Genomic DNA, 144,179 nt, shown 5'->3' with positions numbered 1-144,179 from the left:
GCCTTAATCAGCCATTGTTATACTACAGCGCAATTGCTCATTCTCGTATTATTTTGGAGTGTACCCTAATAAAAAAATTTATTAAATTAAAACCCAAAAACCAGTGTTGGCTACCTCGTCCTCCTCCACCGCTGCTTCCACCTACACCGCTACGTCCACAGCCTCTTCAAACTCCTACTCCATATGGACCTCAACCTCATTAATCAACTTTTTTTCATTTCACAAATTTGTCTTTTAAATTTTCGGGTGAAATTCACCAATTTTTGGGTGTGATATACCCATGCTTTACCTAATAGACAGGTAAAAAAAATTCACTAATTTGTCTGTTACATTGTCGGGTGAAATTCACCAATTTTTGGCTGTGATATTCCACTGCTCTACCTAGTTGACAGCTTAATAAATTTCACAAATTTTTCTGTTACATTTTCGGGTGACATTCAACAATTTTTGGCTGTGATATACCACTGCTCAAACTAGTTGACAGCTTAAAAATTTCACAAATTTTTCTGTTACATTCTTGGGTGTAATAAACCCCTTGACAGGGACCAAAATTTTTTAATAATCTGTTCCATTGGTGGTTGACATTAACCCATTTCTGGTGATGAAAAACCCCTGCTCTGCATAGATGACAGGGACTTAAATTTCTAAAATTCGTCTTTAATTGTCCCTTTCATTCGATCCTTCTGCTTTAATAACTTGTCCGACATTTCCGCTTCATCCCATTGCAGCCATTGACCTCCCTTGGATGAGGTCTTTCTTTTCTCACGCTCCCTCTCCGGCGTGGAACCCTGATTCGCCAATAACTGTGATCAACATGATAGGCTCAGAAAAGAACATCGAAAGTTGATAGAGAAGATGTCCAAATGGATGGTGGACGTCACAGGGACGTGCGATCAGGCAGAAGTTATCTAGAGTCAGCAAAGCGGCAGCCGGGCCTCTCCTGGCTAACGTTTCCAAATCCAAAATACCCCAGTGACATTCCCTATAATTTTTTATTAATCATTCCAATAATAGGGCATCTTATGAGTCCTGTATTGTTATTTATCGTCACTACCTCCCCGAGTCGGGAGTGGGTAATTGCCGCGTGCCCCCTCCTTAACTTGGAAGCTTATGCTTCAACAATACTTTGTCCGACATTTATGCTTGATTACATTTACTTTCATCCATTGACCTCCCTTGGATGTGGTATCCCTTTCTCAGGCTCCCTCTCCGGCCTGGAAACCTGATTCCCCGCCACCCGTGATCACCATGGGAGTCACATAAAAGAACATCAAAAGTTGATAGAGCAGATATCCAATTGGATCGTGGACATCACGGGGACGTGCGACATGATTGAGTAGTATGTGTGCACATGCCTACACGTACTGAATAACGGGTCTGCCAGCTTCAACTTCTGGGTCTCCAAATTGGGCACATAGCCTGAGCTTGCCCTTCATGCCTTGGAGGTGCTGGCCTGCCCTGCAGCCAGTGTATTATCTGAAAGTGTGTTTAGCACGACTGGAGGGGGTTATCACAGGTTATATTTCCCAATGTTTTGGGGTGTACCCTAATTTAAAAAAATACATTTAAAACCAAAAAGCAGTGTAGGCTACCTCCTCTTCCTCCACCGCCGCTTCCACCTACACCGCCACATCCACCGCCTCCTCAACCTCCTACTCCATATGGACCTTGTCCTCCTAGATCAAGATTATTATTATTTTTTTTATGTATTTTATGTTATTTGAAGTCATTTCCCTATCCACATTTGTTTGCAGAGCACTTGCCATGCTCTTAATTACATTTGATGCCCTTTGCAGCCCTCTAGCCCTTTCCTTGACATTTTTACAGCCATTTTAGTAATCAAAAGTTCGGGTCCCCATTGCCTTCAATGGGGTTCGGTCCCGAACTCAAACTTTTTTGTGAAGTTCAGGCGAACCCGTCGAACTCGAACATCCAGGTGTCCGCTCAACTCAACATTAACTGTAAATGTAGAATATAAATGATACGGGAGGTTCCAATTAAGGTGTCATTGCCTACCTCTGTGGGTTCATTCTAAATTTACCATGATCCATTTTATCATCCCTATATATCTTGATTACACCATAAGATATGTCAGTATGTACCTCTCAATTTCATATCTGATTAATGGTATATTTCGAATTTTCTATTATCCCTAGATATATCATGATTACAATGTAATGTCAATATGTACCTCTCTGTTTCATGTCTGATCAATGGTATATTTAGACCTAACTATGACTGATATTCTTGTCCCTTCTCCCTTACAGATCAACTAGCGGGTCTTTCTTGAAGCCACCTCCCGTATCCTTTATATTCTACATTTACAGTTAATGTACTATTTTTTACATTTACAGTTAATGTACTATATACTAACGAAGCTGGTTGTTCTTTCTCTTTTTCACTTTCTACCTTCTTATCCTCCTCTCTCCTATATATATCTCCTATACATTCCCTGCATATTTCTTATCACCATCTTAGCGGCCTGTTATGCCTTTAATATCTTATTTGCCAATCGCAAGCATACCCATTATGTTATAATATAACTTGCAGCTCTCCCCATGTGCTCTTAGGCTGCGTTCACACGGGTGAGATTTCCGCGTGGGTGCGATGCGGTAGGTGAACGTATTGCACCCGCACTGAATCCCGACCCATTCATTTCAATGGGGCTGTTCAGATGAGCGGTGATTTTCACGCATCACTTGTGCGTTGTGTGAAAATCGCAGCATGGTCTATATTCTGCGTTTTTCATGCAACGCAGGCCCCATAGAAGTGAATGGGGTTGCGTGAAAATCACAAGCATCCGCAAGCAAGTGCGGATGCAGTGCGATTTTCACGCATGGTTGCTATTCACTGTATTATTTTCCCTTATAACATGGTTATAAGGGAAAATAATAGCATTCTGAAAACAGAATGCTTAGTAGGGGATCAATTGAGGGTTAAAAAAAATAAAATAATTAACTCACCTTCTCCTCTTGATCGCGTAGTTGCCGGTCTCTTCTTTACTTCTTTACTTCTTTAATGATGAGCTGTGGGCTAAAGGACCTGTGGTGACGTCAGATCACATGCTCCAATCACATGGTCCATCACTGTGGTAGTTTCTCATCATCTTTCTGGCTTTCTGTTTTCTTAACATTACCTGATGAATTATCAGTCTCTCTGGCACAGTTTTGACTACTGCCTCCCCCTCTCAGATATGGCTTCTTTTAATGTTAACACAATATTTTGCAGCATAAATACCGGAATGTATATATTGTATGTACACTGCTCAAAAAAAGAAAGGGAACACTTAAACAACACAATGTAACTCCAAGTCAATCACACTTCTGAAAAATTTGATTTCCATTTTTTTATTTTTGTGTAATTTTGTTGTCAGCACATTCAACTATGTAAAGAACAAAGTATTTCAGAAGAATATTTAATTAATTCAGATCTAGGATGTGTTATTTTTGTGTTCCCTTTATTTTTTTGAGCAGCGTATTTAGCATATTATACACAGCCTCTATGATTAGTGTTTTTTGGACTGTTTTCCTTATATGACCGCTCTAGATACCCTATCTTGTTGTTCCTTGTAACCACACGGGACCGCAGTGTACTCTATTTGCCTATATTATACTTTCTAATAGCTGACTTGCACCATGAGTTGCTTATACACTGCTCAAAAAATAAAGGGAACACAAAAATAACACATCCTAGATCTGAGTTAATTAAATATTCTTCTGAAATACTTTGTTCTTTACATAGTTGAATGTGCTGACAACAAAATCACACAAAAATAAAACAATGGAAATCAAATTTTTCAACCCATGGAGGTCTGGATTTGGAGTCACACTTAAAATTAATGTGGAAAAACACACTACAGGCTGATCCAACTTTGATGTAATGTCCTTAAAACAAGTCAAAATGAGGCTCAGTAGTGTGTGTGGCCTCCACGTGCCTGTATGACCTCCCTACAATGCCTGTGCATGCTCCTGATGAGGTGGCGGACGGTCTCCTGAGGGATCTCCTCCCAGACCTGAACTAAAGCATCTGCCAACTCCTGGACAGTCTGTGGTGGATAGAGCGAGACATGATGTCCCAGATGTGCTCAATTGGATTCAGGTCTGGGGAACGGGCGGGCCAGTCCATAGCATCAATGCCTTTGTCTTGCAGGAACTGCTGACACACTCCAGCCACATGAGGTCTAGCATTGTCTTGCATTAGGAGGAATCCAGGGCCAACCGCACCAGCATATGGTTTCACAAGGGGTCTGAGGATCTCATCTCCGTACCTAATGGCAGTCAGGCTACCTCTGGCGAGCACATGGAAGGTTGTGCGGCACTCCAAAGAAATGCCACCCCACACCATTACTGACCCAATGCCAAACCGGTCATGCTGGAGGATGTTCCAGGCAGCAGAACGTTCTCCACGGCGTCTCCAGACTCTGTCACGTCTGTCACATGTGCTCAGTGTGAACCTGCTTTCATCTGTGAAGAGCACAGGGCGCCAGTGGCGAATTTGCCAATCTTAGTGTTCTCTAGCAAATGCCAAACGTCCTGCACGGTGTCGGGCTGTAAGCACAACCCCCACCTGTGGACGTCGGGCCCTCATATCACCCTCATGGAGTCTGTTTATGACCGTTTGAGCAGACACATGCACATTTGTGGCCTGCTGGAGGTCATTTTGCAGGGCTCTGGCAGTGCTCCTCCTGTTCCTCCTTGCACAAAGGCGGAGGTAGCGGTCCTGCTGCTGGGTTGTTGCCCTCCTACGGCCTCCTCCACGTCTCCTGATGTACTGGCCTGTCTCCTGGTAGCGCCTCCATGCTCTGGACACTACGCTGACAGACACAGCAAACCTTCTTGCCACAGCTCGCATTAATGTGCCATCCTGGATAAGCTGCACTACCTGAGCCACTTGTGTGGGTTGTAGACTCCGTCACATGCTACCACTAGAATGAAAGCACCGCCAGCATTCAAAAGTGACCAAAACATCAGCCAGGAAGCATAGGAACTGAGAAGTGGTCTGTGGTCACCACCTGCAGAAACACTCCTTTATTGGGGGTGTCTTGCTAATTGCCTATAATTTCCACCTGTTGTCTATCCCATTTGCACAACAGCATGTGAAATTGATTGTCACTCAGTGTTGCTTCCTAAGTGGACAGTTTGATTTCACAGAAGTGTGATTGACTTGGAGTTACATTGTGTTGTTTAAGTGTTCCCTTTATTTTTTTGAGCAGTGTATATTGACACACTGTTTTCTCATTTCCTTTTGTCACAGTTTGATAAAGGCAATATCCGGCCGAAACGTTACTGTATGTTAAGGCCACACTTCAAATGAACGATTCCCCTGTTTCCAACATAACTGCTGGAGTTTTCTTCATTACTAAATAATACCTGTTATGCGCCATAATGGCACTTCTGATTAGCCTATCTGCCCCATAGGTTGATTTTAATTAGTTTCAGTATAAAGCTGTGGCCTGCTCTCACTACATTCATTGGAAGCTGTCTGGCACAAGGAAAGGTATGGAGTGGGCTCGGCATGCATTTCGGTACCTGCATCCATTGTAAGTAATGGAGGCCATTTTGGCACCAGAAAATGGTAAACGGCAGAGTGGACCCAGCATGCATGTGGATCTAACACTTCCTGAACTTTATGGCAGCCATTATGGCGCATAACAGGTAGTATTTAGTGTTAGGACCCGTCTTGCAGAGATCGCCTTGACATTTGGCAGACAGGCTCAGATGGTTTTGTACAAAATGCATTTGCCAAGCATCTCACTTTATAAATAAGCGTAGCATTAGCACTATAATATTTTTTGTGACTATAGCATTATTGTACTCTGGTTTGCAGGGTGCTGCTGCATTGTCTTTTTTCTCTGTTTTCAGCCATGGCAGCGTGCACCTGCGCATTAGGATGTGCTGACTAACCTCCTTTTGTGTAATTGTGTGTATATATATACACTCACCTAAAAAATTATTAGGAACACCATACTAATACGGTGTTGGACCCCCTTCAGAACTGCCTTAATTCTACGTGGCATTGATTCAACAAGGTGCTGATAGCATTCTTTAGAAATGTTGGCCCATATTGATAGGATAGCATCTTGCATCTTGGAGATTTGAGGGATGCACATCCAGGGCACGAAGCTCCCGTTCCACCACATCCCAAAGATGCTCTATTGGGTTGAGATCTGGTGACTGTGGGGGCCATTTTAGTACAGTGAACTCATTGTCATGTTCAAGAAACCAATTTGAAATGATTCGAGCTTTGTGACATGGTGCATTATCCTGCTGGAAGTAGCCATCAGAGGATGGATACATGTTCTCATTCTGTTTACGCCAAATTCGGACTCTACCATTTGAATGTCTCAACAGAAATCAAGACTCATCAGACCAGGCAACATTTTTCCAGTCTTCAACAGTCCAATTTTGGTGAGCTCGTGCAAATTGTAGCCTTTTTTTCCTATTTGTAGTGGAGATGAGTGGTACCCGGTGGGGTCTTCTGACGTTGTAGCCCATCCGCCTCAAGGTTGTGCGTGTTGTGGCTTCACAAATGCTTTGCTGCATACCTCGGTTGTAACGTGTGGTTATTTCAGTCAACTTCTATCAGCTTGAATCAGTCGGCCGATTCTCCTCTGACCTCTAGCATCCACAAGGCATTTTTGCCCACAGGACTGCCGCATACTGGATGTTTTTCCCTTTTCACACCATTCTTTGTAAACCCTAGAAATGGTTGTGCGTGAAAATCCCAGTAACTGAGCAGATTCTGAAATACTCAGACCGGCCCGTCTGGCACCAACAACCATGCCACGCTCAAAATTGCTTAAATCACCTTTCTTTCCCATTCTGACATTCAGTTTGGAGTTCAGGAGATTGTCTTGACCAGGACCACACCCCTAAATGCATTGAAGCAACTGCCATGTGATTGGTTCACTAGATAATTGCATTAATGAGAAATAGAACAGGTGTTCCTAATCATTCTTTAGGTGAGTGTATATTCCTTTTATATATATATATATATATATATATATATATATATATATATATATATTCATACTTCTGATATATATGAAAGTATAATATGTGGGGAAACTACTACTGATGTTTTTAGCCATCATTTATTTACATATATTATAATATATTATATATTCTAAATATATAATAATATATGTAAATATATAATGGCTAAAAAAAAAATATATCTATATATATATATATATATATATATATATATATATATATATATAAAATTTTGCCTCTATTTCTGAAAAGTTTCTGCTCACAACCTTCTACATTAGAGCCAAGAACTGTAACCACTACGCTATATAGCTACAGATGGAGCAGGGTTAGCACTCCAGCTCTTAACTCAAATTTCTTAACTCATCGCGTTATCTTGAGACAAAAGCCATTGAAAAGCAATTGGAGGTGTTTGCTTAGATTAGGTAACACAACTCAGAAATATCAGAAAACAGGAGTGTTAACTCTACTCCATCCGTACATGTTAACCTGCAGGGGAAAATGTAATGATACTTCTGCTGTATAGGAATACTACATGACAAACTACTGAGGTTTTTCTGACAGTTTATCATCCAGCTTTATAGCTGAGTGGTTAAAGTCCTTGCCTCTAATGTAGAAGGTTGTAAGTTAAAAACCCGCCAGAAACTTTTCAAAAATAGAGGCTAAATTGGATTTAAATACACTGACTCGCACACGAGGTATTCGGCCGAGCATCGCTCAACACTATTTATAGTACATATAAGCTGTAAATATAAGCTGTTGTTAAAAAAGTAAATGTAATATTAATAGAAATTGTCACATGCATGGCTATGGGCTTTTCAGTGGTGTAAGAAATATGGGGGTCATTTATTAAGACCGGCGTTTTAGATGCTGGTCCTAATAACATCTATATCTGTAGAGGCTTTATCGGCCTCTACATAACTTCAGTGCATCCAGCGTTAGTCGAACTATAAGACAGCTTCCTAGCTGGCTCACATTTAGACCATTTTCTACACTTAAAACAGGCATAGAAAATGATCAATGAGACGTGCCTGCCAATCCATGCCCACAACACACACCCTTTCTTAGACCTGGCATAAGCGGGGAAAAGTCGCAGATTGTGGTGCAAATAACCGTTGCACTGCAATCTACACCAGAAATACGCCTAATGTAGGCGTATTTCTGGATAATAAAAGACCCCCTATATTTTTATTTTATTGTCAGTGAACTACTTATGAACTGTAATATACTGTAGCTAAATAGGATATAGTGCCACAGTCTTTATAAACAGTTCTCACAGGGACATATTCATTCAGTTCCAATGTGAGATTTACAAGGCTTTGTTTTTGCACTTCATACTTTGAGTTGCATTGCCAAAGTTTTAGAGCTTGAAGGTCCTTATCTTGGCAGCTGATGTTCTTCCCACAAGCTCCAGCAATAGGGACCTCCACTGAACAGCAGTGCTTTGTTTGATTGGGTTCATTTTTCCTATAACAAGATTTCAAAAGTGTTGATGCGGTGTGAAATGTACTTTCCAAACATTTGTACTAGTGAAACTATTGTCTCTAACATCATCTACTGTACTCTGCAAAAAAGTGTAACACACTGCACTTGCTGGTAATTGCAATGCCACATCGTTAGCTAAAATAGTCATATTCTCACCAAAGAATCTGAATGTTGGTGAAAGTACCCAGTGTCATGACCTGCCAGATCTCACTCTGTCTAGTGCAACTCAATCCCCTGACAGTTGTAAGAAAGGGAAAGGAGCCCTAACCCTTGATAAGCAAATCACACATTGTGATGATAAGCAAAACCTAGTAATTGTCAGCACCTTGGCCTCTACCATCAAATAAGCTCTTTGCACTGTGATTTACTACTGCATGAGTTTAGACCCTTAGATATTATAGTGCAGTGATACCTCATAGACTTCCTTTATTCATACAGCCAAAAAATATGTGCCATGGTGCCATCTGCTGCTACTATATATCAGATGAGGAATTCCATTTTAATAAACTGTCATTAGGATGGCATTTGCCTATGTAACCATGTAAATAAATGACACTACATAAAAGGAAAATATCTTAAATAAGCTAGTTAAATCTTATGAAAATGATGAGAGAAATATTCTTATGGCTGATTACATTTTTGTTTCATTGCACAATGCTTATAGCAACTACAGTAGTGCTGCTATTCAAGCGGTCTGTGCCTGCCAGTGTCTTACCTCTTCCAATGGGCATGGGCACGAGAACAATCACCCATCCAGCATCCCTGGCATGGGGGTGGTCTGTGCCCATCATCCCCTCTCTCATGGGTATGGCTACCAGGGTGCCTTCTTCTCTGTCTGTTTTACCTATTCAGCCTCTTCTCCTCTGCTATCTCTAGGACACATGTGCACTTTCACTGACTCTTAAAGGGTCAACATGCTTGGCTCAAACTGTCCTCTGCCAATATTATTGGGCGTTATAAGGCACCTTCCTCTATGGTAAGGTACATGAGCAATAGGTTCTCTAGAATTCTAGTCCCTGCCAGAACAAATATTGGCTCTGTAAAAGGGGCTTCCATTATGAAGGACCTGATATAGCCATCCATTATCAATTTCTGCAGGTTAAGTATATAGCTAAAATATGCTTCCTGTTTTAACTGAAGTACATTGAAGATATGGTGTCTTGAACCCCATTCCAACAGTAGCCACCACAGGAAAAATTTTGCATTAGATGGTGACTATTCACATAAATGGCAGTTTATACGATGTGTGTGGACTGGCCAGGTCCATCAAACCATGCAATTTTCATAAAGAATTAATATTTATTCTGGCTCACAGAGGAAGGGGGCTGCAGCAGATGCCCCTCCATGATGTTCATATGGAAAGGTAATATACCCAGGATTGTCCTCATGACATGGCACTTTAAATGTATGATTTAACTTCTTAAAAAAGAACTCCAGCAAAAAATTGTATTCTCTGACCTGCTAGAAAGGTACGTGATGTAATCTGTAGTGAAGGTATTCTTCTTACTACCGTCTGTTTTTGTGGGCTATTATTGGGGCAAATACCCAATGCCGGATAAGCGGTGGACTCCAAATTAGAAGTTATGGATATCCATAGAGAAAAACCAACACAGGCATAGGTCTGTGTATCAAGTGTTTCTAAACTTTATTTAAGAAAAGCAGCGGTTAATAAAGCAATTTTCTGGATCATTTCCAACTGAAGACTTAGTCAAACATTTACATCATTAACTAATTAAAAAACACAATCTGAAATGAGCATCTTCTTGGCTATAAGCCTAGAACGTCTCCTTAATCTTAACTGTGGGTGCTAAACACATACTAGTACTCCTGACGCTTTTTAAGATTCCTTTCTAACAAGCGTTGGTTGGGGCAAGGAGTGACCTTGAAGTTACAGTAACTTTCCACAAGAAGCTCACAGTTCATTACACAAAAAATGGCAGCATGAAATACAAACATGGAGGCTGAGGACACAACATGGAGTCTTAACCCTCACAATTCCCCCATTTGGAGATATTCACTCACCATAAGTGTCAGATACACATACTTCAGCCAGATATTCCCCTTGCTGCTGGTTTCCCAGATTCTGCATATCTGCACCTGTGTGAGGGATCATCTCAACATGTCTCAGTCTTTTCTACCTTTGTTCCTGTTACACACTCTGCTCAAGCACATCATTGTGAGCTTAATTACAATGTAAATGAGCGCAACAATCAACAAAACATGCATTATTCCCTGTACTATACCCATAAGTCATTTATCTCTCATTTCTTTCATCTTTTTGATACCTGCTCTTACTTGAAGGTTATCTTGTGGATCTATATAATATCAACAAGCAGATCCTATTATTTGACAAATTCCTCCTTCCTTCGCAGTAAGATAGTCTAAAACTAAAGAATGCTTGTTAGTAACTATGATTAACTGAGATTGAACATTATTAGTTTGGTTCACAAGGCCTAACACATCCCATATTTGGTCATCTAGGTAGTCAGTGGAGTTAAACTTAAAACTTTCATTTTCTGTTCTTCAGATCGATAAGAAGTCTCTACAATGTCGCCATGGTACCGGAATCGCTAAATAAGGCATAGTCTTTGAACTCACAGGACTGTGAGTACAGATCCAACAGTTTTTAAAAATGTCCGCATCTGTCATATTTTTTTTTTAACATGACTAGGGATGAGCGAACCCGAACTGTATAGTTCGGGTTCGTACCGAATTTTGGGGTGTCCGTGACACGGACCCGAACCCGAACATTTTCATAAAAGTTTGAGTTCGGTGTTCGGCGCTTTCTTGGCGCTTTTTGAAAGGCTGCAAAGCAGCCAATCAACAAGCATCATACTACTTGCCCCAAGAGGCCATCACAGCCTTGCCTACTATTGGCATGGCTGTGATTGGCCAGTGCAGCATGTGACCCAGCCTCTATATAAGCTTGGGTCACGTAGCGCTGCACGTCACTCTGCTGATACAAATGTAGGGAGAGGTTGCAGCTGCGACGTTAGGGCGAGATTAGGCAGTGATTAACTCCTCCAAAAGACTTCATTCAGTGATCGATCTACAGCTGTGGATCATTGAACTGCTGCTATTCAATTGCTCAGTGTTTTTAGGCTGCCCAGAGCGTTTTTCAATCACTTTTTTCTGGGGTGATCGACGGCCATTTTGTGGCTTGTGGTGCGCCAGCACAAGCTGCCACCAAGTACATTTAACTATCAATAGTGTGGTTATTTTTTGCTATATCCTACATCAGGGTCAAGCTGTCATCAAGTGCATTTAACCATCAATAGTGTGGTTATTTTTTGGCCATATACTACATCAGGGGCAAGCTGAGCCTGTCCCCCAAGTGCATTTAACCATCAATAGTGTGGTTATTTTTTGCTATATCCTACATCAGGGTCAAGCTTTCATCAAGTGCATTTAACCATCAATAGTGTAGTTATTTTTTGGCCATATACTACATCAGGGGCAAGCTGAGCCTGTCCCCAAGTGCATTTAACCATCAATAGTGTGGTTATTTTTTGCTATATCCTACATCAGGGTCAAGCTTTCATCAAGTGCATTTAACCATCAATAGTGTGGTTATTTTTTGGCCATATACTACATCTGGGGCAAGTTGAGCCTGTCATCCAGCGCCTAAAAAATAGGCCTCACATTTATATTCATCCAAATCTGTCATTACTGTTTTAGCTGGTCAAGTTATTTAGTGTCCGTCAAAGCACAGTTTTTGTTCTGGGTTGAAAAACAATTCCCAATTTTGCAATTCTCAAAATTAGTGGTTACTGCTGTATCAGGCCTACTTTAAATCTATCCCTAAAAGGGTATATTATATTCAAGGTGCTGATAGGGTCATTCTCAAGAACTTCACACACACGCTACAGTGCAGATCCAAGTCTAATTCTGTGATTAAACGTATACCTGTCACCCAGCGCCTAAAAAATAGGCCTCACATTTATATTCATCCAAATCTGTCATTACTGTTTTAGCTGGTCAAGTTATTTAGTGTCTGTCAAAGCACAGTTTTTGTTCTGGGTTGAAAAACAATTCCCAATTTTGCAATTCTCTAAATTAGTGGTTTCTGCTGTATCAGGCCTACTTTAGATCTATCCCTAAAAGGGTAGATTAGATTCAAGGTGCTGATAGGGTCATTCTCAATAACTTCACACACACGCTACAGTGCAGATCCAAGTCTAATTCTGTCCGTAAACGTATATACCTGTCACCCAGCGCCTAAATAATAGGCCTCAAATTTGTATTCAGCTAAATCTGTCATTACTGGTGTGCCTGTATTAGTGTAATACGGTACCTAAATAGATAGCCAGATAGTGTTAGGTGTCTGTAAAAAAAGGCCTGATTTTGAATTTAATACATTGGCCCGAATAATATTTTTCTTATTGTGGTGAACGGTAACAATGAGGAAAACATCTAGTAAGGGACGCGGACATGGTCGTGGTGGTGTTAGTGGACCCTCTGGTGCTGGGAGAGGAAGTGGCCGTTCTGCCACAGCCACACATCCTAGTGTACCAACTACCTCAGGTCCCAGTAGCCGCCAGAATTTACAGGGATATTTGGTGGGGCCCAATGCCGTTCTAAGCAGGTACAGGCATTAGTCAATTGGGTGGCCGACAGTGCATCCAGCACGTTCACATTATCTCCCACCCAGTCTTCTGCAGAAAGCGCACAGATGGCGCATGAAAACCAAGCCCATCAGTCTGTCACATCACCCCCATGCATATCAGGGAAACTGTCTGAGCCTCAAGTTATGCAGCAGTCTCTTATGCTGTTTGTAGACTCTGCTTGCAGGGTTTCCCAAGGGCATCCACCTAGCACTTCCCCAGGGGTGGAAGAGATAGAATGCACTAACGCACAACCACTTATGTTTCCTGATGATGAGGACATGGGAATACCACCTCAGCACGTCTCTGATGATGACGAAACACAGGTGCCAACTGCTGCGTCTTTCTGCAGTGTGCAGACTGAACAGAAGGTCAGGGATCAAGACTGGGTGGAAGACGATGCTGGGGACGATAAGGTCCTAGACCCCACATGGAATGAAGGTCGTGCCACTGACTTTCACAGTTCGGAGGAAGAGGCAGTGGTGAGACCGAGCCAACAGCGTAGCAAAAGACAAAGAGGCAGCAGTGGGCAAAAGCAGAACACCCGCCGCCAAGAGACTCCGCCTGCTACTGACCGCCGCCATCTGGGACCGAGCACCCCAAAGGCAGCTTCAAGTTCCCTGGCATGGCACTTCTTCAAACAATGTCCTGACGACAAGACCCGAGTGGTTTGCACGCTGTGCCATCAGAGCCTGAAGCGAGGCATTAACGTTCTGAACCTTAGCACAACCTGCATGACCAGGCACCTGCATGCAAAGCATGAACTGCAGTGGAGTAAACACCTTAAAAACAAGGAAGTCACTCAGGCTCCCCCTGCTACCTCTTCTGCTGCTGCCGCCTCGGCCTCTTCTGCTGCTGCCTCGGCCTCTTCCTCCGCCTCTGGAGGAACGTTGGCACCTGCCACCCAGCAAACATGGGATGTACCACCACCTGCGTAACCAAGCATCTCAACCATGTCACACTGCAGCGTTCAGCTCTCCATCTCACAAACATTTGAGAGAAAGCGTAAATTCCCACCTAGCCACCCTCGATCCCTGGCCCTCAATGCCAGCATTTCTAAACTACTGGCCTATGAAATGCTGTCATTTAGGCTGGTTGACACAGACAGCTTCAAACAGCTCATGTCGCTTGCTGTCCCACAGTATGTTTTTCCCAGCCGGCACTACTTCTCCAAGAGAGCCGTGCCTTCCCTGCACAACCAAGTATCCGATAAAATCAAGTGTGCACTGCGCAACGCCATCTGTGGCAAGGTCCACCTAACCACAGATACGTGGACCAGTAAGCACGGCCAGGGACGCTCTATCTCCCTAACTGCACACTGGGTAAATGTAGTGGCGGCTGGGCCCCAGGCAGAGAGCTGTTTGGCACACGTCCTTCCGCCGCCAAGGATCGCAGGGCAACATTCTTTGCCTCCTGTCTCCTCCTCCTCCTACTCAGCTTTCTCCTCCTCTTCTTCCACCTGCTCATCCAGTCAGTCACACACCTTCACCACCAACTTCAGCACAGCCCGGGGTAAACGTCAGCAGGCCGTTCTGAAACTCATATGTTTGGGGGACAGGCCCCACACCGCACAGGAGTTGTGGGGGGTATAGAACAACAGACCGACGAGTGGTTGCTGCCGGTGAGCCTCAAGCCCGGCCTGGTGTTGTGCGATAATGGGCGAAATCTCGTTGCAGCTCTGGGACTAGCCGGTTTGACGCACATCCCTTGCCTGGCGCATGTGCTGAATTTGGTGGTGCAGAAGTTCATTCACAGCTGCCCCGACATGTCAGAGCTGCTGCATAAAGTGCGGGCCGTCTGTTCGCGCTTCCGGCGTTCACATCCTGCCGCTGCTCGCCTGTCTGCGCTACAGCGTAACTTCGGCCTTCCCGCTCACCGCCTCATATGCGACGTGCCCACCAGGTGGAACTCCACCTTGCACATGCTGGACAGACTGTGCGAGCAGCAGCAGGCCATAGTGGAGTTTCAGCTGCAGCACGCACTGGTCAGTCGCACTGCGGAACAGCACCACTTCACCACCAATGACTGGGCCTCCATGCGAGACCTGTGTGCCCTGTTGCGCTGTTTCGAGTACTCCACCAACATGGCCAGTGGCGATTACGCCGTTATCAGCGTTACAATACCACTTCTATGTCTTCTTGAGAAAATACTTAGGGCGATAATGGAAGAGGAGGTGGCCCAGGAAAAGGAGGAGGAAGAGGGGTCATTTTTAGCACTTTCAGGCCAGTCTCTTCGAAGTAACTCAGAGGGAGGTTTTTTGCAACAGCAGAGGCCAGGTACAAATGTGGCCAGACAGGGCACACTACTGGAGGACGAGGAGGACGAGGATGAGGAGGAGGTGGAGGAGGATGAGGATGAAGCAGGTTCACAGCGGGCTGGCACCCAACGCAGCTCGGGCCCATCACTGGTGCGTGGCTGGGGGGAAACGCAGGATGATGACGATACGCCTCCCACAGAGGACAGCTTGTCCTTACCTCTGGGCAGCCTGGCACACATGAGCGACTACATGCTGCAGTGCCTGCGCAACGACAGCAGAGTTGCCCACATTTTAACGTGTGTGGACTACTGGGTTGCCACCCTGCTGGATCCACGGTACAAAGACAATGTGCCCACCTTACTTTATGCACTGGAGCGTGATAGTAAGATGCGCGAGTACAAGCGCACGTTGGTAGACGCGCTACTGAGAGCATTCCCAAATGTCACAGGTGAACAAGTGGAAGCCCAAGGCGAAGGCAGAGGAGGAGCAAGAGGTCGCCAACGCAGCTGTGTCACGGCCAGCTCCTCTGAGGGCAGGGTTAGCATGGCAGTGGATGTGGAAAAGTTTTGTCACCACGCCACAGCTAACTGCACCACCAACTGATACGGAACGTGTTAGCAGGAGGCAACATTTCAATAACATGGTGGAACAGTACCTGTGCACACCCCTCCACGTACTGACTGATGGTTCGGCCCCATTCAACTTCTGGGTCTCCAAATTGTCCACGTGGCCAGAGCTAGCCTTTTATGCCTTGGAGGTGCTGGCCTGCCCGGCGGCCAGCGTTTTGTCTGAACGTGTATTCAGCGCGTGGCAGGGGGGTCATTACAGACAAACGCAGCCGCCTGTCTACAGCCAATGTGGACAAGCTGACGTTCATAAAAATGAACCAGGCATGGATCCCACGGGACCTGTCCATCCCTTGTGCAGATTAGACATTAACTACCTCCCCTTAACAATATATTATTGTACCCCAGGGCACTTCCTCATTCAATCCTATTTTTATTTTCATTTTACCATTATATTGCGGGGCAACCCAAAGTTGAATGAACCTCTCCTCTGTCTGGGTGCCGGGGCCTAAAAATATCTGACAGTGGCCTGTTCCAGTGGTGGGTGACATGAAGCCTGATTCTCTGCTATGACATGAAGACTGATTCTCTGCTGACATGAAGCCTGAATCTCTGTTATGGGACCTCTCTCCTCTGCCTAGGTGCCTGGGCCTAATATGTGACAGTGGCCTGTTCCAGTGGTGGGTGACGTGAAGCCTGATTCTCTGCTATGACATAAAGACTGATTCTCTGCTGATATGAAGCCTGAATCTCTGTTATGGGACCTCTCTCCTCTGCCTAGGTGCCTGGGCCTAAATATCTGACAATGGACTGTTCCAGTGGTGGGTGACGTGAAGCCTGATTCTGTGCTATGACATGAAGACTGATTTTCTGCTGACATAAAGCCTGAATCTCTGTTATGGGACCTCTCTCCTCTGTCTGGGTGTCAGGGCCTAAAAATATCTGACAGTGGCCTGTTCCAGTGGTGGGTGACGTGAAGCCTGATTCTCTGCTATGACATGAAGACTGATTCTCAGTGCTGACATGAAGCCAGATTCTCTGTTAGGGGACCTCTCTCCTCTGCCTGAGTGCCTGGGCCTAAATATCTGACAATGGACTGTTCCAGTGTTGGGTGACGTAAAGCATGATTCTCTGCTAGGACATGCAGACTGATTCTCTGCTGACATGAAGCCAGATTCTCTGTTACGGGACCTCTCTCCTCTGCCTGCGTGCCTGGGCCTAAATATCTGACAATGGACTGTTCCAGTGTTGGGTGACGTAAAGCATGATTCTCTGCTAGGACATGCAGACTGATTCTCTGCTGACATGAAGCCAGATTCTCTGTTACGGGATCTCTCTCCTCTGCCTGGGTGCCTGGGCCTAAATATCTGACAATGGACTGTTCCAGTGTTGGGTGACGTAAAGCCTGATTCTCTGCTATGACATGCAGACTGATTCTCTGCTGACATGAAGCCAGATTCTCTGTTACGGGACCTCTCTCCTCTGCCTGGGTGCCTGGGCCTAAATATCTGACAATGGACTGTTCCAGTGTTGGGTGACGTAAAGCCTGATTCTCTGCTATGACATGCAGACTGATTCTCTGCTGACATAAAGCCAGATTCTCTGTTACGGGACCTCTCTCCTCTGCCTGGGTGCCTGGGCCTAAATATCTGACAATGGACTGTTCCAGTGTTGGGTGACGTAAAGCCTGATTCTCTGCTATGACATGCAGACTGATTCTCTGCTGCCATGAAGCCAGATTCTCTGTTATGGGACCTCTCTCCTCTGCCTGGGTGCCTGGGCCTAAATATCTGACAATGGACTGTTCCAGTGTTGGGTGACGTAAAGCATGATTCTCTGCTAGGACATGCAGACTGATTCTCTGCTGACATGAAGCCAGATTCTCTGTTACGGGACCTCTCTCTGCCTGGGTGCCTGGGCCTAAATATCTGACAATGGACTGTTCCAGTGTTGGGTGACGTAAAGCATGATTCTCTGCTATCACATGCAGACTGATTCTCTGCTGACATGAAGCCTGAATCTCTGTTACGGGACATCTCTCCTCTGTCTGGGTGCCGGGGCCTAGAAATATCTGACAGTGGCCTGTTTTAGTGGTGGGTGACGTGAAGCCTGATTCTCTGCTATGACATGAAGACTGATTCTTTGCTGACATGAAGCCAGATTCTTTGTTACGGGACCTCTCTCCTCTGCCTGGGTGCCTGGGCCTAAATATCTGACAATGGACTGTTCCAGTGTTGGGTGACGTAAAGCATGATTCTCTGCTAGGACATGCAGACTGATTCTCTGCTGACATGAAGCCAGATTCTCTGTTACGGGACCTCTCTCCTCTGCCTGGGTGTCTGGGCCTAAATATCTGACAATGGACTGTTCCAGTGTTGGGTGACGTAAAGCCTGATTCTCCGCTATGACATGAAGACTGATTCTCTGCTGACATGAAGCCAGATTCTCTGTTACTGGACCTCTCTCCTCTGCCTAGGTGCCTGGGCCTAAATATCTGACAATGTACTGTTCCATTGTTGGGTGACGTAAAGCCTGATTCTCTGCTATGACATGCAGACTGATTCTCTGCTGACATGAAGCCAGATTCTCTGTTACGGGACCTCTCTCCTCTGCCTGGGTGCCTGGGCCTAAATATCTGACAATGGACTGTTCCAGTGTTGGGTGACGTAAAGCATGATTCTCTGCTAGGACATGCAGACTGATTCTCTGCTGACATGAAGCCAGATTCTCTGTTACGGGACCTCTCTCCTCTGCCTGGGCCTAAATATCTGACAATGGACTGTTCCAGTGTTGGGTGACGTAAAACCTGATTCTCTGCTATGACATGCAGACTGATTCTCTGCTGACATGAAGCCAGATTCTCTGTTACGGGACCTCTCTCCTCTGCCTGGGTGCCTGGGCCTAAATATCTGACAATGGACTGTTCCAGTGTTGGGTGACGTACAGCATGATTCTCTGTTATGACATGCAGACTGATTCTCTGCTGACATGAAGCCTGAATCTCTGTTATGGGACCTCTCACCTCTGTCTGGGTGCCGGGGCCTAAAAATATTTGAAAGTGGCCTGTTCCAGTGGTGGGTGACGTAAAGCCTGATTCTCTGCTATGACATGCAGACTGATTCTCTGCTGACATGAAGCCAGATTCTCTGTTACGGGACCTCTCTCCTCTGCCTGGGTGCCTGGGCCTAAATATCTGACAATGGACTGTTCCAGTGTTGGGTGACGTAAAGCATGATTATCTGCTATGACATGCAGACTGATTCTCTGCTGACATGAAGCCTGAATCTCTGTTATGGGACCTCTCTCCTCTGTCTGGATGCCGGGGCCTAAAAATATCTGACAGTGGCCTGTTCCAGTGGTGGGTGACGTAAAGCCTGATTCTCTGCTATGACATGAAGACTGATTCTTTGCTGACATGAAGCCAGATTCTCTGTTAGGGACATCTCTCCTCTGCCTGGGTGCCTGGGCCTAAATATCTGACAATGGACTGTTCCAGTGTTGGGTGACGTAAAGCCTGATTCTCTGCTATGACATGCAGACTGATTCTCTGCTGACATGAAGCCAGATTCTCTGTTATGGGACCTCTCTCCTCTGCCTGGGTGCCTGGGCCTAAATATCTGACAATGGACTGTTCCATTGTTGGGTGACGTAAAGCCTGATTCTCTGCTATGACATGCAGACTGATTCTCTGCTGACATGAAGCCAGATTCTCTGTTACGAGACCTCTCTCCTCTGCCTGGGTGCCTGGGGATAAATATCTGACAATGGCCTGTTCCAGTGTTGGGTGACGTAAAGCATGATTCTCTGCTAGGACATGCAGACTGATTCTCTGCTGACATGAAGCCAGATTCTTTGTTAAGGGACCTCTCTCCTCTGCCTGGGTGCCTGGGCCTAAATATCTGACAATGGACTGTTCCAGTGTTGGGTGACGTAAAGCATGATTCTCTGCTAGGACATGCAGACTGATTCTCTGCTGACATGAAGCCAGATTCTCTGTTACGGGACCTCTCTCCTCTGTCTGGGTGCCGGGGCCTAAAAATATCTGACAGTGGCCTGTTCCAGTGGTGGGTTACGTGAAGCCTGATTCTCTGCTATGACATGAAGACTGATTCTTTGCTGACATGAAGCCAGATTCTCAGTTACGGGACCTCTCTCCTCTGCCTGGGTGCCTGGGCCTAAATATCTGACAATGTACTGTTCCATTGTTGGGTGACGTAAAGCCTGATTCTCTGCTATGACATGCAGACTGATACTCTGCTGACATGAAGCCAGATTCTTTGTTACGGGACCTCTCTCCTCTGCCTGGGTGCCTGGGCCTAAATATCTGACAATGGACTGTTCCAGTGTTGGGTGACATAAAGCATGATTCTCTGCTAGGACATGCAGACTGATTCTCTGCTGACATGAAGCCAGATTCTCTGTTACGGGACCTCTCTCCTCTGCCTGGGCCTAAATATCTGACAATGGACTGTTCCAGTGTTGGGTGACGTAAAGCCTGATTCTCTGCTATGACATGCAGACTGATTCTCTGCTGACATGAAGCCAGATTCTCTGTTACGGGACCTCTCTCCTCTGCCTGGGTGCCTGGGCCTAAATATCTGACAGTGGACTGTTCCAGTGTTGGGTGACGTAAAGCATGATTCTCTGCTATGACATGCAGACTGATTCTCTGCTGACATGAAGCCTGAATCTCTGTTATGGGACCTCTCTCCTCTGTCTGGGTGCCGGGGCCTAAAAATATTTGACAGTGGCCTGTTCCAGTGGTGGGTGACGTAAAGCCTGATTCTCTGCTATGACATGCAGACTGATTCTCTGCTGACATGAAGCCAGATTCTCTGTTACGGGACCTCTCTCCTCTGCCTGGGTGCCTGGGCCTAAATATCTGACAATGGACTGTTCCAGTGTTGGGTGACGTAAAGCATGATTATCTGCTATGACATGCAGACTGATTCTCTGCTGACATGAAGCCTGAATCTCTGTTATGGGACCTCTCTCCTCTGTCTGGGTGCCGGGGCCTAAAAATATCTGACAGTAGCCTGTTCCAGTGGTGGGTGACGTGAAGCCTGATTCTCTGCTATGACATGAAGACTGATTCTTTGCTGACATGAAGCCAGATTCTCTGTTACGGGACCTCTCTCCTCTGCCTGGGTGCCTGGGCCTAAATATCTGACAATGGACTTTTCCAGTGTTGGGTGACGTAAAGCCTGATTCTCTGCTATGACATGCAGACTGATTCTCTGCTGACATGAAGCCAGATTCTCTGGTACGGGACCTCTCTCCTCTGCCTGGGTGCCTGGGCCTAAATATCTGACAATGGACTGTTCCATTGTTGGGTGACGTAAAGCCTGATTCTCTGCTATGACATGCAGACTGATTCTCTGCTGACATGAAGCCAGATTCTCTGTTACGGGACCTCTCTCCTCTGCCTGGGTGCCTGGGCCTAAATATCTGACAATGGACTGTTCCAGTGTTGGGTGACGTAAAGCATGATTCTCTGCTAGGACATGCAGACTGATTCTCTGCTGACATGAAGCCAGATTCTCTGTTACGGGACCTCTCTCCTCTGCCTGGGTGCCTGAGCATAACTATCTGACAATGGACTGTTCCAGTGTTGGGTGACGTAAAGCCTGATTCTCTGCTATGACATGCAGACTGATTCTCTGCTGACATGCAGCCAGATTCTCTGTAACGGGACCTCTCTCCTCTGCCTGGGTGCCTGGGCCTAAATATCTGACAATGGACTGTTCCAGTGTTGGGTGACGTAAAGCCTGATTCTCTGTTATGACATGTAGACTGATTCTCTGCTGACATGAAGCCAGATTCTCTGTTACGGGACATCTCTCCTCTGCCTGGGTGCCTGGGCCTAAATATCTGACAATGGACTGTTCCATTGTTGGGTGACGTAAAGCCTGATTCTCTGCTATGACATGCAGACTGATTCTCTGCTGACATGAAGCCAGATTCTCTGTTACGGGACCTCTCTCCTCTGCCTGGGTGCCTGGGCCTAAATATCTGACAATGGACTGTTCCAGTGTTGGGTGACGTAAAGCATGATTCTCTGCTAGGACATGCAGACTGATTCTCTGCTGACATGAAGCCAGATTCTCTGTTACGGGACCTCTCTCCTCTGCCTGGGTGCCTGAGCATAACTATCTGACAATGGACTGTTCCAGTGTTGGGTGACGTAAAGCCTGATTCTCTGCTATGACATGCAGACTGATTCTCTGCTGACATGAAGCCAGATTCTCTGTAACGGGACCTCTCTCCTCTGCCTGGGTGCCTGGGCCTAAATATCTGACAATGGACTGTTCCAGTGTTGGGTGACGTAAAGCCTGATTCTCTGCTATGACATGTAGACTGATTCTCTGCTGACATGAAGCCAGATTCTCTGTTACGGGACCTCTCTCCTCTGCCTGGGCCTAAATATCTGACAATGGACTGTTCCAGTGTTGGGTGACGTAAAGCCTGATTCTCTGCTATGACATGCAGACTGATTCTCTGCTGACATGAAGCCATATTCTCTGTTATGGGACTTCTCTCCTCTGCCTGGGTGCCTGGACCTAAATATATGACAATGGACTGTTCCAGTGTTGGGTGACGTAAGGCATGATTCTCTGCTAGGACATGCAGACTGATTCTCTGCTGACATGAAGCCAGATTCTCTGTTACGGGACCTCTCTCCTCTGCCTGGGTGCCTGGGCCTAAATATCTGACAATGGACTGTTCCAGTGTTGGGTGACGTAAAGCATGATTCTCTGCTAGGACATGCAGACTGATTCTATGCAGACATGAAGCCAGATTCTCTGTTACGGGACCTCTCTCCTCTGCCTGGGTGCCTGGGCCTAAATATCTGACAATGGACTGTTCCAGTGGTGGGTGACGTGAAGCCTGATTCTCTGCTATGACATGAAGACTGATTCTTTGCTGACATGAAGCCAGATTCTCTGTTAGGGACCTCTCTCCTCTGCCTGGGTGCCTGGGCCTAAATATCTGACAATGGACTGTTCCAGTGTTGGGTGACGTAAAGCCTGATTCTCTGCTATGACATGCAGACTGATTCTCTGCTGACATGAAGCCAGATTCTCTGTTACGGGACCTCTCTCCTTTTGCCTGGGTGCCTGGGCCTAAATATCTGACAATGTACTGTTCCATTGTTGGGTGACGTAAAGCCTGATTCTCTGCTATGACATGCAGACTGATTCTCTGCTGACATGAAGCCAGATTCTCTGTTACGGGACCTCTCTCCTCTGCCTGGGTGCCTGGGCCTAAATATCTGACAATGGACTGTTCCAGTGTTGGGTGACGTAAAGCATGATTCTCTGCTAGGACATGCAGACTGATTCTCTGCTGACATGAACCCAGATTCTCTGTTACGGGACCTCTCTCCTCTGCCTGGGCCTAAATATCTGACAATGGACTGTTCCAGTGTTGGGTGACGTAAAACCTGATTCTCTGCTATGAAATGCAGACTGATTCTCTGCTGACATGAAGCCAGATTCTCTGTTACGGGACCTCTCTCCTCTGCCTGGGTGCCTGGGCCTAAATATCTGACAATGGACTGTTCCAGTGTTGGGTGACGTAAAGCATGATTCTCTGTTATGACATGCAGACTGATTCTCTGCTGACATGAAGCCTGAATCTCTGTTATGGGACCTCTCACCTCTGTCTGGGTGCCGGGGCCTAAAAATATTTGACAGTGGCCTGTTCCAGTGGTGGGTGACGTAAAGCCTGATTCTCTGCTATGACATGCAGACTGATTCTCTGCTGACATGAAGCCAGATTCTCTGTTACGGGACCTCTCTCCTCTGCCTGGGTGCCTGGGCCTAAATATCTGACAATGGACTGTTCCAGTGTTGGGTGACGTAAAGCATGATTATCTGCTATGACATGCAGACTGATTCTCTGCTGACATGAAGCCTGAATCTCTGTTATGGGACCTCTCTCCTCTGTCTGGGTGCCGGGGCCTAAAAATATCTGACAGTGGCCTGTTCCAGTGGTGGGTGACGTGAAGCCTGATTCTCTGCTATGACATGAAGACTGATTCTTTGCTGACATGAAGCCAGATTCTCTGTTACGGGACCTCTCTCCTCTGCCTGGGTGCCTGGGCCTAAATATCTGACAATGGACTGTTCCAGTGTTGGGTGACGTAAAGCCTGATTCTCTGCTATGACATGCAGACTGATTCTCTGCTGACATGAAGCCAGATTCTCTGTTACGGGACCTCTCTCCTCTGCCTGGGTGCCTGGGCCTAAATATCTGACAATGGACTGTTCCATTGTTGGGTGACGTAAAGCATGATTCTCTGCTAGGACATGCAGACTGATTCTCTGCTGACATGAAGCCAGATTCTTTGTTACGGGACCTCTCTCCTCTGCCTGCGTCCCTGGGCCTAAATATCTGACAATGGACTGTTCCAGTGTTGGGTGACGTAAAGCATGATTCTCTGCTAGGACATGCAGACTGATTCTCTGCTGCAACGAACCCAGATTCTCTGTTACGGGACCTCTCTCCTCTGTCTGGGTCCAGGGGCCTAAAAATATCTGACTGTGGCCTGTTCCAGTGTTGGGTGACGTAAAGCATGATTCTCTGTTATGACATGCAGACTGATTCTCTGCTGACATGAAGCCTGAATCTCTGTTATGGGACCTCTCACCTCTGTCTGGGTGCCGGGGCCTAAAAATATTTGACAGTGGCCTGTTCCTGTGGTGGGTGACGTAAAGCCTGATTCTCTGCTATGACATGCAGACTGATTCTCTGCTGACATGAAGCCAGATTCTCTGTTACGGGACCTCTCTCCTCTGCCTGGGTGCCTGGGCCTAAATATCTGACAATGCACTGTTCCAGTGTTGGGTGACGTAAAGCATGATTATCTGCTATGACATGCAGACTGATTCTCTGCTGACATGAAGCCTGAATCTCTGTTATGGGACCTCTCTCCTCTGTCTGGGTGCCGGGGCCTAAAATATCTGACAGTGGCCTGTTCCAGTGGTGGGTGACGTGAAGCCTGATTCTCTGCTATGACATGAAGACTGATTCTTTGCTGACATGAAGCCAGATTCTCTGTTACGGGACCTCTCTCCTCTGCCTGGGTGCCTGGGCCTAAATATCTGACAATGGACTGTTCTAGTGTTGGGTGACGTAAAGCCTGATTCTCTGCTAGGACATGCAGACTGATTCTCTGCTGACATGAACCCAGATTCTCTGTTACGGGACCTCTCTCCTCTGCCTGGGCCTAAATATCTGACAATGGACTGTTCCAGTGTTGGGTGACGTAAAACCTGATTCTCTGCTATGAAATGCAGACTGATTCTCTGCTGACATGAAGCCAGATTCTCTGTTACGGGACCTCTCTCCTCTGCCTGGGTGCCTGGGCCTAAATATCTGACAATGGACTGTTCCAGTGTTGGGTGACGTAAAGCATGATTCTCTGTTATGACATGCAGACTGATTCTCTGCTGACATGAAGCCTGAATCTCTGTTATGGGACCTCTCACCTCTGTCTGGGTGCCGGGGCCTAAAATATTTGACAGTGGCCTGTTCCAGTGGTGGGTGACGTAAAGCCTGATTCTCTGCTATGACATGCAGACTGATTCTCTGCTGACATGAAGCCAGATTCTCTGTTACGGGACCTCTCTCCTCTGCCTGGGTGCCTGGGCCTAAATATCTGACAATGGACTGTTCCAGTGTTGGGTGACGTAAAGCATGATTATCTGCTATGACATGCAGACTGATTCTCTGCTGACATGAAGCCTGAATCTCTGTTATGGGACCTCTCTCCTCTGTCTGGGTGCCGGGGCCTAAAAATATCTGACAGTGGCCTGTTCCAGTGGTGGGTGACGTGAAGCCTGATTCTCTGCTATGACATGAAGACTGATTCTTTGCTGACATGAAGCCAGATTCTCTGTTACGGGACCTCTCTCCTCTGCCTGGGTGCCTGGGCCTAAATATCTGACAATGGACTGTTCCAGTGTTGGGTGACGTAAAGCCTGATTCTCTGCTATGACATGCAGACTGATTCTCTGCTGACATGAAGCCAGATTCTCTGTTACGGGACCTCTCTCCTCTGCCTGGGTGCCTGGGCCTAAATATCTGACAATGGACTGTTCCAGTGTTGGGTGACGTAAAGCATGATTCTCTGCTAGGACATGCAGACTGATTCTCTGCTGACATGAAGCCAGATTCTTTGTTACGGGACCTCTCTCCTCTGCCTGCGTGCCTGGGCCTAAATATCTGACAATGGACTGTTCCAGTGTTGGGTGACGTAAAGCATGATTCTCTGCTAGGACATGCAGACTGATTCTCTGCTGCAACGAACCCAGATTCTCTGTTACGGGACCTCTCTCCTCTGTCTGGGTCCAGGGGCCTAAAATATCTGACAGTGGCCTGTTCCAGTGTTGGGTGACGTAAAGCATGATTCTCTGCTATGACATGCAGACTGATTCTCTGCTGACATGAAGCCTGAATCTCTGTTATGGGACCTCTCTCCTCTGTCTGGGTGCCGGGGCCTAAAATATGTGACAGTGGCGTGTTCCTGTGGTGGGTGACGTAAAGCCTGATTCTCTGCTATGACATGCAGACTGATTCTCTGCTGACATGAAGCCAGATTCTCTGTTACGGGACCTCTCTCCTCTGCCTGGGTGCCTGGGCCTAAATATCTGACAATGGACTGTTCCAGTGTTGGGTGACGTAAAGCATGATTATCTGCTATGACATGCAGACTGATTCTCTGCTGACATGAAGCCTGAATCTCTGTTATGGGACCTCTCTCCTCTGTCTGGGTGCCGGGGCCTAAAATATCTGACAGTGGCCTGTTCCAGTGGTGGGTGACGTGAAGCCTGATTCTCTGCTATGACATGAAGACTGATTCTTTGCTGACATGAAGCCAGATTCTCTGTTACGGGACCTCTCTCCTCTGCCTGGGTGCCTGGGCCTAAATATCTGACAATGGACTGTTCCAGTGTTGGGTGACGTAAAGCCTGATTCTCTGCTAGGACATGCAGACTGATTCTCTGCTGACATGAACCCAGATTCTCTGTTACGGGACCTCTCTCCTCTGCCTGGGCCTAAATATCTGACAATGGACTGTTCCAGTGTTGGGTGACGTAAAACCTGATTCTCTGCTATGAAATGCAGACTGATTCTCTGCTGACATGAAGCCAGATTCTCTGTTACGGGACCTCTCTCCTCTGCCTGGGTGCCTGGGCCTAAATATCTGACAATGGACTGTTCCAGTGTTGGGTGACGTAAAGCATGATTCTCTGTTATGACATGCAGACTGATTCTCTGCTGACATGAAGCCTGAATCTCTGTTATGGGACCTCTCACCTCTGTCTGGGTGCCGGGGCCTAAAAATATTTGACAGTGGCCTGTTCCAGTGGTGGGTGACGTAAAGCCTGATTCTCTGCTATGACATGCAGACTGATTCTCTGCTGACATGAAGCCAGATTCTCTGTTACGGGACCTCTCTCCTCTGCCTGGGTGCCTGGGCCTAAATATCTGACAATGGACTGTTCCAGTGTTGGGTGACGTAAAGCATGATTATCTGCTATGACATGCAGACTGATTCTCTGCTGACATGAAGCCTGAATCTCTGTTATGGGACCTCTCTCCTCTGTCTGGGTGCCGGGGCCTAAAAATATCTGACAGTGGCCTGTTCCAGTGGTGGGTGACGTGAAGCCTGATTCTCTGCTATGACATGAAGACTGATTCTTTGCTGACATGAAGCCAGATTCTCTGTTACGGGACCTCTCTCCTCTGCCTGGGTGCCTGGGCCTAAATATCTGACAATGGACTGTTCCAGTGTTGGGTGACGTAAAGCCTGATTCTCTGCTATGACATGCAGACTGATTCTCTGCTGACATGAAGCCAGATTCTCTGTTACGGGACCTCTCTCCTCTGCCTGGGTGCCTGGGCCTAAATATCTGACAATGGACTGTTCCATTGTTGGGTGACGTAAAGCATGATTCTCTGCTAGGACATGCAGACTGATTCTCTGCTGACATGAAGCCAGATTCTTTGTTACGGGACCTCTCTCCTCTGCCTGCGTCCCTGGGCCTAAATATCTGACAATGGACTGTTCCAGTGTTGGGTGACGTAAAGCATGATTCTCTGCTAGGACATGCAGACTGATTCTCTGCTGCAACGAAGCCAGATTCTCTGTTACGGGACCTCTCTCCTCTGTCTGGGTCCAGGGGCCTAAAATATCTGACTGTGGCCTGTTCCAGTGTTGGGTGACGTAAAGCATGATTCTCTGTTATGACATGCAGACTGATTCTCTGCTGACATGAAGCCTGAATCTCTGTTATGGGACCTCTCACCTCTGTCTGGGTGCCGGGGCCTAAAAATATTTGACAGTGGCCTGTTCCTGTGGTGGGTGACGTAAAGCCTGATTCTCTGCTATGACATGCAGACTGATTCTCTGCTGACATGAAGCCAGATTCTCTGTTACGGGACCTCTCTCCTCTGCCTGGGTGCCTGGGCCTAAATATCTGACAATGGACTGTTCCAGTGTTGGGTGACGTAAAGCATGATTATCTGCTATGACATGCAGACTGATTCTCTGCTGACATGAAGCCTGAATCTCTGTTATGGGACCTCTCTCCTCTGTCTGGGTGCCGGGGCCTAAAAATATCTGACAGTGGCCTGTTCCAGTGGTGGGTGACGTGAAGCCTGATTCTCTGCTATGACATGAAGACTGATTCTTTGCTGACATGAAGCCAGATTCTCTGTTACGGGACCTCTCTCCTCTGCCTGGGTGCCTGGGCCTAAATATCTGACAATGGACTGTTCCAGTGTTGGGTGACGTAAAGCCTGATTCTCTGCTATGACATGCAGACTGATTCTCTGCTGACATGAAGCCAGATTCTCTGTTACGGGAGCTCTCTCCTCTGCCTGGGTGCCTGGGCCTAAATATCTGACAATGGACTGTTCCATTGTTGGGTGACGTAAAGCATGATTCTCTGCTAGGACATGCAGACTGATTCTCTGCTGACATGAAGCCAGATTCTTTGTTACGGGACCTCTCTCCTCTGCCTGCGTCCCTGGGCCTAAATATCTGACAATGGACTGTTCCAGTGTTGGGTGACGTAAAGCATGATTCTCTGCTAGGACATGCAGACTGATTCTCTGCTGCAACGAACCCAGATTCTCTGTTACGGGACCTCTCTCCTCTGTCTGGGTCCAGGGGCCTAAAAATATCTGACTGTGGCCTGTTCCAGTGTTGGGTGACGTAAAGCATGATTCTCTGTTATGACATGCAGACTGATTCTCTGCTGACATGAAGCCTGAATCTCTGTTATGGGACCTCTCACCTCTGTCTGGGTGCCGGGGCCTAAAAATATTTGACAGTGGCCTGTTCCAGTGGTGGGTGACGTAAAGCCTGATTCTCTGCTATGACATGCAGACTGATTCTCTGCTGACATGAAGCCAGATTCTCTGTTACGGGACCTCTCTCCTCTGCCTGGGTGCCTGGGCCTAAATATCTGACAATGGACTGTTCCAGTGTTGGGTGACGTAAAGCATGATTATCTGCTATGACATGCAGACTGATTCTCTGCTGACATGAAGCCTGAATCTCTGTTATGGGACCTCTCTCCTCTGTCTGGGTGCCGGGGCCTAAAAATATCTGACAGTGGCCTGTTCCAGTGGTGGGTGACGTGAAGCCTGATTCTCTGCTATGACATGAAGACTGATTCTTTGCTGACATGAAGCCAGATTCTCTGTTACGGGACCTCTCTCCTCTGCCTGGGTGCCTGGGCCTAAATATCTGACAATGGACTGTTCCAGTGTTGGGTGACGTAAAGCCTGATTCTCTGCTATGACATGCAGACTGATTCTCTGCTGACATGAAGCCAGATTCTCTGTTACGGGACCTCTCTCCTCTGCCTGGGTGCCTGGGCCTAAATATCTGACAATGGACTGTTCCATTGTTGGGTGACGTAAAGCATGATTCTCTGCTAGGACATGCAGACTGATTCTCTGCTAACATGAAGCCAGATTCTTTGTTACGGGACCTCTCTCCTCTGCCTGCGTCCCTGGGCCTAAATATCTGACAATGCACTGTTCCAGTGTTGGGTGACGTAAAGCATGATTCTCTGCTAGGACATGCAGACTGATTCTCTGCTGCAACGAACCCAGATTCTCTGTTACGGGACCTCTCTCCTCTGTCTGGGTCCAGGGGCCTAAAAATATCTGATTGTGGCCTGTTCCAGTGGTGGGTGACGTGAAGCCTGATTCTCTGCTATGACATGAAGACTAATTCTTTGCTGACATGAAGCCAGATTCTCTGTTAGGGACCTCTCTCCTCTGCCTGGGTGCCTGGGCCTAAATATCTGACAATGGACTGTTCCAGTGTTGGGTGACGTAAAGCCTGATTCTCTGCTATGACATGCAGACTGATTTTTTGCTGACATGAAGCCAGATTCTCTGTTACGGGACCTCTCTCCTCTGCCTGGGTGCCTGGGCCTAAATATCTGACAATGGACTGTTCCATTGTTGGGTGACGTAAAGCCTGATTCTCTGCTATGACATGCAGACTGATTCTCTGCTGACATGAAGCCAGATTCTCTTTTACGAGACCTCTCTCCTCTGCCTGGGTGCCTGGGGATAAATATCTGACAATGGACTGTTCCAGTGTTGGGTGACGTAAAGCATGATTCTCTGCTAGGACATGCAGACTGATTCTCTGCTGACATGAAGCCAGATTCTTTGTTACGGGACCTCTCTCCTCTGCCTGGGTGCCTGGGCCTAAATATCTGACAATGGACTGTTCAAGTGTTGGGTGACGTAAAGCATGATTCTCTGCTAGGACATGCAGACTGATTCAATGCTGACATGAAGCCAGATTCTCTGTTACGGGACCTCTCTCCTCTGCCTGGGTGCCTGGGCCTAAATATCTGACAATGGACTGTTCCAGTGTTGGGTGACGTAAAGCCTGATTCTCTGCTATGACATGCAGAATGATTCTCTGCTGACACGAAGCCATATTCTCTGTTATGGGACCTCTCTCCTCTGCCTGGGTGCCTGGACCTAAATATCTGACAATGGACTGTTCCAGTGTTGGGTGACGTAAGGCATGATTCTCTGCTAGGACATGCAGACTGATTCTCTGCTGACATGAAGCCAGATTCTCTGTTACGGGACCTCTCTCCTCTGCCTGGGTGCCTGGGCCTAAATATCTGACAATGGACTGTTCCAGTGTTGGGTGACGTAAAGCATGATTCTCTGCTAGGACATGCAGACTGATTCTCTGCTGACATGAAGCTTGAATCTCTGTTATGGGACCTCTCTCCTCTGTCTGGGTGCCGGGGCCTAAAAATATCTGACAGTGGCCTGTTCCAGTGGTGGGTGACGTGAAGCCTGATTCTCTGCTATGACATGAAGACTGATTCTTTGCTGACATGAAGCCAGATTCTCTGTTACTGGACCTCTCTCCTCTGCCTGGGTGCCTGGGCCTAAATATCTGACAATGGACTGTTCCAGTGTTGGGTGACGTAAAGCCTGATTCTCTGCTATGACATGCAGACTGATTCTCTGCTGACATGAAGCCAGATTCTCTGTTACGGGACGTCTCTCCTCTGCCTGGGTGCCTGGGCCTAAATATCTGACAATGGACTGTTCCAGTGTTGGGTGACGTAAAGCCTGATTCTCTGCTATGACATGCAGACTGATTCTCTGCTGACATGAAGCCAGATTCTCTGTTACGGGACCTCTCTCCTCTGCCTGGGTGCCTGGGCCTAAATATCTGACAATGGACTGTTCCAGTGTTGGGTGATGTAAAGCCTGATTATCTGCTATGACCTGCAGACTGATTCTCTGCTGACATGAAGCCAGATTCTCTGTTACGGGACCTCTCTCCTCTGCCTGGGTGCCTGGGCCTAAATATCTGACAATGGACTGTTCCAGTGTTAGGTGACGTAAAGCCTGATTCTCTGTTATGACATGCAGACTGATTCTCTGCTGACATGAAGCCATATTCTCTGTTATGGGACCTCTCCTCTGCCTGGGTGCCTGGACCTAAATATCTGACAATGGACTGTTCCAGTGTTGGGTGACGTAAGGCATGATTCTCTGCTAGGACATGCAGACTGATTCTCTGCTGGCATGAAGCCAGATTCTCTGTTACGGGACCTCTCTCCTCTGCCTGGGTGCCTGGGCCTAAATGTCTGACAATGGACTGTTCTAGTGTTTGGTGACGTAAAGCATGATTCTCTGCTAGGACATGCAGACTGATTCTCTGCTGACATGCAGCCAGATTCTCTGTTATGGGACCTCTCTCCTCTGCCTGGGTGCCTGGGCCTAAATATCTGACAATGGACTGTTCCAGTGTTGGGTGACGTAAAGCCTGATTCTCTGCTATGACATGCAGATTGATTCTCTGCTGACATGAAGCAAGATTCTCTGTTACGGGACCTCTCTCCTCTGCCTGGGTGCCTGGGCCTAAATATCTGACAATGGACTGTTCCAGTGTTGGGTGACGTATAACCTGATTCTCTGCTATGACATGCAGACTGATTCTCTGCTGACATGAAGCCAGATTCTCTGTTACGGGACCTCTCTCCTCTGCCTGGGTGCCTAGGCCTAAATATCTGACAATGGACTGTTCCAGTGTTGGGTGACGTAAAGCCGGATTCTCTGCGATGACATACAGACTGATTCTCTGCTGACATGAAGCCAGATTCTCTGTTACGGGACCTCTCTCCTCTGCCTGGGTGCCTGGGCCTAAATATCTGACAATGGACTGTTCCAGTGTTGGGTGACGTAAAGCCGGATTCTCTGCTATGACATGCAGACTGATTCTCTGCTGACATGAAGCCAGATTCTCTGTTATGGGACCTCTCTCCTCTGCCTGGGTGCCTGGGCCTAAATATCTGACAATGGACTGTTCCAGTGTTGGGTGACGTAAAGCCTGATTCTCTGCTATGACATGCAGACTGATTCTCTGCTGACATGAAGCCAGATTCTCTGTTACGGGACCTCTCTCCTCTGCCTGGGTGCCTGGGCCTAAATATCTGACAATGGACTGTTCCAGTGTTGGGTGACGTAAAGCATGATTCTCTGCTATCACATTCAGACTGATTCTCTGCTGACATGAAGCCTGAATCTCTGTTACGGGACCTCTCTCCTCTGTCTGGGTGCCGGGGCCTAAAAATATCTGACAGTGGCCTGTTCCAGTGGAGGGTGACGTGAAGCCTGATTCTCTGCTATGACATGAAGACTGATTCTTTGCTGACATGAAGCCAGATTCTCTGTTACGGGACCTCTCTCCTCTGCCTGGGTGCCTGGGCCTAAATATCTGACAATGGACTGTTCCAGTGTTGGGTGACGTAAAGCATGATTCTCTGCTAGGACATGCAGACTGATTCTCTGCTGACATGAAGCCAGATTCTCTGTTACGGGACCTCTCTCCTCTGCCTAGGTGTCTGGGCCTAAATATTTGACAATGGACTGTTCCAGTGTTGGGTGACGTAAAGCCTGATTCTCCGCTATGACATGAAGACTGATTCTCTGCTGACATGAAGCCAGATTCTCTGTTACGGGACCTCTCTCCTCTGCCTGGGTGCCTGGGCCTAAATATCTGACAATGGACTGTTTCATTGTTGGGTGACGTAAAGCCTGATTCTCTGCTATGACATGCAGACTGATTCTCTGCTGACATGAAGCCAGATTCTCTGTTACGGGACCTCTCTCCTGTGCCTGGGTGCCTGGGCCTAAATATCTGACAATGGACTGTTCCAGTGTTGGGTGACGTAAAGCATGATTCTCTGCTATGACAAGCAGACTGATTCTCTGCTGACATGAAGCCAGATTCTCTGTTACGGGACCTCTCTCCTCTGCCTGGGCCTAAATATCTGACAATGGACTGTTCCAGTGTTGGGTGACGTAAAGCCTGATTCTCTGCTATGACATGCAGACTGATTCTCTGCTGACATGAAGCCAGATTCTCTGTTACGGGACCTCTCTCCTCTGCCTGGGTGCCTGGGCCTAAATATCTGACAATGGACTGTTCCAGTGTTGGGTGACGTAAAGCATGATTCTCTGCTATGACAAGCAGACTGATTCTCTGCTGACATGAAGCCTGAATCTCTGTTATGGGACCTCTCTTCTCTGTCTGGGTGCCGGGGCCTAAAAATATTTGACAGTGGCCTGTTCCAGTGGTGGGTGACGTAAAGCCTGATTCTCTGCTATGACATGCAGACTGATTCTCTGCTGACATGAAGCCAGATTCTCTGTTACGGGACCTCTCTCCTCTGCCTGGGTGCCTGGGCCTAAATATCTGACAATGGACTGTTCCAGTGTTGGGTGACGTAAAGCATGATTATCTGCTATGACATGCAGACTGATTCTCTGCTGACATGAAGCCTGAATCTCTGTTATGGGACCTCTCTCCTCTGTCTGGGTGCCGGGGCCTAAAAATATCTGACAGTAGCCTGTTCCAGTGGTGGGTGACGTGAAGCCTGATTCTCTGCTATGACATGAAGACTGATTCTTTGCTTACATGAAGCTAGATTCTCTGTTACGGGACCTCTCTCCTCTGCCTGGGTGCCTGGGCCTAAATATCTGACAATGGACTGTTCCAGTGTTGGGTGACGTAAAGCCTGATTCTCTGCTATGACATGCAGACTGATTCTCTGCTGACATGAAGCCAGATTCTCTGGTACGGGACCTTTCTCCTCTGCCTGGGTGCCTGGGCCTAAATATCTGACAATGGACTGTTCCAGTGTTGGGTGACGTAAAGCCTGATTCTCTGCTATGACATGCAGACTGATTCTCTGCTGACATGAAGCCAGATTCTCTGGTACGGGACCTTTCTCCTCTGCCTGGGTGCCTGGGCCTAAATATCTGACAATGGACTGTTCCAGTGTTGGGTGACGTAAAGCCTGATTCTCTGCTATGACATGTAGACTGATTCTCTGCTGACATGAAGCCAGATTCTCTGTTACGGGACCTCTCTCCTCTGCCTGGGTGCCTAGGCCTAAATATCTGACAATGGACTGTTCCAGTGTTGGGTGACGTAAAGCCGGATTCTCTGCGATGACATACAGACTGATTCTCTGCTGACATGAAGCCAGATTCTCTGTTACGGGACCTCTCTCCTCTGCCTGGGTGCCTGGGCCTAAATATCTGACAATGGACTGTTCCAGTGTTGGGTGACGTAAAGCCGGATTCTCTGCTATGACATGCAGACTGATTCTCTGCTGACATGAAGCCAGATTCTCTGTTATGGGACCTCTCTCCTCTGCCTGGGTGCCTGGGCCTAAATATCTGACAATGGACTGTTCCAGTGTTGGGTGACGTAAAGCCTGATTCTCTGCTATGACATGCAGACTGATTCTCTGCTGACATGAAGCCAGATTCTCTGTTACGGGACCTCTCTCCTCTGCCTGGGTGCCTGGGCCTAAATATCTGACAATGGACTGTTCCAGTGTTGGGTGACGTAAAGCATGATTCTCTGCTATCACATTCAGACTGATTCTCTGCTGACATGAAGCCTGAATCTCTGTTACGGGACCTCTCTCCTCTGTCTGGGTGCCGGGGCCTAAAAATATCTGACAGTGGCCTGTTCCAGTGGAGGGTGACGTGAAGCCTGATTCTCTGCTATGACATGAAGACTGATTCTTTGCTGACATGAAGCCAGATTCTCTGTTACGGGACCTCTCTCCTCTGCCTGGGTGCCTGGGCCTAAATATCTGACAATGGACTGTTCCAGTGTTGGGTGACGTAAAGCATGATTCTCTGCTAGGACATGCAGACTGATTCTCTGCTGACATGAAGCCAGATTCTCTGTTACGGGACCTCTCTCCTCTGCCTAGGTGTCTGGGCCTAAATATTTGACAATGGACTGTTCCAGTGTTGGGTGACGTAAAGCCTGATTCTCCGCTATGACATGAAGACTGATTCTCTGCTGACATGAAGCCAGATTCTCTGTTACGGGACCTCTCTCCTCTGCCTGGGTGCCTGGGCCTAAATATCTGACAATGGACTGTTTCATTGTTGGGTGACGTAAAGCCTGATTCTCTGCTATGACATGCAGACTGATTCTCTGCTGACATGAAGCCAGATTCTCTGTTACGGGACCTCTCTCCTGTGCCTGGGTGCCTGGGCCTAAATATCTGACAATGGACTGTTCCAGTGTTGGGTGACGTAAAGCATGATTCTCTGCTATGACAAGCAGACTGATTCTCTGCTGACATGAAGCCAGATTCTCTGTTACGGGACCTCTCTCCTCTGCCTGGGCCTAAATATCTGACAATGGACTGTTCCAGTGTTGGGTGACGTAAAGCCTGATTCTCTGCTATGACATGCAGACTGATTCTCTGCTGACATGAAGCCAGATTCTCTGTTACGGGACCTCTCTCCTCTGCCTGGGTGCCTGGGCCTAAATATCTGACAATGGACTGTTCCAGTGTTGGGTGACGTAAAGCATGATTCTCTGCTATGACAAGCAGACTGATTCTCTGCTGACATGAAGCCTGAATCTCTGTTATGGGACCTCTCTCCTCTGTCTGGGTGCCGGGGCCTAAAAATATTTGACAGTGGCCTGTTCCAGTGGTGGGTGACGTAAAGCCTGATTCTCTGCTATGACATGCAGACTGATTCTCTGCTGACATGAAGCCAGATTCTCTGTTACGGGACCTCTCTCCTCTGCCTGGGTGCCTGGGCCTAAATATCTGACAATGGACTGTTCCAGTGTTGGGTGACGTAAAGCATGATTATCTGCTATGACATGCAGACTGATTCTCTGCTGACATGAAGCCTGAATCTCTGTTATGGGACCTCTCTCCTCTGTCTGGGTGCCGGGGCCTAAAAATATCTGACAGTAGCCTGTTCCAGTGGTGGGTGACGTGAAGCCTGATTCTCTGCTATGACATGAAGACTGATTCTTTGCTTACATGAAGCTAGATTCTCTGTTACGGGACCTCTCTCCTCTGCCTGGGTGCCTGGGCCTAAATATCTGACAATGGACTGTTCCAGTGTTGGGTGACGTAAAGCCTGATTCTCTGCTATGACATGCAGACTGATTCTCTGCTGACATGAAGCCAGATTCTCTGGTACGGGACCTCTCTCCTCTGCCTGGGTGCCTGGGCCTAAATATCTGACAATGGACTGTTCCAGTGTTGGGTGACGTAAAGCCTGATTCTCTGCTATGACATGTAGACTGATTCTCTGCTGACATGAAGCCAGATTCTCTGTTACGGGACCTCTCTCCTCTGCCTGGGTGCCTGGGCCTAAATATCTGACAATGGACTGTTCCAGTGTTGGGTGACGTAAAGCCTGATTCTCTGCTATGACATGCAGACTGATTCTCTGCTGACATGAAGCCATATTCTCTGTTATGGGACTTCTCTCCTCTGCCTGGGTGCCTGGACCTAAATATATGACAATGGACTGTTCCACTGTTGGGTGACGTAAGGCATGATTCTCTGCTAGGACATGCAGACTGATTCTCTGCTGACATGAAGCCAGATTCTCTGTTACGGGACCTCTCTCCTCTGCCTGGGTGCCTGGGCCTAAATATCTGACAATGGACTGTTCCAGTGTTGGGTGACGTAAAGCATGATTCTCTGCTAGGACATGCAGACTGATTCTCTGCTGACATGAAGCCAGATTCTCTGTTACGGGACCTCTCTCCTCTGCCTGGGTGCCTGGGCCTAAATATCTGACAATGGACTGTTCCAGTGTTGGGTGACGTAAAGCCTGATTCTCTGCTATAACATGCAGACTGATTCTCTGCTGACATGAAGCCAGATTCTCTGTTACGGGACCTCTCTCCTCTGCCTGGGTGCCTGGGCCTAAATATCTGACAATGGACTGTTCCAGTGTTGGGTGACGTAAAGCATGATTATCTGCTATGACATGCAGACTGATTCTCTGCTGACATGAAGCTTGAATCTCTGTTATGGGACCTCTCTCCTCTGTCTGGGTGCCGGGGCCTAAAAATATCTGACAGTGGCCTGTTCCAGTGGTGGGTGACGTGAAGCCTGATTCTCTGCTATGACATTGAGACTGATTCTTTGCTGACATGAAGCCAGATTCTCTGTTACGGGACCTCTCTCCTCTGCCTGGGTGCCTGGGCCTAAATATCTGACAATGGACTGCTCCAGTGTTGGGTGACGTAAAGCCTGATTCTCTGCTATGACATGCAGACTGATTCTCTGCTGACATGAAGCCAGATTCTCTGTTACGGGACCTCTCTCCTCTGCCTGGGTAGCTGGGCCTAGATATCTGACAATGGACTGTTCCATTGTTGGGTGACGTAAACCCTGATTCTCTGCTATGACATGCAGACTGATTCTCTGCTGACATGAAGCCAGATTCTCTGTTACGGGACCTCTCTCCTCTGCCTGGGTGCCGGGGCCTAAATATATGACAATGAACTGTTACAGTGGTGGGTTACGTGAAGCCAGATTCTCTGCTATGGCATGAAGAGACTCATTCTTTGCTGACGTGAAGCCAGATTCTCTGCTATGGGACCTCTCTCCAATTGATATTGATAAATTTTTATTTATTTTATTTTTTATTTTTATTCATTTCCCTTTCTACATTTGTTTGCAGGGGATTTACCTACATGTTGCTGCCTTTTGCAGCCCTCTAGCTTTTTCCTGGGCTGTTTTACAGCCTTTTTAGTGCCGAAAAGTTCGGGTCCCCATTGACTTCAATGGGGTTCGGGACGAATTTCGGGTCGGGTTCGGATCCCGAACCCGAACATTTCCGGGAAGTTCGGCCGAACTTCTCGAACCCGAACATCCAGGTGTTCGCTCAACTCTAAACATGACCTGATGATGCCTAATAAGGGCATTGTCCCAGTGACTTTTTAGGTTCACATGCAGAGCTTGAATGCTCAGAGCCAGGAGTAACAGTACAAGGGTTGGACACTTTTTTGCAATGTGAGGCGTGAATCCAGTTAGGCTTTCCTTCCACCTTTTAAAGAGGTTGCAGTTTTCAACAGGACTTGGAAGGGACCATCAACTCTGGGCTCAAAGGTTTTCCTCACATGCCTCTTTATCACCACCCAATCTCCAGGCTCAAGACTGTGTGTCTTCTACTGAATCAGGGTCTGGAATGAAAGCAAACCCTTGTTTATGAGTGTGATCTAACCTTTTAGTAAAGGCATTCATGCAACTGACCATACTATCAGTCTGCAACTGCAACTGTTGAAAATACAATCCTAGCCTTGGGGCACTGCCAAACAATACCTCACATGGAGATAACCATGTCTTCTTGTTTGGAGTGGTACTTATGGAATATAAGGCTAGAGGCAAACACTCTGTCCAGAGCCTCTGGGTCTCCCGCATGGCCTTCTGTTTTTTCAGTTTCAATGTGCCATTCAGGCGCTCAACTGGGCCACTGCTGGGGATGGTAAGCTGTATGAAAGGCTTGGGTCACCCCTAATGCTTGCATAACCTCTCATCACTTTACCTGTAAAGTGGGAACCTCTGTCTGACTCAATAACTTCAGGAACACCATACCTCATATCATTTCACTGACCAGTTTCTTTGCAGTGTTCTTGGCACTGGCTTTGGCTATTGGGAGGCTTCCGGCCAACCTGAAAAGAGATCAACACACACGAGAACAAATTCATACACTCCTACCTTTGATAGTTGTATGTAGTCTATCTGCAGTCTCTGAAATGGGTAAAGTGGCCTAGGGGTGTGCTTGCTTGGAGTCTTCACTACTTGCCCTGGATTATTCAATGCACAGACCATGCATCCTTGCACAAAATGGCTGCAACTGTAAAAAACCCTGGAGCAATCTAGCCAATATTTACCACACCACTCACCATGGCACCTTTTGACAGATGTGTAGGCCCATGGGCCTCCTGAGCCATAACCGGGTACAGAGGGCATGGCAGGCAGATTCTGTCTTGGTTTCTCTATAGTCCTTGGCTATCTGGCCCAGCCCCTTGTTTAGTCCATAGTTTTTTTTCTTCAGGTGGGGCCTGCTCAGACAATTTGATCAGAGTGTCTTTGGCTATATTCATAGGTTTTAAGGCTCTTACCGGGGTGGCATCAGCACTCAGTATCCGAAGCACAGCTAGCTTGGCTGCCTTATCAGCTCTGTCATTGCCTTTTACCTCTGCCGTGGTACACCTTGTGTGATCCTTTACTTTCACAATAGCAACTTCTTCTGGCAACAGTAAAGAGTTCATTAGTTCAAGCACAGAGTCTTTGTTTTTAATGGGCTGACCTGCAGAAGTCAAAAAGTCTCTAGCCCGCCATATGGGTCCATAGTCATGTGCAATCCCAAAAGCATACCTGGAGTCCGTGTAGATGTTTACCTTCTTCCCTTCGGCCATTTTACACACCTCAGTGAGTGCCTTCAACTCTGTCTCCTGCGAACACATGTGCGGAGGGAGTGGTTTAGCAATGGCTACCTCATGCTGTGTGACCACTACATATCCAGTGTGGAACCAGCCATCTTCAACCATAAACCTGCTTTCATCTACAAAATACTCAACATCAGGGCTATCAAGAGGTTTTTCATACACAGGAGATAATCCAAAAGTTTCTTGTTGCATCAACTGTATACAATCATGAGGATCATTTTCAGCTCAATCAGACAAAAAGGTTACCTGTGCTACCCTCCCTCATTTCTAAATCTGTGATTGGTAACAAAGTAGCAGGATTCAGTGTAGTATGTCTTTTGAAACCAATATGGTCTGGCATGAGAAGGGCACATTGGAGTCTGAGAAATATGTTTTGGTTGCACCTGTGTGAGAATGCCCTGTATGTCATGGGGAGTTTGCACAATCACCGGGTAGTCCAACACTACTTCTGAGGCTTTTTCAATCATTGCCTCGAGCAACAGGATCTAATCTAGCTGAGAAGTATGCCACTGGGCATTGACGTTCACCATGATTGTAAGTAAGCACAGCAGTACTGTGACCCTGCATTTCTGAACAGAACAGGTTAAATTCCTCATCATGCTTTGGAATACACAGGGCTGGAGAAAAGCATCAATTTTACTGGCCACTGCTCTCTCCTGGGCATGACTGAGGAAGGGGTCCTGCTTCACTCTAGGGGGTTGACATCCTGACTTAAAATACACAGTAACCGGAGACACGATGAGTTTCCCTATGTCTGTTCATCATAGTGGGTTTTTTTTGTTACTTTTTTATAATAATATCCAGAATAGAATAATTTTACTCCTTTTTACCTAAAACCATAGCACACACCTCCCTGTGTTTTTGTGATGATTCCATCAGTAAAGCTGATTTTGCTCACATAAACATAAAGAAATATTTCCCATACATTAACACACACACACACACACACACACACACACAAGTCTTAGAAGATATTAACAAATAACATTTTCTGGAGCTCCATACACTCACACTAAGTAACTCACATACATTGCCTTGTTGTTTTCTCTTAAAATTGCAGACAGTGTTCTCACTATCACACATTCCAATGTCGTGACATTAGTCCCCGCAGCTGCAAGCAGCCCCTGCATTCTCCCCTGTCTCTCACTCTTCATACTCCAGCTTTCCGTCTCCATATGTTCTCTATCTCAGCAAACAGAGTTCCTACGGGTTCTGCGACATATTCACCGGGCAACAGGTCACACAAATACACGGACAGGCAAGACATAATACTTCCTCTGCACTGTACCAAGCAAGTTTCCACACTCAGTTCTTCATTTGAATCACATCCTGTAATCGTCCGCAGTCCAGCTGCATATGTCTATACTGTCTCTTTTCTACTCTCTCTCTTACTATTTGTCTGGCAGTTTTCCTCTTTTTCTCCCCGGACTTACTTGGTATGGTCCCCATGGTCTGTCTCAGTCCAATCCCAGGATTTGGGTCTGGCTCACAAGGCACTTTAACACCCCAAATCCTAAATTAAGTCCTTCCATGAAGGCAGACGTGAGAAGTTTTTCCTCCCATTTGTCCTGCAGCATCTCACCCCATGTCTGTCCGGACAGTTCTTAGTCTTGACTCAAAGGAGACTACATCCTGTTTTAGCCTCCTGCACTATGTCCTTCAGGCTCCGTGAACTCTCATCCTCCTTTGTCCTGGCCCATCTACCAAAAGTCCTGCAGTACTCTGTCCCTGACTGTTCTGTCTTCTTCCAATCCCTCCAGACCACATTTGGGTCATTTGTCAATCTGTCACCCTCTAGGGTATTCTTACCCGAGCTATACTGTGCCTCCCCTAACTTCAGGGCTACCAAGTCATTTAATAAGTCTGCCCATGTTGCTCTGTAAGTGGCCTGTATCTGTTGTAACATTCGGGATGTAGGCATGGGTCGCGTCAGTGGGTCAGGTATCCTTGACATTAGTCCCAGTTGGGCCTTAGGACTCCATGGAACATACTGTATAAGGTGCTGTTGAAAATAATGGGGAGCCTGAGGATGTAGTGCTGCCTGTTAACCGTCTTGGCCATCTCCACCACCAGCTCCATCGGCGCTGGGCGCCTGAGGGACCTGTGGTATCATCCCTGTTCTCAATAGTACTGGATATAATCCAGTGCTGTATCTGGGGACCACACACTCTGCAGTTTTCAGTCCAATCTGGATTCTGTTTCCCGCAAGTCCTGCATATTCATCCCTCCGTCCCTTCCCCTAGCTTCCTTCCAGATTCTACACACACAATAAACAATGACAAATATGTAGACAGTTACTCCTAGAACAATCCCAAGCAATTCCTAGCTAAAATCCTTGTTTAAATCCAACCACACTCATGCACTTATCTGCTAGCCCTTCATCAGGGCCACAGATTCTTAAACATAAATTAGGCACAACTATAAAGTTACCTTATACTCTGCCGCACCCTCGAACAAGACAAATGCCAGACAGGGAGGTACAGACTACTTGTAAGAAAAAGCTTGTACCTCAGCGCTGATTTTCATCTGTTTTTCCCGGTGTAGCACATCCAGGCATCGGGGATCTCAGCAGGAAGGACTTAGTCGTACGCCACGTATCGGGCGCCAAGTTTCTGTTGGGGCAAATACCCCAATGCCGGATGAGCGGTGGACTCCAAACTAGAAGTTATGGATATCCATAGAGAAAAACCTACACAGGCATAGGTCTGTGTATCAAGTGTTTCAAAACTTTATTAAAGAAAGCAGAGGTTATTAAAGCGATTTTCTGGATCATTTCCAACTGAAGACGTAGTCAAACATTTACGTCATTAACGCCTAGAACGTCTCCTTCATCTTAACACTATCCCTTCCCTTCTGCTTCTTGGCTATGTCATGTGACCAGCAACCAGACTTTCCAAATAATACAGCAGGGGTACTCAAACTTTTTAAACAGGGGGCCAGTTCAGTGTACCGCCACCGCTGCCCAATTAGTGCCTGCCACAATGGCCCAATAAGCGCCTGCCACCGCTGCCTAATTTTTTTTTTTAGCAAATATCTTATCTAGTTTTATTGATTTTCAAAATGAAAATGTAAGTATAGTTTGCGTTATCTCGTATTATATACGTTTTCACATAAATACAGATATTAAAACAAGTATATATAACAAATACCCATCAGAGTATGCAAAGTCTAGGCGTGTGTACAAATAAAGGTATCATCTACTTTTTTTCATGTCCGATTGGGACATGGGATTGACTTCTTCGTTGGGCTCAGCTTCGCTCAGCAGAGACTTCTATGATGGGGTATAACAATTACAACATAAACATGTGCAAATAGTTGGAGGAATTGAATATCCTCCTAAGGATACAGATGTCACAGGTCATTCCCAGGAGAGCTCTTTAAAACCAGTAAGGTATGGTGTGTGGCTAATGAAAGATGTTGTATACTTAAATACATACATAGAAATACATACAGGTCACGGCTTTTACCTCTATAATTTTGCATTCTTATGGGGCGACAATAAACAGATGGCAGAGGAGTAATTGATTATTCTGGTGGTACAGTTAATAGTATAGTGCATAGGTGTACGTGTGTAGGTGGGTAGAAGAGTAGGACAATGAAAACATATATCAAGTCAGACTTTTCTATAGTTACTCCATGGGCTCCATAATCGCTCCATAATCGCAAAAATTTGGAATGAGATCTGCTGGCCCAACTACTAAGTTCTTCCATAAGGTATAATTGGTCGACTTTCATCTGCCATTGAGTAAGGGAAGGAGGATTTGGGTCAAGCCAATGTAGCGGAATGAGAGACCTGGCTGCTTGGACAAGCCATGTAGGGAGGTCAAACGGTTTAGGGGTCCATCCCTTAGAGGGTAGCCACAGTAATACTGAGACAGACGAAAGTTGGAGGGAGGTACTACATATCTGGTTTATTTTTGTTTCTATTTGGGACCAAAAATTGGTAATTAACGGACATGACCAAAATATATGGCCAAGTGTGCCTTCTCCTTGAGAGCATCGCCAGCATGTATTTGACCTTGTTATACTCATTTTGTGGAGTTTGCTGGGGTCATTATACCATCTGATCATCGTTTTATACGAATGTTCCTGTATTTTTACGCACCTAGAGAATCCATGGGATCTCAGATGTATTTGGTCAATATCCGCTACATTAAAGGATACTCCCAAATCCTTTTCCCATTGAGTGATATAAGCTGGTTTGTTCTTTTTTAATGAACATTGTATATTTTTATATATAGTAGAGATTGCATGTTTAGGTGTCGTTTGCCCTTGTGCCATTTTCTCAAACCAAGTAGCCTCCTTCTTTAGTACATATTTGGCGCGTAACTTAGAGCATGTATCTTTGAAGACTTTCAGGTCTAAAAAATTGGCCTGTTTTAGGCGTTGGGAGCAAATTGCATTTGTATCAGCTGGTGTTTTGGTATGTGACAGTAGTTCCTCGATATTTAAATCTTTGAAAAGGTTCCAAAAATCTGGAGGGTTGGTGACATTTGGGTAAACTAAAAATGGACTTAGAGCAGAAGGCATGAGTCTTGGGGGCTCAGAAAGTAGGTGTGTATGCTTAGATAAGGCATTAAAGACAGAGTATACCCCTTTGGACAATCCTTCTATTGGGGGGTGATGTCCTTTGATGCCCCATAGTCCTGCTAACTGAGAGTTGGTTAGGTTAGATAGTTCTATATCTGAGCCTAAAATCCTGAAGTGGGGAATGCATAACTGCAACCATCTTTTAAGTTGAATCGCCCTGTAGTAAGTCTTGTTATCGGGGAGGCCCATACCTCCTTCCGAGCGGTCTCGGGTCAGTTTATCGTATGCTAGACGTGACCTTTTGCCCTTCCATAGGAAGGTTGTAAATAGAGAGCGAGTGGATACGAAAAAGGAGTGGGGTAAGGGGATAGGGACCATTTGGAGGAGGTAGAGGAGCTTAGGCATAATGTAAGTTTGTAAAAGGTTTTTCCTACCTAGCCACGAGACAAAGGGAAGGGCTAAGGAGTTTAACTGATCTCTGATTTTCTTCAGTAGAGGTAAGTAGTTTAAGGAGTATAAATTTGAAGGTGTGTTGGTTAGGAAAATTCCTAGATATTAGATTTTTTCCTGCTGCCATGTAAAAGGATAGGAAGTTCGTAGTTTTTGGATTTGGGATGTTGGGACGGTGATATTAAGCACTGGGGTGAAGATAGAGGGACATAACTGCAGTGATGAAGGGGGAAGGTATTCCAAATCTTTGCAGAGCACTCTGCATATATAGCCAGTTGACTCGATCAAACGCCTTCTCGGCATCTGATTTTCTTCAGTAGAGGTAAGTAGTTTAAGGAGTATAAAGTTGAAGGTTTGTTGGTTAGGAAAATTCCTAGATATTTGATTTTTTCCTGCTGCCATGTAAAAGGATAGGAAGTTCGTAGTTTTGGGATTTGGGATGTTGGGACGGTAATATTAAGTGCTTCTGACTTAGAATAGTTAATTTTAAAGTTTGATAGTGTTCCAAATTGCTCAAACAGTTCTATTAGTGGAGGGAATGCCTGGATGGGATTTGTGATCAGGAGTAGAAGGTCGTCCGTGAAGGTGGCACATTTATGTTCCGTCTGATTAGTTTTCAGGCCTTTTAATCAGTGGATTGTCTCTGATTGCTTGCAACAGAGTTTCCATAGTGATAATGAAAAGAGTGGGGGACAACGGGCAACCTTGGCGTGTACCGTTGCTTATGTTAAAAGGAGTAGATAATGTGCTGTTGACCCTCACTCTAGCACTGGGGTGAAGATAGAGGGACATAACTGCAGTGATGAAGGGGGAAGGTATTCCAAAACTTTGCAGAGCCCAATGTAAAAAAAAAAGCCAGTTGACTCGATGAAACGCCTTCTCGGCATCTGTTCTGAGAAGGATGAGAGGACGTTTTTTGTCTTTTGCTAATTTAATTGCATGTAATACTCTGCAAGAGTGGAAATTGCCTTCTCTACCTGCTACAAACCCGGCTTGATCCGGGTGAATTATTTTCGGGATTATTTTATTTAATCTATTTGCTAGGATCTTTGCCCAAATTTTTACATCTAAATTAAGGAGGGAGATTGGTCTATAACTGCCGCATTCTGTTTCTACTTTACCTTCTTTCGCTATAACAGTTTTAGTAGCTTCTAAAGTTTGTTTTGGGAGGTGAGTGGCCATCATCAAAGCCTGACACCAAGCTGTAATATTGGGGAGCAGGACCGGTAGTAATTTTTTGTAGTATCCAGCGGGTAACCCATCTGGGCCTGGAGCTTTCCCATTGGGTAGGGATTTGATAATATCTGAGAGTTCTTCTGTGGTAATAGGGGCTAATAGAGATAAGCTGTCTTCTTTGAGGAGAGTCAGTAATTTAAGCTTAGAAAGAAAATTATCAATCTTTTGTTGATCTGCATCTTTTGGTGGGTATGGTGAAATGTTATATAGTTGGCTGTAAAAGTGGCTGAATTCAGTCGCTATGGCTTTAGTCTCACTGGTCATAGTACCTGTGTGAGTTTTGATACTTTTAATAAACTGGGCATCTTTTCTTTTCTTGATTAAGTGGGTCATAAGTTTGCTACCCCTATCTCTGTGCGCATAGTGCCTAAACTGTGCATACTGATATGCTTTGGTGCATCTGATGTTAAGTAATTCCTTTAATTTGTGTCTAAGGGCAACCAAGTCATCCTGCATGACTTTTGCTTTGGATTGCTTCTGGATAGATTCCAGAGCTGCAATTTGTGATAGCAGGGAGTTTAATATTTTTTGTCTGTCACTTTTGACTTTGGTGCCTAACGCCACAAGCTCTCCCCTGATGAAGGCTTTATGTGCCTCCCAGACTATGGTTTGGGAGGTTTCTGATGGATTGTTTTCTTGAAAGTATAAGGCTAATTTATTAGATATATTTTCCAGGGTATGGTCTGAATCCAACAAGGTTTCATTTAGCCTCCAGGTCCACTCCCTCATCGGTAGGGAGGGAAAAGACATGGACGCCAAAACTGGAGCATGGTCTGAAATTGTTATGGATCCTATTGCAGCTTTCCTAAGGGTATTTAAGTGGCTATCCGAAATAAGTATATAGTCTAGTCTTTGAAAAGAATATGAGTAATCCTTAGCTGAGGCATTTAAGGTTCTCCAAGTATCTACTAAATGATTCTTGGTCAGTACTTTTTGAATATTCCCTATTGTTTTTTGTGAGAGGGCTGACAGACCTTTGGAGGTGTCTATAATTGGGTTTAGGGATACATTTAGATCTCCTCCTATCAGTTTTATACCTTCTGCAAAAGTCTGAAAACTATCTAGCGTATCCTTAATCCATAAGTATTGATTACTGTTCGGGGCATAAATGTTGGCTAGTGAGACCATAGTGTGACCTATCTTTCCTTTCACAAATATGTACCTACCTTCTGTGTCTGTAAGTGCTAGTGTGGGTTCAAAGGGCATATGTTTTGCTATGGCTATACTAACTCCTCTGGCTGCTTTCTTGTATGTGGAATTAAACCATTTGTTATAGTGTATGTGAGGTAAGTTAGGGACTCTGTTAGTTTTTAGGTGGGTCTCTTGAAGAAAGCAAATATCTGATTTACTCTTCCTCAAAAGAGAAATTACCTGCGACCTCTTTTGAGGCGAGTTGAAGCCTCTGACATTGAAGGAAGTTGTAGTTATGGTTGCCATGTCAGTGCTGTTTGGAGATGTATGTATTCTTCAGAGCTATGCATCTCGGGAACGACCTGTGACAGAGTATAAACAGTAATGACAACAAAAAAGTCAGTACAATCTAACATATCAATAAGAGTAGGTCCTATTGGATGCGAACTTGAGATCAACTGCAGGAAGGACCATATTTCTCTGTATAGTTGAAAGCAGCCACTATGTTGGCCGTTGTTCTCCATACAGAGAGAATATGCGGGGGCAGAGAATCTAAAGTGGTTCCTGATCTGGCACCGCAGACCCATGCTTCATAGAGTAGAAGACATGTCTTTTATTATGTCTACTAAGTACATTTCAAATTGTTACAGGGCCTGTCAATTAGTAATAATCAATTTCCTGATCGAGGAACAGCCAATGGGGGCGGGGGGGAGGAAGGGGGGGGGGAGTGGGAGATGGGAAAAAAGGTGGGGGTGGGGGAGTAAGTGGTATCCTAATGATGTGACAGGGTTTATCAATTTGCATGACAGTTTTAGACACTTAATGAGAGTATACACAGTATGTAGTCATGATAGCACTAGAACGTAATACAAGATAAACATGTCTGAGTATATAGACATATAAAGACACCCGTAGGTTTGATGTTAGCAACACCTATAGAGTCTGCAGCCGGTGGATTCCGATTTGTATCCACAGGGTGCAGCTATAACTTACAGCATATTGCTATAGGAATGTGTCTTATTAATGGCAAAATAGGAGACAGTAGTTATAAGGCATAACCTGGACTATATGAAAAAGCTATGTGAGTAACACAGGAGGTAGGAGTGTATAGAAGGGGAGTGGATGGGGAAGTTGTAACGGATCCGCTTCCGTTAATGGACGCTTCCTAGCTTGCGCCGAGGACCACAAGCACCGCACTGGACACCACAACCACCACAGACTCCACAACCGCCGTAGCTTAACTGGAGCCGCGCCGTCTTCCTTCCACCCTGAATGAACCTCGGGCATTCAGGACCGTGTGGGATAGATCTCTCCTCCAGGGAATATGCAGAGCATAGCAATCCCCAGCGTGATGCAGCAATTCCCTCCAATAACGAGACGAGGCTGAGTTTTGAAGGGTTAGAAAAACATGAATTGAACTGAACTCTTTATTGAGGGCTACCCGCCCGTATTTATGCAGGTCCCCACAATGCATCATGGTTTCCTCCTCTCTGCCCTGGAGACACCCGAAGAACAATTCAATTATCTCCTAGGACAAAGGGAAACCACCAATACACACGTGGGAACAATAGGAGAGGAATCCCCACCCGAATACACAAAATCCTCCCTTCTGTCTGGGATATAATTATGGATTAACATAACTATCACAGACAGTAAAAATACAGTTTTTAAACATACACTGTAACTTTAAAACCATACATTCCATCTCCATAAAAATTACATATTTAAACTCAGCATACATCAAACATAAACACTTCCAAAAATCACACAAATCCCTCCAGCGGATCAAAAGTTTAGTGGAAGTCCTTTATGACCGACCGCAAGCACAATTTCCTGCCCAAAACAGTTCCATAGATTTGGGCTGTGCGGTCGGTCAATTTCATGCAGAAAAACAACTAAGTCCCATCTTCGAACGGGACTTAGTCTCTGGAGCTGAAAGTTCAGTATGGAAGAAGGTAATATGTCCCGGGGCCATAGTCGTAGGGCAGGAGGCTAGCCATAAGTCCTCTACAATGCCCAGTGGCAAATGGCAGTTTGTCACAGAAGTAGAATCGAGATATGGAAGAGGAGAGGGAGAAAGAAAGTAAAAAGAGAAGCAGTGTGGTTCTCGCTATCAAAGAAGGGGGGGGGGAGATCAGAGGCACATAGGTAAGTAACTTCACATTTTGAAGTATGTGGTATTTCTTGTTAGTCGATTTTTCCCCTCTGGATCCGGATTTTGAAGTCCTCTTCTATTCGATCTTGGAGGCTTATTCTTTATGGACATCGACCACGGTTCTAGACGTGGTAGTGGAGGTAGTCGCCTAACGGAGCTGTCCAAGGGCAGCCAGGAGTCCACTGGTATGGGGTCAGTCCCTAGATGATTCCAGGCTTCTGGCAAGTCCGATGGGGTTCGGATCGTGCTGCGTCTGCCATCCTTGCTGAAAGTGAGACCGAAAGGGAAAAGCCAGCGGTATAGTATTCTTTGGTCTCTTAGATAGTCCGTTAAGGGCTATAAAATTCTCCTTTTGTTCAGTGTGGATGGAGCGATGTCTTGGTACATATACATTTTTGTACCTTCATAGCGTAACTCCTTTTTCTCCCTCATCGCTTGGATTAGGGCCACAGTGCTTCTAAAGCTGGAGTAAGCCGCATATGACATCACGCGGCGGTTCGCCTTTCTTTGGAACTGGGCGCAGGGATCTATGGATCCTTTCAATGGTAATGTCTTGCGCTTTGTTTTCTCCAAGTATATCTGTGAAGAGCTATGAGGCAACGGCTTGTAATTCAGCTGCTTCCACTGTTTCTGGTAAACCTTTTAATCTGATGTTTTTTCTTCTGCTCCGGTTCTCCTGGTCTTCTATCTGCAGTAAAGCGTTATTAAGTGAGTTCGTTTGAACTTCCAGGAGATCGGAAACTTCAGATGCTCGATCAGTTAGTAGGTTCTGGTTCCCTTCCAGGGATTCCACTCTGTGGCCAAGGGACTTCACATCTTCCCTCATATCTCTCACCTCTTGTAATAAAGGCGCTAGTGCTTGAGCCAGAGAGTCTTTGAGAAAGGATCTCGTGAGGATAGTGTTATTATCGTCAGGTTGCATATCGTCAACCTCCTCTCTCCCTCCCTCGGCTCCTGCATATTCCTCTCCGTCCTCTTCCTCCGAGTCTGGTATCGAGGGCTGCGGCACCATTTTGTTCAATCGCGCTGGTGAGAGTGCTAGCTTTTTTCTTATGAAACGGTCCATCTCTGTCTGCCCCTTTTTTTGTTTAGGGGTTGCCTGATGTTCTCTAGGCTTGTCTCTCCCGATCTTGACCATTTTCGTCCAGATATGGGCATCTTTTTACAGGAAAGCACGGGTCTGGGCTCTGTCTCAGACCTCCATCTCGCTCAGTGGTTAGGCTCCGCCCCCCCACCGCTGCCTAATTAGTGCCTGCCACCGCTGCCCAATTAGCGCCTGCCACCGCTGCCCAATTAGCGCCTGCCACCGCTGCCCAATTAGCATCTGCCACCGCTGCCCAATTAGCACCTGCCACCGCTGCCCAATTAGCGCCTGCCACCGCTGCCCAATTAGCGCCTAACACCGCTGCCCAATTAGTGCCTGCCACCGCTGCCCAATTAGTGCCTGCCACCGCTGCCCAATTAGTGCCTGCCACCGCTGCCCAATTAGTGCCTGCCACCGCTGCCCAATTAGTGCCTGCCACTGCTGCCCAATTAGTGCCTGCCACCGCTGCCCAATTAGTGCCTGCCACCGCTGCCCAATTAGCGCCTGCCACCATGGCCCAATTAGCGCCTGCCACCATGGCCCACTTAGCGCCTGCCACTGCTGCCCAATTAGTGCCTGCCACCATGGCCAGATTAGTGCCTGCCACCGCTGCCCAAACAGTGCCCACCACCACTGCCCAATTAGTGCCCATGGGATGTAGGGGTCATCTGGGGTGTCAGGATCTGTCTCACCTCAGCCTTGATTGAACGACCTCTTCTTCCAAACTGCCTTCTTCCAAGCTGGTTTCTTCCAAGGCTAAGCTGCCTTCTTCCAAACTGCCTCTGCTCTTCTTGCTCACAAGTCGCTGTGCTGTGATGTCTACTGTCACGTCTCCCTCTTTCTCTCCCATGAGCCAGCGCCCAACGTTCACTGCCCACAAGTTGCCGCGCAAATCGCATCCAGCGGGCCACTCCCACATGCCCCCTCTCTCTCTTCCACTTCCATCAATGATAGGCTGGCTGCCGGACCGTCCATCTGTTATGTTGGAGGGAAAAAAAGTAACCGACAGGCAGTGGCAGGCCAGATAAATGTCCTCGGCGGTGGCGGGCCGGATAAATGTCGTCGGCGGGCCGCATGCGGCCCGCGGACCGTAGTTTGAGGACCCCTGTAATACAGCATCTTATGTGTTGACAGGAAGTCAGTTTCTCAATGTATTGCTATGGGAGCCTCAATGTCAGTCTCGTAGGAATGAATAGAGAATTAACTGACTTCCTGTCCTATGTAGGTTGGAGATCAAAGAGTTGGTCACATGACACAGCTAAAAATTAGAAGGGAAGGCATAACTCACAAATACAGTCACAAAAAATTGCCTCATGTACCTTCCTAGTGGGTCAGAGAATAAAAATTTTTTGTGGGAGTTCTTCTTTAATAATAATCTTTATTACCATCATATTCTGCATCACTTTATAATTCTGAGGGTTCATGTACAAATCAAAAGACATCACAAAATTACAGAGTAATAAACAACTAACACAAGATGTGAGGATCCTACTTGCAAGAGTGAAAACTTGTTTGCATCCGAAGTGGCTTTGAGATAGTTACACACTGAGATCCCAGACCTCCACCCTTGAATTTTCACTCCCTTGCAGTGAATATTCTCTCTTCCAGCTGGGAGACAGGGCTGGTACAAGGATTTTTGCCAACACAAGCGAAGCTACATTTTGGTGCCCCCTTCCCTTCCTCACAGCTCACCTGGCCCTGGTCCCGTCTGCAGCAGCTGTCTTCTCCTCTGTGTGGTCCTGGTATCTTCTCTCTGCTTCAGACAATCGCTAGTTTGAGGACCGTATTTTTCGCCCTCTAAGACACACCTAGGTTTTAGAGGAGGACAATAAGAAAAAAATATTTTCCATTACACCTCAGGTCAGACCAGCAATCAGACCCCCAATGTTAATCAGACCTCAGTTCAGACCCCCATGTCAGACATCATCCCCCATCCATCAGCCCCCCATGTCAGCCATCATGCCGCCATGTCAGCCATTAGCCCCCCATGTCAGCCATCAGACCCCATCCATCAGCCCCCCATGTAAGCCATCATGCCCCCATGTAAGCCATCATGCCCTCATGTAAGCCATCATGCCCTCATGCAAGCCATCATACCCCCATGTATCATACCCCCATGCAGAGGAGGCTCTTCCATTAGGCAACTTAGGCCACCGCCTAGGGCCTCATGCTGGTGGGGGCCTCGCTCTGGCTGCCACCGAAACCGCCGCAAGTACAAATGTACTTGCGGCGGTGTTGGGTGGGAGCGTCCTTAGGTCAAATCATTCCAGGCTTCAGCCAGTGCCCCGAATGCTATTCCCCACCCCCTTGTACTTGTCCGCTGATCTGCTAGGCTTCTGCGCCGCACGGTCATGAATTCAGTCACTTCAGAGTGCAACCCCGTTGTGCGGTGCGTAATCCCGCCAGACCCGCCGCGGGAGGTCACGGGATTACGCGCCGCAGGATGGGGTTGCGCTCTGAAGTGACTGAACTCATGCCCGCGCAGCAGCCTAGCAGATCTGCGGACAAGTACAAGGTGGGGGGAAAATTTCAGAATATGAAGCAGTGTGTGGGCAAATTTGTGAGGCAGTGTGGGGGCAAATTACTTAACACGGGCAGTGTGGCAGACAAATTAATTAATGGGGGCATTGTGGGGTAAAATTATTTAATGGGAGGCAGTGTGGCGAGCAAATTACTTAATGGGGCAGTGTGGCGGACAAATTACTTAATAGGACAGTGTGGCGGACAAATTACTTAATGGGGGCAGTGTGGGGGGCAAATTACTTAATGGGGGACAGTGTGGCGGACAAATTACTTAATTGGGGCAGTGTGGGGGGCAAATTACTTAATGGGGGCAGTGTGGTGGACAAATTACTTAATGGGGGCAGTTTGGCGGACAAATTACTTAATGGGGGCAGTGTGGGGGGCAAATTACTTAACGGGGGGCAGTGTGGCGGGCAAATTACTTAATGGGGGGCAGTGTGGAGGACAAATTACTTAATGGGGGCAGTGTGGTGGACAAATTACTTAATGGGGGCAGTGTGTGGGGCAAATTACATAATGTGGCAGTGTGGGGGGCAGTATTACTAATGAGAGCATTCTAGAAGGGAATTACTATTGGTGGGACTATGAGGAGAACTATTACTAGGGGAGCACTATTATTTCTTCAGGATAGTATTTGGGGGTATTGGGGGGCACAGCGAGCAGCAGGATAACACTGTGGGGACTCCAGGTTGGGGGGATGATGATGGAAAAGTGAGGAAGCTAAGATGTCCGTGTGTCACACTCTGCAGAGACGAGGCAGCTGAGAGAAGTGTCCAGACTGAATGGAGAAGATGATGAAAGAGAAGATCTACATCAGAGGAGACGTCACTTGGAGGCCCTGAATGTGACAGGTATGTGCTGCTGTATAGCAAGTACAGCACAATGTGGTGTGTGGGGGGAGGGTCGATTTAGAGAACTAGGCCAGGGTTAATGCAATATGTTAATATGCACTGTGAATATAAGCACTGTACTGTGTTGTCACTGTGCATATTAACCCTTTACTGTGATGTCACTGCATATTAAAGGGATACTCCGGAATTGGAAAATAAATCCCCTATCCAAGGGATAGGAGATAAGTGTCTGGCCATTGGGATCCCCCACGATCTCCTGTATGGTACTCCGGATCTCTTTGTGCCCGGAGCGGTGGTCAACACTCCCCCTCCATGTATCTATGGGAGAGCCGCAGATACAGCACTTGTGTATCTCCGAGTCTTCCAAAAGGATACATGGAGAGGAAGTGTTGACCACACCACCGCTCCGTGCGGTGGTTGACATAGCTTATTTCTTGAGGACTGATCTGGGGCGCCATACGGGAGATTACGAGAATCCCAACGATCTTCGTGGGGGCCTCATGTTCGAGTTTCGCCTAAGGCCTCACAAAGTCTAGAGCCGCCTCTGCCCCCATGTAAGCCATCATACCCCCATGTCACATTTCTCCCCCTCCATGTCAAATCAGCCCCCTATGTCACATCAGCCCTCCATGTCACATTTCTGCACCCCCCCCCCCCCCAGGGTGCGCCGTAAGGCAGCCGCTTGGTCTGCCTTATGGTAGCACCGGCCCTGCTGGGAGATATTCAACCACGCTGCACTGAAGCCTGAATGGTCAAATTTCTTTATTCAACAGTACATGTATTTATGAGACATCATGGCGGGAAATTCCAGATGAAACTGGAATGAGTCACATGTGTTATTTGAAACAGCTCCTTTAGACAATACTGGTGTTTGCTACAATCTCTTTGTATACATGAAAGGATTATTTTCCATATCAGCTAAGTTAATTACGTAGTTACAGTTTGCAATCATGTATATGAGGTCGCTTTCATCTTAGTTATTGGTGTAGTCTCTAAATAACCCTGTTCAGAGGGTAATGGAGAGGTGCTAGTATATTTTCAAGTGATACCTGTCTGTCTTTTTGTAGTGTCAACATCTGGTAGGGTGTGGGATGCATTTACATGCTGTCATTAAGAGCACTCTTGAACACTGCATTTCAAAGGAAATTAAGTGCATTGTATCTAGACCCTGTGTAATCAATACAAGGGACAGTTCCTGATTCCTATATCAAAATCTAATATATATATCAACTAGCAAAATTATGAAAATCCCTTTCAAGCCAACAATTGATCCCAACATTTTTATACAAAAAAAAAAAAAAAAAACAGGATCATTTTAAATCTGAGAGCAGCACTGTATGTCCTCCTGGGTATGTTCTCTGTGTGTTTGCTGAAAGTAGGCATACCTACACATAGATATGATATTAGGGATGAACTGAGCACAACAGCATAGAGTGATTATACACACGATAACCCCCACTACCAGCCTTTGGATAAATTTAGTTCCAGGCAACCACCCAAAAATCCAGTCCCACCAATTTTTATTGATATCTTCCTTGATGTCTTTTGCTAACTCACTTAGTGTCTTGATATGGCCTTGTATTGATTTTGAATGATCGCTCAGATTAAAACAACATTTACCTTCAAAAGAATCACATCCCTTGTGCTTAAAGGGGTTGTCCAAGTTATATTTATTGATGACCTATCCTCAGGATAGGTCATCAATATCAAATCGGCCTGGGTCCAACCCCCGCCGATCAGCTGTTTGAACAGAAGGCGCGCGCCATACCAGATCCGCCCATATGAATGGGGCACACCCCGTGTGGGTGTGACGGGGCGGCAACACGGCACATAAGACATAGTAGATATGGGGGTTGCCTTAGCTACCCAGGAAGACAGACACGCCCATTAGAGGCGTGATTGAGTCATAGGTTCACGCCCAACCTAGGCCTGGACAGGGATGGGCGGGTGAACATCCGGCCCCTCATATCGCTTACTAAGTGCGGGCTATTTAAACCGGACAGGTTTCTCTGCATGGCGACCTCACACGCAGGACCAGTGAGGCACCATTATCTGTGAGTTCCACTGAGAATTGGGGTTTTTTCTTCTTACCTGTAAAAGGTTGGTGTGTATGGCCTTATCTGGCTCTTAACTTTGATTATTTTCTCTGCCCAAAACAGTGTGTACACGGGCTATGGCTGGAGTGACAGTGGACATACTACTAACTCCACAGACAGCCTGGGGCCCCTTTGGCTGTATCCGGACACGCAAGTAGTATCTGGTTACTTGTTTGCTATCTTTATGTTTATCACACATGTTATCACACATATGTGGCTGTTTTAGGAGGTCGTCACTCTGATTACCTATGTGGGAACCATCTATGTTTGCATGAGCCTGAATATCTGTATGGTAATTTGTAACTCATGCTCTATACCCACTAAGGCGAGTGACTTACTCACTTAATGCCCCTCCCCCTATGGTCCTCTAATACGGTCCTTGAAAGCTATTTAACAACTGAACTTAATAAGACCAGTAAATGATCTGGTCTAACTGTGTCATCATAACTGAGGACTCTGCTGACTGCTCTGTTACCTCTTATTGATGCCAAAAACAGCATTGTACTTATATATGTCCCCTGAGGAACCCGAAAATCAATTAGGGTGAAACGCGTTGGGACACTGGCACCTGATTGCATGCCACCATAGGCAGTGCTCCTGGTGCCTAGAGTGTATACACATTTTAACTATACACTTGCATGTACAAATGTGTACGGCGATTTCCAGTGTGTGAACATCACACATTAATTCTGGTGTGTGAGGGCTACACACTGATATCGCCTATCTGATGATGCATATTCATAGGTAATCACACCTGTGGTTGTCTGTGCACCTTTCATGACATAATCTGTGCGAGCAACTGTCCACTCACAAGACGCAGCATTCATGAGTGTGGGTGGTTCATTGCTCCCTATACTGTCAATCTATATCCGTTTTTTTTTTTTTTTTTTTCTGTGTACCTAGAGCAGGCCCCATAGTAGAGACTCACCGGGATTATAGGGTCTATTCAGGTCTCACAAGGAGGTTCCAGAACACGGGATCGTCCTTATCAGGGCGGCTATTCCGTCTTTAGGCAGGGCTATCTAGCCTGGGGCCAGATATAGGGACAGATCAGAATCCATGACTGTCCACCCCGTCTATCATTGACCCGTGCTATTGGACGATTGCAGTATTATCTCCTATGTCATCAAGGATATATCTTTCTTTTTTGTTCTTTTCTATGTGTGTCCGTGGGAGTTCGTTATTTTATGTTGATATTAGATTAAAGGCTACGTTTTAAAACAGGTTGCTTCCTGTGATTACATTTATTACATATACACCACCTGTGGTTATCACTCCCTCTGACGGGATATCGTCTTAGCTGTGATTATATCCTCAGGATAGGTCATCAATATCAGATCGGCTGGGGTCCGACCCCCGCCGATCAGCTGTTTGAACAGAAGGCGCGTGCCATGCCAGCGCTGCCTCCTCTTCATTGTTTACCTGCTCGCTGTTGCATCTGCAGCGGTCAGCAGGTGTAATTACACCAAGTGTATAGAAGCGATCCGTCCCATTGAAATAAATGGGACGGCTTGAGTGTAATTACACCTGCTCACCACTGCAGATGAAACGGCGAGCAGGTAAACAATGAAGAGAAGGCAGCGCTGGCACGGCGCGCACCTTCTCTTCAAACAGCTGATCGGCGGGGGTGCCGGGTGTCGGACCCCAGCCGATCTGATATTGATGACCTATCCTGAGGATCCGAGAAAAGGTCAAAATCAACACTATCCACCGGGTCCCCCAGAACCAGCGCCCTCCCGTTGAATTTCTCCAAAAACCGAGCCCACACCCCCAAATCCCCCCGCAGCTCCCTCCCTAAACGGATGAAATGGTGAGGAGCCTTCACCCCAGCGGTCGCCGCCGCCAACTGCCTGCAAAATATACGCCCCATGGGCATAATACGACATGCGAAATTCAATTTCCCTAACAATGACTGCAAATCCCGCAAACAAATCTTAACTAACCGGCTCGCCCCGGCCACCTCCGCACGCAAATCCAACAACTTATCCTCAGGAAGCCTACACTCCATGGCCACCGTATCCAATACAATACCCAAAAAACTAAGTTCCGTCGTGGGCCCCACCGTCTTACCCACCGCCAACGGAACTCCAAAAGACGCAAACACCGATTGTAACGTAGCAAGCAATACTGCACAAACCCGGGAATCAGCCGGACCTAAACACAAAAAATCATCCAAGTAATGAATGACCGACGTACTCCCCGCAACCTCCTTCACCACCCACTCAAAAAAACAACTAAACATCTCAAAATACGCGCAAGACAGGGAACAACCCATCGGCAAACACCTAAACACCTGTCCACATAAAAACACCCCCCTCCCAAAAAACACCCCAACACATGCAGGCTATCTGGATGCACCGGAAGCAGCCAAAATGCCGCTTCGATATCCGTTTTTGCCAACAGGGTCCCCGGACCCAACCGCCGAACCCACTCCACAGCCGCATCAAATGAGGTATAGACTACCGAACATAATTCGGGGTCAATGCCCTCATTGACCGACGCACCCTTCGGGTATGATAGGTGATGAATCAACCGAAACTTGTTCGGCTCCTTCTTAGGAACCACCCCCAAAGGTGAGACCCGAAAATTAGGCAAAGGCAGACCCAAGAACAGGCCAGCCATCCTCCCCAACCCCACTTCCTTAGCCAATTTTTCCGCCACCACCCCCGGATGGTCCCCCGCCGAGCGCAAATTCTTCCCCACAAAAGGGGCCGGCCCCGTATCCGACGGGATCCTAAACCTGGAACTAAAACCGTCCAACAACAACTGCGCCGCAACCCGATTCGGGTACCTATCTAGAAACGACAACATCTTTTCCACCCGTACTGGAGTCCTGCCCTTTTCCACCATTCCCCCCCCCCCGCTGCCTTCCACCCCTGAAACACCGGGACGCTCCATGCCCCCCACCGCAGTTGGTGCACTCGTGCTTGAACTTTCACTTAGCGCCGAACTTACAGGTTCCCTCATTAAAGAGGAAACACAATCCCTTTGCTACCGCTGTTGACAAACCTGACGTGCCAGCCCCAGAACCACCGTCCCCCCGAAAGGACTGCCCCTGCCGCCCCGGCGCCGTCACCAGCATCCACAACCCGATATCCTTATGGTCCCACCACATAGTCGGGCGGACCGCTCTCCTCTGCCTAAATTGTTCATCATATCGAAGCCAACCCACACCCCCATAGACCCGGTACGCTTCCCCAATCGCATCCATGTAGCACAACACTCTGGCGCCCTCTCCCCAATCACGCTAGCCAGTATCGCGAACGCCTGCAACCAATTAGAGAACGTGCGCGGAATCAAACGATACCGCCGCTTCTCATCCTCTTCCTTCTTCCCCTCCTCGCGACGCGCCCTATCCAGGTTAAACCAGGTTAAACCTTTCCAGCGGCAACAACGAAAAAATTTCAATATACTCCCCCTTCCAAATCCTCTCTCACCTCCTGCGTCAAATGTGCCCCCAAGGGGCCCTCGAAACAGACATATACCTCCCCCTGCGCCGCATCATCCACCTTACACCTCTCCTCCTCCCCACCCGCCTGCGTTTGCACCGAAACCGCCTCACTCGCCCGACCCGTCACCACAGGAATCCCCGCACAAACCCCGCCCGGCCCCAGAGAAGCCTCAGGCCCCCCCCCCACGTCGGCAACAGAGACACCCCCCGACCCCCACAAACCAGCCACCCATCCCGCCAGGCTACTAAAAGCTGGCTAAGGCCCCAATTAATTCCCCTTGACCTCCCCCAACCCCTACATCCCCTTGAACACTAGCTAATGCCTGCAATGAATTCCCCATGGTCCTACCTGGCTGCCCGGGCGCTGTGAACCCCGCAGCCGTGGATCCGGAATCCTGCTGATCCATCCTCTGCGATGAGACGTCATCAACGGGCACCACCACGGAACAGGACCCCCGCACCCCAGCCTCCAAGCTGCTGGGTGCGCCAGAAGATGGCAAAGATGAGGCAGGCGGCTCCTCCTCACGCCTGTGCTCCGCTGGCCCGCTTCATCCAACTCTGCATCCCAAGGCCTGGGCCTCCTGTGGCCTGTCACCACGCGCCCAGCCTCGCCTCCACCATGTGCACTGCTCCCCCGTCGCGCAGGCCTCCCCACCCCAGCGGAGGGGGGGGGATCCTGCAGGCCCTGGTCCAGATCCCACGTCGCTAGCAGGGCAAGGCAGGGTGCTGGAAACCCTGCCCTGCACAGGGCTCCGCCGTACAGCGGGATTCCTCCCGCGCCGGGAGGATGCTGCTGGGGGTCTGCTAAGTCCACCCCGTACCCGCCGCGGCCGTCTGCCCTCTGGCGACACGCTAGCTGTGCCCGCCGCCTCCCCACTCAGCAGGCTGGATACCTGCGCTTCAAGCCACTCCGGGCCCCGCTCCTCTGCCACCGCCCGCAACCTTTCCAAAATCGCCTCCATCTCCGGTAAGTGCTCACTGCCCAGCTTGTTCCAACTAAAGATGGCGCCCAATAGCCCTTGGTGCCACCCTTATAAACCTACAGCTCCTCCCCTTCCAGCTAAACGCTACCTCCCGCCACTTAACCCCTTCCTCACCTCTCCAGCCCTCACCTACTTACCCTGCGTCCCCAAGCTCCCCAAAACCTATCATGGCAGCCTCCCTTAAAGGCTGTCGCCCCCCAGTACAGCTGCACTTTATATTTATAAATATAATGTGTTAAATGTCTTCTGTGCTCTCTGCTGGGTCCTTTTCGTTGGTTGGTCCCAGCAGAGAGCACAGATCACTGTGAGTACACCAGCACAACACATTTAGCCCCAGATCACCCCCCCATCACCCCAATTAAAACCCCTTGATCACCCCTGTCAATCACTAGTGAAAGGGACAAAAGAGATCAGCATTGGTACTTTTATAGTATCGCTAATCAGCATTGGTACTTTTATAGTATCGTAAGTGATCAGAACTGATCACAGTCAGATCTATAATAGTTTTAGGTGTCACCTTAGCTTGCCCTCCACCCAAAACGCAGTGTTTGCCCGATCAGGCCTGATTGGTCGCCCACACGTGCGTTCACCCCTCGCCCCGCCCCGCCGCAGTGACAATTTTTTTTTTTTATCACTCCACAATCACTACACAAGCGCTGCGGCGATAAAAAAATCAGTTTTGATATTTTTTATCAATCGCAGCGGCTTCCTGTACTTCGCTAGCCTCCCATTTGTAAGACAGGCTTGCTTTTTTCTTGGGTAGTCTCAGGGAATACCCCCTAAATGTAGTTGACCAAATGGCAAGTAAGGAGTATTCTTCTGAAGAGGCCTACAGGCTTCTGACCCTGTCGGATGAGGAATAGGAACCCTCATCTGACGAATCCAGCGGGTCAGAATTCGAACCTGTAGAAAGCAGTGGAAGTCTGACCCATAAGTTCGGACGAGGAGGTTGAGGTCCCTGATACCACCAGGCGTACCCGGCCCCGTGTTGCTAGACCACAGGTTGCGCAGGATCCGCTTCAAGGGCAGCAGAGTGGGGCTGGCGCTGTCGGATTATGTGGTGAGGCATACACCAGCAGCGCAGCCCATCCTGGACCTAGTACCAGCACTGGCTGTAGAACATGGTGAAGTGGCGAGCACCAGAAGGGCAGTTGAAGCTGGTACGGTGGCACGTGCAGTAGTTCCCCCCCCGTCGCAGCCACCCGCACAGACAGGCCCGTAGAGCCCCTAGAGTCCCTGAGGTGCTGGCAAACCCTGATTGGCAGCCCCCATCTTCAGCTGCACCAGTAGTTCCCCCTTCACCGCCCAGTCTGGAGTTTGGGTTGAGACAGCTCAGATCGGATCAGCACTGGGGTTTTTTTGAGTCTGTTCCTTGACTGCGGAGCTTTTTGACTTAGTCGTGGCAGAAAGAAAACCGGTATCCACTCAATTTATAGCCGCCAACCCGGGAAGCTTTTATGCCCAGCCTTTCCAGTGGAAACCCGTCCAAGTTTCCGAATTTAAAACTTTTCTGGGCCTTCTCCTCAACATGAGCCTGACAAAAAAGCATGAATTGCGGTCATATTGGTCCACGAACCCAATTCATCACATGTCCATGTTCTCTGCTGCCATGTCCATGACATGATTTGAGACCATCCTGTGTTTCCTGCACTTTAGTGATAATAGCACCTTTCGTCCCGGAGGCCACCCAGCTTTTGACCGGCTCCACAAAATTCGGCCCCTCATAGACCACTTTAACACCAAATTTTCAGATTTGTATACCCCTGAGCAAAACATCTGCATAGACGAGTCCCTGATACATTTTACCGGGCGCCTTGGCTTCATACAATACATCCCAAGCAAGCCCGGTATGGGGTCAAATTGTATAAGCTCTGTGAAAGGGCCACAGGCTATACGCACAATTTCGTGTCTATGAGGGTAAAGATCAGACCCTGGAGCCGGTCGGTTTGCGTGACTACCTGGGGAGCAGGTGGGAAGACAGGTCTGGGACTTGATAGTCACCCTTATTTGGCAAGGGGTACCACCTTTATGTGGACAATTTCTACACAAGTGTGCCCCTCTTCAGGGCATTTGTTTCTAGAACAGATGGACTGCTGTGGCACCGCGAGACCTAGTCGCGGGGCTTCCCCCAACGGCTCGTTACCACCCGTCTTGCAAGGGGGAGAGGGCTGCCTTGTGTAACGAAGAACTGCTCGCGCGTGAAATGGAGAGACAAGCATGACGGTTACATGCTCTCCTCCATTCACGCAGACACAACATCCAAATTGAACGGGCAACCAGTGTCATTGAAAGCCTTCTTCGGGTCCACGACTATAATTTGCTCATGGGAGGGGTGGACTTCAATGACCAGATTGTTGGCTCCTTATTTACTCTCCCGCAGGACCAGACGCTGGTATAAGAAGGTGTCTGTATACCTAATTCAATTGGCTATGTACAATAGCTTTTGTTCTCTACAGTAAGGCTGGGAGAACAAGATCCTTCTCAAATTTCAGGAAGAGATCATCGAGAACCTCCTGTATACAGGAGGTTTCCATGGCCCCAACCACCAGTGTAGTGAGCCGTCTACATGAGCGACATTTCCCCAATGTCGTTGCTGGGTACCTCAACCCAAGCACCACCCCGAAAATGTCGTTGTCTGTAGCAGGAGTGGAATAAGGAGTGACACCCGCTATTTCTGTCCTAACTGCCCTGACCACCCTGCCCTAATGCTTAGGGTAGTGTTTCCAGAAGTACCACACACAGGTACACTATTAGTATAGCATTGCGTGACACAGGACAGGCACACAGGGGTCTTAGGGCCCTTTCACACAGAGCTGCTGCAAACCTCTCCTTTCACCTGGGACAAAGTGCATAATCTCTGGGCGATTTGCGCTTTGCACATTCTCCCATGGGGAAGGAGAGGTTTGTCCTATAAAGGTAAAAAATAAATAAATCACAGGTAAGCAAAAAGTTAATGGGGGGGGGGGGGGGGGGGGGGGGTTTCCAAATGGTCAATAAAGTTTATAAAAGTTAAAGGGCTTCTGTCACCCCACTAAAGTCTCTTTTTTTTTTTTTTGGGGCTAGTTAAATTACTTATCCTGCGATATATGAAAATATAATGGTGTTACTTACTTTGATTCAGCAGTTTCTTCTAAAAAACGAACTTTTATAATATGTAAATTAGGTCTCTACCAGCAAGTAGGGCGGCTACTTGCTGGTAGCAGCTGCAGAAAACCGCCCCCTCGTCATGTTGATTGACAGGGCCAGCCGGGATCTCCTCCTCCGGCCAGCCCCTGTCGTCATTTCAAAATCGCGCGCCCTGTGTTCATTCGGCGGCAGGCGCTCTGAGATGAGGAGGCTCGCCTCCTCAGCACTCTCCTCAGTGCGCCTGCGCCGATGACGTCTTCTATTTCGGTGATGTCATCAGCGCAGGCGCACTGAGGGAGTTCTTGAGGAGGCGAGCCTCCTCATCTCAGAGCGCCTGCCAGAATGAACACAGGGCGCGCGATTTTAAAAATGCCGACAGGGCTGGCCGAGGAGGAGATCCGGCTGGCCCTGTCAATCAACACGACGAGGGGGGCGGTTTCTGCAGCTGCTACCAGCAAGTAGCCGCCCTACTTGCTGGTAGAGACCTAATTTACATATTATAAAAGTTTGTTTTTTAGAAGAACTGCTGAATCAAAGTAAGTAACACCATTATATTTTCATATATCGCAGGATAAGTAATTTAACTAGCCCAAAAAAAAAAAAATGACTTTAGTGGGGTGACAGAAGCCCTTTAATGTTCTGTTTCAAATGTTATATAAAGTTAATGTTAATAAATTTATTGCGTTGCGGCTTTTTTTTTTTTGTGTTTTTACCTTCTAGGTGGACCACCGATGAACCAGCTGCAGCACTGATGTGCATTCTGACAGAAGCATTGCGCTGCTTGTCAGATTACACAAAGTCGGTGTATGCGGCGCTGCAAGATGAGATTTCTCCTCTGCAGTAAAAAAGATAGGTATGCTTTGGCAAACATTTTTTATAAAAAATAAAATAATTCGCGGGCAGTGATTTATTCATCCACATCGATTGATGTGAATGGAGAAATGGGGTTTGGCCAGGGCATATGTCCTGGCAGACGCCTTTCCCCTCCTTTTTTTTTTTGCACATTTTTTGGCAGAGATTTTTTCATCCACATTGATCGATACGAATGAAGAAATCTGTGCGTTCATTTTTTCTTTCAGCCCAGAACGAAAAAAAAAATCTCATTACCCATATGCTCAATATAAGGAGAATAGCAGAAACTCCTAATGCTGCCATACATGTAATGATTGTGGAGACCCTTGAAATGCAGGGCAGTACAAACACCCCACAAATAACCCCATTTTGGAAAGAAGACACCCCAAGGTATTCGCTGAGGGGCATATTGAGTCCATGAAAGATTGAACTTTTTGTCCCAAGTTAGCGGAAAGGAGAACTTTGTGAGAAAAAAAAATAAAAATCTATTGCCGCTGACTTGTGCCAAAAAAAAATCTTCTATGAACTCGCCATGCCCCACACGGAATACCTTGGGGTGTCTTCTTTCCAAAAGGGGGTCACATGTGGGGTAATTTATTACTGCCCTGGCATTTTAGGGCCCTAAAGCTTGAGAAGTAGTCCTGGATCCAAATGTCTAAAAATTGCCCTCCTAAAAGGTACTCATTGGAATTTGGGCCCTTGCGGACCTAGGCTGCAAAAAGGTTTCACACATATGGTATCGCCGTACTCAGAGAAGTAGGGCAATGCGTTTTGAGGTGTATTTTTATATATACCAATGCTGGGTGAGAGAAATATCTCTGTAAAAGACAACTTTTCCATTTTTTTTTATAAAATTTGTCATTTTACAGAGATATTTCTTTCACCCAGCATGGGTATATGTAAAAATACACCCCAAAACACATTGCCCTACTTTTTCCTGAGTACGGGCGATACCACATGTGTGACACTTTTTTGCAGCCTAGGTGCGCAAAGGGGCCCAAATTCCAATGAGTATCTTCCGATTTCACAGGGCATTTTTTACGCATTTGGATTCCAAACTACTTCTCACGCTTAGGGTCCCTAAAATGCCAGGGCAGTATAAATACCCCACAAGTGACCCCATTTTTGGGAAAGAAGACACCCCAAGGTATTTCGTGAGGGGCATGGCGAGTTCATGTAAAATTTTATTTTTTGTCACAAGTTAGTGGGAATATGAGACTTTGTAAGAAAAAATAAATAAAAAAAATAATGATCATTTTCTGCTAACTTGTGACAAAAATTAAAACTTCCATGAACTCACTATTCCCATCAGCGAATACCTTAGGTGTCTACTTTCCGAAATTGGGTCATTTGTGTGGGTGTTTCTACTGGTCTGGGTTATTGTAGAACCTCAGGAAACATGACAGGTGCTCAGAAAGTCAGAGCTGCTTCAAAATGCGAAAATTCACATTTTTGTACCATAGTTTGTAAACGCAATAACTTTTACCCAAACCAATAAATATACACTTATTGCATTTTTTTTATCAAAGACATTTAGAACAATAAATTTTGAGAAAAATTTATATAGAAATGTAGTTTTGTTTGAAAAACTTTACAACAGAAAGTGAAAAATGAAATTTTTTTGCAAAAATTTAGGTCAATTTTGATTAATATCAAAAAAAGTAAAAATGTCAGCAGCAATGAAATACCACCAAATGAAAGCTCTATTAGTGAGAAGAAAAGGAGGTAAAATTCATTTGGGTCGTAAGTTGTATGACTGAGCAATAAACCGTGAAAGTAGTGTAGTGCAGAAGTGTAAAAAGTGGCCTGGTCATTAAGGGGGTTTAAGCTAGGGGGACTGAAGTTGTTAAGCGAGAGGTAATCTATAGTCAGCCTATTTTGTAATATTGCCTGTCTAGTGTCCTGGAGATCCATCAATAGTTCAGACAGAGCACTAGATGTGTGGTTTAGCCCCTTTGCAAGTGCACAGCTGAGTGGAAGATGTGTCACAGCCACTATCTCTGGCTGTGACCTTCCGTCCTTGCTTGTTCGGCGCTCCTCGCTGAAGTTTCGTTTCTGTGTGTTATTTGTGGTTCTGTATGGGTTAACTCCCCTGTGTTCCTATTAGGAGTTAATCCTCTGTCTGCTCCATGGGTGTGGCCTCTCTGCTGCACCCATGGAACCTGTATATAAGGCTGAGGTTTCCTCAGTTCTGTGTCAGCTCTCCTGGTGTGTGTTGTCTTGTCCTGCTCCTGTTTGTACTCACTCTCCCATGCTGCTGACCCATGGGATCCGTGTCTGTCTGTGCTCTGTGGGTTTCCTACTTGTTCATTCCCGTCCTCTTTGATGTCCTCTTTCCTGTGTTTCTGTTATCTGTTCTGCCAGTTATGTTTTAGTTACCTTGTGTGTATTCATGTCTCTGTTCAGCAAGTCCTTGCTGCACCTTTCTTTGCAGCAGAGTGCCATGCGCAAGGCCAGTTTACTACTGGTGGAGCAAGTCCTTCTCTGCTCATTGTCACTCCTGTTTCCTTGCTATGTACTCCTGCTTGTGTTATTACTTGCCCTGTTTGTATTTGCCTGTCTATGTTATGTATGCCTATGTGCCGTCGGTACCTTCTGGTACCTGTTGTCCATTCGTTCTTGCTGTCACTGTCTAGTTCACGCTCCAGAGTGGACCCTGGCAACTTCCTGCGGCAAAGCCTAAGCCTACCATCTGGGGCCCTAGTGAATACCAGGAGTTGCTTAGTCACGCCTCTCTGGAGTATTACTAGACAGTGGCGCAGTGGGGGTTTTCTCCCACTGTGCTGACGGTACATAGAGCTCATGTTTTGTCTGTGCTGCCTTCCCTGGTTTTTGTTTGTGCAATAAACCTTTGTGTGTCTGTACCTGATTTCCGTTTGTTTATTGCTTGACGACGCGGTGGTATCTCCTGGGACCTCCAACTCGTGACAAGATGATGTGAAGGACGATGAGGTCCTCGACCCCACATGGAATCAAGGTCATGCTTTAACCTTCTTCTGGGGGTCTATTTATTTAATATGTAGTGGTACTATGAGAATCACCATTTGGAATAATCAGATTGTTAGGGTAATTTCACACTAGCGGCAGGATGGATCCAAAAGGCTGTTCACCCTGTCGGATCCGTCCTGCCGCTATTTTGCCGTGCCGCCGGACCGCCGCTCCGTCCCCATTGTCTATATAGTCGGACATGTCATAGTTTTAGTCCGACGGCCTTCCGCCGTGCACTGCCATGCTGCGCCAGAGCTCTGCCCCGTCCCCATTATAGTCAATGGGGACGGAGCGGCGGTTCGGCGGTACGGTGAAATAGTGGCAGGACGGATCCGACAGGGTGAACAGCCTGTCGGATCCGTCCTGCCACTAGTGTGAAAGTACTGTTATAAAGTTTACATCAACCTAGCAGAAACACACATAAGACAATGAGAGGATCACGATCCATGTAGTAATGACTGTAGTGCTGGGCATGCACCGTAGACATTCAAGAATGCTCAGAACTCATGGACTGTCAAAGCTCCTGCTATTGTGTGCTGCTACAGATACAGTGAGTAGCGAATCTATGATATGCTGTTACTTCTGCTTGGATTCATTTTCTAGTGAGTAACAACATACTGCAATTTTACCATGTTTAACTGCTGGACTTTTTCTTACTATCATCCATTAGCCATCTGCTTATGCCAGTTCTGTTTGCAGATCATGTTAAAGGCTGCATTTTTCCACTCAGGCTTAGTACCAAGTAATGATTTCCTAGCAATTAACTCTGAGCATCTAATTGCAATTCCAAACTGTATGAGGTTTCAATGCACACTTATTTATAGTAGCAATTTACTGACAATTAACTTTTATTCTAATTTGTATGGAGCCATTACTGCAAACTACTGCAAATTACTACATATATTCATATATCTTGTCTCCTGGTAACTGAACAACTAAAAGTTAGAGCACCAACATATAATTACAAGAGACTATAACAAATATTTATACAAAAAAACGTTCAGGGAAAATCTATCTGTTTGTTTATAGCCTGCATAGAGATCTTTACTAATGGCTTGCCAAATATACATGTAGATATTAGTATTGAAAGAATCAAAGCATCCGAAGTGGAATTTGATCCAAAGTTTAGGAAAAATGTGATTCACAACGAATCGGAATTTCTTCTTGTTTCATGGTAAAAAAAATAAATCCCTAAATTCGCAGCTACATATGTTACAAGGTGAAAGGAAGAAGCCTTGGAATGCAATATCACCTATAATGCTATGCAGCCAGCCAATCAGTAGTAGGTCATATCCTGTGATGTCACAGCCCTTTAAAAGCCTCATCCCGTGCCGTCTCTGCCATTTCACAGTGATCTGAATATAGGGAGAGACGTGACAAGTGCTTGGGACAGTGTTCAAGAAGCCTTTAATTGTGGAATATTGGGTAGGGAGGCTGCAGGGACAGTGTAGGGAGATTTTAGGAAGAGTTTTTGCACACTGTAGGGTGAGTATTGAGAGCCTACAGGGACAGTGCAAGCTCTGTAATCTGAAGCTGTAGGGATCTATAGGAGACCACCCACTTTGCATCAATCACTGTATAGTGCACAGATCTATCTAATTGAACAGTGTACACCTTAATAGATAAGCAATTCCATTAGGCCTTGATTCTCAAATTAGGGTGAATAAGCTGTGTAATTTAACAGTTCTAAGGGTGTCTACCTTGTTGAATAGATAAGCATATATATTATACCTTGATTCTCACTGTCATCTGAGCAGAAGGGAAATATTGGACAGGGTTATTACAGGGATAATGCAGGTACAGTGTAGGGAGAGTATTTACATACTGTAGGGAGAGCATAGGCAGACCGCAGGGACAGTGCATGGACTGCAATCTCAAGCTGGATCTGTGTAGGGCACAGAGCTATCTAATTGAACAGTGCCCTCTTTGTTTAATAGCTAAGCTATTCTATTAGGCCTTTATTCTCAAATTGGGGCGCCACAGTAACTGTTTCACTACCAGAAAGGACTAGCTATGCATGTTGCTTGAAGGCACAGTGTTATACATCGATATACATTCTGCCTGAAGGCCGGGATATAGCTGTTTTTACTTTTGGGAACTGCCGCTGATACTGTGGGGGCAGGCTCAAAATTTGCCAGCCATGGGCAAGCTTGGCTGCTGCTAACTCTGTGCAAGTATCTCCTGTCTGGCAGTTTTTCTCCACAATGCTGGCAGGAAAAAAGGACTGCTGCGTCCAAGATTTGTGAAATAAAAATAAGCCATGGTCATTCAAACACAAACATAGGCACCAATGATTGCAGCACATGAAGCAGCATCACCGGATCCAGTTGAAAAATAGAAATGGCCACCAGCAATGGGAAAAAAGTGTCCTTTTTCTCCTGGTTCCACATCCACATGCAGTACATTGTCATTAACATAAGCTGCTTCTTCGGCTCAGACTTCTCCTGTGCCACTCAGTTGTCAGCCATCAATAATGGAATGTATTACCACTGCTGCCTTAGGGAGCTGATGGTGTGCATTTAGCCTCACTGTAAATTACCTAGCCACCATTATTTCTCCTAAAAAGCAATCTCTGCCTTGTACTGTCACATAACAGATAACATGGGCCGCCTCTTGCAATTCATATAATGAATCAATGTTTTTCATGGCAGCGGCAGTACTGAAGCAATGAGGCAAAGTACTATTGACATCTCCACAATTGTGTTGGTTTGGTTCTCACACCAGATGCTTATCTTCCTCCTTCACATCTTCCCTAATGGACATCTTCAACAGAAACAGGGCAGTACATTGCTCCCACTTCTTCTAAGGCCTCTTTCACACTACAGTATTTTGCGTTCAGTATACTGGACGTTTTTTGAGTTCAGTATACGGAACAGATACTGAACCATTCATTTCAATGGTTCAGCAAAAAATACTGAAGTGTCTCCGTGTGCATTCCGTTTCAGTATTTCAGTATTTCCGTGCCGTGGAAAGATAGAACATGTCCTATGTTTGTCCGCAAATCACGGTCCGTGGCTCCATTAAAGTCAATGGGTCCGCAAAAAAACGGAATGCATACGGAAGGCATCCGTATGTCATCCGTATGTCATCCGTTTTTTGCGGATCCGTCATTAACAAATGCTAGGCCCAGCCCACTGTGGCCATGTGTTTCTTGTTGCCAAACTTTGGCTGAGCACAAATACAGGTGGCTTCCGTTTTTGATCCGTGAAAAACGGACCGTATACGGGAACCATACGGAAACCATACTGAAACGTTTTTGCGGACATACTGAACGGAAACGGAGACACAACGGAACCCAAAAACGGGACAACGGATCCGTGAAAAACGGAACGCAAAACACTGAAATGGACATACTGTAGTGTGAAAGAGGCCTAACTCCTGTCATATGTGTAAAATGAAGCGTTGCCATGTTATGTAAATGCTGATCAGCTTGGGAGAAATTCGCCACACAGCGGATCAGTTGCTAAAGTGCATCGATCAGCAAAAATCCTGCTGGATATTTCCCCGCAAACTCCAACTGGGCAAGATGGTTAACAACAGTGGCAGTAACATTGTAATTGTGCTGCAAATAACACATGCTCCCTGCATAGTGCACATGAAAAATTTTGTGGCGCAACACTATTTAAACAAGGTGCTAGCCACCACTTGATCTGTTACTTTTTAACTTGGTAGAATTCCACCTTGCATATGCTAAAGCATCTGTACAAGTGCAATGGTCACCTCCCCCTAGGGCCCTTAAAAGATGTATGAAGCGCATCCCAGATGTAGGAATGCCAAGTTGTATAGTGCGGCCTAAAATGTCCCTTTATTTGTGTCACGGTGCTCCTACCTGGATATGGCTGGACTCTAGGCTTCGGCTCTAAAGCAATAAATAAGGGGAATAATTGAAGGATTTGAATAAAATAATTTGAGTCCAGACCTTGTATGAAGTTGAACAGCAGCTTTACTTGAATAAACATTCATCAGAAACAATCTTCAAGCTTTGTCTTGGTCTCAGCAGGCTTTAGCATTAAAACTGGCAGGCAAACTTGTCTCTGCTACATCTTTTTCTCTCTGGCTCTGCCGTACTGACAGGCTTAAATAGAATCATTGCTTTTTCTTGTAAGCTGCACTTCACTCTGTATCATCTGTCTCTAGATTAGGCCTGGGAACTTTCCTCTAAGCTCCTGAGGCTCTAAGCTTTGGCCTCCATGGGCAGCAGAGCCGAGGGTGCTCTGGCTGGTTTGAGCATGTCCAGCAGAGACATGCCCTGCATACCTTCCCCAAGCAGGGGGAAAGCTAGACTAACTAGAAACTGGGACCTATCCTTCCTGCAGGAAGTATGACTCGCCCACTTCTCTCCGGGGTGGCATTTAGAATGGAATGGAAAGCTCCATTCTACCTAACTGTATCTCTGCCATGTTTGATGCCACCGGCTGGTGAAACAGGCACATTACATGATAACATAAACAGTTGCAAACATTAGAAATGCACATTGTGGAGGACCTGGAAAGACATACATAAGATGACATTATATTAGTCCATTTGAGACAGTGGCAGGGTGCAGGAGTGGTATCACCACTAGAGTTTAGCGGACACCTGGATGTTCGAGTTCGACGGGTTCGGCCGAACTTCAGAAAAAAGTTTGAGTTTGGGACCCGAACTTGACCCGAACTTGACCCCGAACCCGAACCCCATTGAAGTCAATGGGGACCCAAACTTTTGAGTACTAAAATGGCTGTAAAAATGTGATGGAAAGGGTAAGAGGGCTACATGCCTCTGCCCGCCCGTTTACTCTCCTCCTCTCTCCTTTTCCACTGCAGCTGCGCGGTCAAATTCGTAGCGGGCGCATGCGCAATGCGATGCCCGCTCCTGGCAGGGCATCGCAATACCTACTGCGCATGCGCCCGCTACAAATTTGACCGCGCAGCTGCAGTGGAAAAGGACAGAGGAGGGGAGTAAACCTGCGGGCAGAGGCACACGGAGGGCGGGGTTATGAGCCGTTGAGGAGGTGCTGCCTGGGGCTCGGAGGAGTGAGACGCCGCCCTGGGCACTTGAGAGGGCTCATTTACATAATCTTTAAAGTTCATTTTCAGCTAAAAGAAAACTCTGTTACATACATCAAAGGTACCGTTTTTAAGTTCTGGGTGGCACATATAACACTTTTTGATCAGTCTAATATGCCCAAATGTGGTGACAGACTCCCTTTAAGAGCATGGCAAGTGCTCTGCAAACATATGTGGATAGGGAAATGACTTTAACTTAAAAAATTTAAAAATAAAAAATAATAATCTTGATCTAGGAGGAGGAGGTCCATATGGAGTAGGAGGTTGAGGAGGCGGTGGATGTGGTGGTGGAGGAGGAGGAGGTAGCCTGCACTGGTTTTTGGTTTTAAATGTATTTTTATTTTTTTAAATTAGGGTACACCCCAAAACATTGGGAAATATAACCTGTGAAGAACCCCCCTCCAGTCATACTAAACACACGTTCAGACAATACACTGGCTGCAGGGCAGGCCAGCACCTCCAAGGCGTAAAGGGCAAGTTCATTCCATGTGCCCAATTTGGAGACCGATAAGTTGAAGGGGGCAGACCAGTCATTCAGTACGTGTAGGCGTGTGCACACATACTGCTCCACCATGTTGGTGAAATGCTGCCTCCTGCTAAGACGTTCCATATCAGCTGGTGGTGCTGGTTGTTGTGGCGTGCTAACAAAGCTTTTCCACATTTCGGCCATGCTAACCTTGCCTTCTGAGGTGCTGGCGGTGCCCCAGCTGCATTGGTGACCTCTTCCTCGTCCTCTGCCTTCCCCTTGTGCTTCCACTGTGCCCCCGCTGGCATCTTACGATCACGCTCCAGTGACGGAATTAAGGACGGTAGATTGTCCTTGTAAACGGGATCCAGCAGCATGGACACCCAGTAATCAGCACAAGTTAGAATGTGGGCAATTCGGCGGTCGTTGCGGAGACACTGCAGCATGTAATCGCTCATGTGTGCCAGGCTGCCCAGAGTCAACGAAAAGCTGTCCTCTGTGGGAGGTGTATAGTCTGTGTCCTCTGTATCCCCCCAGCCATGCACCAGTGATGGCCATGAGCTGGTCTGGGTGCCACCCTGCTGTAAACATGGTTCCTCCTCCTCCATCTCCTCCTCCTCATCCTCCACCTCGTCATACTCCAAAACTGTGCCCTGGCTGGACAATTGTGTACCTGGCGTTTGTGGGTGCAGGAACCCACCATCGGAGCCATATGTGAATGACTGGCCGGAAACCTTACAAAATGATCCAAATTCCTCCTCCTCCTGTGCCACATCCTCTTCCATCATCGCTAGTAGCATTTTTTTCAAGGAGGCATAGAAGTGGGATAGTTACGCTGAGAACGGCATTTTCGGCACTTGCTATGTTGGTGGAGTACTCGAAACAGTGCAACAAGGAACACAGGTCTCACATGGAGGCCCAGTCATTGGTGGTGAAGTGGTGCTGTTCTGCCGAGCGACTGACCCGTGCGTGCTGCAGCTGAAACTCCACTATCACCTGCTGCTGCTCGCACAGTCTGGCCAGCATGTGCAAGGTGGAGTTCCACCTTGTGGGAACGTCGCATATGAGGCGGTGAGCGGGAAGGCCAAAGTTACGCTACAGCGCTGACAGGCAAGCAGCAGCAGGGTGAGAACGTAGAAAGCGCGCACAGATGGCCCGCACTTTATACAGCAGCTCTGACATATCGGGGTCATTTTTAAGGAATCTCTGCACCACCAAATTCAGCACATGCACCAGGCAAGGGATGTGCGTCAAACCGGCTTGTCCCAGAGCTGCTACGAGATTTTGCCCATTATCGCACACCACCAGGCCGGGCTTCAGGCTCACTGGCAACAACCACTCATCGGTCTGTTGTTCAAGGCCCGTCCACAGCTCCTGCGCGGTGTGGGGTTTGTCCTCCAAACAGATAAGTTTTAAAACTGCCTGCTGCCGTTTACCCCTGGCTGTGCTGAAGATGGTGGTGAAGGTGTTACGCTGACCGGATGAGGAGACGGTAGAGGATGAGGAAGCGGAGTAGGAGGCAACAGGAGGCGAACTGAAGCGCCCTGCAACCCTCGGTGGTGGAAGGACATGCGCCAAACTGCTATCCGCCTCAGGCCCAGCCGCCACTGCATTTACTCAGTGTGCTGTTGTGGAGATATAGCGTCCTTGACCGTGCTTACTGGTCCACGTATCCGTAGAGATGTGCACCTTGCCACAGATGGCGTTGCACAGTGTACACCTGATTTTGTCCCCTACTAGGTTGTGCAGGGAAAGGATGGCTCGCCTGGAAAAGTAGTGGCAGCTGGGCACGACGTACTGTGGGACAGCCACTGCCATAAAGCCTTTAAAACTATCCGTCTCTACCAGACGGAATGACAGCATTTCAAAGGCCAGTAATTTAGAAATGCTGGCATTCAGGGCTAGGGATCGCGGGTGGGTAGGGGGGTACTTCCTCTTCTTCTCCAGTGTTTGGGAGATAGAGAGCTGAACGCTTCCGTGGGACATTGTGGAGATGCTTGGTGACCCAGTTGGTGGTGTTGCTGGAAGATCCTCTGTTTGCGAGGTGGCAGGTGGCACTGTCACACCAGAGGTGGATGAAGAGGCCGAGACTACAGCAGAAGAGGAAGCAGGATGAGCCAGAGACCTTTCTTGGTTTTTGAGGTGTCTACTCCACTGCAGCTGGTGCTTAGCACTTAAAAGCCTGGTTATGCAGGTTGTGCTCAGGTTGAGAACGTTTATGGCTCGCTTCATGCTCTGATTGCACAGCGTGCAAACCACTGGTGTCTTGTCGTCAGCAGATTGTCTGAAGAACTGCCACGCCAGGGAACTCCTTGGGAGCTGGCTTTGGTGTGCCCGGTCCGCTTGCTGCGGTGGGCACTAGCAGGCGTACTGTCTAGGGAAGACCGCTCCGCTTTTGCAACCCTGCTCCCTCTCGGCTGTGCTGGTGGCTCTGTGCGACCACCGCCTCATCCTCCGAACTACATAGGGTCACTCGCATGACCTTGATTCCATGTGGGGTCGAGGACCTCATGTCCTCCACATCATCTTCCAGCCCAGTCTTCACCCCTGCCTTCCTTGTCGGTCTGACACTTTTGAAAGCCCCAGCAGTTGGCACCTGTGTTTCGTCATAATCCGAGACGTGCTGCATGGTCCTCCCATGTACTCATCTTGAAAGATAAGTGGTTGGGCATAGGTGCACTCAATTTCTTCCACTTCTGGGGCAGGGCTAGGTGGATGGCCCTGGGAAACCCTGCTAACAGAGTCATCAAAAAGCTGCATGACTTGGGGCTCAGACTGCTTGGCTGATTTGCAAAGGGGTGAGGTGAAAGACTGATGGACAACGGCTGCAGGTGCCAACTGTGGTATTTCAGCAGGAGACTGGGTGGGAGACAATGTGAAGGAACTGGATCCACTGTCAGCAACCCAATCTACTATCGCCTGTACTTGTTCAGGCCTAACCATTCGTAGAGCCGCATTAGGCCCGACCAAATACCGCTGCAGGTTCTGTCGCCTACTCGCACCTGAGGATGGGGTTTCACTTGTGCGTGTAGCTGGCACAGATCGACCACGTCCTTTCCCTGCAACAGGAGCTCCACCAGTGCTTAGGATCTTGCCCTAAATGGGTATTTAATTAATAGTAGAATAGAACGACAGTATGTACAGGGTGTATCTCACACGCCCTGAACCAGACTAAGCCTCATCTAAATTTGTTTGCCCAAAATGGCTGTATTTCAAATACCTGAATAGAACCCCTGTATTTAAAGGGTGTATCTCACACTCCCTGACACACACTAGGCCGCAATTAAAGATTTGTGCCCAAAATGGCTGTATTTAAAATAACTGAATAGAACACCTGTATATAAAAAGTGTATCTCAAACGCCCTGACCCACACTAGGCCGCAATTAAAGATTTGTGCACAAAATGGCTGTATTTCAAATACCTGAATAAAAGCCCTGTATTTAAAGGGTGTATCTCACACGCCCTGACTCACACTAGGCCGCAATTAAAGATTTGTGCACAAAATGGCGGTATTTCAAATATCTGAATATAACCCAAATATATAAAGGGTGTATCTCACAATGACATCTGCAGCAAAGGCTGCCAAATAATTATTTTTTGCCCAAACGGGTGCTTGTTTAATAACTGAATAACCCCTTATTTTTTTCTTTGTAGTATATATTGGAGGCGTGGCGATCTCCTTGGAGTCATTGCACACCTGACCAGTTAATCTGTCCTTGAGGCTGGTTTTAAAGTCAGTATAAAACTGAGTCTGCTTGTATAGAACCTACCATTAGCCATCTGGCTCCAGGAGAAGTATATGGTAGGTTCAGCATGCATGTGGGTACTTGCATCCCTGGATCCGATGAAAGCTGTAATGGCACCGGACGGGGTTACAAGCAAAGTGTACTTGGCTTGCATGCTGACCTGCATTCCCTGGATTTTGTGTGGCTGTCATGGCCCATGAACAGGTAGGAACAAGAGTTAGGGACCACTCATGAGACAGCCTTGACGCGGTGAGTGGCTTACTATGCTTTGGCCAAAATATAAACCAATGTCTCATCCAGCATGGAGGGCAGAGTGCTGGATGTAGTGTGCGATCACATTTGCATTTTCCGTTAATAACTGAATATGACAGCAGTATATAACCCTGGAATTTCAAACATCTGGATGCTGCAAGGGCGCAACAATTGTGTATTTTGCCCAAAAAAGGGTGTTTTATTAATAGAAGTATATAAGCCCTGTATATACATGGTGTATCTCACACGCCCTGACCCACACTAGGCCGCAATTAAAGATTTGTGCACAAAATGGCAGTATTTCAAATAACTGAATATAACCCAAATATATAAAGGGTGTATCTCACAATGACATCTGCAGCAAAGGCTGCTAAATATATATTTTTTTTGCCCAAACGCGTGTTAATTTAATAACTGAATATGACAGCAGTATATAACCCCGGAATTTCAAACGTCTTGATGCTGCAAGGGCACAACAATTGTGTATTTTTCCCAAAAAAGGGTGTTTTATTAATAGAAGAATATAATCCCTGTATATACAGGGTGTATCTCACACGCCCTGACCCACACTAGGCCACAATTAAAGATTTGTGCCCAAAATGGCTGTATTTCAAATAACTGAATTGAACACCTGTATATAAAGAGTTTATATCAGACCCCCTGACTCACACTAGGCCGCAATTAAAGATTTGTGCACAAAATGCCGGTATTTCAAATATCTAAATATAACCCAAATATATAAAGGGTGTATCTCACAATGACATCTGCAGCAAAGGCTGCCAAATAAACTTTTTTTTGCCCTAACTGGTGTTTGTTAAATAACTGAATATGACAGCAGTATATAACCCTTGAATTTCACATGTGCTGATGCTGCAAGGGCTGTAAAATTGTGTATTTTGGCCAAAAAGTGTGTTTTTATGGTGCACTGAGCTTGCATAAAATGGCCGCCGCCGCCCACCTAACTAACAGACGGATAAAGTTATTTTTTTTCAGTCAATGGGCTCAGGGCAGGGTAAAAAGATTGTGCCCTGCACCCACACAACTAATTGTATGTAGATCGCTGAGTTAGATTCTCTCCTATTCTCTCCCTGAAATCACCAGTCCAGCAGCATCCTCTTCCTACACTTGTAACAGCAGAGTGACGTGCAGCGCTACGTGACTCAAGCTTATATAGAGCCTGAGTCACATGCTGCACTGGCCAATCACAGCCATGCCATTAGTATGCATGGCTGGAATGGCTTCTAAGGGCACAGAGTTAAACGCTTGTTGATTGGCTGCTCTTTTACTAAAATGTTTGGGTTCGGGTCCGGGGTCAAAAAATCCTAAAGTTCGGTACGAACCCAAACTTTACAGTTCGGGTTCGCTCAACCCTAATCACCACTCTGGGGCATTACATTCCCCCTTACTTAAGACCAAGCTGCCCTCGGCTTGTGCTTAGGGTGTGCTCTAAGGATATCCAAGTAAAAGTTAAAGTGCTTCATGAGAATATAGACTATTACACACATACATAGACTGACATAGCAACTGCTACCACTAGGATCCTGTGCATATGAGTAGAGTGTCTATTCACAATTTGACCTCTTGGTAATAACCAGTGAACCAACAAGATTGCACGAAGCACTTATGTACACCATGACGTAGCCATAGTAATATATCGAGCGTGGGGGTGTCATGTACTGTAATCCCTCCACGATACTATTAGACGCTTGCAAATAGAAGTGTGGCTTTATCCTATATTCCCTTCCTAGCACCAAGGTCTATAAATAGCTTTTCGCACGGTCACCTTGATGACTAAAACAGGTAGCTACAAAATTTTCCTTAAGGCGGTGCACAAAGCCTTAAGACATAGACAGACTAGGAGAAGGAGTCGGTTCTCTCCCATATCTCCATGAGGGTTATTCCCTCCAAACACACATTAGCAGGGGGTCTACTCTTGACGGTGTTAGATCTGCTTGTGAGGTAACCTGATGTCCTTAGAGACAGTCCAAATGAGCTACAGTAAGGTGCTAACTATCTGGCTAACAAGATTAAGTGCAAAGATCCAATTAAAGTGCATACAATCACATTGCAGTACCTGTAAATGAATACACACAATGGGCACAATACTTTAAACGTTGCTGAAAACTTGAAAAGGTTAGTGTGGAAATAGTGCAAATACATAATGCAATTAAATAGTTTAATAAAATCACATTTAAGTCCTTTTCTTCAGTGGTGGCAGACAACAATGCCATTTGTAATCCACATGGGGCAGTAATGTCACTTTTTGTAATCCACATGAGGTATAGAATAGAAGCAATAATAATGAGAACCCTTTTAAGCAAAGGGGCTTCCAATCAACCTGAAAAGGGGGGGGGGAAGGAATTTTGGCTCAGACTTGCACAACTGGGAATGTTCCTGAAGATAGGGGAAATCCTGACGAGCATGGACTTCTGGGTGAGAACAAAACTGGGCAAGAAAAGCAAATAAAACAGCCATCAGTCCTCACCTGTCAAGTCAATTCCATGAAGTGGCTCCCATTAGTTCATGGTTTTCTTCAACATGCTGATGAAGGATGCAGCAGAGGGGCTCCTTAGAGGAAGTACCTGAATTCCTCTTCGCTGCTGCTGCTAAAGGACATCAGAGGGCGCTGCTGCCTCTTGTAAGCTAGGCTGGCTGCCACAGTGATGCTCTGGCGACTTCTTGTGTATGATCTTGGAAGTGACAGGGTGGTCACACTTGTCATCGCTGCAGCAATTTTTTGCCTTACGGGAGTTTTGTTTGGCTGTTAACCCTTGCTTTGTTACTGGAAAAAATTGATTAAAATGGAAAATCTGGCAAAAAGTGAAATTCTAAAATTTGGTTTACATTTTCCTTTAATTCCTGTGGAACACCTAAACGATTACCAACGTTTGTAAAATCAGTTTTGAATGCCTTAAGGGGTGTAGTTTCCAAAATGGGGTAACTTTTTTGAAGTTTCTACTCTAGGGGTGCATCAGGGGGTCTTCAAATGTGACATGGCAAATTAAAATTATCCCAGTAAAATCTGCCTTCCAAAAACCATATGGCGTTCCTTTCCTTCTGCGCCCTGCCGTGTGCCCGTACAGCAGTTTAAGACCACATATGGGGTGTTTCTGTATACTACAGAATCAGGGTAATAAATATTGAGTTTTGTTTGGCTGTTAACCCTTGCTTTGTTAGCGGATTTTTTTTAATTAAAATGGAAAATCTGCCAAAAAAGTGAAATTCTATCTACATTTTCCTTTAATTCTTGTGGAACAACTAAAGCGTTAAGAAAGTTTTTAAAATCTAATTTGAATACCTTGAGGGGTGTAGTTTCTAAAATGGGGCCATTTATGGGTGGTTTCTATTATGTAAGCCTCACAAAGTGACTTCAGACCTGAACTAGTCCTTAAAAAGTGGGTTTGGAAAATTTTCTGAAAAATTTCAAGACTTTCTTCTAAACATCTAAGCCTTCTAACGTCCCAAAACAAGAAAATGTAATTTACAAAATGATTCAAACATGAAGTAGACATATGGGAAATGTAAAGTAATAACTATTTTAGGAGTTATCACTGTCTGTTTTAAAAGCAGAGAAATTGAAATTTAGAAAATTGCAAATTTTTCCAAATTTTTGGTACATTTGCTATTTTCTTATAAATAAAAATGAAATATATTGACTCAAATTGGGTTTGATTGGCTCTATTTTGGGTGCATATAACTTTTTGATTGCTTGCTATTACATTTTTTTTTGATGTAAGGTGACAGAAAATGGCATTTTTTACACCGTTTTTATTTTTATTTTTTTCCCGGTGTTCATCTGAGGGGTTAGGTCATGAGATATTTTTATAAAGCAGGTTATTATGGACGCGGCGATACCTAATGTATACTTTTTTATGGTATATCTGTAAAGAATAAATCAAGGCAATTGGACGTACTGTAGATTTCTTGAAAACATTTTTTAGTGTCTCCATATTTTGAGCCATAGTTTTTTTATTTTTTGGGCGATTGTCTTAGGTAGGGGCTCGTTTTTTGTGTGATGAGATGACGGTTAGATTGGTACTATTTTGGTGGGCATACGTATTTTTGATCGCTTACTGTTCTACTTTTTGTGATGTAAGGTGACAAAAAAATTGTTTATTTAGCACAATTTTTTTTTTTTTTTTACGGTGTTCATCTGAGGGGTTAGGTCATGTTTTTTTACTTTATTTGGGGGAAATGAAGTTTTTTTTTTTACTTGAAACTTTTAATTTTTGGGGGGGAAACTTTATTTTTCACTTTATTTTTGGTCCCACTTTGGGACTTCAACTTTTGGGGTCTGATCCCCTTTACAATGCATTCCAATACTTCTGTATTGGAATGCATTGGCTGTATGAGTAATACAGTGTGTATTACTCATACAGCTTCCGGCCTGTGAGATCCAGTGGGCTGGATCTCACAGGCTCGTCACAGGAAGGCAGCGCCGATGGCTAAGGAAGGCATCGCGCTGCCTTCCATGCCATCGGGTCCCCCCTACAGCCGCACGGGTACCTGATGGCACCGCCGCCCGCCGCCACAACCTCCAGTAACAGCCGCAATTCAGACCTGCGGTTTGCAGCAATCGCCGACACAGGGGGGTCACTGGACCCCCCGCGCATTGTCCCCGGGTACCTGCTCAATGATTTGAGCAGGCACCTTGTTCCAATCACCACCCGCCTCGTGCCAGTGATCGGAAATACATAGGACGTACAGGTACGCCCTGTGTCCTTAAGTACCAGGACATCAGGGAGTACCTGTACGCCCTATGTGCCAAGCAGGTTAAGCTGAAAAATGGCAGGGTCCTTAAGGGGTTAAAGAGGGTGTCCTGGAATACATTATTTCTAACAGGTGCCGCTCTAGTCCCCTGTGCTGGCTCCCATGTCACCATCTTTACCAGAGTTTGAGTCATACAATACCTTTTGGGGGCAGTTAAAACATTTTTTTATTGCTGATTTTGCCTGTAATCCCCAGAGAGGTTGTACAAGGCCGTTCAGCATCACTGCTGAGCTGATCTGGATCTGATAAGCATCATGCTGATACCCAGCCTTTGATGATCACTAGAACAGGAGCAGGAAGCTCCTCCTGATCTGTATATACAGTGCTTCTTGAGCGATGTGTATGCAGCAGTGGAAAAGGCAGGGACAGTTTGGGAAGGAGGAAAACCATCCCTAGCTCCTCATTCTCACAACCGCACGTTCTCTGCACTACTGCTAACTCTGCAGGGAAGTTCAGAAGCATCCTTGCATAGTAAAGAAGTTGACCTTAAAAATGTTTAAGAATAACTGTTTTAATTTGTGGTAAGCTTTAAAGGGACACTGACAGGGCCAAAAAAGCATATTTAGGTATATATATGACAGTACAGGTCTTATAAAGTGTATTAGAATCATCTAAGTATCCCCCCTGTCCACCTTATAACTACAGTAAAATGAAGTTTTATAACCTGCTTGAATCGTGTTCAATCTGCCCAAGGGGCGGCGTTTCATCTCCACTTGCGCCCAGCCAGCCTCGCCCCAACTGCCGTTTGAAGCGCCGCCCAGCTCATCAATATTCACTTCGCTGGGCGGCTACTAGTTTCCCCGACGCAAGATCCGGCGCATGCCCAGTACAATCCTATGGGCATCGTCCTCCGGCTCATCTTCAGCGCATGCGCCCGGCACCCTCACTGGCCGGGATCGCATCGCGCCTGCGAACAGTCTCATTCTCAGAGGCCGATGCAGCCTCTGCTTTATGCGCATGCGCCAGTTCAGAGCGCTGCTCTGTTACTGTCACGACCGCTAGCCCAGCAGCAGTCGTGTCGCACCAGACGGAGGGGAAGGGGGACCCTTATCTACGGATGGGAAATAGAATAGCCACCCCTGACTAACCCTAAGCTGGCACCTGTCTGCCCTGATACCCTAGACGGGGTGTGAACCCGTGCGGCGAGCAGGATGCCTAAACCCTCAGTCGCCCTAACAAGACTGGACTGGGGAAAGGCCGATGAAAGCGCTAGTCATCATCACTCACGTCTAGGAAAACAACAGGGGAAGACAGCAACAAACAAACAACAGCAGAGATAGACTTATCCAGTCACGAGCAGAGAAGGAGATCCCAAACACGACAGTCCACGCCGGACAAGAGCTCCACAGCAACACCATCAAACGATCTCCTTCCAAGGTCAGAGTAGCACTGGAAGTAAGGACTATATCTGGCAATGACTGCAAGTGAAACTGAAACTAATATAGTAGCTGGGAGTGGCAGACAGGACTCACCTAAGAAGGATGCCTACAAACTCCCAGTCAGGACAAAAAGGTTCAGAAGGCAAAACCCAGATGACATACCCTGAACCACGGAGCAAACTCACAAGCTATCGCTAGTAGCAAGTCGCTGCGACCTTCTCCTCCCAGACCTGTCTGGATCAGTCACAGTCGTGACAGTACCCCCCTTTCTACGAGGGGCCCCTGGACCCTCAAGACCAGGCCTCTCCGGATGGGAGCTATGAAAAGCCCAAATGAGTCTGTCCGCTTTTATCTCTGATGCTGGAACCCACATTCTCTCTTCGGAACCATAACCTTTCCAGTGCACCAGGTACTGAAGAGAGCGGCGAACATATCGTGAATCAACAATCTTTTCTACCTGAAACTCAAGACTGCCATCAACAACCACCGGTGGAGGCGGTAGTGGCAATGGTTCAGGAGGTTCTACATATCTCTTAAGCAGAGATCTGTGGAAGACATTATGGATCCTTAGAGTCTGAGGTAGCTCCAGACGAAAAGCCACCGGGTTAATGATCTTAATTACCCTATAAGGACCAATAAATCTCGAACCTAATTTCCACGAGGGAACCTTCAACTTGATATTTCTGGTAGACAACCACACCAAGTCATTCACCCCAAGGTCCGGACCTTCAGAGCGCTTCCTATCAGCCGCACGTTTGTATCTACCACCAATTCTCTTCAAACTTTCTTGCACACTCTGCCACACTGAAGAAAGTGAAGACGCAAATCGTTCCTCCTCGGGAATCCCAGACGGCCCCCCCTCACTAAACGTACAAAACTGAGGATGGAAACCATACGCACCAAAAAATGGTGACTTATCAGTGGATTCTTGACGACGATTATTAATGGCAAACTCGGCTAATGGTAAATAAGATGACTATTCCTCCTGATTTTCGGAAACAAAGCATCTCAAATATGTCTCTAGGTTTTGATTGGTACGTTCAGTCTGACCGTTGGACTGTGGATGGAAAGATGAAGAAAACGACAGATGAACCCCTAAACCAGAACAAAAAGCTTTCCAAAATTTAGAAACAAATTGGGTACCACGATCCGAAACAATATCGGAAGGGACCCCGTGAAGCTTCACGATGTGGTCAATAAAAACCTGAGCCAGTGTGTTAGCATTAGGCAATGCGGCAAGAGCAATAAAGTGCACCATTTTACTGAATCTGTCAACAACTACAAGAATAACAGTCTTCCCCGCTGATACTGGTAGATCCGTAATGAAATCCATTGACAGGTGCGTCCAAGGCCTGTTGGGGATGGCCAGAGGTAAAAGACGCCCTGCCGGACGAGTATGATCTACCTTAGAACAAGCACAGGTAGCACATGCAGACACAAAATTCAACACCTCCTGGCGCCATTTAGGCCACCAGAACAGACGAGACACTAACTCAGAGGTTGCCCTACTACCTGGGTGTCCTGCCAGTGTGGAGTTATGGTGTTCTTTTAGTATCTCCAGTCGTAAATTTTCTGGCACAAACAGTTTACCCGAGGGGCAGGAGGCCGGGGCGTCTCCCTGAGCTTCAAACACCCTCCCCTCCAAACCTGAGTGTAATGCAGAGACCACCACCCCCTTTTGCAAAACGGGCTCTGGTACCTCAACATCACCCCCTCCAGGAAAACTTTGAGACAATGCATCCGCCTTAGTATTTTTTGCCCCCGGGCGATAGGTTATTACAAAATTAAACCTAGTAAAAAATAACGACCACCGAGCCTGTCTAGGGGTGAGACGTTTAGCAGACTCCAGATATAATAAGTTTTTGTGATCAGTAATCACTGTGACGGGATGAACTGCCCCCTCCAAAAAATGACGCCACTCCTCAAAAGCCAACTTAATAGCCAAAAGTTCCCTATTGCCAATATCATAGTTCCTTTCTGCAGTAGACAATTTCTTCGAAAAGAAAGCACACGGACGCCATTTACCAGGGGACGGGCCCTGAGATAGTACCGCTCCCACCCCCACCTCTGATGCGTCAACCTCTACAATAAAAGGAAGCGAGACATCTGGCTGAACGAGAATAGGGGCCGAGGTGAATCTCTCCTTCAGAGATGCAAAGGCAGTTTTGGCTGCATGTGACCATTTGGAAAAATCGGATCCCTTTCGGGTCATGTCCGTCAGTGGTTTAACCACCAAGGAATAGTTCTTTATAAACTTTCTATAAAAATTAGCAAACCCCAGGAAGCGTTGCAATGCCTTCAGGTTCTCAGGCAGATCCCAGTCTATAATCGCCCGGACTTTCTCTGGATCCATGCGGAAACCTGAATCTGACAACACATACCCCAGAAATGGCAGTTCTTTTACGGCGAACACACATTTTTCTAACTTAGCAAACAATTTGTTGGCCCTTAATATCTGCAGCACTTGTCTCACATGGATCTTATGTGTATCCAGATCCGGGGAATAGACCAGGATGTCATCAAGATATATCACAACAAATCTCCCGATAAGGTGACTAAAAATATCGTTGACAAAATGTTGGAATACCGCAGGCGCATTAGTAAGACCAAATGGCATGACCAGATTTTCATAATGCCCTTCCGGAGTATTAAAAGCCGTCTTCCACTCATCCCCATCTTTGATGCGAACCAGGTTATAGGCTCCTCTGAGATCCATTTTGGAGAACCATTTAGCACCAGCAACCTGATTAAAGAGGTCGGGAATGAGAGGAAGAGGATAGGGATCTCGGATAGTTATCCGGTTTAATTCCCGGAAATCCAGGCAAGGACGTAGGCCCCCATCTTTCTTTTTAACGAAAAAGAACCCTGCAGCCACAGGTGAAGAAGAGGGTCTGATGTGTCCCTTAGCCAAACTCTCCGAAATATAATCTTTCATAGCCTTCCTCTCCGGGCCGGAAAGATTGTATAACCGGGTTTTAGGTAGTTTTGCCCCAGGTAATAGATTAATCGGGCAATCATATGGACGATGAGGTGGTAACCCCTGACAACCCTTCTCAGAGAACACATCCATAAAATCTGACAGAAAGGCAGGTAAAGATGTTACAGAGAGTGTAGAGCACCTACTACTCAAGCAGTTGTCCTTACAATGTTCACTCCACTCCACAATCTCCCCGGCCTGCCAATCCACCACTGGATTGTGAGTCACCAGCCAGGGAAGCCCCAATACCATAGGAGCCGGAAGACCGTCCAGGACATAACAAGAGATATACTCTTTATGGAGGTCCCCTACCTGCAGATGGATATTATGGATGATCTGAGTTAACTCTCTCTGAGTAAGAGGGGAGGAGTCGATGGCAAAAACAGGAATAGTTCTGCATACCGGTTCCGGAGTAAAACCCAGAGCCTGAGCAAACCGTGAATCCACCAAGTTGACCCCCGCCCCACTGTCCAAAAAGACGGAACAGATCTCAGTTTTATTGCCCGCCTCAACGGTAGCAGACAACAAAAACTGAGACATACGTATGGAGGAAACGAATACGCCCAGACTGTTCTCCTCCGCACAATCTGGGGACTCTAGTTTTCCGGCGGCTCCTATGTTTGTGGTCTCTTGGGTTCTGAGGGACAAACCTTTACAAAATGACCCCTCCCCCCACAACGAAAACAAACCTCTGATTTACGGCGGAACTTAGGAGGATTCACCCGTCTAGTGGCGCCCCCTATTTGCATTGGTTCGACTGGACCATAACAGACCGATCCCTGCCCTATAGAGGCCTCCGTAAAATGTAATTGTCTCTCCCTGAGCCGTCTGTCGATTCTTATGGACAGAGACATAGCAGCCTCAAGAGACCCAGGGACCTCGTATACCGCCAGCGCGTCTTTTAATTTTTCAGTCAACCCCTGGCAGAACTGACTCCTAAGGGCCGAGTCGTTCCATAACGTATCAGTAGCCCACCTACGGAATTCGGAACAATATAGTTCAGCAGACCGGTTCTCTTGCCGAAGTCTACGTAGCTTAGACTCAGCCAGTGAGACCCTGTCCGGGTCATCATATACGAGACCCAGGGCTTCAAAAAACTCCTCCACTGATCGTAAGGCCGGAGAGTCAGATGGTAGGGAGAAAGCCCAAGCCTGCGGATCTCCTTGCAGGAGAGAAATTACAATGCCCACCCGTTGTTCCTCACCGCCGGAGGATCTAGGGCGTAACCTGAAGAACAATTTGCAGGCTTCTCTGAAGGTTACAAATTGGTCTCTCCCTCCTGAGAACCTATCAGGTAAAGCCACTTTTGGCTCAGGAGTACCTTGGTTTCCCGTAGCAACGGTGGAACCCAAGGATTGCTGCTGCAGCACTGTTGCTTTTAATCCTGCCACTTCAAGGGATAACCCCTGTAATTGTTTCGCCAAAACCGAAACCGGATCCATAGTGGAACAGACAAAATACAAAGCAAAACAGCAAGCAAAAAAGAAAAAAAAAAAGAAATGTCACTTTTCCTTTTTTTATTTTTATTTTTTAAAAGGCCAGATATACTGTCACGACCGCTAGCCCAGCAGCAGTCGTGTCACACCAGACGGAGGGGAAGGGGGACCCTTATCTACGGATGGGAAATAGAATGCACACCCCTGACTAACCCTAAGCTGGCACCTGTCTGCCCTGATACCCTAGATGGGGTGTGAACCCGTGCGGCGAGCAGGATGCCTAAACCCTCAGTCGCCCTAACAAGACTGGACTGGGGAAAGGCCGATGGGAGCGCTAGTCACCATCACTCACGTCTAGGAAAACAACAGGGGAAGACAGCAACAAACAAACAACAGCAGAGATAGACTTTTCCAGTCACGAGCAGAGAAGGCGATCCCAAACACGACAGTCCACGCCGGACAAGAGCTCCACAGCAACACCATCAAACGATCTCCTTCCAAGGTCAGAGTAGCACTGGAAGTAAGGACTATATCTGGCAATGACTGCAAGTGAAACTGAAACTAATATAGTAGCTGGGAGTGGCAGACAGGACTCACCTGAGAAGGATGCCTACAAACTCCCAGTCAGGACAAAAAGGTTCACAAGGCAAAACCCAGATGACATACCCTGAACCACGGAGCAAACTCACAAGCTATCGCGAGTAGCAAGTCGCTGTGACCTTCTCCTCCCAGACCTGTCTGGATCAGTCACAGTCGTGACAGTTACATCACAAAAGGGGTTAATTAGTGCGGGCGATCTCCAAATCTGTGCCCGGCGCATGCGCATAAAGCAGAGGCTGCATCGGCCTCTGAGAATGAGACTGTTCGCAGGCGCGATGCGATCCCGGCCAGTGAGGGTGCCGGGCGCATGCGCTGAAGATGAGCCGGAGGACGATGCCCATAGGATTGTACTGGCCATGCACCGGATCTTGCGTCGGGGAAACTAGTAGCCGCCCAGCGAAGTGAATATTGATGAGCTGGGCGGCGCTTCAAACGGCAGTTGGGGCGAGGCTGGCTGGGCGCAAGTGGAGATGAAACGCCGCCCCTTGGGCAGATTAAACACGATTCAAGCAGGTTATAAAACTTCATTTTACTGTAGTTATAAGGTGGACAGGGGGGATACATAGATGATTCTAATACACTTTATAAGACCTTTACTGTCATATATATGCCTAAATATGCTTTTTGGCCCTGTCAGTGTCCCTTTAATATTCTGCCGGAACAGCCTGCCGGATCTCTTATGCCAGTGTGGAATTAGGCTTAGAAGGCCCTATAGTGTCTTCCTCAGAAGTCCCCAGGGTGCCTGCCTGCCACAGATACCTTTGGAGTGCTAGCATCAGAGGCCCCATAGTTTCTTTCTCAGATACATTTATTGTCCTTAATTAATGCTGCATTGTTTGTCCACATAGTAGCTCCATTAAGGGCACACATTTTTCTGATTTTGTTGCAGAAATTTCTGTGACTGAAAATGAGTTACATTTCTTAGAATGTAGATATTTTGGTGACAAGTACATGGATGTAACTGATTTCAATCGCAGAAATTTCTGCAACAAAATTTGCCAAGCGTCCTAAGATAGCCCCAGATCATCTCCTGAGATCTTGTATGAAAAGATTTCATAGTAGCTGCACCTGATGCCTCCTGTCACAGCTGTGTCACGGTCTCGGTGTTGTTTGCTATGATACGTTTGCCGTATATGCTGGTTGCCTAGGGCAATGTGTAGTTTATGCAGCATGTGTGTGTACTGCTTCCTGTATCCTGGTTTCTGTTTCCTTCCCTGTCTGATAATTGTGGGGCTAAGTACCTGGGCTGGGTGTGGTCACTAGGTGCTATTTATCCTGTTGCTGAGGGCCAGGAGTGTTAGTTGTCCTCCAGACTTTGTTTGGTGCTATGCTCCTGTCCTGGGTGTTACATCTGCCCAGTTCTTGAGGGCCACCTAGTGAGACATCGATGTCACCTTCACTTGCTACTCTGTTTCTATGTGTGGTATGGTTTATGTTACGGGTTGGTGTTGTATGTCTAGTTGTTGTCCCATGTCTAGTCTGTTTCTGGTGTGTATAGTCCTGCATGGATGCTAGACATTTCCCCTGTCTGCTCCTTCGGTGAGAGGGCTTTTGGGTTCCCTGAAGGAGGAACAACAAGTCAGTGTGTAGCTCTGCCTAAGGCCACCATGCATCAACTCTGCATGGGGGTCCTGGAAGTTACTGGTGTGCTGGGTTCTGTGTTTGTTGTTTGTACTGTGTCCTGTATGGTGTTTGAGTTCCAATATATACAGTGAGGAACAGAAGTATTTAAACACCCTGAGATTTTGCAAGTTCTCCCACTTAAAAATCATGGAGTGGTCGGAAATTCACATTGTAGGTGCATTCCCACTCTGAGAGACAGAATAAAAAAATGTATATCAGGAAATCACATTGTATGATTTTTAAAGAATGTATTTGTCTTGCACTGCTTAACATAAGTATTTGTACACCTGAGAAATTCAGTGTTAATATTTGGTACAGAAGCCTTTGTTTGCAATTACAGAGGTCAAACATTTCCTGCAGTTCTTGACCAGGTTTGCACACACTGCAACAGGGATTTTGGCCTACTCCTCCACACAGATCTCCTCCAGATCTGTCAGGTTTCGGGGCTGTCATTGAGCAACACAGAGTTTCAGCTCCCTCCAAAGATGTTCTATTGGATTTAGGTCTGGAGACTGGCTAGGCCACTCAAGAACCTTGATATGCTCCTTACGGAGCTACTCCTTGGTTATCCTGGCTGTGTTCTTCAGGTCGTTGTCATGTTGGAAGACCCAGCCCACGACCCATCTTCAATGGTCTGACTGAGGGAAGGAGGTTGTTGCTCAAAATCTCACAATAAATGGCCCCATTCATCCTCTCCTTAATACAGTGCAGTCGCCCTGTCCCCTTCCCAGAAAAGCACCCCCAAAGCATGATGTTACCACCCTCATGCTTCACAGTACGGATGGTTTTCTCGGTATGCAACTCATTCATTTTTTTCTCCAAACCAGTGGCGTCTCTAGCTTTTAAATTTTGGTCGGGGGGCACACTGTGGGCCAGGACAAAAGTAGGGGGGGGCAGCTATAACAACAATACATTTACACAAGTGCTAAGCATCTCTGGGAACTCCTTAAAGACTGTTGGAAGACCATTTCAGGGGACTACCTCTTGAAGCTCATCAAGAGAATGCCAAGAGTGTGCAAAGCAGTAATCAAAGCAAAAGGTGGCTACTTTGAAGAACCTAGAATATGACATATTTTCAGTTGTTTCACACTTGTTTGTTATGTATATAATTCCACATGTGTTAATTCATAGTTTTGATGCCTTCAGTGTGAATCTACAATTTCCATAGTCATGAAAATAAAGAAAACTTTTTGAATGAGAAGGTGTGTCCAAACATTTGGTCTGTACTGTAGTTCCCCAGTAGATGCCCTCAGTGTCCCTCATAATTTGCAATTATAAAATACCCCTTCTTAGTGCCCCCATAGATGACCCCATAGTACTCCTTTCCCCCCTTCCCTATAGTACCCACCATAATGTGTCCCAGTATAAAATGCTACTGTACAGAGACCCCCATATAAAATACCCCTTCTTTGTGGCCTCAGTAGATACCCTATAGTGCCAACCAATATTGTGCCAGTAATAAGTGCCCCCAATAATGTGCCAGTAATAAGTGCCCCCAATAATTTGCCAGTAATAAGTGCCCCCAATCATGTGCCAGTAGTGTGCCCCAATCATGTGCCAGTAACAAGAGCCCCCCATCACGTGCCAGTAACAAGAGACCACCAGTATGTGCCAGTAACAAGAGACCCCATCATGTGCCAGTAATAAGAGCCCCCAATGTGCCAGTAACAAGAGCCCCTTCATCATGTGCCAGTAATAAGAGCCCCATCACGTGCCAGTGACAAGACCCCCCCAATGTGCCAGTAATAAGAGCCCCCCATCATGTCCCAGTAATAAGAGCCCCCCATCATGTGGCAGTAACAAGAGCCCCCCATCATGTGCCAGCAATAAAAAAAAAACATCATGTGCCAGTAACAAGAGCCCCCCCATCATGTGCCAGTAACAAGAGCCCCCCTCAATGTGCCAGTAACAAGAGCCCCCCCAATGTGCCAGTAACAAGAGCCCCCCTAATGTGCCTGTAAAACTATTGTACATATATAAAAATAAAAAAAAACACTTATACTTACCTCCATGTCAGCGATGCGATGCAGGCCTCCTCCTGCCTGTGTCCTGCGCTGTACGGCTCAAGCGGCGCAATGACGTCATTGCGCCGCCTGCACCGGCCTCTGATAGGTTGCCGGCCTAGTGCCTGCAGCCTATCAGAGGAAGGGGAAGGGACACGCCTCTCTCCCCTGCCCCGCCGCACTAGCACAGCACAGCGCTCCATCTCCCCTGTGCCCTGCGGCCAGCCCACCCCCCCCCCCCCCGAGCTCCTCAGTTGGGGGGGCATTTCAGTTGGGGGGGCACAGCGTGATGTAGGGGGGGGGCATGGCCCCCCTCTGCCCCCCCCCCTGGCGACGTCACAGCTCCAAACACGACGATGAGAAGTTTAGACCAAAAGTTCTACTTTGGTCTCATCTGACCACATGACTTCCTCCATGCCTCCTCTGGATCATCCAGATGGTCATTGGCAAACTTCAGACAGGCCTGCACATGTGATGACTTGAAGCAGGGGAACCTTCGTGCAATGCATGATTTCAAACCATAACAGTGTAGTGTTCTACCGACAGTGACCTTTGAAACTGTGGTCCCAGCTCTCTTCATGTCATTGACCAGCTCCTCCCTAGTAGTTCTGGGCTGATTCCTCACCTTTCTTATCATCAGTAGGGTATCCACGAGGTGTGATCTTGCATGGAGCCCCAGTCCAAGGGAGACTGACAGTCGTCTTTAGACTCTTCCATTTTCTAACAATTGCTCCAACAGTTGATCTATTTTCACCAAGCTCTTGGCAATTGCCTCGTAGCCCTTTCCAGCCTTGTGGAGGTCCACAATTTTGTCTCTGGTGTCTTTTGACAGGTCTTTGCTCTTGCTTATGGTAGTAGTTGACGTCTGACTGACTGTGGGGTGGACAGGTGTCTTTAAAGAGCTCAGACAGGTGCTAATAAGTTAGATTAATGAGTGAAGTCGAGGTGGAATCTTTAAAGGCACAGTAACAGGTCTTTGAGAGCCAGAATTCTTGCTGCTTCTCAGGTGTTCAAATACTTATGTTCAGCAGTGCAAGACAAATAAATTCTTTAAAAATCATAGAATGTGATTTCCTGTTTTTTTTTTTTTTTTTCAATTCTGTCTCTCAGACTGAGAATGCACCTACAATATGAATTTCAGACTTCTCCATGATTTCTAAGTGGGAGAACTTGCAAAATCTCAGGGTGTTCAAATAAATCTGTTCCTCACTGTATGCACAGATTCCAGTAGTTGTTGGTTGGACTGCTAGTGTCTCTTCCAGCAGCCATGGCAGGTAAGTGGCCTAGTATATCAGTGCTCTTGGTCCAGTGGTTGTTCTTGCCACTGGTTTCTTACCTGCCATTCCAATTTGCTACTCACAGTCATCTCTCTATCTGTGTGTGTATTGGTGCTATACTTTTGTTGTAGGATGTTCTAGGGGTCAGGTAGACTCCTACTAGAACATCACTGAAAACTTGTTATTAGATGTTCTTGGGGTCAGGTGAACCTGCGCTAGAAAATTACAGTAAGTTTTGTCTTCCTCTTTCCTTTGTTTCTAGGCCTGAGGGAGATTCTGGTTCATCCTTGTGGCAGAGGAATCAGTCGTCTCTAGTCCTGACACTATTACCAGGGTTCTACAGGGTGAGTTAGGGCCCTAGGTTACGGTGTATGAACTTTCCTACCATTGAGGCCTGTTCATACTTATAGTTATTCAGGACTTGCATTAGGGTTGCTCTAGAAGGTGACCAGCTCGCTTATCCCAGTGTCCAGGCCTAGTTTCTGTTCCCGCTTCCCATCGGTGCTCGGTGTGGAGTCTTCCCCCCACACCGCACTGTGACACCTCCAGAGTAATGATGGACGAACATCGGCCGGGACGTTTCACGAATGCGTGTTCGCGATAAAATGTTCTCAAATCGCTCTTTTGAGGCGGGCCCCATTCGCTTTAATGGCAGGCGAACCTGAAAAACCTTCAGCTCATATTTGCAACCACCATATACTTACTAGAAGTGCACAAATAGTCCCACAACATGGACAGTGACATACCAGAGAGGGATCAATGGCAAAAATTCCCACAAAAATATGTATTTTAATCCAGGGCCATTTTTATGCGTCTTAAGGGGAAACTCTCAAAATGTGCCATGCTGGAGCCTAGAAAAAATTTATTTTAGGCCACGGGAGTACAGGTCCCAAAAATTAGGCATTTACAGTCAGGTCCATAAATGTTGGGACATCAACAGAATTCTAACATTTTGGCTCTATACACCACCACAATGGATTTGAAATGAAACTAACAAGATGTGCTTTAACTGCAGACTGTCAGCTTTCAAATCAGGTGAACGGTGTAGGAATTACAACAGTTTGCATATGTGCCTCCCACTTGTTGAGGGGCCAAAAGTAATGGGACATAATGGCCAAAAGTAATCGGACATAATAATAATAATCATAAATCAAACTTTCACTATTTAATACTTGGTTGCACATCCAAGTTTGCAATAAATTACAGCCTGAAGTCTGGAACGCATAGACATCACCAGACTGTCAAGCCTTGCCCTGTGAATGTGCGGAGGTCTGTCAGACTGGCTGCACATGTCTGACTTCTCTGTTTGTTTTGGTTTGGGTTTGAGCTGGATCCACCTTCCCTCAGGTGTACTGGGTTTGATTGTTAGGGAGGCTATTTATCCCTCCTCCCCCCCAGTGGGCTGTGCTGGTTATAGATCTTTCCTGTAAGCTCTGGATGTGTGGTGGATCATCTGCTCCAGCTCTGCTCAAGATAAGTCCTCTCCGTTATTTCCCATTGTGTCTTTTATCTAGGCCTCTAGGGAGACGCTTGCTTCCTCCGGGTTTGAAGACGCAGGTTGCCTATTCCCTTTTCTCTACAGCTTAGGGTTTGCCCAGGGTGTATAGGTTTAGGCACGAGGGCTTGTGCATATCCACCATTAGGGTATGCACATGGGCACAGCAGTTTAGGGAAAACTTTTAGTGATCGCTAGGAGGTGACCCTTTTCTCCCTAGCTTTTGGGCCTAGTCATTAGTTCTGTTTGTTTTCCTGTGTTTGGTTATTTCCCCGCTTATCTACCTATCGTGACATTATAACCCGCCAAAAAACTGTCATTTCCCTGCTGTTTGTGAAATGGAGGCTATGGATGCTTTGGTTGATCGAATACAGGGATTATTGCTGGAGGTTGCTGACCTCCGCAGTTCTGTTGCACGGTGTCAGAATGCTCTGGCATCTGGCGCCATTGGAAGAAATCAGGTCTGCTTAGAGCCTAAAGTCGCTCTCCCTATTAGGTTCTCAGGGGGTGGTGATGACTTTATTCGGTTCAGGGAGTCCTGCAGGTTGTATTTTCGTCTGCAGCCGATTTAATCTGGTGACGAGAATCAAAGAGTGGGGATCATTATATCTCTGCTGAAAGGGGACGCGCAGTCCTGGGCTTTTTCTCTGCCGACCGGTTCACCATCCCTCCGGTCGGTGTATGAATTTTTTAGAGCCTTCGGCTTGATTTATGATGACCCAGACCGGGTCTCTATGGCTGTATCTAAGTTGCTCAGTTTGTTACAGGGAGAACGTACTGCGGAGTAGAGATGTCGCAAACATAAAATTTTCCGTTCGCGAACGGCGAACGCAAATTTCTGCAAATGTTCGCGAACGGGCGAACCGCCATAGACTTCAATAGGCAGGCGAATTTTAAAACCCACAGGGACTCTTTCTAGCCACAGTAGTGATGGAAAAATTGTTTCAAGGGGACTAACACCTTGACTGTGGCATGCCGGAGGGGGATCCATGGCAAAACTCCCATGGAAAATTACATAGTTGACGCAGAGTTGGATTTTAATCCATAAAGGGCATAAATCACCTAACAATCCAAATTTTTTCTGAACAACGTGGTTTAAAACATCCAGTGTGTGTATACGATCAGGTATGATGTTGTATCGATCAGGTAGTGTAAGGGTTACGCCCGCTTCACAGACATTGACAGACCAAACTCCCCCTTTAATGCACCGCAAACAACCGCAAACAGTCCATTTGCCCAACCGCAAACTCCCCATTTGTACAAGGTTGGATACCAAGCTAGCCATGTCCCGTTGATGTCATTGAAGGTTTCTTCCTCCACCCAGCCACATAAAACACCAAGGGTCCCGGAAAGGTGAATTGAATTGATTTTTCGAACGGGGAGATGGTTAAAAAAAACGCTGGCTCCCTCCCCTTTGTTTGAATCCAAGGTCACTGCATCTGTGCCGTGAAATTTACTGTCCCACCCGATATGAGTGGTATTTTCTGTAGTTCTCTCTTCTCATCAGTTTAATCCCTGTTACGTCCCCAATCTGGGGTCCATTTATTAAATTGTTTTTTCGAACGGGGAGATGGTTAAAAAAACGCTGTCTCCCTCCCCTTTGTTTGAATCCACGCCATGGTCACTGCGTCTGCGCCGTGCAATTTACTGTCACACCCGAAATGAGTGGTATTTTCTGTAGTTCTCTCTTCTCATCAGTTTAATCCCTGTTACGTCCCCATTCTTGGGTCCATTTATTAAATTGATTTTTCGAACGGGGAAATGGTTAAAAAAATGCTGTCTCCCTCCCCTTTGTTTGAATCCACGCCACGGTCACTGCGTCTGCGCCGTGCAATTTACTCTCACACCCGATATGAGTGCTATTTTCTGTAGTTCTCTCTTCTCATCAGTTTAATTCCTGTTACGTCCCCAATCTGGGGTTCATTTATTAAATAGATTTTTCGAACGGGGAGATGGTTAAAAAAACGCTGGCTCCCTCCCCTTTGTTTGAATCCACGCCACGGTCACTGCGTCTGCGCTGTGCAATTTACTGTCACACCCGATATGAGTGGTATTTTCTGTAGTACTCTCTTCTCATCAGTTTAAATAGAATTTTTTTTTTATCTGCGAGGTATTTGTGAGTGAGTGACACCCTGTAACGGTATGAGTGGAGGCCTAGCCACTAGCCAGTGGCCACAATACAGTCTGTGTGGGCCTGACACACACGGGCTTGCAAATGTGATTATATCACAGAAAAATATAAAAAATTATTTTTTTTTATCTGAAAGGTATTTGAGTGAGTGACACCCTGTAACGGTATGAGTGGAGGCCTAGCCAGTGGCCACAATACAGTCTGTGTGGGCCTGACACACACTGGCTTGCAACTGTGATTATATCACAGAAAAAGATTAAATATAATTTTTTTTATCTGCGAGGTATTTTCTGTCACACCCTGTATGAATGGTGTGCACACAGTACTGTCTGTGACTGAGCCTGCAGCCTCTCACACACGGGCAGGCAACTGCAATATATATATATATATATATATATATTTTTTTTTTTTTTTTTTTTTTTTTTTTTTAAAGCAGACTGATGTACCAGCCCTGAAAAGGGCTTTTTGGGGTGCTGTCAGGACGCTGTCCTTACAGCAGATGAGTCTGTGGACACAGAACACTGCCCTAGCTAACGCTTTCCCTATTGAATCAGCAGCAGCAGCACTGTCCCTCCTCTCACTGAGAATGCAGCTTCCGAATGAATCTAAAATGGATGCTGTCCAGGAGGTGGGAGGGTCTGGGAGGGATGGTCTGCTGCTGATTGGCTGGAATGTGTCTGCTGACTGTGAGGTACAGGGTCAAAGTTTACTCAAGGATGATGTATAGGGGGCGGACCGAACATCGCATATGTTCGCCCGCCGCGGCGAACGCGAACAAGCTATGTTCGCCGGGAACTATTCGCCGTCGAACTATTCGGGACATCACTATTTTTGATTGGCTGCTGTGCAGCCTTTCAAAAAGCGCCAAGAAAGCGCCAAAAACCGAACCCGAACTTTTACGTAAATGTCCGGGTGCCGAAAAACCTAAAGTTCGCTCAACTCTAATCATGTGTACTGATTTTGGAAAAATCTTGAATATTCAAAATTACGAATATACAGTATATGACTATTTTCTAAATATTCACGAATTTTCAAAGTACCTATATTCGCGATAAAAATTCACAATTCAAATATTTGTGATCAACAATAATTACTTCTGTGGAAAAGAAGGTCATTTTGTGCGTGTCGTTTTGTTAAACCTCAAATCGGTAATGAAAAACTACGGAGGTATTCACATAAAGAGAAAAATAAAACTTCCCTGACTCTTGGTAGTGTGAATGGGGAGTCTGAGCAAGCAATTATGCATTCTCCTTGCAATACCTGTTTCCTCCTGCCTGCCATGGTGGCGCTAGACTCATGAAATTTTGATTTTGAGGTATTTGTTGACAGTGGTGCGGGGGTAAACCTTATTGATTTTCAGTTCCTCCAAAATCTTGGTTTTAGAACTAGCACATTAGATAAAGAGATACCAGTGTTTGCTATTAATTCTTCCCCTCTCTCACAAAAGAGTCTTACTCATATTGTTCATGACATTCAGTTAAGGGTGGGTGATTCACATTTTGAGTCCATGTCACGAGGGTATCAAGAGCCACATCTGACTCCGTTATACCCGGGGTCAGGAGGTCGCAGCGGGTGGCTGCGCGCTCTATATCTAAAGATCACGTTGTTTCTTAGTGATTGTTTTCTGTGTTTGCCTTGCTATCCTTTTTGTCTCAATCAGGGATCCGTAGCTTCTCCTCCTCAGCTGTTTCTTGTCTGCCACTCCCAACCTCCTTATATTCTCCCCTCACTCTTCTCTAGTTGCCAGTTATAGAGCTTCCTGCCTGGACATCTATACTGACCCACTGGAGTTGTGAATCCTGGTTGTCGTTCCAGAGTGCTACCCTCCGGATCCCTGTTGGGCTTCTTGTTGTCTCCTGTTGTCGCCCACCTGGGATTATATGTTGAGTTTGTATTGTCTGTCCTTCCCTTGGTGTTTTCCTTTAGAGCTAGTGGTGCGGACTAGTGTTCCCACCGCCCTGTTCACTATCTAGGGCTCAGCTTAGGGAAAGCCAGGGCTTTAGGCACGTGATCGGCGTACGGGTGAGGAACCCGTCTAGGGACGTCAGGGCAGCCAGGTGCCAGCCGCTAGGTGAGTCAGGGGTCACCACCTTCCCTCTCACTTGGGCAGGGCCTTCCTTGTTCCCTCCCTCTGCGTCACGTATGTGATAGTCACGCCGACCGTGATATTATAACTGGCCTTTACTTTTTGAGAAAAAAAAAATAAATACATTTTTGTTGTTTTTTTTTCTCTACTTAGAATCCAATATGGATCCTATTGCTGCCTTGGCAAAACAGCTTCAAGGCCTGTCTTTGGAGGTGGCAGGATTGAAGTCGTCTGTCCTCCAACAACAGCAGCAAATGCAGCAGACCGCACCCCAGCGGTTGCTATGGGTAACCAGGTAGTTACAGAACCCAAGGTTGTTCTTCCTGACAGATTTTCTGGGGGAAGGGACAAATTTGCGACGTTCCGTGAGGCCTGCAAATTATACTTTAAGTTGCGCCCTTACTCCTCAGGTAATGAAGAACAGCGGGTAGGGATTGTCATTTCCCTGCTTCAGGGGGACCCACAATCCTGGGCGTTCTCGTTACCCCCTGGTTCCCAGGCTCTCCGGTCAGTGGAGGGATTTTTTGGGGCTTTGGGTCTCATATATGATGACCCTGACCGAGTCGCCCTGGCTGAGTCGAAGTTACGGAGACTCCTACAGGGAGATCGGTCAGCAGAGGAATATTGCTAAGAGTTCCGTAGGTGGGCTACGGATACTCAGTGGAACGACCCGGCTCTCAGGATTCAGTTCTGCTCTGGGTTATCTGAAAGGGTTAAGGATGCACTGGCGCTGTATGAGACCCCCCTTTCCCTTGATGCTGTTATGTCCCTCTCTATCAGAATAGATAGGCGTCTTAGGGAGAGATCGAAAATTCCTGAGCAATTGGTTACCTCTCCCAAGCAACAATTAGTCTGTACTGACTTAGATGAGCCTATGCAGCTAGGTGGAACTTCTCGTCGGGTCCGTCCTCCTGAGGTTCGCCGTAGGGGGGGGCTTGTTTTTTTCTGTGGGGGGAAGGGTCATTTCATTAATGTCTGTCCCTCCTTTCTCAAAAACAAAAGACCGTCGGAAAACTACTAACCCCAGGCTGTGCGGAGGATGTCAGCCGGGGGGTATACGTTTCCTCCATACGAACATCTCAATTTGTGTTACCAGCGGTTATTGTTTTTGGTGTTAAGACGGAGTCTATTTCTTTTTTTCTAGACAGTGGAGCAGGGGTAAATTTGATAGATGCCCATTTTGCCCGCACTATGGGTTTGTCTCTCTGTACGCTGCAGAGACCTATTCCCGTATTCGCTATAGATTCGGCTCCTCTGTCTCAGAGAAACCTCACCCACATTGTTCATAATTTACACCTTCGGGTAGGGGACCACCATAATGAGTGTCTTTCATGTTACGTTCTGGAGGGCCTTCCCTCTCCTGTGGTATTGGGTCTTCCCTGGTTGGTAGCGCACAATCCAGTGGTGGATTGGCAGGCCAGGGAGATATTGGAGTGGAGTGAGCATTGCAGAGAGAATTGCTTAAATAACAATTGCTTAATCGCCTCCATAGCTTCCCTACCTACATTTATTTCGGACTTTGAGGACGTTTTTTCTGAAAAGGGTTGTCAGAAGCTACCACCTCATCGTCCTTATGATTGCCCGGTTAACCTGATTCCCAGTGCAAAATTACCCACGTCCAGGTTGTATAATCTTTCGGGTCCTGAGAGACAAGCCATGAAAGATTATATCTCCGAGAGTCTGGCTAAGGGACACATCAGACCCTCTTCTTCACCCGTGGCTGCAGGGTTTTTCTTTGTTAAAAAGAAAGATGGGGGCCTAGATTTCCGTGAGCTAAACCAGATAACCATCCGAGACCCATACCCTCTTCCTCTCATTCCTGACCTTTTTAATCAGATTGCGGGTGCTAGGTGGTTCTCCAAACTTGATCTTAGGGGGGCCTACAATCTGATTCGTATCAGGGAAGGGGATGAGTGGAAGACAGCTTTTAACACCCCTGAGGGGCATTATGAAAATCTAGTTATGCCTTTCGGTCTGACCAATGCCCCCGCTGTCTTCCAACATTTCGTTAATGATATTTTTAGTCATCTCATCGGCAGGTTTGTAGTCATATACCTAGATGATATCTTAATTTATTCGGCTGATCTGAAAACACATGAGGTGCATGTCAGGCAAGTACTGCAGGTCCTACGGACGAATAAATTATATGCGAAAATTGAAAAATGTGTCTTCGCCGTTCAGGAAATACAGTTCCTGGGATATCTATTATCTGCTTCAGGTTTCCGTATGGATCCTGGGAAGGTCCAGGCAATTTTAGATTGGGATCTTCCTGAGAACCTTAAAGCCCTACAACGGTTTTTGGGTTTCGCAAATTTCTATAGAAAGTTCATTAAAAATTATTCAGTGATCGTTAAACCCCTTACCGACATGACTAGGAAGGGGACTGATTTTTCTAAATGGTCTGACGCCGCTAAAAATGCATTTTCCTCTCTAAAAGAGAGGTTTACCTCGGCACCTGTTCTAATTCAACCTGATGTCTCCCAGCCTTTTATTGTTGAGGTAGATGCGTCAGAGGTGGGAGTGGGGGCGTCTCAGGGTCCGTCTCCTGGCAAATGGCGCCCTTGCGCTTTCTTTTCCAAAAAATTATCTTCTGCAGAGAAGAACTATGATGTTGGAAATAGGGAACTGTTGGCGATTAGGCTGGCGCTTGAAGAGTGGCGTCACTTCTTAGAGGGAGCAATCCACCCCGTCACAGTGATTACGGATCACAAAAACCTTCTGTACCTAGAATCGGCTAAGCGTCTCACCCCTAGACAAGCTAGGTGGTCGCTATTCTTTACCAGATTTAACTTTGTAATCACCTATCGTCCTGGGGCAAAAAATACCAAGGCAGACGCGTTATCTCATAGTTTCCCTGGAGGGGGTAATGCTAGTGATCCGGTACCTATTTTACAAAGAGGAGTGGTTGTCTCTGCTGTACACTCTGTTCTAGAGGGAAAGGTGTTAGAGGCCCAGGGGGACGCCCCGGCCTCTTGCCCCTCAGAGAAATTGTTTGTACCGTTAAACCTGCGTCTTGAATTATTAAAAGAACATCATAATTCGGCACTTGCTGGGCACCCGGGTAGTAAAGCAACCTTGGAGCTATTATCTCGTCGTTTTTGGTGGCCAAGGTTGCGTCAGGATGTAATGGATTTCGTGTCTACTTGCTCTACTTGTGCACGCGCAAAAGTCTCTCATACACGTCCAGCAGGGTCTTTATTGCCTCTTTTTATCCCCAATAGGCCATGGACACATCTGTCAATGGATTTCATCACTGACTTACCGTTGTCTGCGGGTAAAACAGTTATTTTGGTAGTAGTAGACAGGTTTAGCAAAATGGTACACTTTATTGCGCTACCCGCACTTCCTAATGCTAAAACTCTTGCTCAGGTGTTTATCAGTGAAATCGTGTAGCTTCACGGGGTCCCTTCCGATGTGGTTTCGGATCGGGGAACCCAGTTTATTTCTAAGTTTTGGAAAGCTTTTTGTTCCCGTTTGGGGGTACACTTGTCCTTTTCCTCAGCTTTCCATCCTCAGTCGAATGGACAGACTGAGCGTACCAACCAAAACCTAGAAACATATTTAAGGTGTTTTGTGTCTGAAAACCAAGAGTTGTGGTCATCATATTTACCGTTAGCTGAGTTTGCCATAAATAATCATTATCAGGAGTCCACTGGCAAGTCACCATTCCTTGGTGCATACGGTTTTCATCCCCAATTTTGTACTTTCAAAGAGGGGGGGTCTTCTGGGGTTCCCGAAGAGGAAAGGTTTTCTTCATCTCTTTCTTCGGTATGGCAGAAGGTGCAAGTTAACTTGAAAAAGATGAGTGGTAAGTATAAATGCATGGCCGATAAGAAACGGTCGCCAGGTCCGGACCTAGGGGTGAATGACTATGTGTGGTTGTCTACTAGGAATATTAAGTTGAAGGTTCCCTCTTGGAAACTGGGCCCTAGGTTCATTGGTCCTTATAAAATAGTAGCCGTCATTAACCCTGTGGCTTTTCGCCTGGAGCTACCTCAGACTTTTAAGATCCATAACGTCTTCCATAAATCGTTACTCAAGAAGTATGTTCCACCTCTAGAACCATCACCGCTGCCACCTCCTCCTGTTATTGTGGATGGTAATCTGGAGTTTCAAATAGCCAGAATTGTTGATTCTCGTCGGGTCCGCCGCTCTCTTCAGTATCTGGTGCATTGGAGGGGTTACGGTCCCGAGGAAAGAATGTGGGTTCCAGCGTCAGAGGTAAAAGCCAACAGGTTAATTCTGGCTTTCCATGCCTCTCATCCGGAGAGACCTGGTCCTGAGTGTCCGGAGGCCCCTCGTGAAAGGGGGGGTACTGTCACGAGGGTATCAAGAGCCACGTCTGACTCCGTTATACCCGGGGTCAGGAGGTCGCAGCGGGTGGCTGCGCGCTCTATATCTAAAGATCACGTTGTTTCTTAGTGATTGTTTTCTGTGTTTGCCTTGCTATCCTTTTTGTCTCAATCAGGAATCCGTAGCTTCTCCTCCTCAGCTGTTTCTTGTCTGCCACTCCCAACCTCCTTATATTCTCCCCTCACTCTTCTCTAGTTGCCAGTTATAGAGCTTCCTGCCTGGACATCTATACTGACCCACTGGAGTTGTGAATCCTGGTTGTCGTTCCAGAGTGCTACCCTCCGGATCCCTGTTGGGCTTCTTGTTGTCTCCTGTTGTCGCCCACCTGGGATTATATGTTGAGTTTGTATTGTCTGTCCTTCCCTTGGTGTTTTCCTTTAGAGCTAGTGGTGCGGACTAGTGTTCCCACCGCCCTGTTCACTATCTAGGGCTCAGCTTAGGGAAAGCCAGGGCTTTAGGCACGTGATCGGCGTACGGGTGAGGAACCCGTCTAGGGACGTCAGGGCAGCCAGGTGCCAGCCGCTAGGTGAGTCAGGGGTCACCACCTTCCCTCTCACTTGGGCAGGGCCTTCCTTGTTCCCTCCCTCTGCGTCACGTATGTGATAGTCACGCCGACCGTGATAGTCCATTTCTTGTTTTGTTATGAAGGGCTTGTCTGCCCCGATGGTTCTAGGTTTACCGTGGTTGATAAAGCATAACCCTACTATTGACTGGAAAACATGACAAATCAGTAGCTGGAGTGAATTTTGTACGGACAACTGTCTTTGTGCTTCTATCTCAGGGGTGTCAATTACGGTCGTACCTCAGTTTCTCTCTGATTTTGCGGACATATTCTTGGAGGGTGGAGCTCAGCAGTTGCCCCCCCATCGAGAAGATGATTGTCCGGTCAATCTTATCCCTTGAGCTAAACTGCCAAAATCTCGGCTATACAACCTTTCCCAACCCGAAAGAGAAGCTAGAAAGAGAGTGTGGCAAAGGGACATATTAGGCCATTTAAATCCCCTGTGGCCGCCGGCTTCTTTTTCATAAAAAAGAAAGATGGATCACTTAGACCGTGTTTATATTTCTGGGAATTGAATCTCATTACGGTCCGTGATCCGTATCCCCTTCCTTTGATTTCTGATCTATTTGATCAAATTGTCAGAGCCAAGGTGTTCTTCAAGTTGGATTTAAGAAAGCTTATAATCTGATCAGAATTAAGGAAGGAGATGAGTGGAAAACGGCCTTCAATACACCCGAAGGTCATTTAGAGAATCTTGTCATGCCCTTTGGTTTAACTAATGCACCAGCGGTCTTTCAGCGATTTATCAATGATATTTTCCATCATTTAGTGGGAAGGTTCATTGTTATTTACCTTGATGACATACTAATTTACTCACCCGATTTGGAGACCCATCAGGATCATTATTCTCTCCTTCGGGAGAATAAATTCTATGCAAAATTGGAAAAATGTGTATTTGCTGTCCAGGAGCTACCGTTTTTGGATACCTGCTTTCTGACTCTGGTCTTCGTATGGACCCCGAAAAGGTCCGGGTGGTACTGGAATGGGACCGGCCTGAGAAGCAGAAAGATCTGATGCGGTTTTTGGGTTTTACCAATTACTACAGAAAATTCATCTTGAATTATTGCACCATTGTAAAACCTTTGACAGATATGACAAAAAAAAGGCGCCAACTTCTCTGTCTGGTCGGATGAGGCATTACAGACCTTTTCTGCTATTAAGAATTGTTTTGCGTCTGCTCCCATTCTGATGCAACCTGATGTGTCTCAACCGTTCGTCGTGGAGGTTGATGCATCAGAAGCGGGGGTCGGAGCAGTACTGTCGCAGGGTCCATCCCCTAGCAAATGGTGTCCGTGTTTTTTTTTCTCCAAGAAACTCTCGGCCGCTGAAAGATATTATGATGTAGGAGATAGAGAATTACTGGCCATTAAATTGGCCTTTGAGGAATGGCATCATTGGTTGGAAGGGGCTACTCATCCTATTACAGTATATACTGACCACAAGAATTTGGCTTACCTGCAGTCTGCTAAGCGCCTGAATCCTAGACAGGCTAGATGGTCACTGCTTTTTATTAGGTAAAATTTTGTGGTCACCTTTCGCCCTGGAGTTAAAAACGTCAAGGCAGATGCATTGTCACGTAGTTTTCCTGGGGGGAGTGATTCGGAGGATCCCGATCTGATTTTGGTTGATGGGTGGTGGTTTCCGCTCTGTTCCCCGAGTTGGAGATGGAGGTGTTGAGGGCCCAGGAGGAGGCTCCTGATTCTTTTCCTCAAGACAAGTTGTTTGTTCCTGCTGAACTGCGATACAAGGTGTTCAAAGAACATCATGATATGGTCCTTGCGGGACATCCTGGAAGCAAATCCACCATAGATCTTATTTCCCGGAGATTCTGGTGGCCAGGGTTGCGCAAGGGTGTGGAGGGTTATGTGGCAGCTTGTGAGACCTGTGCACGTGCGAAGGTGGCTCACACTCGGTCTTCAGGATCCCTTCTTCCTTTGTCCATCCCGTCTCATCCTTGGACGCATTTGTCCATGGACTATATTACCGATTTACTGAGTTCCTCTTGGAAAACTGTGATTTTGGTGGTAGTGGAACGCTTCAGTAAGATGGCCCACTTTGTACTGTTAGGGTCCATTCACACATCCATGTGTGTTTTGCGGATCCACAAAACACGGACAGCGGCAATGTGCGTTCCGCATTTTGCGGACCGCACATTGCTGGCACTAAAAGAATATGCCTATTCTTGTCCGGAATTGCGGACAAGAATAGGACACAGTATATTTTTTTCGCTAACGGAATTTGCAGACCCGGAAGTGCAGGACCGCAATTCCGTGTCCGGGCAGCACATCTTGCTGCCCCATAGAAATGAATGTGTCCGCAATTCCATTCCGCGAAATGCGGAATGAAATTGCGGATGTGTGAATGGACCTTTACCTAGCTTACCCAATGCCAAAACTCTCTCTCAGGTTTTTATCGATAACTTGTGAAACTACATGGCATTCCTTCTGATGTGGTGTCTAATAGGGGAACGCAATTTGTTTCCAGGTTTTGGAGGGCGTTCTGCTCTCTTCTGGGAATTCAACTGTCTTTCTCTTCGGCTTTTCATCCCCAGTCAAATGGTCAGACAGAGCACAATAACCAAAACCTGGAGACCTATTTGAGGTGTTTTGTTGCCGAGAACCAGGATGACAGGTCCTCGTTCTTGTCTCTAGCCGAATTTGCCTTGAATATCCGTAGACAGGAGCCCACTGATAATCACCATTTTTTGGCGCATATGGTTTTCACCCACAGTTTGGTACTTTTTCTGGGACTGGATCTTCTGGGATGCCAGAAGAGGAGAGATTCTCTTCCACCTTGTCATCTATCTGGCGGAAGTTCCAAGTTAATTTGGAAAAGATGGGTGAAAGATATAAACGGAGGGCTGACAGGAGACGTATGACTGGTCCAGACCTGTGTGTGGGTGATTCGGTGTGGTTGTCCACTAAAAACATTAAGCTGAAGGTACCATCTTGGAAATTGGGTCCAAGATTTATTGGCCCTTACAAAATCTCTGCTATTGTCAACCCGGTGGCGTTTCGTCTGGATCTTCCACAGACCTGGAAGATCCATAATGTGTTTCACTGGTCTTTATTGAAGAAATATGTGGAACCTGAGGAACCATATCCATTGCCAGCTCCCCCTGTCCTGGTGGATGGCAATTTGGAGTTTGAGATCTCTAGGATTCTCGACTCACGTGTTCTTCGGGGTTCCCTTCAGTACCTGGTGCACTGGAAGAAATACGGTCCCATGGAAAGAATGTGGGTTCAGGCTACTGATGTTAGTGCTAGCCGCCTGGTGAGAGCCTTTCACAGGGCATAACTGGATAAAGTTGGTCCGGGGTGTCCGGAGGTCACCCGTAGAAGAAGGGGTACTGTCACGCCTTGCCCTGTGAATGTGGGTAGGTCTGTCAGACTGGCTGCACATGTCTGACTTCTCTGTTTGTTTTGGTTTGGGTTTGAGCTGGATCCACCTTCCCTCAGGTGTACTGGGTTTGATTGTTAGTGAGGCTATTTATCCCTCCTTCCCCCAGTGGCCTGTGCGGGTTAAAATACTTTCCTGTGAGCTCTGGATGTGTGGTGGGTCGTCTGCTCCAGCTCTGCTCAAGATAAGTCCTCTCCGTTATTTCCCATTGTGTCTTTTATCTAGGCCTCTAGGGAGACGCTTGCTTCCTCCGGGTTTGAAGAAACAGGTTGCTTATTCCCTTTTCCCTACAGCTTAGGGTTTGTCCAGGGTATATAGGTTTAGGCACGAGGGCATGTGCATATCCACCATTAGGGTATGCACATGGGCACAGCAGTTTAGGGAAAACTTTTAGGGATCGCTAGGAGGTGACCCTTTTCTCCCTAGGTTTTGGGCCTAGTCATTAGTTCTGTTTGTTTTCCTGTGTTTGGTTATTTCCCCGCTTACCTACCTATCGTGACACAGTCCCATCCCAGGTGATGCTCTGCTAGGCCTCTACTGCAACTGTCTTCAGTTCCTGCTTGTTCTTAGGGCATTTTCCCTTCAGTTTTGTCTTCAGCAAGTGAAATGCATGCTCAAACGGATTCAGGTCAGGTGATTGACTTGGCCATTGCATAACATTACACTTCTTTCCCTTAAAAAACTCATCGGTTGCTTTTGCAGTATGCTTTGGGTCATTGTCCATCTGCACTGTGAAGCGCCATGCAATGAGTTCCGAAGCATTTGGCTGAATATGAGCAGATGATATTGCCCAAAACACTTCAGAATTCAGTCTTCTGCTTTTGTCAGCAGTCACATCATCAATAAATACAAGAGAACCAGTTCTATTGGCAGCCATACATGACCATGCCATGACACTACCACCACCATGCTTCACTGATGAGGTGGCATGCTTAGGATCATGAGCAGTTCCTTTCCTTCTCCATACTCTTCTCTTCCCATCACTCTGGTACAAGTTGGTCTTGGTCTCATCTGTCCATAGGATGTTCTTCCAGAACTGTGAAGGCTTTTTTAGATGTCATTTGGCAAACTCTAATCTGGCCTTCCTGTTTTTGAGGCTCACCAATGGTTTACATCTTGTGGTGAACCCTCTGTATTCACTCTGGTGAAGTCTTCTCTTGATTGTTGACTTTGACACACATACATCTACCTCCTGGAGAGTGTTCTTGATCTGGCCCACTGTTGTGAAGAGTGTTTTCTTCACCAGGGAATGAATTCTTCGGTCATCCACCACAGTTGTTTTCCATGGTCTTCCGGGTCTTTTGGTGTTGCTGAGCTCACCGGTGCGTTCCTTCTTTTTAAGAATGTTCCAAACAGTTGTTTTGGCCACGCCTAATATTTTTGCTATCTCTCTCATTGGGTTTGTTTTGTTTTTTTCAGCCTAATGATGGCTTGCTTCACTGATAGTGACAGCTCTTTGGATCTCATCTTGAGAGTTGACATAAACAGATTCCAAATGCAAATAGCACACTTGAAATGAATTCTGGACCTTTTATCTGCTCATTGTAATTGGGATAATGAGGGAATAACACACACCTGGCCATAGAACAGCTGAGAAGACAATTGTCCCATTACTTTTTGTCCCTTAACAAGTGGGAGGCACATATGCAAACTGTTGTAATTCCTACACCGTTCACCTGATTTGGATGTAAATACCCTCAAATTATGGCTGACAGTCTGCAGTTAAAGCACATCTTGTCCGTTTCATTTCAAATCCATTGTGGTGGTGTATAGAGCCAAAACTGTTAGAATTGTTTCAATGTCTGTCCCAATATTTATGGACCTGACTGTACCTGACAGAAAAGAACAAGTGATTATGTGGCTGGAGGTATATTAGGCGGTCAGTGGATAACAATTTTACTGCAGTCCAGTGGAGTAAAGGCCCCAAACATTAGGCATTCACCGGACAGAAAAGAACAAGTGATTATGTCACTGGAGGTATGGTATATTAGGCGGTCAGTTAATAATAATATTACTGTAGGCCAGTGGAGTATAGGCCCCAAAAATTATGCATTCATTGGACAGAAAAGAACAAGTGATTATGTGGCTGGAGGTACATTAGGCGGTCAGTGAATAACAATTTTACTGTAGGCCAGTGGAGTACAGGCCCCAAAAATTAGGCATTCACCTGACAGAAAAGAACAAGTGATTATATGGCTGGAGGTACATTAGGCAGTCACTGAATAACAATTTTACTGTAAGCCAGTGGAGTAGAGGCCCCAAAAATTAGGCATTCCACTGACAGAAAAGGCATTTTATGCCGCTGTATATACATAAGACAAGGGCCATTCTTTGTTCTGGGTGGTGGCGGATATGTGTGGGCTGGTATGAGGAAATTCAATTACATGTGGTCGTCACAGGTGTTGAATTTCTCCGAGATCCATGCATCATTTATTTTTAGAAATGTGAAGTAGTCCACACTGTCGTGAGCTAGACTAGTGCGCTTATCGGTCACAATCACCCCTGCTGCGCTGAACGTCCTATCCGACAGGACACACGAGGGGCAAGCCAAGAGTTACATGGCAAATTGTGCCAGCTCTGGCCACAGATCAAGCCTGCACACCCAGTAGTCTAGGGGTTCCTCGCTTCTCAGATCGTCCATTTTGGCCGTTAACCCGATGTAGTCGGACACCTGCTCTTCTTGCTCCTCCTCCTTCTCCCCCCAACCACCATCCTCCTCTGACTCTTCTTCAGACTCCTGCTGACTTGACTCAGATGGAGTAGCCCCCCCCAGGAATTCATTCAGCATTGAGACTTCCTTATTTTCCAGCTCCTGCTCCTCGACGGCTGGATCAATGACACGATGCAATGCACGCTCCAGAAAGAAGGTGTAAGGTACGATGTCACTGATGGTGCCCTGGCTGCGATTGACCAGTTTGGTGATCTCATCAAATGGCCGAAGAAGTCTTCATGCGTCGCGCATGAGCAGCCACTGGCGCAGTGAAAAGAAACCAAGCCGTCCAGAATCTGTCTTGCTGCAGAGTTCGTACAGGTAGTCGTTAACGGCACATTTCTGATAGAGCAGCCTATAAAGCATATACAAGGTAAAGTTCCAACGCATCGGACTGTCACAAATCAGACGTCTGACGGGCATGTGGTGTCGCCGCTGAACGTCAGCAAGGAGGGCCATGGCCGTGTAAGATCTTCTAAAATGGCCAGAGATTTTCCTGGCCTGCCCAGCAAGACGTCCTGGACCCCGAGGTATTTGGCAATGAATGGCTGCACGACAGGACGTGTGCCATGCACGGCACGTTTGTCATATTGCCCTGTTTCAGCGTGCTCAACAGATTGGCACAGTTGTCCCACACCACTATACCCACTGTCAAATTGAGCGGGGTTAGCCACTGATCGGCCTGTGACTGCAGAGCTGACAGCAGTACAGGACCGATGTGGCTCTTGGCTTCCAGGCACAACAGCTGCAGCACAGCATGGCAACGTCTCACCGGGCACGTCGAATAGGTACTGGGGAGCTTTGGGAGTGCAGCGGAAGAGGCAGTAGCAGCGGAAAAGGAGAAGTCAGCCGAGGAGGAGACGGAGGATGGAGTAGGAGGAGGAGAAGAAGAGGCAGGCCTGCATGCAATCCGTGGCGGTAACACCAAATCCACACGGGTGCCACGGGTTACATGCTTGACGGCCATCAGAAGGTTCACCCAGTGGGCAGTAAAAGATATGTACAGATGTAGCAGGGTTAACACACATGCTTTATAAGACATGTTATCTAAACTAAATGCAACTAAATGCTTTAATCAATTTCTTTTCAATGGCTTTTATTTCAAGATAACGCAATGAGCTAAGAAATTTTAGTTGTGTGTGTTTTCACCCCTGCTACATCTGTACCTTCCCTGCCCGTGTTTGCTAGACCACATGTCTGTGGTCAGATGTATCTTGGCACTGACACTGTGTGCCAGAGATATATTCACTTGCCGCTGAACATGGCCATATAGCTCTGGGATGCCCTTCTAGGAGAAATATTTCCTTCCGGGGACCTTCCATTGCGGTGTGCCAATGGCCACATATTGCCTCCGAGTCCACCAGTTTATATAGCAGTAGTTTTCAGGTTAGCAGTTCCGACAAGTCAGCGGTCAGTCGTTGGGCATGAAGGATATCCAGCGTCATCAACTTTTTACGTTCGAACATATGGGGCTACAGAAGCCTGCCTTCTGCCAGATGGACGCGACCACGGCACGGTGGAAGGTGGAGGACAAATGGGAGGAGAGAGGAGAAGGAGAAGAGGCAGGATGTGGAGGGCCTGAAGTGTGGCTTTGTGGGCTCTGACGGTGTTGCTCCCACTGGGCTCGATGATGGGAGACCAGGTGCTTTTTTAAGGCGGTCATCCCTAGGTGAGTGTTGGGCTTACCACGACTGATGCATTGACAGCACAGGCTGCAGATGGCAACACTATTGTCAGCAGCTGACACATTTAAAAAAGCCCACACTGCGGAGCATTGTGGTGGAGTCCAGGGAGCACCAGATGTGACCGTGCATGGCGGATGGCTCGCTCCAGATACATTTTTAGTCTGTTTTTTGCCTCCTCAGCACTGCATTCTGCCTGCTTCTACTCATTCTCCTCCGTATCTGCTGGTCCGTCTCTCCCTCTGAACTCCCCTCCTTTTCCTCTCTTGTGGGCACCCACGTGACATCCATTGACAGGTTATCATCGTCACCTTCACCACCACTGACATTAGAGATCTCGGAGTAGGCAGCAACAGCGGGGACCACCCTCCTTGGGCTGATCTGGGTACTGTCATCAGACCGCTGCGTGGTGGCCGTTGCTACCTCCTCTCCCTCATCCGATGCCAAGAATAGCTGTGCATTGGTAAGGTCTGGGAATTGATGGGAAAATAATTCCTCTGACTCGAATGGAGGGGCTATGGTGGTGGTGGTGTCTTTGTGGATGCACACAGCAGATAATGAGAAGGGTGCTGATACAGAGAATGAGGAGGGTGAAGAAGCGAAAGGCTGAGTGAGCCACTCAACCAACTCTGGTGCATCCTTTAATGTAATCGCACACACCTTCTCCAACTTCCCACTTAGGCTCCGGCATGGTGCACCTGCCCAACCCCCACCCACCCCTGCGGAACGGCCTGCCTCTTCCTCTGCCTGTCATTTTCAAAATGAACCTGTGCCAAAATCCCTAGAAAGGAGCAGTATTTGTGGAAGCAGGTATATCGCAGACCTCAATCAGTATTTTGTGGAAGCAGGTATATAGCACCCCTCAATCTGTATTTTGTGGAAGCAGGTATATCAAACCCCTTAATCAGTATTTTGTGGAAGCAGGTATATAGAACCCCTTAATCAATATTTGGTGGAAACAGGTATATCGCACCCCTTAGTTAGTATTTTGTGGAAGCAGGCATATAGAACCACTTAATCAGTATTTTTTTAGAAGCAGGTATAGCGCACCCCTCAATCAGTATTTTCTGGAAACAGGTATATAGAACATCTAAATCAATATTTGGTGGAAGCAGGTGTATCGCACCCCCCAATCAGTATTTTTTGGAAGCCGGTGTATCACAGGCCTCAGTCAATATTTGGTGGAAGCAGTTATATCGCACCCCTCAATCAGTATTTTGTGGAAACAGGCATATAGAACCCGTTAATCAGTATTTTGTAGAAGCAGGTATATCGCATCCCTCAATCAGTATTTTTTGGAAACAGGTATATAAAACACCTGAATGAATATTTGGTGAAAGCAGGTATATCACACTTCTCAATCAGTATTTTGTGTAAGCCGGTGTATCGCAGGCCTCAATCAATATTTGGTGGAAGCAGGTATATCGCACCTCTCAATCAGTATTTTGTGGAAGCAGGCATATAGAACTGCTGAATCAATATTTGGTGGAAGCAGGTATATCGCACCCCTCAATTAGTATTTTGTGGAAGTCGGTGTATCGCAGGCCATAATCAATATTTGGTGGAAGTAGGTATATTGCACCCCTCAATCAGTTTTTTGTAGAAGCAGGTATATTGCACCCCTCAATCATTTTTTTTTGGGGGGGCAACAGGTATATCACACTCATTGCAAATAGTTGTTCCAATAACGCTTGTCCCTCTATACCTGCGGTATCTCAGCAGAACTGAACACAACTGCTGGACAATACAAATTCACTATAATATACTTTCTATGTTAGAAAGTATATTATAAGTATATCATACTCCTCAGTATATCACACCTATCAATAGCACACCTATACCAGTCCTTAAAAGTACTTTTGTGGCCCTATTAGCTAGCGTTTGGTGTCCCTAACAGTCTGTCCCTGCTCCACAAAGCAACCTCTCCTTACACTGGCAAAACACAGAATGTAAAATGGCTGCCAGATCGGTTCTGTGATAGGGTGTGGGGGGGGGGGGTGTACATGTGCTGAAACGTCTCAATTGGCTGTCCTGTCCCACCTGATAGATGTGTCATGGGTCAAAGTTCGGCACAATGCAAAAGAATATGGCACCGATGTACATCGCCATATGTTCGCATGTTCGGCGAATCGCGAAACGTCCGCGGGGAGAACCTCAATGCCATCTCTACTCCAGAGTGTTTGTACAAGATAACACTATAATGCCTTTCTTAGAAGATTCCATTAGTTCCTGCCTTTGTTGTAAATCTTAATGTAACACAGTCACCAAATATAGGTCTTGCTTAAGATGTTCCCATAGTTTCTGCATCACCCAGAGTATTTCAACCACAGTATCTCAACAGATATCCTACAGATGACCTTTCTTACCCATCCCACACTAACCTCTCTTCCGCATTGGGACATCAATTGTGATTAATAGGCTAAGGAGCAGCTGTAGCTGCTTCCAAGGATTTTCTTCCATTGAATAAGTCACTTTATTGGAGCTAAAGAATATGTGTACATGTGGTACTAGGATTTTAAAACAGTAATTTTGTCGGGCAAAATACCCAGTCACATCTAGCTATTAATGTGAAACAAGCTTTTTGACAGTAATTTTAAAGGATTTTTTGACCTAGGGAGCCCATTGGTTAGTAACATCTCAGCTTTTTTGCAGTTGACACTGTGAAGGTGTAACAGCTTAAATTACATGCCTGTATTATGTGTCTGTGTGAATGTTTCTCTTTCCCCATGCCTTGAGAGAAAAAAAAAAAATATTGTTTGGCAGAAACGTCTTCCTGTTCCATTTATTGTACAATATGAACCTAGGAGGGACAGGAAGCCTTTCCTATTATCCCTTACTTTATAGTGTAATTAGTTCATCTGGAACAGACCCACATGAGCATATCTGATTTGTTACAAAAGCTAAAATAAATTTGTCTAGGAAAAAACTAGTTACATGAGAGAATTTTTTTGTGTTTTATTTAATGCACATTTTATGCCCAGCCTCCTGGGGACATTAGTTTTTAACTATAGTAAATAGAAACTCTCATTAGTAATAGCTAAAATTGGCTACATATGCATAATGTAACAATATCATTTTCATGCAGGCTGTTGGCAAGATATCAAAACCTTATAGTCTATGTTCTGTAGAGGAAGCAAAATTGTATTTTACAATGTCAAAATTTGGCTATACCATAAAAATAACAGTGAGATTATGTCTAATTAATCAGTCTTTACCCTGAGGGATAGCAATGCATGTGGGGGGCAAAGGAAATTAACTAGCTCATACCTTGTGAAATGAATTCAGCACCTCTGGGATATTTGGAGTAATATATTAGTTGTGTATCATATTCCAGAATGAGGATTTTGAAGTATGACTGTAGCCTATTATCTATTGTAAACCAATAACATCAATGTAATTTCTGTGATACACGTGATTTTAAGGTGATAATAGCTGCCCTGTCTCTCAGCATGATTGTTGGGACAAGTTTTATGTCTGGTGGGATGCAAATTATTATTTTCCCATACATACTATACTCAGGCTGCCCAAAAATATAACGCCAGAAGTACAGCTGGTAATATGATACTGGAAAATGCAGTGCAGTATGTTATAGAGCTGGAGAAGCTGAACGGGTTGATATACAGTTTTGTGGGAAAAGATAAAAAAAAGTTTTAAGTTATTAATTTAAAGGGGTTGTCCATATGAGCACTGCCTTCTCTTCAAACAGCTGATCAGGAGTCAGACCCCCGCCGATCTGATATTGCTAAAGCTCTGTTTTTTTTATGCATTGAAGTCATGTGAGTGGTGTCACTCAGTGGTTGACAGATAACTCTTCATGACTAAGCATACAGGGAAGGCTGTCAATTAGTGAACAGGGCCACCCGTATGACTAATAAGCATAAACAGCAAAGTTTATATTAATAAATCAATCTTTTCACACAAATATATCTGTCAATCTGTACAGTTCCTCGTGCTCTATAACATACTGTCTTGATAATACACTGCATTTTCATGTTGACAGGCACCATTTAAAACTATAATCTAGTTTTGTTATGAAGGATAGTCTTATTGATTATAATTAGAGATCAGCAAATTGATTCTAAATCAATCAACTTTGTTATGAATTTACCAAAAAGTCTATTTCAAGAAGAAGCCGAAGTTTGGGTGATTTGATTCGGCTGAATTGTGCAAAACAGTGCCTGCTATTTTACATATCAAATTAAGTACATTATGACAGAAACAGGGCAGGGAAGATGAAGACCGGATCACATAACACTGGATGGGGGCGCTTGCAGTCAGCCTTACAGCCAATTAGGAGGGACAATATTGTCTATTAGGCACTATGTAAGACCCTAAACAGAGAAGCCATTTTGAACTCAGTCACTGATGTGATAGAGTGAGAGGATGTGTCTGTCATAGACATAGCAGACACAAGACAGCAAATGTAGGGTCTAACAGGGACAATGTTAAAGGGGTTGTCCGGGTTCAGAGCTGAACTCAGACATATCCCCATTTTAACCCAGGCAGTCCCCCTGACTTGAGCATAGGAGCAGTTCATGCTCCGATGCTCTCATTTGCCCTTCGCTAAATTGCGCAGGGCAAAGGCCTTTTTAGGAGTTCCGGTGACCTACCAGAAAGCCCAGTGACGTCACCGGCACTGATGGGTGGGCTTTAGCGCTGCCCTAGCCAGTAAAGCGGCTAGGGCAGCGCTAAAGCCCGCCCATCAGATCCATAGACGGCAGTGTGTTATGATAAACAAACATAGAATGTGTCGGCAGATAAGAACCATTTGGCCCATCTAGTCTGCCCAATATACTGAATACTATGGATAGCCCGTGGCCTTATCTTATATGAAGGATGGCCTTATGCCTATCCCATGCATGCTTAAACTCCTTCACTGTATTTGCAGCTACCACTTCTGCAAGAAGGCTATTCCATGCATCCACTACTCTCTCAGTAAAGTAATACTTCCTGATATTACTTTTAAACCTTTGCCCCTCTAATTTAAAACTATGTCCTCTTGTAGCAGTTTTTCTTCTTTTAAATATTCTCTCCTCTTTTACCTTGTTGATTTCCTTTATGTATTTAAAAGTTTCTATCATATCCCCTTTGTCTCGTCTTTCTTACAAGCTATACATGTTTAGGTTCTTTAATCTTTCCTGGTAAGTTTTATCCTGCAATCCATGTACCAGTTTACTCCAAAGTATCAATATCCTTCTGGAGATATGGTCTCCAGTACTGAGCACAATACTCCAAATGAGGTCTCACTAGTGCTCTGTAGAGCGGCATGAGCACCTCCCTCTTTCTACTGGTAATTCCTCTCCCTATACACCCAAGCATTCTGCTAGCATTTCCTGCTGCTCTATGTCTGCCTACCGTTAAGTCTTCTGAAATAATGATCCCTAAATCCCTTTCCTCAGATACTGAGGTTAGGACTGTATCACTGATTTTATATTCTGCTCTTGGGTTTTTACGCCCCAGGTGCATTATCTTGCACTTATCAACATTAAATTTTAGTTGCCAGATTTTTGACCATTCCTCTAGTTTTCCTAAATCCTTTTCCATTTGGTGTATCCCTCCAGGAACATCAACCCTGTTACAAATCTTTGTGTCATCAGCAAAAAAAAAAACACCTTACCATCGAGGCCTTCTGCAATTTCGCTGATAAAGATATTAAACAATATGGGTCCCAGAACAGATCCCTGAGGTACCCCACTGGTAACAAGACCTTGGTCTGAATATACTCCATTGACTACAACCCTCTGTTGCCTGTCCCTCAGCCACTGCCTAATCCATTCAACAATATGGGAGTTCAAGCCCAAAGACTGCAATTTATTGATAAGCCTTCTATGTGGGACAGTATCCAAAGCCTTACTAAAGTCTAGATAAGCGATGTCTACTGCCCCTCCTCCATCTATTATTTTAGTCACCCAATCAAAAAAATCTATAAGATTAGTTTGACATGATCTCCCTGAAGTAAACCCATGCTGTTTTTCATCTTTCAATCCATGGGATTTTAGATGTTCCACAATCCTCTCCTTAAGTATGGTTTCCATTAATTTCCCCACTATTGATGTCAGGCTTACTGGCCTATAGTTGCCAGATTCCTCCCTACTACCTTTCTTGTGAATGGGCACAACATTTGCTAATTTCCAATCTTCTGGGACGACTCCTGTTGCCAGTGATTGGTTAAATAAATCTGTTAATGCTTTTGCTAGTTCACCGCTGAGCTCTTTTAATAGCTTTGGGTGTATCCCATCAGGCCCCTGAGACTTATTTGTATTAATTTTAGACAGCTGACTTAGAACCTCTTCCTCTGTAAAGACACATGCATCAAAGGATTCATTAGTCTTCTTTCCTAACTAAGGTCCTTTTCCTTCATTTTCCTTTGTAAAAACTGAACAGAAGTATTCATTGAGGCAGTCAGCTAGTTCTTTATCTTCTTCCATATACCTTCCTTCTTTTGCTTTTAATTTGGTAATTCCTTGTTTTAGTTTCCTTTTTTCATTTATGTATCTGAAGAATGCCTTATTGCCTTTTTTCCCTGACTGAGCTAATTTCTCTTCTGCCTGTGCTTTAGAAGCTCTTATAACTTGTTTGGCCTCTCTCTGCCTAATCTTATAAATTTGACTGTCGTCTTTGTTTTTTTGTTTTTTACAAATCCTAAATGCTATCTTTTTGTTTATAATGACTTTGGCCACTTCTGCTGAGTACCACAGTGGTGTCTTCCTTTTTTTGCTTTTATTGACAAGCCTAATGCAATTTTCTGTTGCCTTCAATAGTGCCACTTTTAAGTAGTCCCATTTCTTCTGGACTCCAATGAAACTGTTCCAATCTGATAGGGACTCGTATACCACTAATCTAATTTTAGAAAAGTCAGTTTTTCTAAAATCTAAAACTTTTGTTTTTGTGTGGTGTGACTCAGTCACTGTACTTATAGTAAACCACACTGACTGGTGATCACTAGATCCCAAGCTTTCCCCTACAGTAATATCATATACCAAATTCCCATTTGTCAATACTAAATCTAAAATGGCCTTTTTCCGGGTTGGCTCCTCAACTACTTGCTGTAGAGATAATCCCAGTAGGGAATTTTAAATATCTGTACTCCTGGCAGAACTAGCTATTTTGGTTTTCCAGTTTACATCTGGAAGATTGAAGTCTCCCATAATGATGACTTCCCCCTTCAATGTCATTTTAGATATTTCCTCAACTAGTAGATCATCTAATTATTTGACTTGGCTAGGTGGTCTATATATCACACCTACACGAGTTACCTTATGATTATCAAGCTGCAAGGTAACCCAAACTGACTCTAAATTGTTCTCGCTAACTTGTATCAAATTAGATTTTATGCTATCTTTCACATAGAGGGCCACCCCTCCCCCTTCTTGCCTTCTCTGTCTTTCCTGTATAGAGAGAACCATTGATATATCCCAGTCATTACTCCCCTTGAACCATGTCTCAGTAACAGCCACTACATCTATATTCTCAGATGCCATTATAGCCTCAAGTTCATTGATCTTATTCCTTAAACTGCGAGCATTTGTAGACAAGAATCTGAGCTTGTAATTTCTTAACCTTTGTGCTACTGGCATCTTCTGGCATTGTTCCGGGGAGCAGTTGGACTGCTGGATAATCACTCTTTTGCCCCCCTTTTCTAGTTTAAATGCTCCTTAGCAAATACTTGGAACTGTTCACCGAGGACATTCGTTCCCTTGAGAGAAAGATGCAAACCATCTTTCTTGTACAGTTCTTTTCCATTCCAACAAGAGCTAACATGAGACACAAAGCCAAACCCTTGGTTCAGACACCATTCACCAAGCCATACATTGAATTCCTTAATGCGCATCTTCCTGTCATGCTGAAGGTTATGCACAGGCAAAACTGCAGAGAATGAAACAGTTGATGCAACCTCCCGTATATCCTTTCCAAGTGTGTGAAAAGCTTCTTTCACCTTTGAAACTTCATTGCAAGCCAGATCGTTTGTCCCAAGATGGACAATAACATCCACTTCCCTTTCCTGCTTTGCTTGCCTAACAATATTAAGGATCCGTCGTCTATCCCTGCTAGCGGTAGCACCAGGGAGACATCTCACAACACCATTCTCCTCAAACTTCACACCTCTTATGATGGAATCGCCCACCGACAGCTGCTTACTATTAATCCTCACCTTCTCCTTTTTGTCTTTGGCTGCAGTCTTACATACTTTAAGCATGAGAGATGATTGTTTCTCACCCACTGTGCTTGAGCCATTCTCCGTGTTGCTCTTGCACTCTGAAAGTGCTGCAAATGAATTTGGGACATGTCTTCTATAAACAACTCTCAGTCTACCAGAACCTACAGTAACCCATCTTCCATTTCTAGGGGGCCTCTGTGGCAGTGGCATTGCAATGTTCTCAGCCTGAGTTTGTTTAATGGTTAATTTCCAAATCTCATATTTCAAAAAGGTAATTTTCTGCTGCATTATGGAGAGCTGTCTACAGATCAGACAGTATCCAAACCTCTGAAGAGTGGAACCTGAAATAAAAGCACAACAATTCCTGCACAGAACCAGGTCTGCCATTGTAAAGAGGGGAAAGATTTTAAACAAACAAATCTTACTTGTTTAGATTGTATCCACCTCCAGATTACCTCCTGAATATCTCCAATGCACTTGTAGATCAGCACTTGAAATAGCAACCTTGGAAAAGCAGCAAGCTATAATTAGCAAGCTAATACTATGTTTCTATATATACACACACTCCCACAAAGGAGACCTCAGAGTGCCATACACTAATTTGCAGACCAATTGGAGTACTTTCCAATCAAATTTTAAACAAATTTTAAGAAATTCATTCATCTCGAATTATAATGACAAGACATTCCAAGGTGACTTAGGGGTTATTTATGATCCAGAAATACACTTATATTTGACTAATTGTTTAATTTTGCTGCAATATGCTACTTTTCTCCGCTCCCGCCAGGTCTAACAAAGTGGACGTAGCGTGGGCAAGGAAGGGGACGGGCCAGCAGGCCTGTCTCATTCATCATTTTCTACGCCTGTTTTAGGCATAGAAAATGGTCAAAATGTAAGACAGCAAGGAAGCTGGCTTACATTTAGACTTCCGCTGGATGCGCTAAAGTTATGTAGAGGCCAACGCCTCTTCATTACTTCGGCGTATCCACCTCCAGATATAGGGGTTGTTGAGACTGTCGTCTAAAACGCGGGTCTTAATAAATGACCCCCTTAGTGTCCATACTACTGGTGTTCTTCCTCTCAGTTAACTGTGGCAGGCTTTGTCAGTTGGTCAGGTGTATTGTGTGCAGACACTGAATCAAAAAAGTAATACATTTGTAATAAATTTTTTTAGCGTCCACTAATTCTTGGTTTGAGCTTCAAATTATGAATCATTAAGATCAGAGATGAGCAAATCGAATCCCACGAAACTTACCTCCTCCATTTGCTCGCGACGGGCCGCCAGCCTCCATCTTGCTTGAAGATATCGTCCAAAATCCTGTGCAGCGTGAGATTACATCATCACGCTGGCCGGCGTGATGACTTCATACGAGGCGAGCAAACAGAGGCGGTAAGTTTTATTTATTTATTTTTAATTTTACACTCAGATGTCACGGCCAGGGTTGCTGAGTATCAGTGATCCCCGATCATGTATGAACGCGGCATCTGAGGTGTACAATGACGGGAGGCGCTATCGCAGCTCCCTGTCATTGCACCTGCTACTTACAAAAAAATGTGCTTCGTGGCGAAGTAATTCATTACGAAGCAAACATTTTTGTAAAATTTGGCGAAGCAGCCGAATCGAATTTTCAATAAATTTGCTCATCTCTAATTAAGATACATTGGGCAAAATGATTTGTCAGATTTCAGATTTGCTTTTATGAGCTGAAAGTAAAAATAGGCAATTTAACTTTCTCATGGTACTCTATGACATAAAACATTTGCAAAACAAGCATAATGATTCACTCATCCCCACACACAAGAGATTCTTCCCTTTATAATAAACACATTTATTAATATATGTGCCTAAAGGAAGGCAGGTGTGACCTTGTCTTTCCAGAACCTGATTTTTATCTATAGCATGAAATACAATAATTGTGTCATGTCTTATGTGTTTGGTTTGTTTTACTTATGTACATGTATCTTGTTTGCAGTTTTTTCTTGCAGAATATTGGCTGTAGTCTTCCGTAGCTATATAAGCCAGACTGTGACTTAGAGGAGCTCTTGAACAGTTGGTGTGCCCTTAGGAATGCATTGTAGTCATTTATCAAGCTGAGCCCTGTGTTTCTGAGGTTTATTCCTGAAGTTGCATGTTTCTAAAGAGCTCTGTACTCTAGAGTTCAGAAACTCAGTGGGGGAGATTTATCAAAACTTAAGGCCTCATGCCCACGAATGTAAGGGCTCCATGCCCTTGTTGTGGACCGCAAATAGCAGTCTGTAATGCATTGGCACCCGCCTTGTGCAATCCGTGCTGTGGATGCAGACCCATTGACTTGAATGGGTCCGTGATTCATAAGATACAGCTAAATATAGGACATGTCTTATCTTTTGCAGTGCGGAGGCACTGACCCGAAAGCCCATGGAAGCACTTCATAGTGTTTCTGTGGGCTTCCAACCCGTGCCTCCTCTCTTGTCCAATCTTTGGGCGCATCTTGCGGATTGTAGACCCATTCAAGTCAATGGAGTCCACATGGCCAGTGCCCGTATATTGCGGACCTACCATTTGCGATCCCCAATACGAGCCAGAGCTCTTATGTTCATGGGCATGAACCCTAAGGCGGAGTTCACATCACCGTTTAACTTTCCGTTCTTTAGATCTGTCAGAAGAACAGAAAGAAAAAAAGAAAAAAAAATAGACCAGTTATTCTGAGCATCAGTTATGCCCAGTTAGGCGAGCTCCAGATATATCATGATATATGATATGTATATATGCACACAGCACTTGAGTGCACACTGTACACTGATGGTGCTGGACAGAAAACGTTGCATGCATTTTTCTATCTGGCGCTAGTTGGCATATGGCATCACAACTAATGTATATGTGCAATGAGCAGGACACTGGGTCAGTGGGTCAGCTATGCAGTGGGTCAGTTTATATGTATATAAGTTCGTGACGCCAGTTGCAGCTTGCGCAGGTACTGTAGCAGGGCCCTTTAAGATGTTATGAGCACACGTACCAGGTAAGGAATGCCAGAGGGGGAGATTGTCTCTGTGTTGTGTCAACGGTGTCTCCTACCTGCGGTACGGCTGGACTCCTGTATCCTGGCTCACATGCAACAAAATTGAGTGCTGTCAATAGGAGTAACTGAGGAATTATGGAATTCCACACAGATAATATGGTCCAACTTGTCTTTACTTGGTGGTATAATATGCAGCTTTAAATCCATACAATGTACAGCAATAGTCTAGGATCCCAGCAGGTACTGGCAATATGTGGCAGGAATTATATATATATTCTGCATCTGGTACATACGCCTATTAGAATCTGGCAGGTATCTATCTTCTGCTCTGTCTGTGGTCTGCTTGATATGGGCCTGACTAGCTGTGGAGGTACTTATCTTCTCCTTGTCTTGGGTACCCAATAAAATACAGAGTGCTGCATGAATATACATATAATGACGTACAAAGACAAAACATTTAACGGTTTCCTCGAGGTTCCTGTCCGCTAGCATAAGGTGTCCAACACACAGTTTCCTTATCTTGGTATAACCAGGTAACCTATTACTGCACAAAGCAAACATTACTGACTGACTTCGTATATTGTCCACCAATATCAAAGAAAGCATGGGGGTGTCTTTACTCCGTAATCCCACCAAAGTGTAATGCAAAGCCCGCAAATAGAAGGGTGGCTTTATCCTGTATTCCCTTCCCTGCATCATAGCCTGAAGAAATTTGGCTTATAGCACGATCACTATGATGTCTATGAGGAAGCTAAGTTGTGGCTCTAAGGCTTGAGGCGCCTTACCTTAGGCAAAAAGGCTCAGAAGAGGAGGTATGTATCGTCTCCGTGTCTTCTGGCAATGTCACAGGAGGAGGGCCTTTAATCCCGTGCGCTCCTGGAAATGAGACACCTCCGGATGGGAACAATCCGGAACATAAAACAAGCGGGAAGGAGCAGCCTAGGGCTTCTAACGATTCCCGAAGCAGCAGGGGTACCTGTGTGACTACTAGACCTGTCAGGACTTACCACTTGGTCCTACCCTGGGTACCTATGGGTATATATCACCGGGTGTAGGCCATTAGCATTCAATGTCCCTATGATGACAGTCCGTATAAGGGGGGAGAGAACAAGAGCTGTAAAAAGGCACACTTTAGTAAGTTGCTACATTTTTGTTAAGTGCAATGGTAAGTGCAATCATGGTAGACAGTACATAAATTCACATTGCGGCACCTAGGATAAGAATACACACAATGGGCAGGATATCTTGAACGTTGCATAACATTTGTAAACTGGTTACAATGACCTAAATTATTAAATAGCATGACAATTATATGCAAGCTTTTATGTTGCAAACATTTTATAAAATAGTGCAAATTTTATAAGTGCAAGGATAGGCTCAACAATAACTTGAGTCCTTATTCCTGGAAGTGCTTGAAGTTGCAGAATCCTCTGGAAACTGAAAAAAGTTCTTTGCAATCCACAGGGCAAAAGAGTTAATTGTAATACAAAGGGTTAAAATGTCATAAACTAGCAGCAACAGGCTATCAAGTAACCTGAGAAAGGGAATAAAAATTTCAACTTGGACATAAGTGTTTAAGTGCTGATGGGGGGAGTCCTAACTGACATGACCATCTGGATGAGGACAAACACTGGCAACCTGGAACAAAAAGTTAAAAGCACACAACAATGCCAAACAGGTCCTCACCCGTCAGGTAATCAGTCCATGGCGTGGCTGCCAAAACAGTGTCACTGTGTCACGAGGGTGTCAAGAACCACGCCTGACTCCGTTATACCCGGGGTCAGGAAGTCGCAGCGGTTGGCTGCACGCTCTATGTAAGATAGGGCTGTTTCCTTATGGTAGCTTTCTGGGTTTGATTTGCAAACCCTTTTGGCTCACTCAGGGATCCGTAGCTCCTTCTCCTCAGCTGTTCCTTGTCCAGCACTCCCAAACCTCCTTATATTCCCCTCTCACACTTCTCTGGTTGCCAGATATAGAGCTTCCTGCCTGGACATCTATTCTGACCCTCTGGAGCTGTGTTGCTGCGTTCTCTGGTAGTTGGTTCAGAACGCTACCCTCCGGATCCCTGTTGGACCTTTGTGGTCTATTGTGGTCACCCACCTGGGTGTATGTGTTTGTCTGTATTGTCTGTCCTCTCCCTGGTGTTTCCCTCTTAGTGACAGTGGTGCGGACTAGCGATCCCACCGGCCCGTTCACTATCTAGGGCTCATTTTAGGGAAAGCCAGGGTTTAGGCACGTGATCGCCACCTGGGTGAGGAACCCATCTAGGGACGTCAGGGCAGTCAGGTGCCAGCCGCAAGGTGAGTTAGGGGTCACCACCTTTCCCTCTCCCTTAGGCAGGGCTTTCCCTTTTTCCTCCCTGTGCGTGACGCCGGTCATTACATTATATCTGGCCCTTATTTTGTGTAGGTAAAAAAAAAAAAAATTTTTTTTTACCTACTTAGTATCCAGTATGGATCAAATTGCTGCTCTGTCCAAACAATTTCATGGCCTGTCTTTGGAGGTGGCAGAATTGAAGGCGTCGGTCCTCCAGCAACAGCAGCAATTACAACTGACCGCAAGCCCAGCGGTTGATACTGGTAACCAGGTTGTTGCGGAACCCAAGGTCCCTCTCCCTGACAGATTTTATGGGGGAAGGGACAAGTTTTTGACATTCCGTGAGGCCTGTAAATTATATTTTAAACTGCGCCCTTACTCCTCTGGTAATGAAGAACAGCGGGTGGGGGTTGTTATTTCCCTGCTGCAGGGGGACCTGCAGTTCTGGGCGTTCTCTTTACCTACTGATTCCCAGGCTCTTTGGTCAGTGGATGAGTTTTTCGGGGCCTTGGGTCTCATATATGACGACCCTGACCGAGTCGCACTGGCTGAATCAAGATTACGGAGACTCTTACAAGGAGAGCGGCCAGTAGAGGAGTATTGCTCTGAATTCTGTAGGTGGGCTACGGATACCCAATGGAACGACCCGGCTCTCAGGAGTCAGTTCTGCTCTGGGTTATCCGAAAGGGTTAAGGATGCGCTTGCATTATATGAGACCCCCTTTTCCCTTGATGCGGTTATGTCCCTTTCTATCCGAATAAATAGACGCCTTAGGGACAGGTTGAAAAAACCGGAGCAATTGGTAACCCCTCACAAGCAGCAGTTAGTCTGTACGGACTTAGACGAGCCTATGCAGCTAGGAGGAACTACTCGTCAGGTCCGTCCTCCTGAGGCTCGCCGTAGGCGTGTTTTTTTTTTTTTTTTGTGGGGAGAGGGGTCATTTCATTAATGTCTGTACTTCTTTCCTCAGAAACAAAAGACCGTCGGAAAACTACTAACCCCAGGCTGTGTGGAGGATGTCAGCCGGGGGGTATACGTTTCCTCCATACGTACATGGCAATTTGTGTTGCCAGCGGTTATTGTTTTTGGTGATAAGACGGAGACTATTTCTTTCCTTCTAGACAGTGGAGCAGGGGTAAATTTGATAGATGCCCATTTTGCCCGCACTATGGGTTTGTCTCTCTGTACGCTACAGAGACCTATTCCCATATTCGCTATTGATTCTGCTCCTCTGTCTCAGAGAAACCTCACCCACATTGTTCATAATTTACACCTTCGGGTAGGGGACCACCATAACGAGATGCTTTCATGTTATGTTCTGGAGGGGCTTCCCACTCCGGTAGTGCTGGGTCTTCCCTGGTTGGTAGCGCACAATCCAGTGGTGGATTGGCAGGCCAGGGAGATATTGGAGTGGAGTGAGCAGTGCAGAGAAAATTGCTTAAATAGCAATTGCTTAGTCGCCTCCATAACTACCCTACCTACATTTATTTCGAATTTTGAGGATGTTTTTTCTGAAAAGGGTTGTCAGAAGTTACCACCTCATCGTCCTTATGAGTGCCCGATTAACCTTATTCCCGGCGCAAAATTACCCAAGACCAGGTTATATAATCTTTCGGGTCCAGAGAGACAAGCCATGAAAGATTATATCTCTGAGAGCTTGGCTAAGGGACACATCAGACCCTTTTCTTCACCCGTGGCTGCAGGGTTTTTCTTTGTTAAAAAGAAAGATGGGGGCCTGCGTCCTTGCCTAGATTTTCGCGAATTAAATCGGATAACCATCCGAGACCCATACCCTCTTCCTCTCATTCCTGACCTGTTTAACCAGATTGCGGGTGCTAGGTGGTTCTCCAATCTTGATCTTAGGGGGGCCTACAATCTGATTCGTATTAAGGAGGGGGATGAGTGGAAGACAGCTTTTAACACCCCTGAGGGGCATTATGAAAATCTAGTTATGCCTTTCAGTCTGACCAATGCTCTTGCCGTCTTTCAACATTTCGTTAATGACATTTTTAGTCATCTAATCGGCAGGTTTGTGGTAATATACCTAGATGATATTTTAATTTATTCGTCTGATCTGAGAACACATGAGGTGCATGTCAGACAAGTACTGCAGGTCCTACGGACGAATAAATTATATGCTAAAATTGAAAAATGTGTCTTCGCCGTTCAGGAGATACAATTCCTAGGTTATTTTTTATCTGCTTCAGGTTTCCGTATGGATCCTAGGAAGGTCCAGGCAATTTTGGATTGGGATTTTCCTGAGAACCTCAAAGCACTACAACGGTTCTTGGGCTTCGCGAATATCTATAGGAAATTAAGTAGTCAAAGATAGTGGCTCACTCAAGACGTGATCACAGAATTGGTGCTGCTAACCCGCAAGAGGGACACCCACCCTCTGCTCAGAAAACAATAGCTATAGAATAAATAAGGGTGAGCACTCAGCAAATGGCATTTGGAAAATAAAAGTTTAATTAAACACTAAAATATTAAAATAATAAAATAGTAAAATACTAGATGAAGGATAAAACAGTATCAACAATTTCATATATAAGCAATTCACATGTGTTCACAATTCGCATAGATATGCATAGACGTACATTAGACTTATTCAAAACATAATCTCTTTATAGGATGATATATTGATATATGTTTGTTCAGTCAGTGTCCTGAATAGGTGATCCTATTCGACTGTCTCCTACAACAGTTAGTGCTAAATGATTAGTTGATGCACCTCCAATGGTGATATGTGATGTGTTAATATATAGTTGTTCACTCAATGTCCTGAATAGGAGATCCTATTCCACGGTCTCTTACAGCAATTGATGCTGAATAATAGGTTAAAGCGCCTCCAATGACGTCATTCAATATCACACATATTAATTTGGCTTAGTGTTTGCTGATCTCCAATATAGTACCGGCCGTAGCGGTATAAGGGCAGATTGCGGAGGTAGCTGGATCTTACCTTCCTCGTGTCTGTCCCAAACTTTCCTCTCATCTAACGAGGGTGACGCAGGATACAGCTGGCTTGGTTCTGCACGCTGCTTCGTGAACTCACCAACTTCTCGCGGGAGTTGAAGCTCTCTTCCGGGTTAGTCCGTTCACGTGACCTGTATCCAGTGTAACGGGTACAACAAAGTAGCGGTCTTTTCCAGGTTATTGAATTTCTCGCATGGCCATGCAGATTATTGCGGAGGTATTTTCTTCTTTATAATAGCGATCCAGACCAGACGCGTTTCGGGAGCTCTGCTTCCCTTCATCAGTGGTATCGCTTCTGTAACAGTCTCCGCCTTTTATACCCACAATCTAAATCAAAGCTGTGGATACCTGGATTTTACTGGACCATGAATACTCTGTTGCGGTTTGCATGCGTTTTATGTGCGTTTTTATTAGCACTTATGCGTTTTTTGTAATATAGATGCATTTTCTCATACTGAAGCTCTTATATAGAGGAAAAGATAGTCCAGGATTGCATGAATGAGATATTTGCAATCTAAATTTCGAATTATGTTTTTAGCTTATATTTTTGTTTTTTTCCCCTTTCCTTTTGTTCTTTTTTCAATATTAGGTATATTTGAATAACAAATGGAGTTGTATATATTGGATATCCTTTAGTAGATAACATAGATTCATAAAATATAGATAATTAAGATTATTAAAATTATTAAAATCAAGAATATTCACATCATTACAGATGGGACATATTGTGGATGCTATTTGATAATAAATACAGAACAATTGAGTGTAAGTTCCAAGATAGTACAGTGATTTCATACAGACTACTTACATAAAAATGACCTGCAGGGAGTATGGGCATGATTACCTATTTGAATCTCCCCCAAAGGTCCTCATAAAGGGTATTATCTAAAAATAGTTTGATTATTTTTCTATCAGCTTTGGATTTATGGGATTAGTGATGGATAAATTCTACCCTAAAGGGATGGGACCCGTATCCGAGTCCATGACACAGTGCCAATAACGGCCTGACTGTGGCATGAGAGTCGGATAACGGGCTACCTCCCTATAGAAATCCAAATAGCTCCAGCTCGGCATTTAGGCCGACAGGTAGCATGGAGCCAAATTCATAAATACGGCGCGACTCAATTTTTGACATCTGCTTGATGTAGTTACCCCCTCGCCAATGTTTATCCACCTTCTCCAATGCCATAAATGTTAAATTAGTTGGATCTTTGTTATGTACTTCCATATAATGTTTTGATAGACAGTGTTTTTCATAGCCTTTCTTTATATTGGCTATGTGTTCGGACAGTCTTGTTTTAAGTGGACGTTTTGTTCTGCCTATATACTGTTTATTACATGGGCATTGGATAAGGTAGATAACTCCAACAGTATTGCATGTTAGACACTCTTTGATATTCCACCTGTAGGTATTTTGGGTAGAGGAAACTGTTGTTATTTTTCTTGGTGTAGGATTAATTTTACATGCTGCACATTTTCCACACTTAAAGAATCCCTTGAGGTTCATCCACGTACCTAGGATAGTATTTTGATTACCTGTTATGGGTTTTGGTGTTTTGGTAGATGGAGCTATTTTTATACCCAAATTAGGTGCCTTTGTAAACGCAACTAGCGGACTAACAGGTAAAAGGTGACCTATCTTTTTGTCACTTAGGATGTGATGCCAGTGGGTTTTCACAATTCTTTGGACTCTCTTGTATTGGTCATTGAATGGAAGAACCATTCTAGTTTTTATGACCTCAGGATTTTGATTTATTTCTGCTGTTGGTTTCTTTGTTGTAAGGCAATCTTGTCTATCCAGTTGTCTAGTTTTTTCTAGGGCTGACTCTATAATTTTTTCAGGATATTTTTTCTTTAGGAATTGTGTCTTCATTTTTAATGCTTCCAGCTCAAAATCATGATCTTGTGTGCAATTCCTTTTAATTCTGCGAAACTGGCCGAATGGGATATTCATCAGCCAGTTTGGCAGGTGACAGCTTGAAAATTGTATAAAACTATTTGTAGATACCGGTTTAGAAAAAGTATTGCAAATATATTTAGTTCCTTCTTTTCTTATTTTTAAATCCAAAAATTCTGTTTCATCTGACATCTTTGAGGTGAATTTTTAATTCAGTTCATTCTGATTGATTTCTCTGAGGAATGTCTGTAATTCTACACTTCCACCTTTCCAGACAAAAATAATGTCATCAATGAAACGACGCCATAGGGCCAGATCCGCCCCCAGCCTTGGTATTATGTGATGTTGTTCCCATTCTGCCAAGAATAAATTGGCATAGCTTGGGGCGAATCTGGTCCCCATGGCGGTCCCACATTTCTGTAAGTAGTAGTCTTTTTCAAAATAAAAATAATTGTGGGTAAGGATGTACTCAATACCCTCAATTATAAATTCTATATGGGGTTGTTCCAGAATACCTTCCCTAATTAGTTGATTTTTTACCGCTGACATTCCTTGATTGTGACTGATCACCGTATATAACGATTGTACATCTAGTGTACACATGATCCACCCCGACTCTACTTCCAAGTCCTCCAATATCTGAATGATATGTGTTGTATCTTTTATGTAGGACCTAGTCTTTTTCACAGTTGGTTGGATTTGTACATCAATGTATTTCGATAAATTTGAGGAAATGGATCCTATACCCGAGACTATAGGTCGGCCTGGCGGGTCCTCCAAGGATTTGTGAATCTTGGGGAGACAGTAGAAGATAGGTAACCTCCTCTGTGTCCCCAAGATATAATCATGCTCCTGCAGGGAGATCACCCGAGAATCCATGCCTCTCCTACATAATGCTTTTAATTCCACATCAAACTCATCTAATCACCCAATTGTGTGAGCTCCTCTCGATGTCATCATGGACATCTGGCATCATTTGGAAACAAAAAGGATAAGAGCAGAGACATATAAATTCAATGATGGTAATGATGAACAACAAGGTGATAGAAATATGACTGATGTTTTCCGAGAATTAGAAGGACTGTTACAAAAGCAAATAAAACAATATTGGGAGATAAGATCTCTCCAACAATACTTGGAGAATGAAAAAGTACCAAGGGGACTAAGGATAAGCAAAACTCCAGCACAAGATTTGCTCGGTGATAAGTTTGAGGAAGAATGGAATACACTGTTATTCTCTCATTCTGTGTCACTGACCAAACTTGTTATAAAGAGAAGGACTGAGATACTAGGCGATTTAAATGGGAAGATTATGAAATTAAAAGAACAGATAGACAAACTCCCTAAAAACGAAGAATATCTGAATTGGCAAGATAGACTGTGCAAAGGTCTAAATAAAACTGAAAATGAAATAATAAACAGAAAAGGACGGAAATATACAAGTCCCCAAAATAAACGTTATGTAGAAGAGGCCAAAGATAACACGGATATACCTAGAGATAATCCTCTTAATAACAAAAATATAATAGAAGAGGATACACAAATGGGATATACAGTACCAGTAAGCAACAGATATGAACAGTTGTCAGAGCAGCAAGATTTTTTAGACCATACCCCAGCCCACCACAGAACACGGACGAGATACAAAGAACACACCTCACCTATTCGCAATCTGGAACCACACACACACCCGTACAACTTGAGGCACAAAAATTATCACCAAAAACAGGTCACGGAAGATTATCACTATCACAGTCCACAAGTAAGAGAGCACACCACATATCCACAGAGAAATCACAGGGATCCCAGGAGACATTATCACCAAGAGCACATAGAAGAACAACAAACAAAACAAAAAAGACAAGAAGAAGTAAAAGGAAGAGAGCGGCAACACAGGAGACACTAGACGAAGATAACACAACAATAATAAATTTAAGCACATTAAATCTCACCAACTCCCAAACGAAATTATTAGAAAAGGGTCTGAAGTTTGCACCAACTGAGAAACTGGACAAATTCTCTGTGTATATCGGTGTACAGAAATATATAAGAAATTTGTGCCTAAAAAAACATTTTTTGAAAAACCCAATAGGGAGGGTTGTAGAGAAAAATCAAACAGAAAAAATTTTGCTTAAAAATAAATCAACAATGTTCCCCAGAAATGAAATTAGTATGGAAATGGCTGCATTCCAAAGAAATGTAGAAACAGACATACGTAAGTTGAAAATGGGTTCTTCTGGAAAGAACAATCTCACCAGACAAGAGTGTAATGCTATTAAACAGTTACAGAAGAATGAAGGGATTACCATACGCCCCGCTGATAAAGGGGGTGCAATTGTTATCCTAAATACGGCCGACTATAACAAAGAATGCTTGAGACAACTAATAGAGGTTGAGACCTATATAAAATTAAAAAAGGATCCATTAGATGATGTGGAATTAAAAACACAGAGGAGGTTACCTATCTTCTACTGTCTCCCCAAGATTCACAAATCCTTGGAGGACCCGCCAGGCCGACCTATAGTCTCGGGTATAGGATCCATTTCCTCAAATTTATCGAAATACATTGATGTACAAATCCAACCAACTGTGAAAAAGACTAGGTCCTACATAAAAGATACAACACATATCATTCAGATATTGGAGGACTTGGAAGTAGAGTCGGGGTGGATCATGTGTACACTAGATGTACAATCGTTATATACGGTGATCAGTCACAATCAAGGAATGTCAGCGGTAAAAAATCAACTAATTAGGGAAGGTATTCTGGAACAACCCCATATAGAATTTATAATTGAGGGTATTGAGTACATCCTTACCCACAATTATTTTTATTTTGAAAAAGACTACTACTTACAGAAATGTGGGACCGCCATGGGGACCAGATTCGCCCCAAGCTATGCCAATTTATTCTTGGCAGAATGGGAACAACATCACATAATACCAAGGCTGGGGACGGATCTGGCCCTATGGCGTCGTTTCATTGATGACATTATTTTTGTCTGGAAAGGAGGAAGTGTAGAATTACAGACATTCCTCAGAGAAATCAATCAGAATGAACTGAATTTAAAATTCACCTCAAAGATGTCAGATGAAACAGAATTTTTGGATTTAAAAATAAGAAAAGAAGGAACTAAATATATTTGCAATACTTTTTCTAAACCGGTAGCTACAAATAGTTTTATACAATTTTCAAGCTGTCACCTGCCAAACTGGCTGATGAATATCCCATTCGGCCAGTTTCGCAGAATTAAAAGGAATTGCACACAAGATCATGATTTTGAGCTGGAAGCATTAAAAATGAAGACACAATTCCTAAAGAAAAAATATCGTGAAAAAATTATAGAGTCAGCCCTAGAAAAAACTAGACAACTAGATAGACAAGATTGCCTTACAACAAAGAAACCAACAACAGAAATAAATCAAAATCCTGAGGTCATAAAAACTAGAATGGTTCTTCCATTCAATGACCAATACAAGAGAGTCCAAAGAATTGTGAAAACCCACTGGCATCACATCCTAAGTGACAAAAAGATAGGTCACCTTTTACCTGTTAGTCCGCTAGTTGCGTTTACAAAGGCACCTAATTTGGGTATAAAAATAGCTCCATCTACCAAAACACCAAAACCCATAACAGGTAATCAAAATACTATCCTAGGTACGTGGATGAACCTCAAGGGATTCTTTAAGTGTGGAAAATGTGCAGCATGTAAAATTAATCCTACACCAAGAAAAACAACAACAGTTTCCTCTACCCAAAATACCTATAGGTGGAATATCAAAGAGTGTCTAACATGCAATACTGTTGGAGTTATCTACCTTATCCAATGCCCATGTAATAGACAGTATATAGGCAGAACAAAACGTCCACTTAAAACAAGACTGTCCGAACACATAGCCAATATAAAGAAAGGCTATGAAAAACACTGTCTATCAAAACATTATATGGAAGTACATAACAAAGATCCAACTAATTTAACATTTATGGCATTGGAGAAGGTGGATAAACATTGGCGAGGGGGTAACTACATCAAGCAGATGTCAAAAATTGAGTCGCGCCGTATTTATGAATTTGGCTCCATGCTACCTGTCGGCCTAAATGCCGAGCTGGAGCTATTTGGATTTCTATAGGGAGGTAGCCCGTTATCCGACTCTCATGCCACAGTCATGGGTAGAATTTATCCATCACTGATCCCATGAATCCAAAGCTGATAGAAAAATAATCAAACTATTTTTAGATAATACCCTTTATGAGGACCTTTGGGGGAGATTCAAATAGGTAATCATGCCCATACTCCTTGCAGGTCATTTTTATGTAAGTAGTCTGTATGAAATCACTGTACTATCTTGGAACTTACACTCAATTGTTCTGTATTTATTATCAAATAGCATCCACAATATGTCCCATCTGTAATGATGTGAATATTCTTGATTTTAATAATTTTAATAATCTTAATTATCTATATTTTATGAATCTATGTTATCTACTAAAGGATATCCAATATATACAACTCCATTTGTTATTCAAATATACCTAATATTGAAAAAAGAACAAAAGGAAAGGGGAAAAAAACAAAAATATAAGCTAAAAACATAATTTGAAATTTAGATTGCAAATATCTCATTCATGCAATCCTGGACTATCTTTTCCTCTATATAAGAGCTTCAGTATGAGAAAATGCATCTATATTACAAAAAACGCATAAGTGCTAATAAAAACGCACATAAAACGCATGCAAACCGCAACAGAGTATTCATGGTCCAGTAAAATCCAGGTATCCACAGCTTTGATTTAGATTGTGGGTATAAAAGACGGAGACTGTTACAGAAGCGATACCACTGATGAAGGGAAGCAGAGCTCCCGAAACGCGTCTGGTCTGGATCGCTATTATAAAGAAGAAAATACCTCCGCAATAATCTGCATGGCCATGCGAGAGATTCAATAACCTGGAAAAAACCGCTACTTTGTTGTACCCGTTACGCTGGATACAGGTCACGTGAACGGACTAACCCGGAAGAGAGCTTCAACTCCCGCGAGAAGTTGGTGAGTTCACGAAGCAGCGTGCAGAACCAAGCCAGCTGTATCCCGCGGCACCCTCGTTAGATGAGAGGAAAGTTTGGGACAGACACGAGGAAGGTAAAATCCAGCTACCTCCGCAATCTGCCCTTAAACCTCTACGGCCGGTACTATATTGGAGATCAGCAAACGCTAAGCCAAATTAATATGTGTGATATTGAATGACGTCATTGGAGGCGCTTTAACCTATTATTCAGCATCAATTGCTGTAAGAGACCGTCGAATAGGATCTCCTATTCAGGACATTGAGTGAACAACTATATATTAACACATCACATATCACCATTGGAGGTGCATCAACTAATCATTTAGCACTAACTGTTGTAGGAGACAGTCGAATAGGATCACCTATTCAGGACACTGACTGAACAAACATATATCAATATATCATCCTATAAAGAGATTATGTTTTGAATAAGTCTAATGTACGTCTATGCATATCTATGCGAATTGTGAACACATGTGAATTGCTTATATATGAAATTGTTGATACTGTTTTATCCTTCATCTAGTATTTTACTATTTTATTATTTTAATATTTTAGTGTTTAATTAAACTTTTATTTTCCAAATGCCATTTGCTGAGTGCTCACCCTTATTTATTCTATATCTATAGGAAATTCATTAAAAATTATTCACTTATTGTAAAACCCCTTACTGACATGACTAGGAAGGGGACTGATTTTTCTAAATGGTCTGACGCCGCTAAAGTTGCTTTTTCCTCTCTAAAAGAGAGGTTTACCTCAGCACCTGTACTAGTCCAACCTGATGTCTCTCAGCCTTTTATTGTTGAAGTCGATGCGTCCGAGGTGGGAGTGGGGGCGGTGCTATCTCAGGGTCCGTCTCCTGGCAAATGGCGTCCTTGTGCTTTCTTTTCTAAAAAACTATCTGCAGCAGAAAAGAACTACGATATTGGCAATAGGGAACTATTAGCTATTAAACTTGCGTTTTAAGAGTGGCGTCACTTTTTAGAGGGGGCAGTCCACCCCGTCACTGTGATTACGGACCACAAAAATCTTCTGTACCTCGAATCAGCTAAGCGTCTCACCCCTAGACAGGCTAGGTGGTCGCTATTTTTTACCAGGTTTAACTTTGTGATTACCTATCGTCCTGGGGCAAAGAATACCAAGGCTGATGCACTATCTCGTTGTTTCCCTGGAGGGGGTAATGTAAGTGATCCGGTGCCCATTCTTCAAAGAGGAGTGGTTGTTTCTGCGGTACACTCTGTTCTGGAGGGGAAGGTGTTAGAGGCCCAGGGGGACGCCCTGGTCTCTTGCACCTCAGAGAAATTGTTTGTACTGTTGAACCTACGTTTCGAATTATTAAAGGAACATCATAATTCGGCACTTGCTGGGCACCCGGGTAGTAAAGCAACCTTGGAGCTATTGTCTCGTCGTTTTTGGTGGCCAAGGTTGCGTCAGGATGTATTGGATTTTGTGTCTTCTTGTTCTACCTGTGCGCGTGCAAAAGTTTCACATACACGTCCTGCAGGGTCTCTATTACCACTCGTTATTCCCAATAGACCATGGACACATCTGTCAATGGATTTTATCACTGACTTACCTTTGTCTGCTGGTAAAACAGTTATTTTGGTAGTAGTGGACAGGTTTAGCAAAATGGTACACTTTATTGCGTTACCCGCACTACCTAATGCTAAGACTCTTGCTCAGGTATTCATCAGTGAAATCGTGAAGCTTCACGGGGTCCCCTCCAATGTTGTTTCGGATCGGGGAACCCAGTTTATTTCTAAATTTTGGAAAGCTTTTTGTTCCCGTTTGGGGGTACACTTGTCATTTTCCTCAGCTTTCCATCCTCAGTCGAATGGACAGACTGAGCGTACCAACCAAAACCTGGAGACATATCTAAGATGTTTTGTGTCTGAAAACCAAGAGTTGTGGTCATCATATTTACCGTTAGCTGAGTTTGCCATAAATAATCGTCGTCAGGAATCCACTGGCAAGTCACCATTTCTTGGTGCATATGGTTTTCATCCCCAATTCTGTACTTTCAAAGAAAGGGGGTCTTCTGGGGTTCCCAAAGAGGAACGGTTTTCGTCATCTCTTTCATCGGTATGGCACAAGGTGCAAGCTAACTTGAAAAATATGGGAGATAAATACAAATGCATGGCTGATAAGAGACGGTCGCCAGGTCCGGACCTAGGAGTGAATGACTATGTGTGGTTGTCTACTAGGAATATTAAATTGAAGGTTCCCTCTTGGAAACTGGGTCCTAGGTTTATTGGCCCTTACAAAATTGTAGCCATCATCAACCCCGTGGCTTTTCGCCTGGAGTTACCTCAGACTTTTAAAATCCATAATGTCTTTCATAAGTCGTTACTCAAAAAAAATGTTCCACCTCTAGAACCGTCACCGCTGCCACCCCCTCCTGTTGTCGTGGCTGGTAATCTAGAATTTCAGATATCCAAAATTGTTAATTCTCGTCGGGTCCGCCGCTCTCTTCAATATCTGGTGCATTGGAGAGGTTACGGTCCCGAGGAAAGAATGTGGGTTCCTGCGTCTGAGGTAAACGCCAACAGGCTAGTTCAGGTTTTTCATGCCTCTCATCCTGGGAGACCTGGTCCTGAGTGTCCGGAGGCCCCTCATAGAGAGGGGGGTACTGTCACAAGGGTGTCAAGAACCACGCCTGACTCCGTTATACCCGGGGTCAGGAAGTCGCAGCGGTTGGCTGCACGCTCTATGTAAGATAGGGCTGTTTCCTTATGGTAGCTTTCTGGGTTTGCTTTGCAAACCCTTTTGGCTCACTCAAGGATCCAGAGCTTCCTGCCTGGACATCTATTCTGACCCTCTGGAGCTGTGTTGCTGCGTTCTCTGGTAGTTGGTCCAGAACGCTACCCTCCAGATCCCTGTTGGACCTTTGTGGTCTATTGTGGTCGCCCACCTGGGTGTATGTGTTTGTCTGTATTGTCTGTCCTCTCACTGGTGTTTCCCTCTTAGTGTCAGTGGTGCGGACTAGCAATCCCACCGGCCCGTTCACTATCTAGGGCTCATTTTAGGGAAAGAGATATAGGGAAAAAAGAAGAGGGGATTAGTCACAAACTCTCTGGTGTCTAGAGAGTCTGGGATATCCAGGCAGGGCGCCAAGAGGAACGGACCGTTAGGTGGTGATATGATGTATCTAGGGTCCAAAATATATTTCGGATGAATACTTATTGATTTTTATTATTGTTGTTGTTCTTTTTTGTATATATTTATTAATATATTTTTTTGTGTGTAGGATGTTAGAGGCTGCCACAGGTGTAATGTCCAGATAGAATTAATCTAAAGTGGACATGGTGCATGAAGGAAAAAACAAAACAAAAGAAAAAAGGAACCTGTATACGGCGCCAAATCCCTCAGAGGTAGTCAGCTGCTTAATTTAGAATGGTAGAACAGTGGGTAATGGAGTGTCAAAACCAGCCGTCGTCTCATTCACTATTGAAAAATCCCAGATGCTTGTGCAACCCAGCAGGGTTACTTTTAGGATTAAATAGTGATGGTGAAATGAAGGTGGTATATAAGAAATACTATATTAAAAGTAGTATATTAAAAATTGTATATTAAAAATGCCTCAGTGGGAATTTTTCAATCAAGGTATTCCCTCTAGAAAAGAGTTTTCTAAAATGCAATATTTAGAAATGGAAATTTTCAAGTAAAAAACTTTAGAGTAAGAAAACTCACTTCACCCAGGAGGGGCAGGGTGGGATAAAGCACATAACACCCACTCTGCTTCCTCCTGCGCCTGGGTCGCCTAAACGATCATCTGGAAATGAACGGCAGTCACAGCTGGAACGTCTGGTAAATTTCCTCTTTATTAGCACAGGGTAGGGTAAAGGTAAAAGTAGGCTCAACGCGTTTCGGGGTCACCAAGGATCCCCTTCATCAGGAGCATAAGTAAATTACAATCGTTCACATGTATTTATACTTAAAAAGAGCGGCAAAAACCTGTTTGCAGGGCATCAGCAGCGGGGAGAGGAAGTGATGTCACTTCCGGTATGCGTTCCAGAGTGGAGCGCATATCGGCCGGCTGAGTTTGAAATAGTTCCGGTTTGCGTTCCAGCGTGGAACGCACCGGAACCTAGGAGGTAAGAAAGCAAGCGCTTAGAAGGAAGTGACGTGGTTCGGAGTTGTGCTCCAGCTTAGAGCGCTTGGAGCGGCTGAGTAGTGAGTTCCGGTTTGCGTTCCACAGTGGAACGCAACGCAACTAGTACAAGATAAATGCAGAATAGTACAATTTCAGGAGTGATATGAGTGGCTTGTCTGGAATGGTGATAGAGGGCATATACGGTGGTGATAATGCAAGGTTTTTTACTCTAATCCTGTATATATAGGCAAGGAGGGGAGGGGGGAGAAGGGTTGGGAGAAGGGGAGGGGGTGAAATTGCACCGATTAGTTGCTCCAGAGTAAAGAGCAATTTGAAAATTACAAATAGTACAAACAGAAGTTACATATATATAAATTGTATACAGATCTGTGTTCAACTGTCATTGGACCAGGAGTGTTCCGCATGAGCTTATACAGAAATTGCGCAAGAATTGTGAACAGTAAGGAGTAAAAGAACACTATTAAAAAACTGTATGGTAGAAAAATTAGATAAAGAATGAATAAAAGTGGTAATACCATATATAAATAGAAAAAATAAAAATTAAAAAATAAATAAAACAGAGTGAAATGAATGTTAGGCCTCCTGCACACGACCGTTGTGTGCACCCGTGGCCGTTGTGCCGTTTTCCGTTTTTTTTCACGGACCCATTGACTTTCAATGGGTCCGTGGAAAAAACGGAAAATGCACCGTTTTGGAGCCGCATCCGTGATCCGTGTTTCATGGCCGTGAAAAAAATATGACCTGTCCTATTTTTTTCACGGCCAACGGTTCACGGACCCATTCAAGTCAATGGGTCCGTGAAAGAACACGGATGCACACAAGATTGGCATCCGTGTCCGTGATCCGTGGCCGTAGGTTACTTTTTATACAGACGGATCCGAAGATCCGTCTGCATAAAGCTTTTTCAAAGCTGAGTTTTCACTTCGTGAAAACTCAGAACCGACAGTATATTCTAACACAGAAGCGTTCCCATGGTGATGGGGACGCTTCTAGTTAGAATACACTACAAACTGTGTACAAGACTGCCCCCTGCTGCCTGGCAGCACCCGATCTCTTACAGGGGGCCGTGATCAGCACAATTAACCCCTTCAGGTGCGGCACCTGAAAGGGTTAATTGTACTATCATATCCCCCTGTAAGAGATCAGGGCTGCCAGGCAGCAGGGGGCAGACCCCCCCCCTCCCCAGTTTGAATATCATTGATGGCCAGTGCGGCCCCCCCCCCTCTATTGTAATTATTCGTTGGTGGCACAGTGTGCGCCCCCCCCCTCCCTCCCTCTATTGTAATAATTCGTTGGTGGCACAGTGTGCGCCCCCCATCGGCCCCCCCTCCCTCTATAGCATTAACAACATTGATGGCCAGTGTGCGGCCTCCCATCTCCCCCCCCCCCATCATCATTGGTGGCAGCGGAGTTCCGATCGGAGTCCCAGTTTAATCGCTGGGGCTCCGATCGGTAACCATGGCAACCAGGACGCTACTACAGTCCTGGTTGCCATGGTTACATAGCAATAGTACAGTAGTAGAAGATTCATACTTACCGGCTGCTGCGATGTTCGTGTCCGGCCGGGAGCTCCACCTACTGGTAAGTGACAGCCTCAGGTCTGTGCGGCGCATTGCTAAATGAACTGTCACTTACCAGTAGGAGGAGCTCCCGGCCGGACACGAACATCGCCTCTCCCAGGTAAGTATGAATCTTTGCTAGTGACCCGCTGCCACCAATGATCGGGGGGGGGGAGATGGGAGGCCGCACACTGGCCACCAATGTTGTTAATGCTATAGAGGGAGGGGGGGGGCCGATGGGGGGCGCACACTGTGCCACCAACGATTTATTACAATAGAGGGAGGAAGGGGGGGCGGGGGGGGCGCACACTGTGCCACCAACGATTTATTACAATAGAGGGAGGAAGGGGGGGGGCCGCACACTGTGCCACCAACGATTTATTACAATAGAGGGAGGAAGGGGGGGCGGGGGGGGCGCACACTGTGCCACCAACGATTTATTACAATAGAGGGAGGAAGGGGGGGGGCCGCACACTGTGCCACCAACGATTTATTACAATAGATATTCAAACTGGGGAGGGGGGGGGTCTGCCCCCTGCTGCCTGGCAGCCCTGATCTCTTACAGGGGGATATGATAGTACAATTAACCCCTTCAGGTGCGGCACTTGAGGGGTTAATTGTGCTGATCACGGCCCCCTGTAAGAGATCGGATGCTGCTAGGCAGCAGGGGGCAGTCATGTACACAGTTTGTAGTATATTCTAACTAGAAGCGTCCCCATCACCATGGGAACGCCTCTGTGTTAGAATATACTGTCGGAAATGAGGTTTCACGATCTAACTCATATCCGACAGTATATTCTAACATAGAGGCGTTCCCATGGTGATGGGGACGCTTCAAGTTTAAATATACCATCGGATTGGAGAAAACTCTGATCCAATGGTATAAAAGGGACTCCAGACTTTACATTGAAAGTCAATGGGGACGGATCCGTTTGAAATGGCACCATATTGTGTCAACGTCAAACGGATCCGTCCCCATTGACTTGCATTGTAATTCAGGACGGATCCGTTTGGCTCCGCACGGCCAGGCGGACACCAAAACGACTTTTTTTTCCATGTCCGTGGATCCTCCAAAAATCAAGGAAAAACGGATCACGGAAAAACGGGACCCGTTTTTGCGGACCGCAAAAAAATACGTTCGTGTGCAGGAGGCCTTAGTCAGACTGTGCTTTGGCCTCTCCAAAACATAACCAAGTTTTCCGATCCAAAGGAGACACATATACACATATATATACGCACACAAACACACACCTACATACACACACATATATACATATATACGCATAAAATACATACAAAGATGGATAAAAAATATAATGAAATGATAAAAAATAAATAAGGGATTTGGCGCCGTATACAGGTTCCTTTTTTCTTTTGTTTTGTTTTTTCCTTCATTTTAGGGAAAGCCAGGGTTTAGGCACGTGATCGCCGCACGGGTAAGGAACCCCTCTAGGGACGTTAGGGCAGTCAGGTGCCAGCCGCAAGGTGAGTTAGGGGTCACCACCTTTCCCTCTCCCTTGGGCAGGGCTTTCCCTTTTCCCTCCCTTTGCGAGACGCTGGTCATTACAATATCCAAGTCTAATTCTGTCCGTAAACGTATACCTGTCACCCAGCGCCTAAATAATAGGCCTCAAATTTATATTCAGCTAAATCTGTCATTACTGCTGTGCCTGTATTAGTGTAATACGGTACCTAAATAGATAGCCAGATAGTGTTAGGTGTCTGTAAAAAAATGTCTGAATTTGAATTCAATACATTGGGCCAAATAATATCTTTCTTATTGTGGTGAACGGTAACAATGAGGAAAACATCTAGTAAGGGACGCGGACGAGGACATGGTCGTGGTGGTGTTAGTGGACTCTCTGGTGCTGGGAGAGGACGTGGCCGTTCTGCCACAGCCACACGTCCTAGTGTACCAACTACCTCAGGTCCCAGTAGCCGCCAGAATTTACAGGGATATTTGGTGGGGCCCAATGCCGTTCTAAGGATGGTAAGGCCTGAGCAGGTACAGGCATTAGTCAATTGGGTGGCCGACAGTGGATACAGCACGTTCACATTATCTCCCACCCAGTCTTCTGCAGAAAGCGCACAGATGGCGCATGAAAACCAAGCCCATTAGTCTGTCACATCACCCCCATGCATACCAGGGAAACTGTCTGAGCCTCAAGTTATGCAGCAGTCTCTTATGCTGTTTGAAGACTCTGCTGGCAGGGTTTCCCAAGGGCATCCACCTAGCCCTTCCCCAGCGGTGGAAGACATAGAATGCACTAACGCACAACCACTTATGTTTCCTGATGATGAGGATATGGGAATACCACCTCAGCACGTCTCTGATGATGACGAAACACAGGTGCCAACTGCTGCGTCTTTCTGCAGTGTGCAGACTGAACAGGAGGTCAGGGATGAAGACGATGCAGGGGACGATGAGGTCCTAGACCCCACATGGAATGAAGGTCGTGCCACTGACTTTCACAGTTCGGAGGAAGAGGCAGTGGTGAGACCGAGCCAACAGCGTAGCAAAAGACAAAAAGGGAGCAGTGGGCAAAAGCAGAACACCCGCCGCCAAGAGACTCCGCCTGCTACTGACCGCCGCCATCTGGGACCGAGCACCCCAAAGGCAGCTTCAAGGAGTTCCCTGGCATGGCACTTCTTCAAACAATGTGCTGACGACAAGACCCGAGTGGTTTGCACGCTGTGCCATCAGAGCCTGAAGCGAGGCATTAACGTTCTGAACCTTAGCACAACCTGCATGACCAGGCACCTGCATGCAAAGCATGAACTGCAGTGGAGTAAACACCTTAAAAACAAGAAAGTCACTCAGGCTCCCCCTGCTACCTCTTCTGCTGCTCCCGCCTCGGCCTCTTCCTCCGCCTCTGGAGGAATGTTGGCACCTGCCGCCCAGCAAACATGGGATGTACCACCAACACCACCACCTGCGTCACTAAGCATCTCAACCATGTCACACTGCAGCGTTCAGCTCTCCATCTCACAAACATTTGAGAGAAAGCGTAAATTCCCACCTAGCCACCCTCGATCCCTGGCCCTGAATGCCAGCATTTCTAAACTACTGGCCTATGAAATGCTGTCATTTAGGCTGGTGGACACAGACAGCTTCAAACAGCTCATGTCGCTTGCTGTCTCACAGTATGTTGTTCCCAGCCGGCACTACTTTTCCAAGAGATCCGTGCCTTCCCTGCACAACCAAGTATCCGATAAAATCAAGTGTGCACTGCGCAACGCCATCTGTGGCAAGGTCCACCTAACCACAGATACGTGGACCAGTAAGCACGGCCAGGGACGCTATATCTCCCTAACTGCACACTGGGTAAATGTAGTGGCGGCTGGGCCCCAGGCAGAGAGCTGTTTGGCGCACGTCCTTCCGCCGCCAAGGATCGCAGGGCAACATTCTTTGCCTCCTG

The sequence above is a fragment of the Bufo bufo genome, chromosome 4 (genome assembly GCF_905171765.1).
Source record: "Bufo bufo chromosome 4, aBufBuf1.1, whole genome shotgun sequence".
Lineage (NCBI taxonomy): Eukaryota > Metazoa > Chordata > Amphibia > Anura > Bufonidae > Bufo > Bufo bufo.
Note: the sequence above shows the minus strand (reverse complement) of the source record.